Below are 144,179 nucleotides of genomic sequence, written 5' to 3' on the forward strand. Positions count from 1 at the left end.
TCCCATAAGATTATCAGCTAATTTCTCAACAGAAACCATGCAGGCCAGACGGGAGTGGCAAGAAATATTCAAAGTGATGAATAGCAGGAACCTACAACCAAGACTACTCTACCCAGCAAAGTTATCATTCAGAATTGAAGGGCACACTTCTCAAACATTTCATCACCACAAAAGTAACCCAGTACTCTATCAGGGATTGCATTGAATCTATAGATTGCTTTGGGTAGTATGGACATTTTACCAATCCTTGAACATGGTATATTCTTCCACTTGTTTATGTCTTCCTCTACCTCTTTTTTTAATGCCCTGCAGTTTTCCAAGTACAGGTCTTTTACCTCCTTGGTAAACTTTATTCCTAAGTATCTTAATTTTTTTGTTGCAATGGTAAATGAGATTGTTTGTTTAGTTTCTCTTTCTAAGAGTTCATTATTGGCGCATAAAATGCCATAGATTTCTGGGTGTTAATTTTGTATCCTGCTGCATTGCTGAATTCATTTATAAATCTAGTAGTGTTTTGATGGAGTCTTTAGGGTTTTCTATGTACAATATCTGTCATCTCCAAATAATGACAGTTTTACTTCCTCCTTGTCAATTTGGATGCCTTTTATTTCTTCTTCTTGTCTTATCACTATGACTAGCACTTCTAGCACTATGTTGAACAGGAATGGCAAAAGTGGGCATCCCTGTCTTGTCAACAAATCAACAAATGACAAGCATTGACCAGGTTGTGGAGAAAAGGGAACTCTAGTGCACTGCTGGTGGGAATGCAGACTGGTGCAGTCACTGTGGAAAACAATATGGAGTTTCCTCAAAAAATAAAAAATGGAACTCCCATTTGAACCAATGATCCCACCTCTAGGAATATATCCTAAGAAATCAGAAACACCAATCAGAAAGAGTATATGCACCTCAATGTTCATAGCAGCACCATTTACAATAGCTAAAATTTGGAAACAGCCTAAGGGTCCATCAGCAGATGAGTGGATTAAAAACCTGTGAATATCTATACAATGGAATACTATGCCGCTATAAAAAAGAAGGAATTCTTACCATTTGCAACAACATGGATGTACCTGGTGAGCATTATGCTAAACGAAATAAGCCAGTCAGAGAAAGATAAATATCACGTGATTTCACTCATATGTGGAATATAATGAACAATATAAACTGATAAACAAAAATAGACCCAGAGACATGGAAACATTGAACAGACTATCAAATCTCAGAGGAAAGGCAGGGGAGGGGGAAAGGTGAGGATAGATCAACCAATAAACTCATATGCATAACCCATGGACAAAGACAATGGGGTGGTGAGGGCCTGGGATAGGGGGGCATGGGAGCAGGCTGGAAGAGGTTTATGAGGGGAAATGGAGGATCTATGTAATACTTTCAATAATAAAGTTTTTAAAAATAAAAATAAAAATACATATGACTAAGCTATTGGGTTAAGCAACAAATTATGCTTAGGTGTTTTTTTTTTCTATTCTTAATACAAATCTAAAATAATTAGAAGACTTTTCTATTGATAAAATATGATTTGCCATGGGAAAATTTTAAATGATGCTAAATATATCTAATCACTGTACTAGGAGTGGCTTATGAAAAATTAAGTAAATTTTATTTACTTCTCACCTAAATAGATTAGATATGCATAATATGTTCAAATAAACATCATCATGTATTTTTCATACTGCATAGTAAAGAGTTTTAATGATAGATACTCATTGAGTTTGGGCTGAACTTTAGATGCATAAAAGGGACAGATTGGCACATATTCTATTTTTAATTTTCAGGACCAATACTTCCTGATCATCAAATAATTATTTGCACATATAAATAATCATTACTGGTAAATTTTTGGTTCAGGGACCCTGGATGAAAATTTTGTATACTCAACACAGTAAAATTTAGACAAGAAAATTTTAACATATGACTTTATTTCCCATCCACATACCCTGCAGGGTTTATATATCAGAGATTACAAACTTTTGGCCTGGTAAACTAATATAATATACTGTTGAGAGAACTTAATACTACTGACAATGTTGCTGGCTTTGTTATAATATTAAACACGACTAGGCATCCTACCCTGCATGGCAAATTCAGCTTAAGATTCTTTATCATCACCCAAAACTATGCCACACATTATATAATTCATGTATATGTCTTTGAAACTTTGGGAAAATTCATTGTTAATGCTAAATTTTTGCCTATAATAATTACCCCAAATGACAGAAGACCTATAAGAAAGTAAGTCACATATATTACAATACTAGCCTGTAAGTTGAGTAAATGAAAATGTAGTTTCCTTATTAATGTAATGATCCCTTAGTAAAATCCCAGAAACACTTAGTTTTCCAAAATCCAGTCTTATTTCCTTCCTTGCCTTGTGTTGTTTTATCCAATTCTAAATGATTTATTAAATTCAATAACAAGGTAAAAAGTATTCCAGTGAACTGAAGTCACAGTGACTCAGTGCAAAGAAAATATATGCCTTTAAAATAGTGTAGGATAAAATGAATCTTAAGCAACTAATGCAATTCTTTCCTCTGCTCTTATCTGGATGTGCAGTACATTGGTATTTACACTATGTTTACTACGGAAAATATCTTGCAAGAACAGAGTGTTCTGCTTAACAAAATATTTTGGCAGATTGAGGATTGTCACATATACAACACACATGAGTAGTTATTTTAATGCTTGAGGATCTTACATTATAAATATTGGTTTTTACTATGTTGAATAAATACAGAAATAGTAACAAAAGTATAGTTAATAGAAAACCGGAAAGATCATGCATATGTGAAATTCAGTCATTCTGTTTATGACCAACCTGCTCATCTATCCATCCATCCATCCATCCATTCATACATTTTACATACTATAGGATCTATGGGAAGAAAGTGGTACACATGGAACTTTCATAAAGCAAAACGTAAGACTACTAGATTATGGGATTTAAAAAAATTATTAACAATATAAAATTGTAGTTTAAGGCTTACAACATTTTGATTTGATACATTTGTATATTACAATATGATTATCACCAACTTTATCACATCACATAATTTAACAAAATTTTAAGTGATATTTTTTCTTGTGAATTTTTAACTATCATAATTTTAACTGATATTTATATATTTTTATTATTTTGAAAGCTTTACATGTATTAACTCATTTGCTCCTTGTAACAATTCTTGGAGGTAGGAACTATTAGTATTCTTATAGTACAGATAGGGAAATAAAATCACATAAAGGTTAAGTAATTAACTGAAGTTACTCATCTAATAAATAAAAGCAGGATTTGAACATATGCAGTATATCTCCAGAAACTGTATTCTCAAAACCTACAGCTGTATTGTCTCTCAGTAATGGAGGTATGTTAATCAAATATAGAAATATTAACATCAGCAAGAATAACAATAATAATATACACCATTTTATTGTGTGTATAGATGTGTCACTATTGACAACTTCTCATACATGTTCTAGCTTAATCCTTACAACAACCCAATGATTGAAGCATTATTGTGCTCCATTCATAGAATAAAAAATGAAGCTCAGAGTAAAGTATCTTATTCAAAATTAAGCAGTTGTTAAGAAAAACAGCAGGCTTTTGAACCAGTTCTGTTTGACTCCAAAACTCTTAAGTACTTTATTAAACTTCCTCCATTTAAATATGTTTAGTGAAATAAAAATTTGTGCCTGGAAAATATCATAAATATGTTCAAAATGAATCAAAATAACCATCTAAAATTTAAATATTGGAAATTATAATTTAAAATCTTAAGTTGCTGTTTTAGAAAATATTTTGATAATTCACAATAATATAATCAGAAAACCCTTGAATTTTTCTTTTTTCTTAATTATGTAAAGCGGTGATTCTAGGCTAAGGCTATCTATATCATACCAAAGGATATTGCACTCTGATACAGACTCCTACGTATTTCTTAGCTGATACCCTCACCTACAGTGACAATGTGGGGTTAAAAAGGAGCAGAGCATTTCAATTAGCATTCTAACACTGGAGCCCCTGCAATTAAGTAGTCAATAACATTAACAAAGTAAAATAACAGCCACAAGAATCAGTATTTTGTAGTATTTGTAGTCTGAACTCATTTGAAAAAAGGATGGAAGGGCCCTGACTGCAGAAAACAGAATTCAAAAACTTGTCTATGAAACAACAGTAGAATTCTAACACAATGCAATTCTAGCACAAGAAAGAAAAGAATATGGGCAGAACTCCTGAAGCCAAGCTTACAAGGATAATCCCCAAGATTTTGGAATCAATGACTAAGCTGAGCTCTATGGTGGTAGAGAGTTTCTACTGTTACCTCGCTCTCCACTAGATGTTAGTCTACTGAGAACAGATTCTATATTTTATATTTAACTTTGTAGCCTTAGGACCTAGTACAGTGCCTGGCACATAGGAGGAAGTCAATATATGTTTGCTTCACAAATAAATGGAAAAGTTTATAATACAAGGCTTGAGTGTTTGCAGATTCCCCAGTTTTAAGATCTTAAATAATAAATACACAGAAATTATACAAAGCAGGTAAATGATTTCTAACATCATAATTTCTTAATAATAAACATGACTCCAGAATTCAGCACTACTGACTCCTAATGCAGTGTGCTTAACTGTACTTTTTAATATCAAAATGCACATATTTTGAGCATGGTTTTATAGATAATCTTTATTTTTTCATTTTTAAATTTATCACTGACAGTATTACAGATGTTTCCTATTCCCCCATTAATACTTTTAATGCTTAATTTACATAGCTGAGACCACACTATAATAATCTGGCATTAAATGTTCTTACTGCACTTAAATTTTTTTGATAAAAATTAGAAGAAAACATTTTTATTTAAGTACTAGTGATCCAGTGCATGGATTCATGCACATTGAAAGGAAATTAATTAGAAGGTGGCCAGCGGGGCAGGACTGGGCGAGATGGGCTGGACATGCTCTGGAGCCAACCTACCCCGGTCCCTCCCTGGCTGACCTCACCTGGGGCAGCGCTGGGCTCGAAGGACAGAAGGGCATTGGTGGAGTGAGTGGGGTCCCTCTGGCAGGTGGGGTCCCTCGACCTGGCTTGTAGGGATCAGGCTGAAACCAGCTCTCTGACATCCCCCGAGGGGTCCCAGAGTGCGAGAGGGCACTCTGCAAAGTTGCTGTCATACAGGGTGTGGAACACAAATGCAAGTGTGCAGTAAACCAGATTCGGGGCCAACAGTGCCCCAGCAACAACATACCCACGGCCAATGGTGTAATCGCGCGGCCCTGTGACTTCCTCCTCTCTGGTTTCGGGGTGTGTCACCTGAGAACACCGCTGCCAAGTCACTGCAGCTCAGCAGCTCCTGCGTTGAGAGTCTGTCCCTTGGTGGTCAGTGCATGTCATAGTGACCAGTTGGATGAACACTTAGCATATTAGCCTTTTATATATATAAATAGTTGGTATCTTACCTAATAATAAAGAAACATGTAAATTGACCGTATCTCCGCTACGCCCACAGCCAATCAGAGTGAGTATGCAAATTAACCCAACAAAGACAGCGGTTAATTTGCATACATACCTGGGTCCCGGGAACCTCCTAAGCACCCAGGTCACTCCCAGCCAGCCATCGGAGGGGCGGGAGGCCCCCTTCCCAAGCCTAAAGCCTGGGGCAGATGCTTTAGGCTTGGGAAGGGGCTGAGCCTGCAATCGGAGGGAAAGGGGAAAAAAATCAATGAAAACATATCCTCAGGTGAGGATAAAAAGAAAAATAAAGAAAGAAATGTCATATCCTATGAAAGACACATCTTGAAAATGCCTAAAGAAAGTTGTCATTTTTTCATGGTGAAGGGACTGGAGTCCGTGTTGATGAAAATACCTTGGTGGCTGCGGTGACTGGCAGTGGCTGCAGCAGCGGGGTAATGGAGCTGGCGCCTTCCCCTGATCAGCCCGGTCGCCTTCCACTAAGGGAGGCCAGACTGCAGCTTAGGTCTTCTCCCAATGGGGAGCGGGCCTAAGCCATCAGTAGGACATCCCCTGAGGGCTCCCAGTATGTGTGAGGGGGCAGGCTGGGCTGAGGGACTCCTCCTATTGCACGAATTTCATTCACTGGGCCCCTAGTATAACAGAGTATGTTTTCAGAGGTCAATTAATAATTTACTAAGATATTATCAAGTGGTGTCTCTCTTTAAGAAATTTAGTATATTTTTCTTCTAGGGCTAATATTGCCTAATGAAGATAAGAAATCCAGTTGACCCTGTAGATGTCAATGTTCTTATATATAAAATGAAGAAGTTAGCCCTGATGCTTGCTTGCTAAGCACACTTAGTGCTCTAGATTTCTATAACCATAAACTTACGTGGCTTACTTTGATCAAAGGAGTTTAAAGCATATTATACAATCCATATAAAATAAGGACTTACTGTTTGAGTATTACACTTTTGTAAATTAAACTGAAGAATATAGATGCTTTCTTTGGTGACAAACTCTTCTGCTATAACATGATCAGTTACTTATATTGAATCATTATCTCTCCATGGAATAAATGACACATACCTTTAAAAGTTTACCTTCATCTAGCAAAGTTTTTATTTTTTTACTGATTTATCTGTGTATTCTCTATTGGTAATGTGAACATTTTCAGAGGATATTTTCCAATGACTGTCATCTGATGAACAAATCTGTGTCACAAACTAGTTTGAAATGGTGTTCTTTAATTAACAGTTTTAAAAAATATGTAAGTATCAATATTAGTTCTAAGGAGATCACACAAATCATTTTTATAACTTAGACCTTTAATTCCCAAATAGGAGTACAGTAGAGTCACTGAGGGAGAGAAAGGACAGTGTATTATATTATATATACCAAAGGGGGCATTGCTTAAATAATTTTGGTTATAAAGAAAACTTTTTGGACATTCTGGAGATTTCCCATCAAATGGAAAAAGAAAGTTCACAAAAGTTCATTGATTAAAAAATAAACCAATGGGCATAGACACTAGGGGGGTGAGGGCATGAGCAGGGAGGTGGAGGGGTAATGGGGGGATAAGAACACATATGTAATACCTTAATCAATAAAGAAAAAAAGATAAAATATCATTGTATGCAAAAGTTAAATAAAATATGTTTGTTGTGTGGAAAAAAGATAATAAAAATAAACTAAATCTAGAACAAATGAATTTTAATGACTATTTTTCAGACAGTGATTAATTTATTAATTATGAATTCTATAATTAAAAGTACAATATGGAGAATACAGGACTGAAATCAAGGGAGCTGAACTCAAGTTCCAGCTCTGTTACAAAATGACAGGGTCCTTCATTGTACTGTATTTCAGCTTTTATATGTGGAAATTAAGGGCTAGCCTAGATGATGGCTAAATATCTTAAATTGTGTTACTCTATAACTCTATTAAATTTTTATGTCATTTTATAAAGTATTTTATAGCCTCTATATCAAAATATCACATAACACTTAAAGGAGGGTAGTTGAAATTATTTCTAACAAGAACATTAGTCTTTGACCCTATGGCCCACAGACTAGCAGATCACGTATCTTAATCTATATACCAGGATCCTATGGAGCATCATTAACTTTGAAGCTCTTATTCAGTAGATCTGGTAGTGCACCTGAGCCTATGTAATTTGAACATGTCTCTCAGTGATTTTAATGTGTACCCCCATTTAAGAATTACTGTTTCAACTTTTCTTTTGATAAAATGCTACTTGAGTTTAGGTCACAAAGACTTATGCCAACAATGAAAACAAATGCAACATTATAATTAATCTCAGAAAATATAATTTATTTATTAGCCATCTGTGGATAAACTCAGTATTTCTTTCTTGTGATTTCCACAGGATCAGAGCTTACAGATCCTAGCTATTTGAACTTTTTTTTTTTTTGCTGTGACAATAAAAGATCGGATAATAGAAATTCAGTTGGCATTGAGATGGAATGTGTATAAAGAAATAGAAACACCCATACATATTTTAAATTATGTATGCTTAAGTATAGTGCATATGCACATAAAGACAAATAAATAATAAACTTTAAATCCCTGATATCTTTTGTTTGCTCCTCAAAATCTACTCACCACTCTTCTGACCTTTCTCCACCCTCTTCTCTGCTTCCAGGAGACTGATGTGAATTAATTGTAATAGTCCTCACAGCTTCTGGCCAATGGGTAGCCTTAGTAGGACATCATAGGAAAGACAAATGAACTCAATGTATTTTTGCTCCTGGATCACTCTTGGCTAGGCCGTCTTCAACTGGCTGTATCCCTTAATCCTCTCTAACCAGTGAACAGTTCATGGCACTCTGCTTTCAAGTTGTGATGATTTCCCCCTTTTATATCACTTGAAAAATGATAACAGCTCTTGTGCACCTGGCCTCAGTTTACTGCACTAGCCCTTCTGGCTTTTCTGCATTTATACTTTATAAATAGACTAGAGGCCTGGTGCACAAAATTCATGCACTTGGCAGGGGGGGGGGTCCCTCAGCCCGGCCTGTGCCCTCTCGCAGTCCGGGAGCCCTCAGGGGTTGTCCGACTGCTGGCTTAGGTGGGCCTAAGCCAGCAGTTAGATATCCTTAGCGCTACCTCAGAGGCAGGAGAGGCTCTCACCAACACAGCTGCACTCACCAGCCCTGAGCCCAGCTTCTGATTGAGCAATGCTCATCCTGTGGCAGCATACTGACCACCAGGGGGCAGCTCCTGCATTGAGGGTCTTCCCCCTGGTGGTCAGTGTGCGTCATAGTGACCGGTCGTTCCACCGTTTGGTCAATTTGCATATTAGCCTTTTATTATATAGGATCCTTGTAAGTAAGCCCTCCTGGAATTATCTTATTTTGAGCATGCCATCTAATTCTTTTTTTTTTTAAATATATTTTATTGATTTTTCACAGAGAGGAAGAGAGAGGGATAGAGAGTTAGAAACATCGATGATAGAGAAACATCGATCAGCTGCCTCTTGCACAACCCCTACTGGGGATGTGCCCGCAACCAAGGTACATGCCCTTGACCGGAATCGAACCTGGGACCTTTCAGTCCGCAGACCGACGCTCTATCCACTGAGCCAAACTGGTTTTGGCCCATCTAATTCTTATTTGCTGGGATCCTGATGGATGCAGTCTTTCATGTTAATTGTACCTTTTACAATCTTTGATTAATACAAAATAAAAAGTGATATGTATGGAAACATAATCTGTAGTTTGTAAAAAGCAAATATAAAAACATAAAAAACTAACTGCAAAAGCCCTAACACTGTTAAACAATATACCTAAACAGTTGAGGAAGAGTGTGGTAAAAGTCATGTTGAAATGGACACAGTAGTGAACATAGAGAATGGGATGTTGGTCTGATCTATGATAGAAAAGAGAAGCAAGACGATGTGAGTTTCAACTAAATGCAAACACCAAGGCACAAGGCAGATGTAGTGCCTCTTTACATGATCTGTGATATTACATTCATCTGGAGACAACTTGTTAAAAGAATAATATAGTCAAGCTGGAAGAAGTTCACAGAGTAGTATCAAAATGATAAAAGGCACTAGAGGATTGACATGTGAGAAGAGATTAAAATATGAAATCACTCTGCTTTAGCTAAGAGGTGACTTAGGAGGGACATATCAACCATCTACAATTCTGTGAAGGTTATAAATACCAAAAGATAGGTAGTGATTACAACAAATGATCAAAGTCATACCCTGTATAAAGGACAAACTATGAAGGGTAAAGTTTAACTCAAATAACAGAAGCATTTTTAAAAGTAGAGCTGTTTTATGTCTTGTAAAGCTAAGTGCTACATACTATAGCCTTTGAAAAAGACAAAATGAAACAAATCATTATTTACTGTTATATCTGTGAATTTACAGCTTCATTGTATCCCATTTTATAAATGTACCACAGCTTATTTATCCACTCATCTGCTGATGGCACTTGGGCTGTTTCCAGATCTTAGCTATTGTAGATTGTGCTGCTATGAACATAGGGGTGCATGTATTCTTTCTGATTGGTGTTTCTGGTTTCTCAGGATATATTTCTAGAAGTGGGATCACTAGGTCAATGGGAGTTCAATTTTTAATTTTTTCAGGAAATTCCATACTGTTTTCCACAGTGGCTGCACCAGTCTGCATTCCCACCAGCAGTGTACTAGGGGTTCCTTTTCTCTATATCCTCACTTACCATTTGAAACAACATGCAGGGACCTGGAAAGTATTATGCTCAGCAAAATAAGCCAGTCAGAGAAAAATAAGTATCACATGTTCTCACTTATATGTGGAATCTAATGAACAAAATAAGCTGATGAACAAAATAGATCCACAGACATAGAAGTGTGGAACAGACTGATGAATTTCAGAGAGAAGGTGGGGGTGGGGGAGGGGAGTGAGGAGTGATTAACTGGGGAACTTATATGCATATCTGGACACAGAAAATAGAGTGGTGAAGACCTGAGAGGGACAGGTGCGGGGTGGAAGGGGTCAATGGAAAAACAAACAAACAAACATCTGTAATACTTTCAACAATTAAGTTCAATTAAAAATAAATGCATAACATAAAAATATTATATATGTAGATTTTTAAAGTATACCTATCTATATCAATCTATCTCTCATCTATTGATATATATTAGAAATAACCCTTTCCCAAACATATATAGAAATAAAAATGTTTGCTATTATTTTTAAAAATTATTTAATTCAATGTATTGGGGTGACATCCTATATAATAAAAACCTAATATGCTAAGTGTCCAGTTGTCCATTCAATCAATCAAAGCATAATATGCTAATGATATGCTAAGGCTGCTACCACTCACTATGATGTGCACTGACCACCAGGGGGCAGACAGTTGACCGGTCGACCAGTCGCTATGATGTGTACTGATCACCAGGGGGCAGATGCTCCAACTGGTATGTTAGCTTGCTGCTGGGGTCCAGCCAATTGGGACTGAGCGAGATGGGCTGAATAGGTCCCGGAGCGCTCCCGCGGTCCCTCCCTGGCTGGCAAACCTCCTGCGTCCCTCCACAGCCCCAATCGTGGGTGGGTGGGTGGGAGGTAATCAACCAAAGGCCATCCTATATAATAAAAGACTAATATGCAGATCGACTGAAGAGTGGACCGACTGGTTGCTATGATGCACACTGACCACCAGGGGGCAGATGCTCCCACAGGGGGAGTGCTGCTCAGCCAGAAGCCCGGCTCACAGCTGGTGAGCGCAGCCGCGGTGGTGGGAGCCGGTGGTGGGAGCCTCTCCCACATCCGCGTCAGTCAGACACCCTTCAAGGGCTCCTGGACTGCGAGAGGGTGCAGGCCAGGCTGAGGAACCCCTCTGAGTGCACGAATTTCGTGCCCTGGGCCTCTAGTAGTTCAATAAAATTATATGGGTTGCAAGTGTACAATTTCATAAAAATTATGTATGTTGCATTTTATGTTTATCATCCAAAGTCAAATCATCTTCCACCATCATATATTTGAATCCCTTTACCCTTCACAACTTCCTACCCCACTTCCCTCTAGTAGCCACCATACTGTTTTCTGTCTGTGAGTTTTTGTTTGATTGTCTTGTTTGTTCATTTTTGCTTTTAGTTTTATATTCCACATATGAGTGAAAGCATATATAATTTCTTGACTTTTTCTGTCTGACTTATTTCACTTAGCATGATATTTCTCAAGATCCATCTATGTTGTCACAAATGACTGTATTTCACCTTATGACTAGGTAATTAGTATTCCATTGTATAAATGTACACATATGCTTTATCCAATCATCTAACAAAGGACACTTCAGTTGTTTCCATATGTTGGACACCATGAGTAATGCTGCAATGAACATTGGAGTGCATATATCTTTATGGATAAATGTTTTCAATATTGGGGGGTAGACACCCAGAAGACAATTTGCTAGGTCATATGGTAACTTTATTCTTAATTTTTGAGGAAACTTCATACTGTTTTCCATAGTGTACCAGTTTATATTCCCACTAGCAGTTAATAAGGATTCCTTTTTCTCCACAACCTCTCCAATACTTGTTATTACTTGTCTTATTGTTAATAGCCACTCAAACAGGAGTAAGATGAAGTTGAGCATCTTTTCATATACCTGTTGGTCATTCATATGTCTTCTTGGGTGAAGTGTCTGTTCAGGTTCTTTGCTGATTTTTTAAATTGGATTGTTTGTGTTTTTGTTGTTGAGTTGTATGTGTTCCTTTTATGTTTTGGATATTAAACTCTTGTCAGAGCTGTTGCTTGCAAATATCTTCTCCCATTTGGTTGTTTGTCTTGTTGTATTGTTGATGGCTTCTTTTGCAGTACAGAAGCTTTTTAGTTTGATATAATTTGATTCATTTATTTTTGCTTTTACTTCCTTGCCTTTGAGGTCAAATTAATAAAATCCTCTGTAAGACCAAGGTCCTTATGTTTAGTACCGATGTTTTCTATTGTTTCAGGTCTTATATTTAGGTCTTTGATCAATTTTGACTTAATTTGTGTGTGTGGTGACAAATAGCAGTCTAGTTTTATTCTTTTGCATTTGGCTTTCCAATTTTCCCAGCACCACCTGTTGAAGACCCTTTCATTTCTCCATTGTATTTTTTCCTTTTTTGTCAAAAATATTTTGTCCTTATACCTGTGGGTTATTTCTGGGCCCTCAATTCTGTTACATTGTTATGTGAGTCTGTTTTTTTGTCAATATTATGCTGTTTTGTTATTGTTGCTTTATAGTATAATTTTGAATCAGGGAGTGTTATACCTCATGCTTTGTTATTTTTTTCTAGAATTGCTTTATCTGTTTGGAGTCTTTTGTGGTTTCATACAAATCTGATGATTTTTTGTTTTATTTCTTTAAAAAAATGCCATTGATATTTTTATGATGATTGCACTAAATCTATATATTGCTTTGGGTAATATGGCCATTTTAACTGTATTGATTCTTCCCATCCATGAACATGACATATCTTTTCATTTATTTGTGCCTTCTTCAATTTTTTTTCATAATGTCTTTCAGTTTTAAGTTCATTATTATTTTTTGTTGTAGTTGCAAAGGAATTGTATTTTTTTTTTCTTAAATTTCATTGTTAGTATACAGGAATGCAATGGATTTTTGAACATTGATTTTGTATCATGCAACTTCACTGTATTTGTTTATTGTTTCTAATAGTTTTTTTTTTGGGGGGGGTGAGTCTTTAAGATTTTCTGTATAAAGAATCATGTTATCTGCAAAGGTGACAATTTCACTTTTTTCTTCCAATTTGAATGCCTTTTAGGTCTTTCTCTTGCCTGATTGCTCTGGCTAGGATTTCCAGTATTGTGTTGAATAATAGGAGTGAGAGTGAACATCCTTAACTTATTCCTGATCTCAGAAACAAAGTTTTTCACCATTGAATATGTTATTAGCTGAGGGTTTATTATGGTGAAATACTTTTCTTCTATACACATTTTATTGAGAGTTTTAACCATAGATGGGTATTGTATCTTGTCAGATGCTGTTTTTGCATCCATTGATATGATCATATGGTTTTTATTCTTTATTTTGCTAATGTGGTGTACGACATTGACCATCTTGCTTATGTTGAACCATCCCTGTGCTCCCCTGGAATGAACGCCTCTTTATTGTTTTGTTTAGGATTTTTGCATCTATATTCATCAGAGATATTAGTCTGTAGTTTTCTTTTTGTGTGTTATCCTTGTCAGGTTTCATGGTTCTGTTGACTTTATAAAATGTTTTGGGAACTATTGCCTCTTCTTCAATTTTTTGGAAGAGATTGAGAAGGATAAGTATCACATTTTCTTTGAATGTTTGGTAGAATTCAATATTGAAGCCATCTGGTTCTGGACGTTTACTTTTTGGGAGGTCTTTGATGGTTGTTTCAATTTCCTCACTGTTGATTGATTGATTGAGAATTTTAATATCTTCATGATTCAGTCTAGAAAGATTATATATTTTTAATAACTTGTCCATTCTTTGGGTTATTTTATGTGGTGGCATATTAAGTATTTCACAGTATTCTTGTATGACCCTTTGTATTTTTGTTATGTCCATCATAATTTCTTCTCTTTCATTTCTAATTGTTTATATTTGAGTTTTTATCTTTTTTCCTTAGTGAGTCTAGCCAGAGGTCGTCAATTTTATTAATCTTATCAAAGTACTGATTCTTTATCACATTACTTTTGTATTGTCTTTTTGTTCTCTATTTCTTTTAATTCTGCTCTAATTTTTATTATTTACTTTCTTATAACTGAGTTAAATTTTTTCTTCTTCTAGTCAGTTTTTAAAATGTAATGGTAGTAGGTTGTTTTTGGGGGGATTTTTAATTTTTTGTTGAGATAGGCCAGTAATGATATAATGATATTACCACTTTTGCTGCATTCAAAACATTTTGATATTTCGTATTGTCATTCTCAGTTTCCTCTATATATTTTAACTTCTCCTTTTATTTCTTCTTTGACTCACTTGTTTTGTAGTAGCATATTGCTTAATCTCCACATATTTGTGCACATTCTTTTTGCAGTTGATTTCCAATATCAAAGCATTGTGGTCAGAGAATATGCTTGATATGATTTCAATCTTCTTAAATTTGTTGAGGCTAGTTCTGTGTCCCAACATATGGTCTATCCTTAAGAATGTCCCGTGCACACTAGATGAATGTGTAAGCTGGTTTTCTAGGATGAAAGGCTCTGTAATGTCAATTATGTCCATTTGGTCTAATGTGTCATTTAAGGCCATTATTTCCTTACTAGAGGCCCAGTGCCCGAGATTCGTGCACTTGGGTAGGAGGGGTGGTCCCTCAGCTTGGCCTGCGCCCTCTCGCAGTCCGGGAGCCCTCAGGGGATGTCCAACTGATGGCTTAGGCCCGCTCCCCACGGAGAGGAAAGCAGGCCTAGGCCATCAGTCAGGCATTCTTAGCACTGCCGCAGAGGCGGAAGAGGCTCCCACCAATGCCGCTGTGCTGGCCACGGCTTTTGGCTGAGCAGTGCTCCCCTTGTGGGAGAGCACTTACCACCAGGGGGCAGCTCCTGCGTTGAGCGTCTGACCCTTGGTGTTCAGTGCCCGTCATAGCAACCAGTCATTCTGCTGTTCGGTCAATTTGCATAGTAGCCTTTTATTATGTAGGATTGATTTTCTGCTTGGATGATCTATCCAAAGCTGTCAATGTGGTACACAGGCCCTCAACTATGATATTTTTGTCAGTTTCTTCTTATAGTTCTGTGAGTAGTTGCTTTATATATTTTGGTGCTCCCTGATTGGGTACATATACATGGAAGTGTTATATCTTCTTTACATGTTGTCCCCTTTATTATTATAAAATGTCCATCTTTGTCTCCTGTTACATTTTTATCTTGAAGTTTATTTTATCAGATATAAGTACCGCTATACCTTCTTTCCTCTAGATGCCATTTGTTTGAAGAATCTATACTAATAAAAGAGTAATATGCTAATTAGACTGGGAGACCTTCTTGGAAACCTTCTGGATATTCTTCTGGACAAAACCATGGTGACAGGGCCGAGGTAGAGGCGGTTAGAGGCCAAGAGGGGAGGGCAGTTGAGGGTGATCAGGCCAGTGGGGTGGGCTGTTGGGGGTGATCAGGCCAGCAGGGGGACCAGTTGGGGGCGAGCAGGCTGTCAGTGGGGGTCAGTTGGGAGTGATCAGGACAACAGGGGAGGGCAGTTTAAGGTGAGCAGGCCCGCAGGGGGGCAGTTGGGGGTGAGCAGGCCAGCAGGCAGAGTGGTTAGGGGCAATGAGGCAGGCAGGCAGGTGAGCAGTTAGGAGCCAGCAGTCCTGGATTGCGAGAGGGATGTCCAACTGCCGGTTTAGGCCCGTTCCCTGTAAACAGGCAGTAGGACATCCTTCAAGGGGTCCCAGATTGGAGAGGATGCAGGCCAGGCTAAGAGACACACACCCCTCCCTCCCCGCCCCCCGTGCATGAATTTCGTGCACAGGGCCACTAGTTATATTTTAAGGGGAGTGAGGGCATGTGCCAGGGAGAGCTCATTGAGGGAAAAAGAAGACATATGTAATACTATATGTAATACTTCAAACATTAAAAAAATTTTTTTAAAGCATTATATTACATCCATTAACTTTGTGTCTATTTTTGTCCTTATAGATGAGAAGTGTATCCTAAAGACAGCATATAATAGAGGTCTTTTTTTTTTTTATCCAATCTGTTATTCTGTGCCATTTTATTGGTGAATTCAGTCCATTTACATTTAGGGTGATTATTTATGTGTGAGGAATTCCTATAGCCATTTTATCTTTTGTTTTCTGGTAGCTCTGTGTGTCTCCATTTTTTCAATTTTCTTGTGTTTTTGATTGGAGGTACTCTAAGATTTTTCCCCCTCTTTTTTCTCTTATTTTTTTAAGTTATGTGTCTCAATTCTAGAATTTTGTGTGAGTGTGTGGTTACCATTAGATTTATGCCAAAGAAAGTTACATACATACAGTAGTGTTTTTTCTTTTGAATGCATCTTATCGCCATCCCCTTTGCAAATATAGACCTTTATCTCTTCCCCATTTTTTTCCTTTAATCATCACCTGATGGTATGTTTATTGATTTTAGAGAGAGGAAGGAAGAGAGAGGGAGAGAAAACATTGATGTGAGAGAGAAACATTGATCAGTTGCCTCCTGTATGTGCCCCAACTGGGGACTAAACCTGCAACCCAGGTATGTGCCCTGACCAGGAATCAAACCCACAACTTTTTGGTCTATGGGATGATGCTCCAACTAACTGAGTCATCTGGCCATCAGCTACCCTTCCCCTTTTGTTTTTGTTGTCACATTTGGAGTTAGCATGCCAGAGTCTCATTTGTTATCAAATTATCTACAAAAATTGCTCCACCAATAAAGAACGGTCATGCACCACTCACTACCCATGGAGTTGAGAAATAGCTGACAATCTGTCCACCCTGATCATATCCTAGTACTATAGGTTTTGTGCTAGAAATTTTTTTAAAAATCACATTTAATTGTTAATATTGCATATTAACAATTATGGGAACAGAGTTAGAAAATTTGAAAAACATTCTGAAAATCACTCAGCTAATTAAGGGGAAGAACCAGTATATAAACCCAGAGGTCTTTATCTCAATGCCTCTGCTTGTAACTCCTGAATAGTCCTGAATAGTTAAATCACTTTAGTACATTATCATATATGTAATTTTTCATTATTCTATTATTTATGTGACTGTAGGGACTAATTAATTTAGTAAATATAATAATTATATAAAGTATTTTGTTACTAATTTCCTTGAATACATAACAACATATTTTAGGCATCTTAGAATATGACTACTCATGGCTCATGATTATTAAATCTACAAGGGAAGGCCAATTCTATACCCATTTACCATTCTTGAACAGTTGATGTGATCACTACTCATTCTAGCTACATGGATGAGGTAAGGCCTAAATAATTTTATATCCTTAATCTAACCACTGTTAATTTTTAATTTTGAAAAATAATTTTTGATCCACTATTATATGCAATTCAAATTATCCAGTAGGTTGTAGTATATTTACAAAGCTGTAATTTTGAAGACATTATAATATTGCATTCTGTTTGTTTGTTTTTAATTATCACATCTCAAATATATGTTTTTTAGAGAATTTATTGGGATGACATTGGTTCAAAAAACCATACAGGTTTCAATGTACAACTCAACAAAACATCATCTGCATATGGAATCATGTGCACATCACCCCAAACAGTCTCTCAGTCTCTTTCTGTCTGCAGTTCCCCAACTTTGCCCACCTCCATCTAGCTCCCTATCTCTCTGACTAAAACCACATTGTTACATAGATAGATGATAGATAGATAGATAGATAGATAGATAGATAGATAGATAGATACTAGAGGCCTGGTGCACGAAATTCATGCAAGGGGGGGGGTGTCCCTCAGCCCAGCCTGCACCCTCTCCAATATGGGATCCCTCTCACAATCCAGGACTGCTGGCTCCCAACTGCTCGCCTGCCTGCCTTCCTGATTGCCCCTAACCACTTCTGCTTGCCAGCCTGATCACCCCCTAACCACTCCCCTGCCAGCCTGATTGATGCCTAACTGATCCCCTGCCAGCCTGTTTGCCCCCAACTTCCCTCCTCTGCCAGCCTGATCATCCCTAACTGCCCTCCCCTGCAGGCTTGATCACCCCCAACTGCCCTCCCTTGCAGGCCATCTTGTGTCCACATGGGGGCAGGATATTTAACCACATAGAGGCAGCCATCTTGTGTGTTGGAATGATGGTCAATCTGCATATTACTCTTTTATTAGATAGGATAGAGGCCTGGTACAGGGGTGGGGGCCAGCTGGTTTGCCCTGAAGGGCATCCCAGATCAGGATAGGGGTTCCCTTGGGGCATGGGGCGGCCTGGGCGAGGGGCCTGTGGTGGTTTGCAGGCCGGCCACTTCCCCCGGCGACCCAAGTGGAGGCCCTGGTATCTGGGATTTATTTATCTTCTACAATTGAAACTTTGTAGCATGGAGCAGAGCCAAGCCTTCTGTTTGCTCCGTGGCTGCTGCCATTTCTGTTGGGATTTATTTATCTTCTATAGTTGAAACTTTGTAGCCAAAGCAGACCAGGGCTGCAGAATCTTGGCTTCCTCCATCGTCCGGGGCAACCCTAGCCTCCTGCTCTCTCCAGCTCCGTGGCTGCCACCATTTTTGTTGGAATTTATTTATCTTCTATAATTGAAACTTTGTAGCCTTAAGCAGAGACCTGGGCCGGCCAGGGTGTGCAGAAACCTTGGCTTCCTCCATCGCTGAGGAAACCCAAGCTTCCCTCCTGCTCTCTCCATGGTTGCAGCCATCTTGTTTGGATTAATTTGCATACTCGCTCCTGATTGGCTGGTGGGCGTGGCTGGTGAGTGTAGCAGAGTGATGGTTAATTTGCATACTATTCTTTTATTAGATAGGATATATATATATATATATATATATATATATAAATGTTTGTTTGTTTTTTTGCTAATCATTCACTTTATTTCATTCAGCACTCCAACCTCCCTCCCATCTGTCAGTCTCTATGTCAGTCTCTCCCATGTATCCACGACTCTGCCTTTATTTTTTTTTTTTGTTTTTTTTTTTGGGTTTTTTTTGTTTTTTTGGGGTTTTTTTTTGTTTTTTTTAAAATATTTTTATTGAGGTATTATATGTGTACATATCTTACTATTACCCCCCCCACCCCACACCCACACATGCCCTCCCCCCCCAGAGTTTTGCGTCCATTGTTTATGCTTATATGCATGCATACAAGTCCTTTGTTTGATTTCATAACTCCCCCACCTTTCCCAAACTTTCCCCCTGTACTTTGAAAGTCTGTTTGATGCTTTACTGTCTCTGTATCTATCTTTTTGTTCACCACTTTATAATGTTCTTTACTATCCATCTGTCAGTCTCTATGTCAGTCTCTCCCATGTATCCACGACTCTGCCTTTATTTTGTTCATCAGTTTATTTTGTTCATTGGATTCCACATATAAGTGAGATCATAAGGTATTTGTCTTTCTCTGAGAGGCTTATTTCACTTAGCATAATAATCTCCAGATTCATCCATGCTGTCACAAAAGGTAAGATTTCCTTCTTTTTTATGACTGAGTAGGATTCCTTTGTGTAAATGTACCACAGCTTTTTTTATCCACTCATCTACTGATGGGTACTTGAGCCACTTCCAAATCTTGGCTATTCCAAATAAAACTGCAATGAACATAGGGTTGCATATATTCTTTTAAATGAGTGTTTCAGTTTTCTTTGGATTCCAGAAATGGGATCACTGGATCATAAGGCAGTTCCATATTTAATATTTTGAGGTAACACCATACTGTTTTCAAAGTTGCTGCACCAGTCTGCATGCCTACCAACAGTGCACTCGGGTTCACTTTTCTCCACATTATCACCAGCACTTGTTGATTTAGTGATGGTAGCCACTCTGATAGGTGTGAGGTGATATCACATTGTGGTTGAATTTGCAGCACTTTGATGATGAATGGCATTGAGCAACTTTTCATAAATCAATTGGTCATCTGTATGATCTCTTTGAAGAGGTGTCTATTAGGATCCTTAGCCCACTTTTTAATTGGGTTGTTTGTCCTCTTGGTGTTGAATATCATATATAAGTCCTTTATATATCTTAGAAATTAGCCCCTTAACAGATGTATCATTGGCAAATAAGTTCTTATATACAGTGGGAATTCTTTTCATTGTGTTGTGGTTTCTTTTGTTATACAAAAGCTTTTTAGTTTGCTGTAGCCCCATTTGTTTGCTTTTTCCTTTGCTTTGTTTGCCTGAGGTGAATCAGAAAAATTTTGCTACAAAAAAATCTCTAAAATTTTACTGCCTATGTTTTCTTCTAGGTTTTTTATGGTTTCCTGACTTACATTTATCCTTTAATCCATTTTTAGTTTATTCTTTTCTATGGTATAAATTGGTGGTCTAGTTTCATTTTTTTTTTCATGTGTCTATCCAATTTGCCCAACAAAGTTTATTGAAGAGAATGTCTTTATCCCATTGTATGTTCTTGCCTGCTTTGTCAAATATTGATTATGGAGGCATGAGTTTATTTTTGTGCTCTCTATTTTGTTCCATTGCTTATATGCTTATTCTTGTGTGAATACCAAACTATTTGATTACTATGGCCTTGTAGTATAGTTAGATATCAGGCAGTATGATACCCCAACTTTGTTTTTCTTTCTCAAGATTGCTGAGAAAGCTGAGGCTACTTGGGTATTTTGTGATTCCACAGATATTTTTGAAATATTTATTCTAGATCTGTGAGATATGCTATTGGTATTTTAATAAGTATTTCATTTAATTTATAGATTGCTTTGGGTAGTATGGAGAATTTAATGATATTAATTTTTCATACTCATGAACATGATATATGCTTTCACTTATTTGTATCTCCCTCAATTTCTTTCTTCAGTACCTTATGTTCCATGTGCACTTAAGAAAATGTACATTCTGCTGCTCTGGGATGAAATAATTTGTAAATATAAGTTAAATCCACCTGGTCCAGTGCATTCTTTAAGTTCACCATTGCCTTTTTGATTTTTTTTTTTTTTGTCTGGAAGATCTATCCATTGACTTCAGTGGAGTGTTAAGATCTCCTACTGTGAGATTTTATGTATTGCTGTCAATCTCTCCTCAAAGTCCACCAAGATTTTCTTTATAGGTTTAGTGCTCCTTTGTAGGTTGCATGTATGTTTACAAGGGTTATATTCTCTTTTTGGATTGATCCCTTTAGTATTACACAGTGACCTACTTTGTGTCTTGTAATGGTTTTTGTTTTGAAGTCTATTTTGTCTGATATAAGTAATGCTACCTGAGCTTTATTTTTCATTCTATTTTAATAGAATATTTATTTATATTCCTTCATTTTATGTCTGTGTGAACTTTGTTCTGAGGTGGGTCTCTTTTAGAGAGCATATATATGGATCATATTTTCTTATCCATTCAGATACATATGTCTTTTGTTTAGAGTATTTTATCCATTTATATTTTAGGTTATTGTTGCTAAGTACTCATTTATTGCCATTTTAGCCTTTATACTTGTGTGTATCTCTCTCTTTCTTTCTTTTTCTCTTCTTCTTCTTAAAGCAGGGCCTTTAACATTTCTGGCAATCATGGTTTGGTGGTAATGAACTCCTTTAGTTTTGTTTGTTGGTTTGTTTTGTGTGTTTTGTTTTGCCTGGAAACCTTTTTGTTTGCCTCCAGTTTTAAATTATAGCCTTGCTGGATGGAGTAGTCTTGTTTGTAGGTCCTTACTTTTCATCGCATTGAATATTTCATGCCAATCCCTTCTGGTTTGAAGTATTTTTGTTGAGAAATCAGCTGACAGCCTTATAAGATGTCCCTTGTAAAAACATACCTGTCATTAGCTTGCTGCTCTTAATATTCTTTTTTTATCTTTAACCTTTACTACTTTAATTATGATGTGTCTCAGTGTGCACCTCTTTGGGTTTATCTTAATTTAGAATCTCTGTGCTTCCTCCACTTGTGTGACTATTTCTTCACTAAAATAGGAAAATTTCAGCCATTATTTCTCCAAAAAAGTTCTCAATCTTTTGCTCACTCTCTTCTCCTTCTGTTAATATGATGATACACGTGTTGTTATACCTGATGTTGTCCTTTAGACTTCTCTTATTTTTTAAATATCTCTTTTTTTGTTATTGCTCAGCTTGGGTGTGTACTGTTATCTTATACTCTCATTGATTTGACCCTCTACTTCATCTATCCTGCTGTTGATTTCTTTTAGTGTATTCTTCATTTCAAATATTGTATTCTTCTTTTCTGACTGGTTCTTTTTTTATGGTTTCTATGTAGTTTTTAATGCTTATTATCTCTTTGTTTAAGTTCTCAATGAGACTATACATTTTTTTCACTAAGATTCTTAAGCATCCTTATAAACATTGTTTTAAACTCTGCATCTGCTATCTTTCCTGCTTCCATTTTATTTAATTCTTCTTCTGGAGATTTCTCTTGTTCTTTCATTTGGGGCATACCATATGTCTTTGTCTGCCCATTTTGTCTCTGTATATTAGTTAGGTTAGCTATAACTCTCAAGCTTTTTATGTTGGCTATATTACGTAGGTGTCTTGTTGGGCTCAGTGGCACAATTTTCCAGATAACCTGAGCTCTATGCTCCAAGAATGTTGTAGTTGCATCTTGATTGCCATTGGCCCCTTTGTGGGTGGAGTTAACACCTCAGGCTGGCTGACTGTAAGGATAAATCTTTTTTTTATTAAATGTACCAAAGCTTATATTAATAGTAGGAGAAGACCAATGTGTGGCCAACAAAGCATTAATTTCGCTATCATACCTGATAATCAGAATATAATTGTGTAGTAGGTGGGAAAGATTAGCGGGTCTCCACATTAAATTTTTCATATCTAATAAGGGAGGAGGTCTGGGATGCAGATATTGTTTCCACTAGGAAACTATAAGGATAATAATAATATAACAATCATTTTATGTACATTCAATCAATAACAATCAGATGATATAAAAACAAGTTTCAAGCAATATCAGTTTGTGAGCATACAGGCCATGTTGACGTCATCTTGGGATAGCTGTCTGACTCCGTGGTCAGCGACTTCTCATCCTCGAAAAGTCTCAGCTGTTTCTCGTCCTTGAAAAGTCTTTGATCTTTGCTGCAGACGGAGATGGGTGTCAGAGATGGGAGTAGATGTCCATTGACAGTCATGTGCCTTTTTTAAATGAGAAATGTGAATCCATGAGCCACTCCTTTAAGTTTAGCTGCACATGGGTTAGTTAGTAATGCCTGGTAAGGTTCCCTTTAACGAGGTTGGAGAGAGTCTTTTATTCGGTGTCTTTTCCAATACACCAAATATCCTGGTTGTAAGCCATGATCTTTGAAATCTTCATTTCCCAGAGCACACTGTGAAATGAATTTGTTACTAATTTGTTAGTTCCTACAATGCAGAATGTCTGCTCTTTACTTTTCCTTATATTTGGGAAACAAAATATTTAAAAGTCAACAATATTTTTAACAGAGTTATAAGAATAATTACCCTCAATTCATTTAGTCCCGTAGTTATTTTTGTTTATCCTGATTATTTGCCAGTAGTTTTTGAATTCAATTATTCCTTGAAGTTCTATATATCTTCATCCAGTTCAAAAATATGACCTGCTTAGAAGCCTGCAATTTAGAGTAAGTCAGAGTTCTTTTCATGGATTTTTCTAAACAAATAATATACCTACAAATGCATCAGAATAAAGCTGTCCACAAATAACAAAATTTAAAAGTGGCATGGTTATATATTTGATAAAAAAAACTTTGCTTTTCTATAAAATATAACATTCCAAGACAACATTTTCTTGGTAAGTAATAATCCCCGTAAAATGACATAAAGAATAATAAATAATTTATATACCTTTAGATTCAATTATAATTTCAGCATATAAAGAATAAATAATATGTAAGATTTTAAAATGAGGCACATGGCTTATTGCAAGCAGTGTATTGAGCATCTTACCTAATAATAGACAAATATGTAAATTCACCATACCTTCACTATGCCCACAGCCAATCAGAGTGAGTGAGTATGCAAATTTACCCACCAAAGATGGTGGTTAATTTGCATACGAAGGCAGGGCGGGCAGCACCATGGCCTGCTTCTGGGGGGTACGGGTCCATCGGGGGCGGAGGAGACTCTGCAAGCAGCACCAGACATTGCCCACAAGGTACCAGTCCATCAGCCAGGGAGGCAGTGGGGTGGGCAGTGTCAGATGGCACAGGAGGGGTCCGGGTTCATCGCCGCCTCAAGGAGGTGAGGCCGGACCCGCCTAGCCGCTCCCAAGGGTCCCTGGGATCATCGCCACCTGGGGACACGAGGCCAGACTGCCTAGCCACGCTCATGGGGCTTTGGGAGCATCATCGCCCCGGGAAGGCGAGGCCGGACCACCTAGCTGCCCCTGGGGGTCCCTGGCAACATCGAAGCCCCAGGAAGGCGAGGCTGGACCTGCCTAGCCGCTCCCGGGGGTCCCTGGGAGCATCACCACCCCAGGGAGGCGAGACTGGACTGCCTAGCTGCTCCCATGGGGCTTTGGGAGCATCGCTGCCACGGGGAGGTGAGGCCGGACCCACCTAGCTGCTCCCAGGGGTCCCTGGGAACATTTCAGGCATGGGGTTGCTGAGACCCAGACCTGGCCTCTGGCCACAGATTCATAGCTTCACGGAGACCAAGGGAATCTGCCTCATCTGCAGAGAGACAGAGGTTCTGCAGTGGCCCCAAGACGCGGGTGAATATAGTCAATAGTGTTGTAATGATGGTATGATGCCAGGTGGGTACTAGAGTCCAGCCAGGGATCAAGGGGCATGGAAGGACTCCCGGGCAGAGGGGCAAGGACCCTTACCCCTGAGGCGGGGGTTGAGGGATAGTGCCACCTCAGTGGAGGGGTGCTGCACTGCAGGGTACTGGACTGACTGAATTGATTCAGAGAAGCTCCCAGTGCTAATGGGCCTCACTCAGGAGGCCTTCACACTTCAGAGGCAGTGACTCCTGCTCCTGCCTTGACCCAAAAGCAAGCCCGCTACACCCTGCCCCATGGCAGAGCATGCCTAGGCAGTGAGTGCGAAGCCTTCCACCTGCTCCAGAGAAGCGGGGGCAGTAAAGAATGGGGGGCAGGGACATGGAGAGGAAAGAATGTGGAGCATCCGCAATGAAGAGGTGCTCAAGAAAGAGGCTCGGAAGCCTGACTGGAAGGTTTGTTCTGTTTGCTGGGCCGCTGCCCCTTGGGAAGCACAAAGAGCATGGCTCTGAGGGCTTCCTGTGTACTGAGTCAAGTTCCACAGCCAACTGGAATTGGCCTCAGTTTCCTGGTCTGTAAAATGGATGAAGCGTTTCCCAGTGCCTTCACTGAGCTTTGATGGCCAATTGAGATACTATATAAAGAAAATGAGGGAAGAATTGAGAAAGAAAAGGAAGGACGAGCAACACAAAAGAAAGACTGAAAGGAACCTGTAAACCCATTGTCACTTAAATAGGGAATATAGTCAATAGTGTTGTAATGATGGTATGATGCCAGGTGGGTACTAGAAATATCAGGGAACACTATGTAAAGTATATGATTGTCTAACCACTATTCTGTAACTAATATAAAACCTGAAACCAATACAAAATAATACTGAATGTAAAGAAATGAAAATTAGAGTGAAATTTTTATAAATTTCAAAGTTTAAATAAAAGCTGTAAAGAAAGGAAGGGGAGAATAAAAATAGTGTTTTTCATTTTAAAGAGTTGTCTTTATATGGTGCTTTTATACTTTTCTAAGTCATTATCTCATTTTAATTTTGGGGCAACTTAAAGACAAGATAATTGTTCCCTCCAGTTTTCAAAGAAAGGAAATCTTGGTGTCTTGTCCTAATGATTCAATCGTCAAGCCCTTATTGTAAAGCAGGGTTAGTAAGATTTTCTGTGCAGGGTCATATCTATACTAATAAAATTTTGGGGGGTGATCAGGCCAGCAGGGTATGGTATTTGGGGGCAATTAGGCCTGCAGAGGAGCAGTTAGGTGTCAATCAGGCCAGCAAGGGAGCAGTTAGGGGGCAATCAGGCAGACAGGTGAGCAGTTAGGAGCCAGAGGTCCCGGATTGTGAGAGGGATATCCAACTGCAGGTTTAGGCCCGATTCCACAGGGATCGGGCCTAAACCTGCAGTTGGACATCCCCTGAGGGGTGCCATATTGGAGAGGGTGCAGGCTGGGCTGAGGACACCCTCCCCAGTGCACGAATTTCATTCACCGGGCCTCTAGTTGAAAATAATTCATAAACTCCCAATATGTGAAATGCAAATACCCAGAGTATCACTGGTAGATGCCCCCACAGAGATTCATCACTCTTGCCTTGCCTTGTATCCCTGACTGGACACATGCTACCCCCTGAAAGTTTCCTGTTTGAACTTGGCTCTGAATCTTTGCAAGTTCCTTTCTGAAGCAGAGTGCCTTAACAACACACGTGACCTGTCCCTTGCTCTTGATTGGAGCTCAGGTGCACGGTCTTTCCCAATTGGCTAATTCAAAGGAAGGGGTTGGCCTTTGCTGTTTCAAGATGGTGGCCCCCAGGGGAGTGGCAAGCCATGTGTCCAACATGGCAGCTGCCAAGTCACACAGTCCAAAATGGTGGCTGTCTAAACTGTTCTTTGACAGAAAAGATGATTTGTTTATTCTCACAATAAACAAGGGAAGAGCAAACCAAAATCCTTAAAAGATAGACAGCCAAAATTATATTGCAGATAAACGGAAATCTCACTAGCTGTTTCTGGTGGCTGAACCCTGAGAGGGAGAGCAAGAAGAGCCCCCAAGATTAAGACTCCTTGGCAGCTGCTGGGACATTCTTGCAATCTCTCTCACACTTCGAGAGAGATTGTATTGGTTTCAGGTTTTATAACTAGGCTTCCCCCAAGCAGGACTTGCCTCTTCTTTAAATAAGTTAAACAACAACAAAGAGACACAAAAACAGCAACACTCTTATACAGGCACGCAGAACACACTAAGCGTTTACACCAGAGAATGTCCAGCATTAAAATTACCAAAGCAATGTCTTTTGTCCCTGATTGGGGAACTGCCCCTCTCTAGAATTTCAGTATACTCTCAATGAACTATTAAAAATAAAAAAATGGGCTGAGGTCTTTTCTAGATGCCTCTACCTCCCTTTGTCTAGGGGAATCTTCTATGAAGATAAATCAGAGGCATGCTTCCTATGGGGGAAAATGGGGTTTTGACATTTATTCAGAATAGTTCTGAGACAGTCTCTAATTTTTCTTATTAATTTCCATTTTATTGGAAGAAATTTTTTTCCTATGCTTTTCCTTAGAAGCTTCTAATTTCCAAATCAAGATATGCTTCCCATATACTCATTCAGTTTAATTTCAGAGCCGGCATTTTCTAATTTCTGCATGCAAAAATATTAACATAGGTACCCCAAACAAACTACATTTTTGGCCACTTCTCAGTTAATATTTTCTAGCGAAATCTTCCCATTTCTGTAAAGTACTTGCAAGTAAAGGCTTCCTATCAGGAGTATTAAATGAGGGCTGGGGTTTTGGGAGCTTCTGGCCTTGGAGGCACAATTTCCCATGTTAATTTTTTATTTTTTATTTTGGATATCTGTAGTCTGAGCAAACTTTAGACATGTTATGTAGTGGGTCAAATGTGGCCTCAGTTTCCCTCCTGGCTGTCTAAAACCACAGGAAAGTTTCGGGGCCCAGGCAGACCAAGCCTTATGGTGGCCCCCTAAATGAGTCATTTAGTTAATTACAGTTGCATTGGGACTTCCCTATGAGGCTCCTGCATTTCTGACAACTCCACAAAGATTCTTAGTCACCTAAGAACACCCCATAATTGGACTGTTCTAAAAAAGTGAAGCCCCTTTATCTTCGGAGCTGAATGAGTTCAGCTCATTTATACAGTGAAGGTTATTTTTGCTCAGACTCTCAGCAATTCAAATTGAAAAGCCAAAATCAAAACCAGCCACCGATTTTTTCCTCCAGTCCTGCCTTAGCCTGGGTTCTGTCAACACTTAACCAGGGGTTCTGTCAACCCTGGTTCCACCTCGAGGATTTTAAAACACAGCTCAAATAAAGTCAGACCCTCTACCAAAGCAAAGGGAAGGTCCTGGATCCAAGAGACAACTCACCCAAATTCATCCAATGGGCGGAGAACCGGGGCTCAGTGGGCCCTTTGCTAGATCCTAGCACCAAGTCCAAGTCCAATTCCAAGGGATGGTCCTAGGTGAGCCTCTTTGGAATCCTGCTGCGACTATGCCAAGTAATGTTAATGTAAAAAACAAACAAAAAACAAAAAAAAACATTGAAACCTGTAAAGAATTTTTGTGAGTTTATTTGAGCCAAACTGTCAACATATGCCAGGAAGAAGACCCTCAACGAATTGAGATAATGCTCCCTATAAGGATAAATCTTGATCACTGTGTATGAGTCACTCTGCAGGGGCTGCCCTTGAGGAAGAGTTGTTCTCAGCAGGGTCTGGTGCTTCCTGGCATTCCCTTTCATTTCTGGTGTGTTCTGAAGATCACCACTGGTTCTGTTGGTTCTGGGTCTGTTTGGGAAAGACTCAGGTACAGGTTGATTTCACCCATTGTGTTTAACTGGCCTTGGGTTACCTGTCTGGAGCTACATAGCTTTATGCTGTTTGTGGCTGCATCTACTTGGCCTTGGTGTGTGTAGGAAGGGCCAATCTGTGTCAGACAGTCAGCTTCCTCTAGCTTAAGTGTGGGGACAGTTCTATAAAAAGTCCTAGACTCTCTGAGGTTGCCTGGTCTTCCTCCAGAGCCTTCTGAAGGAAGACTGTAGAGTGGGCTGTGGCTGGTCTCAATGCATAGACACTTGCACAGTTCATGATCTTGGTAGGGCAGGATGACCAGAGTAGAGAGAAAGGACTAGTGGATCTCCTACTAGAGCATTGCACAGTTAGGCATCCAATGAAGGGAAAATGGCTCCTATTCCAAAGCCAAACCACTCAGTCTCTGCCAGAGTCTCTAACTCTAGCTCCCCCAGGAGCCATAGGTTTGGGTTGGGCTCAGCCAGACATTTGCTCTGTAGGAGCAAGCTCAGCAGGGCAGAGCCACCATGACTAGGGAGGACAGATTTTTAAAAATCTCCAGTTGGGGGTGGTGCTGGCCAATCCTGCAGGAGGAGGTCAACCACTTTGTTCCAGTCCCAGACAATAGACTTTGAGGGACACACACTCTAAATGCCTCAGCTCCAAGCAGCACGCCCTTCCCCCTGTATAACTGAGCTCAGCAGGGAATGGCCACTGGGACTTGGGAGGACAAAGCCAAAGAATCTCTTGTTTGGGCTGCTGCTGGCAAGCCTGGGGGAGGACAGCAGGCACTTCTTGCCCTTCCCAGGACAACCAGGGCTGAGCTCACAGGGGAAGTAGAAGTTGCACACCCCACAGTGTAGCCACACAACCCTGATTCCCAGACAAAAGTCTTTCTGGGTGATACTCTGGTAAAGTCCCAGCTCTGTGCAGTACTCTGATCTCTTTGCATGACTGAATGCACAGGGCAGGTCCACAAAGTGGAAGGACAGGGCAAGTGACTCAACAAATTAGAGGGGGGTGCTGGGTGTGTCCTCCAGGTGGGGAAGAATGGTCCTACTTCTAAAGCTACAGAGTTAAATCACTGCCCGAGTCTTTGCCAAGAGCTTCTTCAGAAAAAGAGCCCCAAAGGTCCCTGCTTAGTGCAGCCACAGGCATCTCTGCAGGACCTGAGCATGGCGGAGTGGTGTGGCCAGTAGTTAGAGGACCAGGCAGTGCACTCCGCAGGCTGGTGTTATAACAATAGGAGTGCTCAATCCTGGGAAGGTGGTCTCTGGGTCTCTAGCAGACCCTCTTCTCTCCCAGGCAGCTGAATCACCACTGATTTTCACCACCTGTTTCTATGTGGGCTGCTCTTCCTGGTTTTGTTGCTCTGGATTGAGACTCCATGCGCAGAGTAGAGAGAAAGGGTCTGTTTGGGAGAATGTTTTGCAGCCAAAATATCTTTCTGGCTTCTTAGCCACTGCACATAGGTGCGGGGGACTAGCCCGTTCCACGTTTCTGTCCTTCTTATCAATCTCTAGTGGCTTCTTCTGTAAACCCTTGGTTATAGTATTTCATTTCAGCTAGCTTTCAGTTGGTTATTCAGGTTGTTGGTCCTATAATTTATCTGTAATCCTGTTTGGGACCAGGAGCAGGTGACTGTGGCTTCCATCTACTCTATAGCCATCTTTGACTCTCAAAAATATTTAAATTTATTCCAGTTGAAGATAAATTGAAAAAAATATTGCTCATGGCTAACATTTCAAACAGTACAGAAGACTTTAACCAGTTAACAGTCACGGTATTTTTAATTTAATTACAAAAGGTCCACTGCTTGCGTCTATAGATGCTTATGGCGTACACATGGTTAAACTGAAATAAATGAAAAATTTCCCTACAACCTTCAACTGCTGTGGTTAGAGATAACCACTGATGATAGCATCTTAGATCTTTTCAGGAATTTTCTATGCACATATATGTGCACTTTTTTTCCACTTAGCCATTTATTTTAGTTATCTTTTCATTTCAACACACGAAGTGTTACTTTAAACTTTTTAATGGCTGTAAAACATTCCATCATATGCCTGTAACATTATTTATTCAGTTACCTATTGGATATTTCTAGAATTTTTTAAAAAATCTGTTATAAACATATATCTTCAATTACCTCTGCATACTTATCCCATACTGATAGGGCATTATTCTAGCTTGAGCATTCTGGGTCAAAGCATATAACATTCTTATAGGTTTTTACTCAATTGCTGTCCCCAAAGTGGACTTTAAATTAATACACACAAAAATTAGCATCTAAACAGGCTGTTCAAACTTTAAAACTCACATTGAACTCCACGATGTGAGTAATTTGTTTTGTGGGCATAAAATGGAAATTTTCCAAAGATGAACATTTTATTCTACATAAATATTTTACTCCTGGGCAACATTTACCATTGCTCACTTATATTTTCAAGTCAATAACACATTACTTGTGCATATTTTTCCATGGATTTAAAAAAAATTTACTAATGTTCAAAATAATGTATTTAACCAAAGATTTGTTCTGGACATTGATTCCTGCTATTTCTTCCACTTGGAAAATCCACCTTACTTCAGTCCTTCACTTCGACGTCTTACCTGCCCTTCATGGTTTAATTTAAATGGTACCTTCTCCTTTTAAGTCATGTTTCCTTCCTCAGAATTCCCAGCACTCCTATTTAACTGTTTTATACCTCACATTTTCCATAATAAGTCCCTTATAAATGGTAGCTATTATTATCATTAGGTACTGAATATTTTCAGTTCTATAAATGCTCTGGTTCTCCCCTGTTGTGCTTGCCTGCTCCAATGATTTGTTTAACTTAAACTACATATTTAATATTGTGAGACTACATTTATTTTCTTTTAAAATAAATGGGCCTGGATTTACTTTTTACTAACAACTGAATAAAATCATATTTTTATTCTTAAGTTTCAGATTTTCTAGCACAGCTAAGTGTCTCTTTGGAATTCAGCTGATAAACACATTAACTTTAAAACTAAGAGGTAAATGTGAAACATACTGGTGAGAGTAGCATGGATGTTATCATATTAAAGGCCTTTGGAGGCAAGCTGGAATAGTTTACATGTCAACGAACCTATTTATAGAGCTGACTCCTTCTTTTAATGTCAACTGTAACGTTACACTTATTTTAGCCTCTGGATCTCGAATATCAGCCTTCCTAGTTGTACAGTTCTCTCTTATTTGATATCAGAGAGCCCAATGGAGCCTTCTGGAGCACCTAGTCAGATTAGCAAAGATAACTTTTTAGAAGTTCCTAATTTATCTGATTCTCTTTCTGAAGATGAAGAAGTTAAAGCTACTTTGAAACCTGGTTTTTCCCCTCAGCCTAGAAGACGAGGTTCTGACTCCTCTGATGATACGTATCTGGACACTCCGTCTTCCGGTACAAGAAGAGTTTCATTTGCTGACACCTTTGGGTTCGATCTTGTATCTGTCAAAGAATTTGATTGCTGGGATTTACCAAGTGTTTCAACCAATTTCAACCTAACAAATGACATTTTCCGCCTGGAAGAATATGTTTTATCTCCACTGTTTGACTTGCCTTCTCCGAAAGACCTTATGCAACAACTTCAAGTACAGAAAGCAATATTGGAGTCAGCGGAGTATCTTCCCGAGTCTGCAAGTATAAAGGGCATTATTCGAGTTTTAAATATTTCTTTTGAGAAGTCAGTATATGTGAGAATGTCCTTAGATGACTGGAAGACACATTTTGACATTTTAGCAGAATATGTGCCAAATTCATGTGATGGAAAAACTGACCAGTTCTCCTTTAAGATTTCATTGGTTCCTCATTATCAAAAAGATGGCAGTAAAGTTGAGTTTTGTATACGTTATGAAACTTCTGTTGGTACATTTTGGTCAAATAATAATGGCACAAATTATGTATTGGTTTATAAAAAGAAAGAACAAGAGCCAAAGCCTGTGAAACTTTCGGAAGAAGTTCCTAACAAACAGATAAAAGGCTGCTTAAAAGTGAAACCAAGGTGAGAATACATCTTATATTCTTTACTCTTTAAAATCTTAAAGTTTTTATGTCTTTATTTCATGGGCTGTTAAAGGATCGCGATTCGGTTTAAAAATATACTGCTTGCTATGTATGAAACAATGCTGTTAGGCCTTAACAAGGTCAATGCTATTTAGATAATAGCACTGTATTATCTCTCCTACAAATATAAGAAAAAATAGGGTATAATGTAATAGTTGGAAGGGCGAATGCAATGTGTGTATTGTTTGCCTAATGAGATATAAATCCCTTCAGTTGAAACTATGGAATCTAGATTCTTAACATGTAAAACTATTTTGTCTTTTAAAATATATATTTTTTCAGCAGTTTTGAAATGCATTTGTTTTACTTCAAAACATTTCTGATCAATATAAAAGTGTGTTGCAACATACCTAGTGCTCAGAAATTTTTAGCCCTCCCCTAAAAAGAAATCCCCATTTTTGTTTGGAGTGATATGTTTTAAGTTAAATCATCAAAGCTATGATTTTCACAGTGAACTAAGAGCAACACATAAACATATGAGTGACGTATGAATACACATAAAACATTATAATATAATTATAATCAAATGTAACATGGAACACAAGGTAGTATAAGCTAATAAAAGTAAATGGAGCAGAATTAAAATAAAAACAACTAGAAATATAAATATTCAGCTTCATAGATTAGAGATTTGGGCTATGACTCCCTCACTAGTAACCTTGCTCTCCTATTAATATGAAAAAAAGAAAACTGGCATTCACATCTCTTTATTGTAGAGGTGGCTAATTTCCATGACACTGCGTCAGTAGTAAAACACCGAGGAGGAGATAGATCTCTTCTGCTGCGCAGTGTCCCAATGGGAAAGTCCACAGTGCTCCCCCAGCCACAGGCAAATGTTTGATTATCTTCCGGGTTGTCCAAAGATCAAATAACTGCTCCAGAAATAGTATACTATGATGAAAAGGGAGCCATATTAAGGATTCTAAACAAAATTAAATAAAAACCTAAAATATGATGTGGGACATTTTTAACATCTTTATGCTTTAATGTTCTGACCTAAATGTGTAATTCTAATGCATTAATGAGCTAAATATAAAATAGATGGAAACGATTAACCATATAAAATATTTCTATTTTCCTTATCCTTTAAAGTCATTTGAAAGATTAACTTACTCAACTTTGTGAATTATGCCAACTTTCTTAGTCTAAAGAAAACTTTCTCAGACTTTAACTGATGTTATTAAGAAAGAAATCATAATCTCTGCATGTGCTGAAATAATAATTTAGATGTTTCTGAAATTACTCAGCAACATGTTAGCTATATAGACAAAATAAGTTCAACATTACTTAACAAACTAATTTTTATACATAAACATTTATGTGTTAAATACTTTCAAATGAGATCGTCACCATGATATTTATTAAACGTGCTACAACTTGCTCTATATGTTAGAGGAAAGCAAAATTTAGAAAAGGCACATCCTTATTATCAAAGAGCTCATAAGAGAAGCAGAGTTTGACTTGGGATTTTTGTGTAAGTTAAAGAAGCAGTTTCAAAATGACAAGAAATATATGCTGAACTATGGTATATAGAAGGGATTTCTTTGATAAACCAAACTTTCATCTGATATCAAGAACAAATGGGCAACTGATAGGCCTAATCTATCCTAGTCACTATATAATTGGAACTTCAAGCGTAAGATATGTGCAATTACATACAGGGTGGGGCAAAAGTAAGTTTACAGTTGTTTATATGGAAAATAATAAAGCACTTAATGAATTATAACATAAGAATAAACTCAGTGCTTTGTGTACTCACAACTGTAAACCTGTTTTTTGCCCCACCCTGTATATATATATATATATATATATATATATATATATATATATATATCCATACACACATTTGTATTCAGAACAGTAATCATTGGATTCATAGGGGACACCATTAAAGTTTTTATTTATTTATCTATTTATTTTTGAAAGTATTACAGATGTGTCTCTTTTTCCCCATTGACTCCCTCCCCCCACCAGGCCAACATTGCTTTGGGGGAAAACCTGAGAACTAAACCACAAAATAGTCTGAAGGCTTGTAAACTTTCTTAATGAATTATAAAAATGGAAAAAATAATCTCTCCTTCAAAACTGCAAATACATTGAATGCACTTCTATAACTAACTTAGAAATCACCAACATCATTCTAGCCACATTTGGAAAAGAAGCACTTGCCTCTCGAGGAGGTCAGTGCTGTTTCAGTCCAACAGGAATGTTTACACCTGATTTATATGCCACTCACAAGGAAGTGTACAAAGGAAATCCGACAGGTCCTTAGGAGAGAATGTCTCGTTACAGAATATTTATACAGCTTTTCCATGATATAGTTTACATGCAGTGGAGTTTCAAATATTCCCAAAACTCACACAAGAGAGCATTATCAAAATGTTTAATGAATATTACAAATGGATTTCATTGTGAAGAATTTGGTTAGAGAAAAATACCACATTGCATTAATGCTATTTTACAAAATGTGTATTTGGCTAAAGTAAAAATGAACTAATGCTTATTTAATAAATAATTATAACCTCTAAAATATCCTCCTCCCCCTAAAATAGTAACAGAATCTCAATGGGCCTTTAAAAAAAAATTCCCACACTTTCTATGTAGCTTAATTTGGAGGTCACTTGCTTCTGAAGATAAACAGAAGGGAAATGTATGTGAATTTTAGCTTCATACATTCAAGTAGATTAATAATAGTGTATAATATGTCATACTTAAAATGAATATAAAGTTGTCCTAATGTAGAGAGTAACATCTCACTTGAATTCCTGTTAATACCAAGGTTAACTTGCTATCAGGGTCTTGGAGATTGCATCTTCTGAGAATGTCAATAATCCCTTCTAATTATAATGTTCAGAATGAACCGTGGGAATGTGTTTAGTGAGGTAGGATTTCAGTTAAGTCAATCACCCTAGGTAATAAGTTCTTTCTACAGAGATTTTTTTTTTTTCAGATCAGACATTGCCTATTTTCTTTGATGTAGTTATCTATTTTCTTTGATGCTTGTTAATCTATCCACTTTGGACAAAAAGAAACAGCATGAGGGAGCAGAAAGCAGACTTTACAAAGTCTGCATGTGACTGAGAGCTGCCCAAAGGCAATTAACTGCACCAATAAGTCATGCTTCATGAGATACATGATAAGTGTCATCAAATATATGACACTCAAGTATGTGCTAACGAACTAAGCAGATTTCTGATCTACATCTCATGGGCTTTATTCCAAAGAAATAAGTGGTATTGATATAATTTGCATTAAATGTACATAGATAAATAGGCTAAAAGTAGCATTCAGAAGCAGTATAATAACCTCAAAGTGAAAATTATGGGCTTCAGCCTGGCTGGTGTGGCTCAGTGGTTGAGCATTGACCCATAAACCAGGAGCTTATGATTTGATCTTTAGTCAGGGCACATGGCTGGATTTCGGGCTCAATTCCTAGGAGGGGATATGTAGGAGGCAGCCCCTCAATGATTCTCTCTCATCATTGATGTTTCTCTCTCTCTCTCTTCCTCTCTCTGAAACCAATAAAAGCATATTTTAAAAAAAATTATGGGCTTCAGAGTCAATCATATTTGTATTTGAGTCCAAGCTTTATCACATGCTAGCTATGTGACCTTGAGCAAATTAAACTTAGTTTCCTCATCTGTTAATTAGGAACAATAATTGTAATATCTCATAGGGGTTTTTGAGATGCATGACATCAGATTTATAAACTTTTGATACAGTGTCTGGCACATAGTAAGTTACCAGTAAATATGAACTGCTGTAAAAAGACAAGGTTCAATCTAGCTTTAGATGGATCTGAAAAATCCCAGAAGGGTTCAACCTGCCCCAAAGGTCCTCTCCTCTTTCCTGTCAGGGTTCCTAAATATTCAGCTGTCGAGAGCCATTTCCTTGTCTCTTGCAGGATTTCAATAAATAAGCAAAACTATTTGAATTGCAAATTTTCTGAGATATGTGTCACTTTATATCTAGAATATCTTAAAGTTGAAAAGAACTTAGGGATTATTAATATTTCCATATTTAATAGATAAAATGATGGAGGACCAGATCAGAAAGGTTAAAAAGCCATTAATTTTGCCTTTAAAAAGACATGTGCAATATTAATCCCAGTAAATGCACACTTACTAGCTATTTGACCATGGGCATATTACTCAATTTCTCAGAGCCTCAGTTTATTCATCTGTAAATGGGGTAATGATGCCTGATGTTGCGATGATTAAAGTAAAATGAGATTGTACTTTTAAGGTTTTCAGTACAGTTTGGGGCATATATAGAATAGTCATCAAAAGCCAACTATATTCTCATTCAGCTAATTTCCTGATTCTTGGACTTGCATTATTTCCCAGATGGCACAGCCATCCTTGTTCAGGTTCCAAAACTCATTTCACACGTGTTTGGGTGTCAGGTACTTTGTTGTTAAGCATCAGTATCCAACTCAGAAGCATGGCGGGAAATATGATCCTGTGGAAACAAGGAGAGGACCCCAGAGAAAAGGCCTCACAGGGGATGAAAGCAGAGAGTTGGAGAGAGAACATTCCCAAACCAAGCTCAGGTTCTTTGGATACACAATGGAAGCCATGGATAAAAATGAAATAAGAACCATTTATAGTACATTTAGAGTTTTCTACAATGTGTGATCTGTAACTGATTTTGTGCACTGGGTAAGAGAGTTACTTTTTCAACATCTTTTTTTTTCTTCCTTCCACCAGCTGCTCTATGTATGTTCCCAACAATTGGGTACATAGACTAACTTCATCTGGTTTATATTTTAGTAAGTGAAACCAACTTATTATTTTAAATAAAGAAACTGCATGATATAGGTGTTGGATGGTATGTATAACTTGGCCAGGTGAATGCAAATACGTTTCTGAAAAATTTTAATGCCAAAGAAGAAAATTGATCAGTGGTCAATTTTTTTTTTTAATTGAGGAGTAGAACTGGGCACATTCAAGAATGGGAAAGAAATACTTTCTAAAGCATGATTTTATGATTACAGAGAGTTTATATTGCAGGGTGGTAAAATCATTAAAAGGAGGCCAAGGAAAGCATTGGAAAATGGGGCATAAGATATGGTCATGTGGCATGTTCCGTCAGTGCCATTGAATTGTGAGACTTCCTTAATGTACACTTGCAGTATAATCTGGGATCCTGGAAATAGTCCAAATAGGTGTAAATGGCCCCAGGAGGCCTTTAGGGCTTCATGTATTCCATAGCTAACTTGTTTTGAGTCCACACTAATTGTGGAGGGACCTCTGTGAAGGCCATATAGAAACATAAAACACAGCTGCACAGGCCCCAACGAGATGCAAGCTGCCAGCTGGTTGCAGAAAGGAGCCAAATAGCTCAGTGTTTCCTTGGAGATCGACCAGGGTTTCGTGGTTTACTGGTTTTTGGAAATTCATACCATTCGGCCTAGACTTTCCCTAGAGTATTTGTGAACCTTTTCTGAGATGAAGAAGAGGGTTTGTTCACACAAGGTTTCTCTTAAGCTTGAGCCAAAGAGAAGCACTATGGATATCATGCCTGACATGGATCCTCTGGGATCTCTCTGAACCTAACTTCCCACCCAAAGCCCATCTGCAGCCGTAGAAAATGGAGGAGGGCTTAAGAACTCTGAGCCAATAAAGCTCCAGACCAAACACAAAACAAAACAAACAAACAAACAAAACAAAACAAAACAAAACAAAAAAACAAGATTGTCAAGTGGGACACAGTTTTATACTATCTTCCCATTCTGCTGACTGTGACTCATCCTTTTTCCAAGTTCTTATCCCAATGCCTCAACAGGAATAATGTAAGGGAAGTGACCTAAATGACACAGACTTGAGGTGGGCCTAATTGCCCAGCATCCTGTCAAACTTAAAAATCCTCTCTACTATGATACCTCACTTTGAAACTATGCCTAAAAATATAATATATATGGATACACACACACGTGTGTGTGTACATATGTATGTGTGTGTTTATATGGGTATGTACCCAGACATTTATCACACAAACACACACACATAAAATGTCCCCTCTTTAAAGGCAGACACCTCTAAGGTGTCAGCAATGTCAGGAGCGATCCCTATCTTCTATTTAATTAAGGTTGTTAGGCAAACAGGCTTTGATGTTGGATTGAGACCATGGATATGGATAATTTAAGAGCAGAAAGCACTATGAGATTTCAGGCAGATTTGAGTACACTCTATAAGCTAAGGCTCTATAGAAGCCTGAAGACTCCGAGAGTATGGAGTGTGTGTGTGTGTGTGTGTGTGTGTGTGTGTGTGTGTGTGTGTGTGTGTGTTTGAGGGGAAGGAGGACTCAAACGGAGGCATAATGGAAAAGCACAGGCTTTAAAGTGGGGCTTTTATTCTAACTAATTACTGTTAACTTGGATAAATTATATTTTGTATCCATTTTATTCAGGAGTAAAATAGGGATGATAATTTCTACTTGCCAGAATTACTACAAGAAATACTTAAATTTATATATATATATATATATATATATATATATATATATATATATATGTCTCCCAGTTGCTGACAATTTGTAGAGCCTCAAAATAGCACAGGTGATAAATTCTACATTTTAAAATCTTGTGTTGGCAAGTCATATGCCCAAGATTAATGGAGAAATGCTTGTTTCTCTCAATATCATTTCTGCTGCCAGGACCCAGGGTAATATAAATAGTTTCAAAATTAGTTATGTTATGGGTTCAATATTTTTAGTCATTTGCCAGGAAAACTAATGTATATTTATGGCATTGCTTCTATGGGGGAAAATATTTCCAACTTCTAGCAATTTCTGGATTATAAAAGATTTTGAAACATCACTTCATAAGTTGGACACTAGGTAACTTTTTAAAAAACATTTATTGTTTTTATTTTCATTTAAATTTCATTTCATGAAAATTTAATTTTCATTTCTTGAATGCTTGAAAAATGTTTATGTTTATTGGTGATTTTTTAAAATATATTTTTATTGATTTGAGGGAGGAAGGGAGAGGGAGAGATAGAAACTTCAATGATGCAAGAGAATCATTGATCAACTGCCTCCTGCACACTCCTATTGGGGATCGAGCCCACAACCAGGGCATGTGCCCTGACTGGGAATCGAACAGTGACCTCCTAGTTCATAGATCAATGCTCAACCGCTGGGCAACACTGCCCAGACTGTTTACTGGTGATTTTCATCTCATTTTCTATAACTGATTGTTCAGATCTTCTTTCAATTTTTTAAAATTATCTTTATCATTGAAAATATTGCAGATTTCTCCTTCTATTCCCCCACTGACCCCCTCCACTCTACTCCACAAGGCTTTCACCATCCTATTGTCTGAGTTGATATGTTATGCATATATGCATATAAGTTCTTCGGTTAATCTCTTCCCACCCCACCCCTCTTCCCTCCAATATTCCTTCCCCCCACCTCCAATCTGACAAACAACAAAAAATTATCTATATCTATTAGTCTGTCTCTTGTTCTGCTTGTCCATTTTGTGTATAGATTCAAATGTTAATAGATATGTATTTATTACCATTTTATTTTCATATTTTTTATCTTCTTCTAGAAGACCCTTCAGCATTTCATATAATACTGGTTTGGTGGTAATGAAATTCTTTAGCTTTTCTTGTCTAAGAAGCTCTTTATATGTCCATTGATTCTAAATGGTAGCTTTGCAGGATAATCTTGGTTATAGGTCCTTGCTTTTCATCACTTTGAATATTTCTTACCATTCCTTTCTGGCCTGCAAAGTTTCTTTAGAGAAATCAGCTGAGAGTCTTATGAGAGCTCCCTTGTAGGTACCTAACTGCTTTTCTCTTGCTGCTTCTAATATTCTCTCTTTGTCTGGAGCACTGGATGTGCTGGCTCTGGGTCTTCCCAGGAGGCACAGGCCAAGGTCAGCCACAACCTGTGTTCTGCCCAGGTCTAGCCGGCATAAGTAGCAAAGTGCTCTGCAGATGGCTGCTTCTTGTGCTGGGCTTGGAGGTGCCCCAGCAAGGCCAAGCTGTGAACCAAGGCCAGCACTGCTAGTGCCAGGCCTGGGGCCACTTACAATAGGTATGGCACTCTCTGATGCCAGATGCTTCTTGTTTGAGAGATTTTAGGAAAATCTGAAGCCTGTGCTAAGATAGGCCATTCCTATGGTAAAGCCACTAAAACAGCTTGGGTGGGCCTGAAAACTGGGTGGGGTAGGATCTCAGGGAATCACCAGGGTAGGGCAAACAGTGTGAGTTAGGTTGATGCAATCTCAGATATGGCACCCACCTGCTGGCTCTGTGGGGAGAAAGGCTCATCAAAGGAACAATGACCTCTGCTGGCACTTCTTTCTGGGGAAAAGTTCCCCTCCAGTGTTCATCTCACCCTGATGCCAAACAGTTCAGTTCCTCCCCATAGGTCTCTGGAGCCTTTCAAGCTGCTGCCCCAGTACTGGAGCTCAGAGGGAGTGAGTCTGAGTAAGTTTGAGCACAAATCCTTTATGAGGAACTGCCTGGGACTACAGCAGCCTCAGCCACCCTCCTCAATCCATGCTGGTTTTTACAAACAGAAGTTATGGGGACTTCTCTTCCTGGCACTGGGGGTCCTGGGGTGGGACTGAGACTCCCATGCTCCTCAGGGGGAACCACCACAGCTGAGATTACCCTCCTCATTTTTATCCATCACATGTGGATGTGGGACCAGCCCTTCCATGCCTCGCCCCTTCCTACCAGACTTGATGTGGTTTCTTCTTAAATTTCATGGTTGTAGGACTTCCATTCAGTTCTGTTCCAGATGGTTCTGAATGATGGTTGTTCTTTAGTTGTAATTTTGATGTGGTTGTGGGAGGAGGTGAATATCATGTTTATCTATGCTGCCATCTTGACAGGAAGTTGACACTAGGCACTTTTTAAAAGTAAACTACAATATGGTGTGGGTTTTTTTTTAAAGTTGTTCTTCCTAAAGTGGTTCTTTTGGGTTAAATAACTGGGTTGGCTGTGCAGAATTTCACCTTATTACTCCTGTACAGTATATCTATGAATAGAAGATAAAATTGCATTTTATATAAATCTTTTCCTCCAAAAAAAATACATCATATACCATTGCATTTTGGCCATTCCATTGTTTTAAACATTCTCTGTACCTCATCACCATATAAAAAAGTAAAAGCTCCTCAGAATATCTCTCAATTGTTTTCACATTTTGTTCTACTTCTCTAATAGCCTTACTTCATAACTGGCATGGTACTGTTAATAACTGGTTTTGACACCTTCATCATAGCGTCTTGCTGTTTAAAGGTTGTATGACAAATAGAAATAAGTTGCTAGATAGTTATGCATTGGTTAGTGAGAACCACTAATTGTACATTAAACAAACCTGTCTTATAAAATTTTACTATTCCCTCCCCCATTAAGTTACTCTGAAAATGGTCCGTATGTGTTGTACAAGAGTCTATTCAAATCACAACTAGAAGTAGAATTTAACATTGTAAGACAATGATTGTCTTATGTGCAGTTGTGGATTTGAATTTTACTTATCCCTTTTGGAATTTGTGGTAATCAAAAAGATAAAATATTTGCTCAATTTATATTTGTAAAGCCTGCCAAATAGTAGATGCTTTTCCTAAGTATGTGAAACAGATTTTAGAGCCCATTTAACACTCATGGCATTCTGAATTGTTTAACAAAATTAAGCCATTATACAAACATACCCTAATGACTCAAAATCTATAAGAAAAACTTCAAGCTGATTTTCATTCTTAAAAATTACTGTGGATGTCTTGACACAAATACAAATCACATAGAATTGCTCAGATACATTTCAGCCTCATAAGCCATATGTAAAATGAAGCTGGGCAAAAAATGCACATTTTGCTAATATCTTCTTTTGAGAACATTTATAAATAATTTCATAATATATTGTTGTAACTTAAATCTTTTGAGAATTTATCAATAGAAAAGTTGCACAGATTTTAAAAATCATGTTGAGGTGTAGCAGAAAAAGAATATAATCTTCACATGGAATCTTTTGTTTTGTTTTGTTTTGTTTATTGCCTAAAGTTTTACATATGTCTCCTTTTTCCACAATTGACCAAACCCCCTCCCCCAGCCATTCCTACCCTGGGCAAGCCCCCACCGCCCCAGTGTCTGTGTCCATTGGTTATGCTAATGTGCATGCATACAAGTCATTTGGTTGCTCTTTAACCCCCTCCCACCCCTACCATTTGTCTCTGGATCTATTCTTGTTCATCAAATTATGTTGATCATTATATCCCACATATGAGTGAGATCAATTCACATTGAATCTTAAGTAGATATATAAAACTATTGCATTTAGTTTAAAGTTTTAATCATTGCCTCTAATGGTTTCTTAACAATTTTCATTGAATTGTATTGTTACAGAAGATACCATCTAATTTTATCTTTTGTTTAAGGCAGAATAATTCTGAAAACTACTCAAGCCAAATAGTTATAAATTTCTTAATCATCTCCTTGGAAGATAGTATTCTTCAGTAATGCATTCTATAGGAAATACTGTGCATTTTATGCAGCCATTCATATTGTTCTATCTATGTCTTTAATCTTGTCATTTGTTTCTCTGCTTTTCACTCAAATTAAATGTTGGAGTCCCTATCATTATACTTTAAAATTTAGCAAAATTATCCCAGCTGGTTTGGCTCAGTGGATAGAGCATAGGCCTATGGACTGAAGGATCCCAAGTTCAATTCCAGTCAAGGGCACATGCCCAGGGTTGCAAGCTCAATCCCCAGTTGGGGGTATGCAGGAGGCAGCCAATCAATGAATCTCTCTCATCATTGATGTTTCTGTCTCTCTTTCCTTTCCCTTCCTCTCTGAAATCAATAAAAATATATTTAAAGCCCTAACCGGTGTGGCTCAGTGGATGGAGCATTGGCCTGCGGACTGAAGGGTCCCGGGTTCGATTCCGGCCAAGGGCATGTACCTTGGTTGCGGGCACATCCCCAGTAGGGGGCGTGCAGGAGGCAGCTGATGGATGTTTCTCTCTCGTCGATGTTTCTGACTCTCTCTCCCTCTCCCTTCCTCTCTGTAAAAAATCAATAAAATATATTAAAAAAAATATATATATATATATTTAAAAAAATAAAATAAAATTTAGCAAAATTATATTGTTTCTATCACTGGCTTTTATTTTTTATGTCAAGTTACTCAGTAATTTTAGATTTTTTTTCTTTGAAGTCCTAACAAAAAATAAAAATAATTTGTAGTATTTTAATGCAGAATTCAGAAAGAAAGAAACTCATGACCAACTGGATTCTCTTAAGCAAATAATTATATTGCTATTTTAAGGACTGTGCTTTGCCAGGACTAATGTATCAAGAGAAAGCCCAATCTTATATAATAAAAGCCTAATATGCTAAGTATCCAGTCAACCAGTTGGCTGTTCAACCAATCAAAGTGTAATATGCTAATGATGTGCTAAGGCTGCTCATCCACTCGCTATGACATGCACTGACCACCAGGGGGCAGACAGTCAACTGGTCAACCAGTCGCTATGATGTCTACTGACTACCAGGGGGCAGATGCTCTGACCAGTAGGTTAGCTTGCTGCTGGGGTCCGGCCGATCAGGACTGAGCGAGATGGGCTGGACATGCCCTGGAGCCCTCCTGCAGTCCCTCCCCAGATGGCCAACCTCCCACATCTCTCCCTGGCCCGATTTTGCAACGGAGGGGTCCCTCCACCTGGCCAGCACCCTCTCACTATCCGGGACCTCTCGGGGGATGTCAGAGAGCCAGTTTCAGCCTGAACCTACAGGGGGAGCACCGCTCAGCCAGAAGCCGGGCTCACAGCTGGCGAGCACAGCAGCGGTGGTGGGAGCCTCTCCCGCCTCCGCAGCAGCGCTAAGGATGTCCAACTTAGGCCTGGGGAGTGGGCCTAAGCCTTCAGTCAGACATCCCCCAAGGGCTCCCGGACTGCGAGAGGGTGCAGACCAGGTGGAGGGGACCCCCCCCCCCGGTGCATGAATTTCATGCACCAGGCCTCTAGTAGGTTAATAGCAGGCTAGCTAAGGAGCTCTCCCGCTTTAGTTTATAGGACTGAGTAATACAGGTAGTATTCATATTATTACTATACCTCCTCTGGTAGTCAGAGACAGGAAGGATACTCTTTTTTTTTTTTTTTACTAAATTACAAAATTGAAGTATTTCTAGAAGATTACTTAGTTTATATCCCAATCCTACCTAAAATGATAGCTGTGTTAGAGTTTTTGAACCCCTCTTAAACATATAAAAATAATTTAAAATACTAGTTACACTAATTTATAGATATCTAATTTTTAAATAAAATTTCACTCAAAAATATAATTGCATAAGTAAGACATTGAAAAGAAATATCGATTAGATTTGTAAAAATCAAATTTAATATAGATCAGCTGAAATTTAAGTTTGTTATAAGTGCATCCTTTTGTAAAAAGGTTAATGCTGTGTGTGTCTATAGGCAAAATTCATTTAATATATTTTAAATTTCTTGACATGCTTGTATGTGTGTACAATTTTAACTAAGAGCTATTTTTTCTGGTCAATGAATATGTGCAAATCCACTTGATAATTTATTTAGTAAATTGAAATAAGTAGCAGTATGCATTCAAAACATCTACATTTAATTATCCTTGATGTGTTTCTTTTTAAGTGGAAAAAATACACACATATGTATGCATGAGCTTTACTTAAAATTTGTCTTGTGTATACATATGTGTGTATTAAATATAATAAAAACATTCTTCAGTTCGTTCAGTTTTTCTATTATGTTATACTTTCTGTATTAGTAATATGTCAATCAAAACAAACTTTGGCAAACCAAGTTGTTTTTAGAAAATGCTAGTTATATGAACATAGAAGGCATTTGTTTCCAAATCTCATAAAATTTATGTAGTTCAATAAGACCCCTGCTCTTATTGGTTTTTTTTAAAATATATTTTATTGATTTTTCACAGAGGGGAAGGGAGAGGGATAGAGAGCTAGAAACATCGATGAGAGAGAAACATCGACCAGCTGCCTCCTGCACACCCCCTACCGGGGATGTGCCTGCAACCAATGCACATGCCCTCGACCGGAATCGAACCTGGGACCTTCCAGTCCGCAGACCGACGCTCTATCCACTGAGCCAAACTGGTTTCAGCTCTTATTGTTGATTTATCAATATTGTGAGACTTGCTTTTGCCATTTCATTTCTTTGTTATACTTCTTTTAAATTACCAGTATGTTAGCAATATTTTCCCGTGAAGTAACTATACCTATACTACAAAAATAAAAACTTTTCTTAAATAAAAGGGTTTGTATTGGCTACATTTGCATCTGTTGCGATATATTTATAGGTAACATAATTAACATTTAGCAAAAGACCTCATGTTTATCAGATTTTTGTGTGTGTGTGTGTGTGTGTGTGTGTGTGTGTGTCTGTAAGGAAGAGGACTTTTGCTATATGGCCCTCTATATCTATTTAGTCGGAATGTTCACAATGGTATCATTTACAAAATGGTGGCCTTTTCCTGCACGTTTAAATACCTTATGTGTGTGCCATCTAGCCAAGTGGATTGCAAGTTCCTTGCGGTCACGAATGGTTTATTAGTCTAGGCATCATCACCCATAGTGACCAACTCAGGATTTTGCACATAAAAAACTCTGAAAAAATATTAAAGGAACTGGTTTTCTCATTGATAATGCTGAGACCTGGTAAAACACAGCAGTGCCTTCCAAATATTCAGAGAATGAATTGTGTTTATTATAGTTTTAATATTGAGTGCTTTTATTGTTTTCATAACCTTTAAAAATAAGATGCCTCTGGACATCTCCATCTGGATATCCAGGTGTCAAATTAATTTCCATAAAGTCCCAACACAAAATTACATTTCTCCTACAATCTTAATTCTTCTTCCTTTATTCTACATTTTGTTCGAAATCATAGTCATCATTTCTTTCAGACAAATAAGAAACTTCAACATAACCACTGATTCTTCTTTTGCCAACACCTTTTAATTTCACATCCATATTCTATTCTATGGCTGTGGAGATAATAACTGTGCATTTGATGAAAAATAAAAATCACTTTAAAATATATTGTATATTATAAAAACAACAGATGAAAATGAATTTTGTTTCTGCAATAACCACATATTTGTTGCTTAAATTAACTCAAAATTAAATATAAAATTAAACATATTAACCATGTTAGTCTTGTAGACAGTCTAAATTTAGATGTTACTTTCAGTTACCCTGGTATCAATGAAGGATCAAATTGAGGAATAAATTAATAATCTCATTATTGTCTTTCCACTTTTTTAATGCCTTTAAGGGTATGATTCATTGAGTCACTACAATTTTACTTTTCAGTAATATCAGGTAATCTTAACATCTCACAGAAAGAAATACTTATTGTTCAGCCTCTGACATCCTTTATGCTGTGGTCTAGACCAGTGGGACCAGAACCAGAAAAATACAACAGGCTGAGTAATAAAAGACCAAAGGCAGATACTGTTTGTCCACTACTCAGAACTGAGTCATTCATTCTTTGTTCTTGCCAGAACCAGGATCAGGGACAGAGCTCCTGTTAGTTCTGCTGCTAATGTGGCGCTCACAGATTCTGACACTAGTGGATCTGGACCTGGTTGTCCTGTCTGCTTTTTTTTTTTTACTGTATTTACTTCCCTTTTACCTCTACCAGATTCCTCCTATGTACCTAAACATCATCAAGTTGTGTACCACTGTCATCTCTGTCTTTAGAGTGCACTCTTGGTCTTACCCTACATGTAACCTAGAGCAATGCAATGCATCTAAAATGTTTAACCTTAAAACCTACAAAAAGACAGTGTGATCAATCTGCAACATTCTACTGAGCACTATTAAAAAGCTTTCTTTTGTTTTGATATAATTTTAGATTTTAAAGAAAGCAACAGGAAGAATATGAAGACTTCCCATATTCCTATATACAAATGTTTTAAAATTATATAACAGAGAGTTCTAGTTGCATTGATTCTTGTAGGTAAAATCTTTGACTTTTGAAAACTTTAAGCAGTGGTAATTTTCTAGTTTGCAGCTAATGGCTTATTTTGCAGAATATAAAATGCATTTTAAATGTTTTGTGAAAATATTAACGAACAATTGGAAATAGTACTAATATCAACATATTATAATGCTTTTAAAACTTTTAAAATCATATTATTTTGTGACAAATGTATATTTTAGGAAATAGCATAAATAATTATATACTTTACATGGTAAAAATAATAACATATCTATAATATAGCTCTTATATTAGTTTTCATTAAGACTTTAACTATAATGTTCTTAATATCCTAAACAAATTTATTGTACAAAACCTAAAGTCTTCACCCAAAGTATACATGTATTGTTGAGGTAGGAAAATGCATGTCTTTTGCAAATAGTTATATTTCACTTTCTCAGAAAATTCTCAATGAAATTAGTTGAAAATTAATATTTTATCATTTATATTTGCTGTTTTCCAATTAATTTGCTATATGTAGACTGGCTCCCACTGGAAATGTTACATATAAGTCTAAATTAAATATTTTCTGGGGAAGGCTTAGCTGTTGGCTGAGCAATAATTTGTTGTACAATATAATGTACTTGTCTGTGATGAATTGTAACCTCTGAGGTAATTAATATTTTGGAAACGTTTTTAAAATTATGTCGGCATGATTATAATGGTCAAGTGTGTGTGTGTGTGTGTTTAATTCCTGGAGAATCCCTTAGCCTCTTATAGTAATTTTGGACCAATTTCCTTTCATTCTCCTAATTTTGTGTCTATGAATCTGTAACATTTGTGAGAACTTGCTTGCAAAACCAGGTGATACTTTCATCACATGTATGGACCAAAGCCTATTGATAACTTTAATTGTATGACATTTTACTGCTACATTGACTTAGTTTGGTTTTTTAATTTAAAAATTTCTAATCATATAAACTTAAAGAATGTATGTTTTAATTCTCTTATTACTATTTCCTAAGATTTATAAAATTTCCTTTCATTGGGTCACTTTTATATGTTGCAGTAAGGAAAGCCAGTCCCATTTCACATGAGAAGAAATTTAGGCAAAAGGATTCATTAGATCAAGTGTAGGAAATATATCAGAGGAGAAGCTGGCTTTGTGAGTTAAGATCTCTAATTCTCTGTAGCTCAGACCAACAGTGCTCCAAAAAGCCAATTATTCATGAAGAAATGATGGAGTTCTTACTTTATGTAGAACTCTTTTGCAAAGTTTCTATCTTCAAGTATTAATTTGGTTAAGGGATAATATTTATACACATGATATGTTAGCAACCAACACATTATGTGCCAAATTGAATAACATATGCTCAGAGGAAAATGTAGGGGTTAAAGAGCAACAGGCATTAGAGATTGTACTACAGGCTGACCTAACTAGAAACAGCACCAAAAGGAATTGAACTTGACCTTGAAATGGTAAAACTTGGGTCAGTGGAAAAAATGGTAGGAGAACATTCACACAGTAAAAAAAATTCTTTTGAAATGGCAGCAAAAGGACAAGTTGAAAGTTTTGTTAGTCAATCAGACTGCTGGGAATGGAAAGAACTGTGGGACACAAATTTGAAGAACAAAGTTGAAAAAGAATTGTACATCTTGGTAGGCTAAAAATTTTGAACTTGAGTTCAAAGGACAAAGTAGCAGTTTAGTTCTATTAATCCAGAAAAGTTTGCTGGGTAAATTAGAATGGAGAAAAAAGTATGAACTAGTTTGAATGTAATTGCAAATGTTAACTATAACTTCCCTAAATATTTTCTCTTTAGATGTTTTCATTAATTATTTAAAGATTCTCATTGCCTTGAAAGCTTCTTATGACATTTATGAATATCACCATACTTATGACTGTGTTTGGGTTATATCGTGGATTAAATAATATTTTCTATATTTATAATCATTTTTCACTTACTGTCTCTACAAACTGGAATTTTAAAACAAAAGTTTTATCATTTTCCACTATCAATTTAATTTTGAATTCTGCTATAGGTCATCTTTAACATAAGTAAGTAGATATGAATTATGCCAGAGATTATATATATATATATATCTCTATAATATATATATATATATCTATATATATATACTAGAGGTCTGGTGCACAAAATCTCTGCACGGGGGGGGGGGGGGGCGGGCGGTGAGGGGGTCCCTCAGCCCGGATTGCGAGAGGGTCTAGGCCAGGCCGAGGGACTTCACTGGTGCACGATCGGGGCCGGGGAGGGACATGGGAGGTTGGCCAGCCAGGGAGGGACCGCAGGAGGGCTCCAGGGCATGTCTGGCTTGTCTCACTCAGTCCCGATCAGCCAGACCCCAGCAGCAAGCTAACCTGGTGGTCAGTGCATGTCATAGCGACTGGTCGATGGTCAACTGTCTGCCCCTGGTGGTCAATGAATGTCATAGCAAGCAGTTGAGCAGCCTTAGTATATCATTAGTATATTATGCTTTGATTGGTTGAATGGCTGACTGGCCGGCTGGATGACCGGACACTTAGCATATTAGGCTTTTATTATATATGATATATACCTATTTCATGAGTGATTTATTATACTACTTTTGTCATGCTTAGATTTATTTTTTACAATTGGTTTTGATCCCAATTAGTCCTTCAAAAATTAAGGTTGATATTTTAACTTAGTGAAAAAGATTAGCTCAGGTATTTGAATCTTTACCCTCTTGGATATATGGAAATCACATGGAAATAATTCCACTAGTATGATTTATTTTATAATACTAATGACCTCAAAAATTGAAAAGGTATTGGTCTTCATTAACATGAAATAAAAATAATTATGGCAGCTACAAAGCTCTTATTATGCTCTTTAGTTTATGTATTGATAGGGAGTAAAAAATCAATAACTAGAAGAAATTAACATAGGATCATTATACCTTCCACAAATATTTATTGAAGCATACTATGTGTCAGGTACTATTCTTCCAATTTTAGTATATGTGCTGCTGAAGCGAGCATGTCAGGTACTATTCTAAGCACTGAGTATACATCAGCAATATATATCCTACATAATAAAAGGGTAATATGTAAATTACCATCATTCCACTACGCCCACGATTGGGCCAGCGGGAGGTGCAGGGGTTGGGATCAGGGTGGCTGGGGTGGCCGATTAGGCTGGCGAGACGCTAAGCTCGCGTTGCCAGCGGCGGCCCGAGCTCAGCGTCTGCGCCATGGCTGTGCTGCAGCACAGAAGGGGCCTCTGGGGCAGCGAGCCCACGTCCTGCCGCAGACCATCAAAAGCGGGGAGTGAAAGCAGGGGAGCTGTCTGTCTGTCTGCTCCGGCACCAGGCCTTTCGAAAGCCTCCACCATGCCGGAGGCTTTCGAAAGGCCTGGTGCACCAGCGGACAGACAGCCAGCTCCCCCGTGATCGAAAGCAGGGAGCTGTGTGTCCGCACCAGCACCAGCAGACCCCCTGCCATCAAAAGCGGGGAGCAGGCTGCTAGCAGTGTCCGCGGAGCGTGCTAGGCTTTGCGGGGCAGTGGATATGGCCTGGATGGCAGGTTAGGCCTAGGGGACCCTACACGTGCATGATTTAATCATGCACTGGGCCTCTAGTATATATATATATAATTCTTGTCCTCATGTAGCTTATATTCTAATGGAGTGAAACTAGTAAGTAATAAACATAAAGAATAAATATATTAAAAGGTGATACATACAATTGAGAATATAAAATGCAGAGCAGCATTAGAAGAATAAGGAGCAAAGTATATTTTTCAGTGCGAAGGTTAAAATTGATTAGAGACTCAAAGATAGTCATGAAGAAATCTGGGGGACTAGAGTTCCATGCTAAAAGAAGCCACAGTGCAAGTACACTAAACAAGTTCAAGTGATGGACTCCCCCTTCTGCTTGCATAGGGTTCTCCTTTACTTTAGATCTCTTTTAGCGTCTTATGCTTATTTCCCATAGCACCAGTACTACTCATAGAGTCTCTGAGAGAAATAGAGACTGCAGCAAAAGCATAGATGAAAGATAAAATGACCCATTGTCTTGGACACCAAGCCTTTTAGGGTCCCTTTCAGCTTTCTCTGGCTGCTTTACAGCTTCCTGGATCCCCATATGCTATATTTTAGACTCATCTTTTTTTTAATTAAATCTTTATTGTTGAAAGTATTACATATGGCTCCTTTCCCCATCCCCAACCCCCATTGATCCCTTCTAGCCCACCCACACACCTCCCCACCCCAGACCTTCACTGTCCTAAAGTCTGGGTCCATGGGTTATGCATATACTGTATGTATACGAGTTCTTTGGTTGATCACTTCCCACCATCTCACCCTTCCTTGCCTTCCCTCTGAGATTTCGCACTCTGTTCCATGCTTATATGTCTCAGGATCTATTTTGTTAATCAGTTTATTTTGGTCATTAGATTCCACATATGACTGAGATCATGTGAATCTTGTCTTTCTCTGACTAGCTTATTTTTGCTTAGCATTATACTCCCCAGATCATTCCATGCTGTCCAAAAGGATAAGAGATCCTTCTTTTTTACTGCTGCATAGTATTCCATGGTATAAATGTTCCATGGCTTTTTTATCCACTCATCTGATGGGCACTTGGGGTATTTCCAGATCTTAGCTATTGTAAATTGTGCTGCTATAAACATAGGGGCGCTTACTTTCTTTCTGATTGGTGTTTCAGGTTTCTGAAGATATAATCTTAGAAGTGAGATCACTGGGTCAAATAGGAGTTCCATTTTTAATTTTTGAGGAAACTTAATACTGTTTTTCATAATAGCTGCACCAGTCTGCATTCTCACCGCAATGTACTAGGGTTCCCTTTTCTCCAGATCCTTGCCAGCACTTGTCATTTGTTGATTTGTTGAAGGTAGCCATTCTGACAGGTGTTAGGTGATACGCCATTGTTGTTTGAATTTGTATCTCTTGTTTTGTGTCCGAAATATGGTCTATCTTTGTGAATGACCCATGTGCACTAGAGAAGAATGTATATTCCGCAGCTTTGGAGTGAAATGTTCTATAAATGTCAATTAAATCCAGTATGTCATTTAGAGTTAACTTTTATCTGGATGGTCTAGCCAATGAAGTCAGTGGGGTGAAAAAGCCCCCTACTATGACTGTATTGTTGTCAATCTCTCCCTTAAAGTCCTCTAGAAGTTTATATATATATATATAGGTTCATATATGTTTACCAGGGTTACATCCTCTTATTGGATTGCTCCCTTTAGTATTATGTAATGACCTTTGTTGTCATTTGTGATAGCCTTCATTTTGAAGTCTATTTTTTCAGATATGAGTATTGCTACCCCAGCATTTTTTTTTATTTTTTTTAGTTTCTATTTGCATGGACATTTTTTTCCATCTCTTCACTCTCATCCTGTGTGAGTCTTTTGTTCTGAGGTGGGTCACTTGTAGACAACATGTATTTGGGTCATGTTATTGTATTCAGTCAGCTACCCTATGTCTTTTGATTGGAGCATTTAATTTATTTACATTTAAGGTTATCATAGATAGGTACTTATTTATTGTTATTTTAATTCTGTATGCCTATGTTTCTCTCTCTCTGTATTTCTTGTTCTCATTACAACAGTCCCTTTAATATTTACATTTCTTATAGTACTGGTTTGGTGGTGATAAACTCCTCCAGCCTTTTTTTTTTTTTTTTTTTTTGTCTGGGAAGCTCTTTGTTTCACCATCTATTTTGAATGATAGCTTTGCTGGATATAGTAATCTTGGTTTCAGATCCTTGCTTTTTATTACCTTAACTACTTCATGCCATTCCCTTCTGGCCTCTAGAGTTTCTGATGAGAAATCAGCTGACAGCCTTATGGAAGCTCCTTAGTAGGTAACACATTGTTTTTCTCTTGCTGCCTTTGAATCTCTCTCCTTGTCTTTAATTTTTGACATTTTAATTATGATGTATCTGGACATGGCCCTGTTTGAGTTCTTCTTGCTTGGGATTCTCTGTGCTTCCTGGACTTGTGTGACTTTTTCCTTCACCAGGTTAGGGAAGTTTTCTGCCATTATTTCTTCAAACACATTCTCTATCCCTTGCTCACTTTCTTCTCCTTCTGGTACTCCAATTTTACAAATATTGTTACATTTCATCTTGTCCCACAGCTCTCTTAAGCTGTCCTCCTGTTTTTTAATTGTTTTTTTTTTCCTTTTGATTCTCTGAGTGATTTTTTTCTTCCCTGTCTTCTAATTCACTGAACCTTGACTTCCTCTAATATGTTGTGTATTTCTTCCACTGTGTTCTTTATTAGTGCCATGTCATTCTTCATATTTACTATATTTTTTCTCATGCTGTTGAGCATCTTTGCCATAATTATTCTGAACTCTATATCTGATATATTTCCTATCTCCATTTCATTTAGCTTTTCTTTAGGATAATTCTCTTGTTCTTTCATTTGAGAACTGTTGTTTTTTTGTTTCCCCATTTTGGCTACCTTTTTGGGCTTGTGACTATGTATTAGGTGGATCTGCTATGCCTCTCAATCTCTAGTGTAGGACAGTGCCAAATGCTGTTCCTGAACAATTAGATCAGGTAAAGACTCAAAGCCTCCAGAGTCCTGCCTCTGCCTGCAGATTGATTATATTCGGTCTTGAGGTTTTCTAACAGGGTGGGGCAAGTGCTTCTGCCAGGAGGTTAATTGTTTTTCTCAGTCTCTTAATGGGCCTCAGAAACTCCATAGGGTGTGGCAAAGGGTTTTCCAATTGGTGTGGCAACTGCCTTCCCCACAGGCAAATTCTGCCTGTATAGCAATGGTCTGACTGAGAAAGATGTCTTCTGCAGCATGAGGGAATGACTCAGCATAAGAAACCAGGGTGTCTGCCTTCTAAGCTCTAACTCCAGAACCCCCAACCCTGGCTTCTGCTCACACAGCTCCTGTCCATTCTGCCCTCTCTCTGCCAGAGCCAAGGTGAGTGGCTATACACAAAATTTTCTGCATTGGCCCTTTAAGAGAATGTCTGCATTTATAGCCATTTCTTGCTGGCAGACAGCAACTCTGCTGCTTTTCACAGCCAGGTGTTATGTGGGCACCTTTCTCAGTTCTGGTGCTCTCTGCTGGGGTGCCCAGCTTGGGGTTTAGACACAAGAGTTCTCAGTGGAAACCCCACAGCTGTGATATCTCTTTGGAACTTCAGCTGCTGTCTTTGGGAACCTGGCCAGCACTTTAACACCACTGTCCTTACTATTAGTCTCTATGCAGTTTCCACTTTCCATCCTTGGTTATCGGAGTTCGGTCTGGCTAGTCTTCAGTCGATTATTCAGGATCATTTATTTTGTATTTTAGTTGTAATTTCAGTTTGATCCTGGGAGCTTGTCAGTGTATCATCCACTTACCCCACTACCATTTTTTTTTCGCTAGACTTATCTTTTCCACAGATAGATCCAGTCACTCTTTAGCAAAAGTAGAGTTGTGCTTAGTTAATCTAATCAAAGAAGAAATTCTGCATTTGAGTTAACTTGAAAAGTACTAGATAATTGTATCTATCATTATTTTTATTTTCAAATGCTTTTATTATCCCAAATATAGAATATGTATTACACGTCAATTAAGTTTATGTAAATTAGTACTTATGAGAAGAAAAAAAAATTTTGTATAATAATACCATAAACATATAAATCAATCAAACTATTGTAAAGAGATGTTTCTGAAAGACAGCAAGTATAATCTTGCAGCACCTTCACTTATTACCAAATCAGGAAAAAAAATCATAATATATGTAATTATTATATTTTTATATGAAGCAGTCTCTTACATATGATACACTTCAAACATGAAAATATCAGCATTACACATGAACTTATATTTAAACTATTATATTGCACTCTACCTTTTTTTTTCAGTGACTATTACCTCATCTCTATTATGTTCATGTCAAGACTAATTGTTTCTTTTATGGGATCTCCTCTAGTAGTGTCTTTGACAATATACTTTATGTTGCTTACATTTACAATAATTATTTGGGCAATTTGCTACATGGTACACCTAGAAATATTTTATTATCTCTGGCCACAAATATGGTCAATTTTATAATGTCCAATGTAAATGTTAACATAGAAATGATGAATATCTGTTACCCCAAATAGCACTAGGTTTCTTTTTAGTTAAAAAAATAATAAACTTAAATTCAGGGAAAGTATGGCCTTGTAATCCCCATGATGAATTAATTGTTTTATACACCAAATAGTTGCTGGAGTACAATCCATATATAATTGACATTAATGCTGACCTTTTTGATTTTGTGTACTCTCTCCACTTCACATCGTATAAAATATCTTAATAGTAGAGTATTTTTTACTGATGGATTTAATTTTACACCAACATGCCTTCACATAGTAAAAGCCATGATAGAATACTAGAGGCCCAGCACTCATGAAATTGTGTGTGAGTAGCTCACTTCCGCTTGCCTCAGCTGGTCGCCCTACCCATCGCCGCTTGTAGCTCACGCCCACCCTCTGCTACTCCTAGCTCTCCACCCCTAATAGCTCATGCCCCACCCCATCCGCCACAAGAGCCACCACTCATTTGGTCATGACAGTGTTATGGCATGACAACCACAGGCCTTTTATGATATAGACTAGGGGCCCAGTGTGCGATATTGCGTGAGAACCAGGATCCAGAGTCCCGTGGCTCAGCGGGACCCAGAAACCCACCTGCCACCCTGGCGGGACCCAGAAACCCACCTGCACCTCCGTTCAAGTCCTCCAGAGTCAAGTCCCCACCCACCCACGCATGCTTCATCGCGCACACAGCCCTGCCCACCCCCCACACACAGCCTTCTCCTGATCGGTCGTTATGGCGTGATGGAGTGACTGCCACAGGCTTTTTATACAATAGATTAGTGTAACCAGGGTTTCTCAAACTTGGCTGCACGTAGGAAAGGGAAAATAAGTTACCTGTACCCAGATCCTACTACAAAGACTAATTTAATTGGTCTAGGGGAGGTCCCAGGCTGTATGTATATATATGTACATATATATATTAGAGGCCCAGTGCATGAAATTCATGCACTGGAGGGTGGGGTTCCCTCAGCCCAGCATGCTCCCTCTCGCAGTCCAAGAGCCCTTGGGAGATGTCCAACTGAGGGACCTAAGCTGTCAGTTGGACATCCTTAGCACTGCTAAGGAGGCAGGAGAGGCTCCTGCCAGCACTGCTGCACTGGCCAGCAGTGAGCCCAGCTACTGGCTGAGCGGCTCTCCCACTGTGGGAGCACACTGACCACCAGGGGGCAGCTCTTGCGTTGAGCGTCTGCCCCCTGGTGGTCAGTGCACATCATGGTGACCATTCTGCCATTCAGTTGATTTTCACATTAAGTTGATTTTCATATTAGCGTTTTATAATATTATATACACACACACACACACACACACACACACATACACACACTGAGTGGCCAGATTGTTATGATCTCAGGCTTTTTATATAATAGATTAGTGTAACCAGGGTTTCTCAAACTTGGCTGCACATAGGAAAGGGAAAATAAGGTACCTGTACCCAGATCCTACTACAAAGACTAATTTAATTGGTCTAGGGGAGGTCCTAGGCTGTATGTATATATATGTACATATATATATTAGAGGCCCAGTGCATGAATTCGTGCATGGGTGGGGTCTGGCCAGCCTGGCCAGGGGGAGGGGACATGGGCGGTTGCCCGGCCTACCTGCTGGTCAAACTCCTGGCCGAGGGGACAATTTGCATATTAGCCTTTTATTATATAGGATATACAATGAGTAGCCAGATTATTATGCGTTCAGAAATCATAATAATCTGGCCACCAATTTGGGACCCCTTGGGGGATGTCTGACTGCCGATTTAGGCCCGATTCCTGTGGGATCAGGCCTAAACTGGCAGTCAGACATCCCTCTCACAATCCGGAACTGCTGGCTCCCAACCGCTCGCTTGTCTGCCAGCCTGATCACCCCCTAACCACTCCCCTGCCAGCCTGATCAATGCCTAACTGCTCCCCTGCCGGCCCAACTGCCCTCCCTGCTGGCCCCGTCACCCCCAACTGCCTTCTCCTGCCAGCCTGTTTGCCCCCAACTGCTCTCTCTTGCCAGCCTGGTCGTCCCCAACTGCCCGGCCCTACCAGCCTGGTCGCCCCCAACTGCCCGGCCCTGCCAGCCTGGTCGACCCCAACTGCCCTCCCCTACCAGCCCGGTCGCCCCTAACTGCCCTCCCCTGCTGGCCCCGTCACCCCCAACTGCCTTCCCCTGCCAGCCCAGTCACCCCCAACTGCCCTCCCCTGCTGGCCTGGTAGCTCCTAACTGTCCTCCCCTGCTGGCCATCTTGTGGTGGCCATCTTTGACCACATGGGTGCAGCCATCTTGTGTGAGGGCATGAGGGTCAATTTGCATATTACCTCTTTATTATATAGGATATATATATTTATGTTTATGTTTTATATATAATATATAAATATGCATAAATATTTTAAAAGCTTCCCACATGATTCAGATGTAGATGTGTACAAGGATTGAGAATGACTAGTACAAAAAAGACATAAACACAGTTGTTCTAAGTTATAATTATTTTTTAAATTGAAAGTCATCTAGTCTTAGTATCCACCAAAAGCATAATACTAAACAAAGAAAAATTAGTAAATCAAAACAACACGTTTACAATATGCATTGAGAAATTATTAGGCAATAATAGCAACATTAAGGACTATGGATACTGAGGTAGAAAATGTAAGCTTTACAAATAAGAATTTATTAAAAATCTTTTGCCCCTGTGCTGACTTGAGGAAGAGGAAAAGAACACATTAAACAGCATGGAAAATGTATGTTCCATTTAGAATGAAATAAACCTGTAGAAAATATTCATTTTTTTGAAAAATGTATATATTATGATTCAGAAAATAAAACTTTTTAATAGGATCTGTAATCTATTACAGTTTCTGGCCATCCTCCACTGTGTTCTCTCTTTATAAGGACATGTATATACACATGTGCTATTGTCTTCACTGAGTTTAAGTGAGCACACACTTTCTTCTATAAGACCTCATGTTTCCCCAATTATGAAAGGTATAATTGTGATTTTAAACTGACAGTTTGCCTTTATCCTTCTTTAGATTGTAAACTTTATGAAGGCAAAGTTTGCTTAATCTTGGCCTGTGCTCTGGTTTAACTTCTAACATGATGCTTAACACATATTAAATATTTGTTGAATGAATACACATTGCATTTTGTTCAACATTATTCTGAATCAGTATGATAGCCAGTAGAAGGTCTAAGTTCTTTTAAACTCATTGATAGCAGTGTTTTCCAGAGTGTTGGAAGTCTTATGCTGTCTTGTTAAAAATGTGGCAGGGACTTCCACCTTCAACAATGTACTGCATTTCAGCAGAATTTGGCTCTTGCCCATGACTCCTTCAGAAATCTGTCTATGGCCCGGCTTCTTCAGTCACCTGCTGTTTGCCTTTCGGTTCATATCTGGTTCTCAACTTGTTCTTCCTAAGCACCATATTGCTCTTGTACTAATCTTCGTACTAATCTCCAACAATAAAGTTAGTGAGCACTCCTCACTTTATTTTCTTAGGATTTCCTGATTATGTACTTTTCTCTATTTAATCAGAGATCCAAAAGCCGTTAACTGGATGAGCTCTTCCTCCCTGCCCACTCTATCTCTTCTAGTGGTAGGCTCTAGAGAAATTAAGATGGTGTTTGTACTGTAAGTTTCCTAGGTCAGTTGGCTTGCTTTCCTTCAATATATACATTCATTTGCATCATCTCTGAATCTGCTTACTCCATTCTAGAACTTGGATGGATGTTTTCCAGCATTTAGTATTGAAAATAACATGAGCCAGAATATGAAAGTAATTTGCTGTTTGTAATAATTATATTAATAAAGATTATGTTAAAATAATATTGCCTCCTACTTAAAGAGTTTTTGTTAAATAAACTGTCAGAGCTAATAGCAAGAGCACCTCACAGCTCTGCTGGTTTGACTGGCTGAGTGGCTGTGAGTCCACGTATTCTTCTAAATTTTCCTATCTGACTTCGCCAGGGCTGGTTCTTCTTCGAACCCTGCCCACTGTACTGACTGTTGGGAACTTAGTCCAAGTTCCTCCTTTATCTTCTTTTCAATAGTAACAGGTGTTGGGTCCGAGCCCATCTTCCTGGAACTGGACCTCCTAGGACGCCGGGTCTTAGACGGAGAAGCCATGAGAAGTTGTGGCCAAATAGGAATGAATCTTTATTGCTGAGGCCAGTGGCAACATATTCCTCAAAAAATAACAGTCCTCACAGCAAAGTCCATACAGGCAAGCAGCCGGACACCGGCTGGTGAACATGTGTCTTTCCCATAAAGCAGCATCAGTCTCTGTACCACAGCTATTATCTGAGGCCGCACACTGGTAACGAACTCTCCAGCTCAGCAGCTTCTCCTGTCTCTCCTGCCCCGCTGTTTTCTCTCTAGCAGACTTCTTCTCACTACCAACTCAGCCAACTAGACTGGTCAGTTACCTACTTCTATACCATTTAGACAAAGAAGGCTTTGTTCCAATACTTACATCAATTATATTGGCTACTGAAGGGCACAGTATACCCTGTGGCCTTGCACCTGCTCATGGTATCTTGGCCTGATTAGGACACTCAGGCTCAGAGTCTTGAACATTCCATTTAGGCACATGCCAGAGTGGCATTTGGCCATTCTGGTGAATTGATAACAAGGCCTCTGTGCTCCCACTGGCCTTGACTATCTGGGGACCTGGCATTGTTCCCACATAAACCTATATAGGATCTTTCAAGGCAGCAAAGATCTTAAAGCTAATTTAAAAATTGTATTACTTGGACATTATCTAAATTATAATTTGGAACTTCAAAAGACACAATGGAGAAAGTGAAAAGACAACCCATAGAATAGAAGGCAATATTTTCAAATCATATATCTGATAAGTGACTTGTGTCCAATGAACTCTCACAACTCTATAATAAAAGACAAAAAACCCAATTTTAAAGTGAGCAAAGAACTTGAATAGATTTTTTTCCAAAGAAGATATATTAATGATTTATAAGCCTATTTAAAAGTATTCAACATCATTAGTAGCTAGGAAAATGCAAAGCAAAACTACAATAAGGTATCACTTAACACCCACTAGAATGACTATAATTAATAAGACAGATAATAAGTGTTAGGGAGGATAATGAAAAATTAATATGAACAACCACATGTAAACATTACTCTGTTGAAAACCAATGGAGGGCACAGATGCTCAGGTGAGTGACTGCAGATTAGTTCTCTCACACTAAGACACTCTAAGTTGGGCAACAAATTTACCATCTGAGAGGTGTCACTTCTGAATGACTAATTTCAAAATATGTAAGTCTTATGCCACTTTGCATTCTCTCCCTCTCCTAAACCTTCCAAACATATACTGGAACTATCAATTTACATTTTAAATTACCTTTTCTTTTTTAATGGTGTGACATTGGTAAAGAAGGTTATATAGATTTTAAGTGTACATTTCTTGGTACATGATATGCATATTGCATTGTGTGCCCAGCACCCAAAGTCAAATCATCTTCTCTCACCATATATTTACTACCCTTTACTACCCTCCATCACCCCTTCCCTCTGGGAACCACCAGACTGTTGTCTGTGTATCTGAGTTTCAGTTTTATATCCATATGTGAGTGAATTATATGATTCTCGGCTTTTTCTGACTGAATTATTTTGCTTAGCATGATGTTGTTACAAATGGCTATATTTTATCTTTTCTTATGGTTAAGTATTATTCTATTGCATCATATCTTCTTTATCTAATCATTTATCAAAGGACACTTTGGTTGTTTCCATGTCTTGGCCACTGTGAATAATGTTGCATTGCATATATCTTTGCAAGTAAATGTTTTCAAGTATTTGGATAGATACACTGAAGATGGATTGTGGCAACTTTATCCTTAATTTATTGAGGAACCTCCATACTGTTTTTCATAGTGGTTGTACCAGTTTACATTCTAGCAGCAGTGAATGAGGGTTCCTTTTCCTCCACAATCTCTCCAACACTTATTACTTGCCTTGTTGATAATAGTCATTCTAACAGGTGCGAGGTGGTATCTCATTGTAGTTTTGATTTGCATTTCCCTTAGAGTTATTGAAGTTGAGCATCTTTTCATGTATCTATTCACAATTTGTATGTCTTGGTAGAAGTGTCTGTGTAGGTGTGTTGCCCATTTTTAAATTGGCTTGTTTGTTTGTTATGTTTTGAGATGTGTGAGTTCTTTATATATTTTAGATATTAATCACATGCAAAAACCCCCAAATTAATACACATAGCTTAGAAAAACAAAAAACAGAGGAAAGAAGTATGGAATACCAGCAAATAAAAACAACAGACAGAAATACAAAGGAAAAAAACCCACAGAGGCACAGAGCTACCAGAAAACAAAAGATAAAATAGCTATAAAACTCCTCATATATCAATAATTACACTAAATGTAAATGGACTGAATTTACCAGTGAAGAGGCTCAGAGTAGCACAGTAGATAAAAAAAAAAAACATCCATACTGCCTTCAAGAGACACATCTAAGCTGCAAAGACAAAGGTAGATTCAAAGTGAAGGGGTGGAAAATGATTTTTCAAGCAAATACTTGCAACAGGCACATGCAATAATCTCAAGGATTGACCATATTTTGGGTCACAAAACTAGCCTCAACAAATTCAGGAAGATTAAAATTATAACAAGTATATTCTCTGACCACAATGCCTTGAAAGTAGAAATCAACTGCGAAAAGGAAGTGAAGAAACCCACAAATACGTGCAGATCAAACAACATATTACTAAAAATGACTGGGTCAAATAAAAAATGAAAGGTGAGATAAAAAGATATATAGAAACAAATGAGAATGATAATATGAAATATCAAAACTTCTAGGATGAAGCAAAAGCAGCAGTAAGAGGAAAGTTTATATCATTACAGGCATATTTCAAGAAACAAGAGAAATTCCAAGTAAACAATCTAACATTACATCTTAAAATACTAGAAAAAGAACAAAAGCAACCCAAAGTCAGCAAAAGAAATATAATAATAAAAATCAGAGCAGAATTTAATTAGATAGAGAACAAACAGTCTATACCAAAAATTCACACAAGAAAGAGCCAGTTCTTTGAAAACATTAATTAAATTGATAAACCTCTGGCTAGACTCACTTAAGAAATAAGAAATAAGAGAAAAGACCCATATAAACAAAATCAGAAATACATCACAGTCAAGTGGGATTAATTACAGGAGCACAAGGATGGTTCAATATATTTAAATCAATCAATGTAATATACTACATCAACAATTAAAAGGACAAAAATCATATGATCTTATCAACAGATGCAGAAAAAGCATTTGATAAATGCAAAATTCATTTATGATTAAAACCCTAAATAATATAGGACTAAAAGGAAGGTGCCTCAGCAAAATAATGACCACATATGATAAACCCTCAGCAATATTATGCTCAATGGCAAAAACCAAAGCTTTTCATCTAAAATTAAGAACAAGACAAGGATGCCCACTCTCACCACTCTTATTCAACACTAGAGGCCTGGTGCACAAGATTTGTGCACTGGGGGCGTGGGGGCCCTCAGACCAGCCTGCACCCTCTTGCAGTCTGGAACCCCCTCGGCGGATGTCTGCCTGCCGACTTAGGCCTGATCCCCTGAATGATTGGGCCTTCGGGGAATGGGTCTAAGCTGGCAGTCAGACATACCTCTTGCAGTTCAGGGCTCTCGCAGTCCGGGACTCCTCACTCCCTGTGGGAGTGCTGCTCAGCCAGAAGTCAGGTGTGCTGCCTCAGAGGCGGGAGAACTCCCACCATTGCTGCTGCACTCGTCAGCCATGAGCCTGGCTTCTGGCTGAGTGGTGCTCACCCTGTGGGAGTGCACTGACCACCAGGGGGCAGCTCCTGTGTTGAGCATCTGTCCCCTGCTGATCAGTGTGCATCATAGCGACTGGTGGTTCCACCATTTGGTCAATTTGCATATTAGCCTTTTATTATATAGGACTAGAGGCCCAGTGCACGAATTCGTGCACAGATGGGATCTGGCTGGCCCGGCCCCAATTGGGACTGATCGGGGCTGGGCCTGTCGGGAGGAGATGGCAGGAGGTTGGCCAGCCAGCTGGCCTGGATCAGGGCCCAATCATGGCCAGGCCGGCTGGGGGAAGGGGCCATGGGAGATTGGCTGCCAGGCCCTGCCCCCAATTGGAGTTGGGGGGCCGATTGGGGGTGGGGCTGGCCATGGGGAGGGGCTGTGGGTGGTGGGCCACTTGCCATGCCCCCAAATGGGGTGGGGGTTGCTGATTGGGGGCCAGCGGTCTGGAGGAGGGGCCATGGGTGGTTGGCTGGCCAGGGTTGGGGGCCTATCTGGGTTGGGTCTGGATGGGGGGAGGGGCTTCAGGAGGTTGGCTGCCCAGCCCTGCCCCCTATTGGGGTGGGGTGTGTGATCAGGTCAGGGCAGCTTGGGGGAGGGGCTGCAGGCCTATCGTGGTGGGGTAGGCTGATCAGGGTTGGGGCTGGCCAGGGGGAAGGGATGGGGCATTTGGCCAGTGGCCACGCTCCATTTTTTTGGCAACTTCACGACTTTTATTTGTGGTGCCTGTGCTATGTCTCGAAAATACCTTCTCCCCCTGCCCCAGACAGCGTCGGGAAGGGGGCAGCAAAAAATAGAAGATGTCCCTCCCTATTGCACATGGACCCTATATACAGGCCCACCCTGCCTAGGGTGGCAGGATGCTTGGCACATTCTTGGATCCCTGCTCAGGGGCGGGAGGGGTGACTGGTGGCAGCACAAGTGAGAGGGGACCTCAGAGTGGCCACTCTGGTCCTGGCACTTCCTGGTCCTCGTTTCCTTCCTGGTCCTGCCTGCAGCCCTGGTCCCCCTTCCTGGCTCAGCCTCCCGTCTCTATCCTGGCGTCAGATAATGCCCTTGGCTCCTGGGGTCTCTGTCCTCCCCTCCCAGTCAGAGACTCCCCGGCAGCCCTGTCACTCGTGTTCACACAGGGATAGGGGTGCATGTGGCAGAAGCTGTATGAATGCATGTGCAGGGGCAAGTCCTCCGGGGTCACTTGGGCAGTTTGCTGATGACATGGATCAGGGCCGCGTTCTCGTCCTTGAGGCACTGGTTGTCAGCCCAGAGGTTGGACAGGCCCTTCAGCTCCTCTTCCAGCTCAGTGGCCTTGCGCTCCAGGGCCCTGTGCTCAAATCTCTCCAGCTCCAGGAGGGCCAGCCTCTCTGCAAAGCGCTCCTGACTCTGTGTGGCACGCTCCAGCTCCACCTTGAGCTGTGTCAGCCGCAGCATGGTCTTGGTCAGGGCCTCACGAAGTCTCTCCATCTCAAGGAGCAGCTCTGCATAGAGCTTCCTGAAGCCTTCCTCCTGCTCTTCCGATTCCAGCTGGGGTTCTGGGTTGAGGGCCCACTGCCTCCGGGGGAAGGGCTGGATTCTGGGCTGATGTCCACTGGCTTCGCCTCCTCCCCCTCTGCAGGCTCTCTCCTCTCCTTGCCAACTCTGTGGTGCTCCCTGGAGGCCTGTGGTCCCTGTCCCTGCCTGTTAGGTGCCTCTCCTTACTGGGCAGGGCCATTAGAATTCTCAACCCCAGGGACTCGGGGCTGCCAGGAAGGGTCCAGGCTCTGTGCAGCCTGCTCTTGATATGGATGGGAGAGTCCCATCAGAGGCGGGCCAGCAGAGCGGAGGGGCCGGGAGGCTGGCCAGCCCCACCCCTTGATCAGGCAGTTCACTGGCCACAGTGGGCGTCATAGCAACCGGTTGTTTGGTTGTCACAGACACTGGCTTTTTATACATATAGTTAGTTCTGGAAGTTCTAGCCACAGCAATAAGGCAAGAGAAAGAAAAGACATCAGAATTGAGAAAGAAGAAGTAAAAGTGTCACTTTTTGCAGATGACATGATTTTGTATGTAGAAAACCCTAAAGACTTCACCAAAAAAACTATTAGAAACAAAAAACAAACACAGTAAAGTTGCAGGATACAAAATCAGTGTACAAAAATCTACTGCCTTCTGGTATACTGATAACAAAATTTCAGAAAAAGAAATGAAAAAAAATTCCTTTTGCAATTGCAAACAAAAGAATAAAAAACTTGGAATAAACTTAAAAAGAACATGAAGACCTATATACTGAAAATTAAAAAACATTATTAAAAGAGATCGAAAAAGACCCAACAAAATGGAAAAATATCCTGTGTTCCTGGATTGAAAGAATCAACATTGTTAAAATGGCCATACTACCCAAAGTGATATATGGATTTAATGCAATCCCCATTAAAATACCAATGTCATTTTTAAAGGAAATATAACAAAACATCATCAGATTTGTATGGAATCACAAAAGACTGAATAATCAAAGCAATCCTGAGAAAAAAAGAACAAAACTACCTGACTTCAAATTATACTATAGAGCTACAATAATCAAAACAACATGGTAGAAAGTGGCAGAAAAGAAGACACATAGATCAGTGTAACATAATAGAGAGGCCAGAATAAAACCACATGAATATGGGCAGATAATTTTTGAGCAAGGAGCTAGAAACACACAATGGAGTAAAGAAAGCATCTTCAATAAATGGTGCTGGGAAAACTGGAAAGCCACATGCAAAAGAATGAAACTAGGTTACAGTTTGTCCCCATGTACAAAAATTAATTCAAAATGGATCAAAGACCTAAATATAAGATCTGAAGTAATAAATTACATAGAAGAAAACATAGGTACTAAACTTAGGGACCTTGGTCATAGAGAACATTTTATGAACTTAACTCCAAAAGCAAGAAAAGTAAAGACAAAAATAAATGAATGGGACTATACCAAACTAAAAAGCTTCTGCACAGCAAAATAAACTGACAACAAAACAAACAGGAAGATGAGCAAATGGGATATATTTCTAAAGAATAGCTCCAACAAAGGTTTAGTATCCAAAATATATAAAGAACTCATAAAATTCAACACCAAACAAACAACACACCCAATTAAAAAATGGGTAGGGGACCTGAACAGACACCTCTCCTAAGAAGACATACAAACAGCCAATAGATATATGAAAAAATGTTAACCTTACTAGCAATTAGGGAAATGCAAATCAGAATTGCAATGTTACACCACCTCATACCTATTAGAATGGCTATTATCTATAAGACAAGTAATAACAAGTGCTAGAGAGGTTTATAGAAAAAGGAAGCCTCACTCACTGCTGGTGGGGATGTAGACTGGCACAACCACTATGGAAAACAGTCTGGCAAATCCTCAAAAAATTAAGAATTGAGCAAACATATGACCCAGCAATTCCTCTCTTGGGTATATACCCAAAAAAACTCGAAAACACGTATTTGCAAAGATATATGTACCCATATGTTCATTACAGCATATTATTCATAGTGGCTAATACATGAAGACAACCAGTGTCCTACAACAGAGGACTGGATAAAGAAGATGTGGTACATATACACAATAGAATATTACTCAGCCATAAGAAAACATGAAATACTGCCATTTGGGATAACACAGATGGACTTTGGAAGTATTATGCTAAGTCAAGTAAGTCAGGCAGAAAGAGCTAAGAACCATATGATTTCACTTATACGGTAGAATGTAAAATGAAACTCATCGACACAAACAGCATCATGGTGGTTGCCAGAGGGAAATTGGTGGCGGGGGAGGGGACGTCTAAGACATGGTGACTAAAGATGACTTAACTTTGGCTGGTGGGCACACAGTGCAATATACAGATCTTGTAACATCAAATTCCACACCTGAAACCTATATGTCCCTATTAACCATTGTCACCCCAATAAATTTAATTTTTAAAAAAAGAAAAGAAATCAGGTAAAATAAAGACTTTAAGCCAACAAATTTAAGATTTTTTTCTGATTTCTCTCTAGTGTATATATTGTTTTATTTTTTCCAATGCCATTCACTTAAAAACAAAAACATTTACATTTCTTTCTCAATAGAATATAATTGGTAGGTAGTGGCAAAGGTGTCCCTTGAGCCAGGTTTACCTACAAATCTTTTTCCACTTAAAATTCATGAATTATGCTTGGGATATTTCATACCCAAGCAACCTACAATTTTTTGGCTTGTGCTTTGACCCTGAGGATTCTACTTAAATATGCACTAGATTCTCACAATTTAGTTAGTCCCTCTTGAGAATATACATATATCTACAAAATTACAAGTGGTATACAAATTCAATCACAAAATTAAATTTAAATAGGTTCTTCTCCCTGATTCCTGTGGGGTAAGCATGAAAAAATAACATCCACCACTTTGACATGACAAATCAGATTTGAATGGGCAATCCTTGGTAGGAAACAAGGAGTTAGGAAATGAAGAAACTTTGGGGAAAAAATCTTATAAAAGAATTCTTCAACAAGAATTCTTCTTCCTACACTATTAAAATCTTTTGCATCAAGAAGGCACACCATTGTTTCCAGTACATTTTCAAGATCAAGCACCAAGGTAATAGGCAATGTCCTAATTTAGAAATAGAAATAGAAAAGGTTTTAGAAATGTAATATTTCCACTTCATGGAAAATAAGAAAATGACAATAAAACTATCTAGTCACTAGCAAAATGGTAATATTCTTACATACTTGAATACTTGAACACTTCACTAGTGTATACTCAACAGACTTGTGGTTTGGCATGTCTTATGATTATATTTTAAAAGTAATATATTAGCTTGTATAAAATGTGTTACCCAATACATTTGTTTATCCCAGTCAGTGGTAGACATTGCTAATGTTTCAGTATTTGAAAAATTTTGCCTGGACATAAGTAAAATAAAGTAGGAATAAATCATCCCATAGTCTGTACTACAAATAATGTAAGACTAGCTAGCAAAGTGTGCAGGTAAGATTTCTATCAATTTGAACTGATAATGCTGACCATAAAGTTTGAGAATTTACTTTTGCAATTTTAACAATTATTTATATTGATTCTAGTAGTATTTATATTTCTTTTGGAAAATATTTAAGAAATTTTTAATTAAATATTTCAAAATTATATTTATAGAATACTCCTGTTAGTTATATAAATATAGAACTCTAAAACTGGAATTCATGTTATTTATTCTTAAAACCAGAGGCCCAGTGAATGAAAATTCGTGCACTCCTGGGGGGGGGGGGGGGTCCCTCAGCCCGGCCTGTGCCCTCTCACAGTCTGTAACCCCTCAGGGGATGTCCAACTGATGGCTTAGGCCACTTCCCGTGGGATTGGGCCTAAGCTGGCAGTCGGAAATCCCTCTGGCAGCCCAGGAGCCCACGGAGAGTGGGCCTAAGCCATTAGTCAGACATCCTTAGTGCTGCCATGGAGGCGGGAGAGGGTCCTGCCACTGCCACTGCGCTGGCCAGCTATGAGCCGGCTTCTGGCTGAGTGGAGCTCCCCCTGTGGAAGCGCACTGACCACCAGGGGGCAGCTCCTGTGTTGAGCGTCTGCCCCCTGGTGGTCAGTGTGCATCATAGCAACCGGTCATTCTGCCATTAGGGTCAATTTGCATTTTACCCTTTTATTATATAGGATTGAGAATTGGTTCCACTTTGAGCAATTGAGGGGTAGATCAGTAGCTGCTTGCTTATGCAGAGAAGGGTCACCCTGAATCTGTATCAGTGCTTGCCTTGGGTGCTAGAGAGAAAAGCCAACATGAAGGTATTGTATTTGATATCCTTTATCTAATCCAGAGCTTTATCTTTGAAGATAAGGAATGTGATATGCACAAAAGCCATGTTCTTTGCCATGTTAGTTTTAGCCTCCCTATTCCACATCTAAGAGAAATATAAAGTCATTAAAAATTGTTCGAGATAAGTTCTTGCTTCTTTCAAACCCCTGTTAATACATAACTAATGAAAGCATTTGGTTTTTTCCTGGCATTATCATCAAGGAAATAGATGTAATTTATGTTAATTACTTCTGCATCACTCCTTTAACATTTTTTTTCTTAGACTCTTCTCTTCATACTTAAACACTTATCAATTTGTCTTTCTTTTGATGAAATATTTTCCTTCTGTTTTTAGTTTTATTCTTGATCAAGAGAAGACTATAGGTATTGTAACACCAAAAGGTAGATATTAAGTTCTAGCAGTTGATTTATTTATTATGAACTTCTCATTAAGCACAAGTTTCTGCTTTCCTCTTCCTCCAATTTATAAGTGGATATAAAATGTCAAGTACTAGAAATAGCATCCTACATAATAAAAAGGTAGTATGTAAATTACCATCACTCCGCTACGCCCACGATTGGGCCAGCGGGAGACACAGGGGGCGGGACTTGGGGTGGCTGGGGTGGTGATTGGGCCGGCAGGACGCTGAGCTCGCGTTGCCAGCGGTGGCGCAAGCTCAGCGTCTGCACCATGGCTGTGCTGCAGCACAGACGGGCCTCTGGGGCAGCGAGCCGGGCCGTTTGGAGGTTTGGAGGTGGCACGGGTGGGCGGGCGGCGCAGCTCCCGGGGGAGGAGTCTGGCGGCAGTTGGGCCACAGGAGCACGTGGCGGTGTCCCGGTGTCCGCAGAGGACGCGGGTTTCCACGAAGGCAGAGGAGGCGGCGGCGGCCCCAGCCTTCCTGGGCAGGAGGCGAAGGCAAGACCCCTGCCTGGGCTCCGGCCGCAGGAGGACCATGCCCCCGCCCCACCTCGCCCTAGGGGCCCATGGACTTAGGAGCTGCCGGCCACACCGGGTCCCGACCAGTGGACAGACAGCCTACATGTGCATGATTAAATCATGCACTGGGCCTCTAGTACAATATATAATTATTTGCCTTAGGAAAACCTTTTCAGTATTTCTATAAATACCCACTTATCAATGTCAATGCTAATATACTCTCTTTAAATGTCTTTAAGAAAACAAATCTCTAATGAGTTACATATTATTTCTAATTTAAAATTTATCCATTCATTTTCTTTACTTTTTTTTTTTTTCTTTAGGGGAGGAAGGTAGAGGAAATCAAATAAGATCACACTCTGAATATAGATGACGAGCAAAGTTCTTGAAGAGTTCAACATTCATTTTTTTAGCTTTTTATCATAGAGTGAGAGGAGATGCCTAAGAATTACAAGTTTTGTTCCCTTTAGACAGTGCTAAATAATTTCATGCAGGGTGATAAGAGGACACAAATACAACATTCTTCACTCACTTATTTTAAAAATATAATATTATATTAATTTCAGGTGTACAACATAGTGTTTAGACATTTATATAACTTGCAAAGTGATCACCCTGATAAATCTAGTACCCATCTGACACCATACATAGTTATCAGAACATTATTTGCTATTCTATACGCTGTACCTCACAGCCCTGTGACTATTTTGTAACTACTAATTTGTACTTCTTAATCTATCCCCCTTTTCACACATACCATCCAACCCCTTTGCCAGCTGGCAGCTATCAAAATGTTCTCTGTATCTATAAGTTTGTTTCTGTCTCATGTGTTTGTATATTTTTGTTTTTTATATTCCATAAATAAGTGTGATCATTTGCCTTTCTCTGTCTTCCTAGTTTCACTCAGCAGAATAGCCTCTAGGTCCATCCATGTTGTTGCTGATGACAAGAGTTCATTCTTTTTTTTAGGGCTGAGACATATTCCACTGTATATATGCACCCCTTCTTCTTTATACATTCATCTATGTATGGACCTTTAGGTTGCTTCCATATCTTGGCTAATTTAAACAATGTTGCAATGAGCATCTATACTAATAATAGAGGAATATGCAAATTGTCCGAGACAGCATCACTGTGCCAGTAACGACCAGCAGGCTGCCTGGGGCTACAAGGCCAACAGGGGGGTTAGTGAGGGACGACCAAATGACTGAACAGCAGGCTGCGTGAGGCAACTAGGCCAGCAGGGGGGTTAGTGAGGGATAACCAAATGACTGAACAGCAGGCTGCATGGGGCAACCAGGATGGCAGGGGAGGCAGTTAGGGGCGACGAGGCTGGCAGGGGGGGTAGTTAGGGGCTATCAGGTTGGCAGGCAGGTTAGTTGTTAGGAGCCAGTGGTCCTGGATTGTGAGAGGGATGTCTGCTGATTTATGTCTGATCCCTGGGATCGGGCCTAAACCAGCATTCGGACATCCCCTGAGGGTTCCAGGATTGGAGAGGGTGTAGGCTGGGCTGAGGGCACCCCTCCATGCACGAATTTCATGCACCGGGCCGCTAGTATGAAATATATGTGTTTTTGATTTCGTGTTTCGGGTTTCTTCTGGCAAATACTCAGAAGTGGAATTGCTGGGTCCATCTTTGCCTCTTGCACTAGCCTTTGTTCTACAGTCTATTTTGTCTGGTTTAAGTATTGCTACCCCAGCTTTTCTTTCTTTGTTTCTATTTTCATGAAATATATTTTTCTATACCTGTACTTTCAGTCTGTGCATATCTTTCAATTTGAAGAGAATCTCTTGTAGACAGCATACGTAAGCTTTTTGTTTTACTAGGAGCCCAGCATGTGATTCGACATTGTGTGGCGCCACCCACCCTCAAGTTGCCAGTCTGGCCCTGCCTCACTCTCCAGGCCCTGCAGCAGCCGCAGCCACTGCCAGTCCAGCCCTGCCTCACTCTCCGGCCCTTGAAGCAGCCACAGCCACTGCTGATCAGCCCTCCCCCAGCACAGGCGCATGGAGGCCCCTGCTGCCCTGCCCCCGACACTGCACACGCAACCTCCTCCTGTCCAGTCAACCCATTATGGCATCCCAGTTAATTAGCATATTTCTCTATTATATATACACTAGAGGCCCGGTGCACAAAATTTGTGCACTCGGGGGTGGGGGGTCCCTCAGCCTGGCCTGCACCCTCTTACAGTCTGGGAGCCCTCAGGGGATGTCCAACTAACAGCTTAGGGAGCAAGCCTAAGCCAGCAGTCAGACATCCTTAGCGCTGCCGCAGAGGCGGCAAAGGCTCCCACCACCACTGCTGCACTCGCCAGCCATGAGCCCGGCTTCTGCCTGAGCAGCGCTCCCCCTGTGGGAGCACACTGACCACCAGGCAGTAGCTCCTGCATTGAGCGTCTTCCCCCTGGTGATCAGTGTGTGTCATAGTGAACAGTCGCTCTGCCGTCAGGCTGAAACCGGCTCTCTGATATCCCCCCAGGGGTCCCGAATTGCAAGATGGCACAGGCCAGGCTGAGGGACCCCACCGGTGCACAATCGGAGCCAGGGAGGGACATGGGAAGTTGGCCAGCCTGGGAGGGACTACAGGAGGGCTCCAGGGCGTATCCAGCCCATTTCACTCAATCCCAATTGACTGGACTCCAGCAGCAAGCTAACCTACCAGTTGGAGCATCTGCCCCCTGGTGGTCAGTGCATGTCATAGCAAGTGGTTGAGCGGCCTTAGCATGTCATTAGCATATTACACTTTGATTGGTTGAACAACCGACTGGATGACCAGACACTTAGCATATTAGGCTTTTATTATATAGGATGCATTCAGCCTCTGTATTTCTTTTGATTAGAACCTTTAATCCATTTGCATTTAAAGTAATTCTTGATAGAGATGTATTTGTTGTCATTTTATTATTCATATATTTTATCTTTCTTCTTCTTAAATAACTTTTCTGGTAATATTGGTTTGGTGGTGATGAATTCTTTTTGTTTTTTTGTGTTTTTAATTTTTCCTGAGAAGCTCTTTGTGTGTTATTGTTTTTTATTCTAAATGATAGCTTTGCTGGATAGAGTAATCTTGTTTTTGAGTCCTTGCTTTTTATCACTTTGAATATTTTGTGCAAGTTCCTTCTGGCCTGCAAAGTTTCTTTTGAGAAATCCGCTGATGGACTAACAGGAGCTCCCTTGTAGGCAAGTAACTGCTTTTCTCTTGATCCTTTAAGAGTCTTTCTTTGTCTTTAACTTTTGGCATTTTAATTATGTATTTTGGTGTGGTCCTCTTTGATTTTGTGAGAATAAACAAGTAATCTTCTCTGTCAAAGAAGGGAGTTTAGGCAGCCACCATTTTGGCTCCTATGACTTGCAGCTCCCCTGGGGGCCGACATTTTGAAATGGCAAAAGTCAACCCCTCCCCTTTTCCTTTAAATGAGCCAATTGTGCAAAAGTGGGAGCCTGAGCTCTCCCAATGAAGAGTGAGGGACAGATGATGTGCATCAGCCCAAGTGCACGGCCAGCTTAGTGTGCATGCTCCCAGACCCTGTGTAGCTGCGCACCCTCCTGCAGGAGTAAAGATGTTTGCCTTGCTGTCTGGCTCCCCAGTATCCTTTGTGTTCTACCGGGACCCCTGATCTGGGGGCTCAGTGTATTTCTAACAGTTGCATCTTGTTTGGGACCTTCTGCACTTTCTGGGCTTGTATGTCTATTTCCTTCTCCAAGTTAGGGAGGTTTTCTGTCATTATTTTTTCAATCAGTTTTAAATCCCTTGCTCTCTTTCTTCTGCTGGCACTTCTGTGTGGGAGAAAGCTGCTCTTCCAGCCCTTTCCCTGAAGCCAAACAATGCAATCCCTCCTCTATTTTCCTGGTGCCTTCTGAGTTCTTGCCTCAGTGCTGCATCTCAGAGCGAGTGAGCCCGTTAACAACTGAGTCCGTCACAAGTAAATCGATGTGCAGGCCCTTCAAGAGGAATCCCTGGGATTCCAGCAGCCTCTGTCTCTGTCACAATCTCCATTGGTTTTTACAGCCAGAAGTTATGGGGAATTCTGTTCCTGGTACTGGAGCCCTGGACTGGGGAGCCTGGTGTAGGTCTGAAACCACAGATAGTACCAAATTATATATATGTTTTCTGTTCATGTCTTCCACCCACAAATTTAATGCCTTTTTCATCTTAACTAAGCATTTAGCATGCACTATGACTGTAACTTTTGGAGTTTGAGAGGCAAAGGAAAAACTAGCCTAAATTTCTTTCTTGTTCATAATTTCACAGATAAAAAAATTCATTCTTGCCAAAGATTTTAGCAACCTCAGTGTATGGTTTTTTTCATTCATTATTAAGTCAAGAACTTTCACCTTTTCATTTAAAGGAAGCACTTTCTGGCTTCTCTTTGGCATAGCTGAATTGCCAGCCTCACTATTCTTGCACTTTGGTCCCTTTATTAAATGAAATTGAGCACAAGAACTGCAATAGTGTGACTGTCTGTGTAATCACCAAGAAGGCTACTAAGTGACTAACGGGCAGGGAGCTTTTATAGTGTGGAAATACAGGACAAAGAGATAATTCACGTCCTGGGAAGGATAGGGCAGGATGGTTCAAGATTTTATCACAATACTCAAAACTGTATGCTATTTAAAACATATAAACCATTTACTTCGTGAATTTTTCATTTAATATTTTTAGATCATGGTTGACCATGGGTAAGTGAAACTCAAAAACAAAACTTCACATAATGGGGGATGATTGTATTGTTTTATTTATTTATTTATTTATTTATTTATTTTAAAATATGTTTTTATTGATTTTGGAGAGAGAAAGGGAAATAGAGAAACATCAATATGAGAGAAACATCCATCGGTTGCCTCCCACACACACCCCAACTGGGGATCAAACCCACAATCTGGGTATGTTCTCTAATGAAGAAATGAACCAACAACCTTTTAGTGCATAGGATGATTCTCACCCAACTGAGCCACACTGGCCAGGGCCTATATTGTTTTTATTTCATTGTCCATCTTCCCCACTGGCTTGTGAGCGCTCTGAGGGCAGGGACTCTGTCTTGTTTATTGTGGTGATCTAGTACAATATTTGGAAATTTGTGGGCATTCAATATATATCCCAAAGACCTTCTAAGCCTAACACATTTCCTTCAATAGAAATCATCCTGTTTCCTTCACCTTGTTTAACCTCCTGAATTCCCCATCTCAAGTAATGTGGGTTCCATCTTTAAATTCTTGATTAAAAGCCTCTGCCTCATTCAGACATATTTCCTAGATAGTAGCAAAGAATGTTACTCACATATAAAACTAATACAAAATAGGAGAACTAGATTTGGGGCCCCATGATTCTCCCAACTGCCTAGGAAAGGGGCAGTCTAAACAGCTAAGTCCAATGGGCTTAGTGCTCCGAGATACATCGGTGTATATATCCGGAGTTTGTAAATCTGGCCTCACATCAAAACCATCTTAGGAGATTCCTAGTACCATCACACTCCATTCCCTTTCCCCACCACCATGTGCAGGTCTGTTAATTTTGAATTTACAGAGATAGGACCTGGTGCTTCTGATATGAAACATAATTTGGGGAACTGTTGTTATATTTAAAAGCTACAGTGTTATAATAGAAGGGAGCACCAAGGTAGCAGGGCTACTGAACAACTGAGATGCTTAAAGTTCCTTTATGAGCTTAATTTCTAGTTTTTTTAGAAATTCCTCTAGGAAGAATGCCTAAATCTAGCAAAGCAGGTTGGTTACCACTTACAAGTTTGTTAAGAACTACTTAGATGGGTATAAACCCAGATGAACAGAATATGACTGATAAAGCATCTTACTTTTCCCCAGTGTAAGACTAGAATAAAAGTCAGGGACCTAGGCATTACTTCTTGGTCCACTGTTCAGCACATGCACCAGAGATTAGAGAGGAAGGTAGTTTTTAGAGGAAGGTAGTTTTTATGAGCACCTGGGAAACAAATCACATAGCCCATAAGACATCAGAAATCAGACTTCAGATTAATTTAAGACCTTATTGATTTATAGTGCAAGAGCCACAGTTAACCACCAGACTTAACTCTCCCTTGGTAAGGTCTTAGAAGGGAAAATACTAGATTTCTAAAGCTCATGCATGGAACTAAGTTCAGACAGAGAGAGGCATTTTTAAAATATACTTATAGGAAATTGATCAACAAATCATATTGATACTGATATTGGACCCAATGAGTCCAAGGCTTCCTGTCACTACTTGAGGCAAATTAAGCAGAAACAGGCTTGAATCATGTATGAGCATTTATTCCAATACTGTGGCAGTATGAGGATAGCAGTAGGTCACCCTGGAATTCTGCCCTCTCTCCCCTCACCAGTTGACAGATTATTTATGGATTAGTGGTGGGAAAAAATCTAAAGTTAGTGAGTTTCCAGAGTCTGCCTACTCTCATTGTCCTTGCAAAGATCAGCCCTGGAGCACCGCAAAGATAAACCTGGAACATGGTCTCCCTTCAGAGAGGTTCTGACCTTGGTCTGGGCTCCAGACTACCTTATCTTCAGGGACTGTTCTCCTGCTTCTAACACATCCCTCAGTTTCCCAGGGTCTGCCTGCTTCTAACACGTCCCTCAGTTCCACAGGGCCTGTAAGAAAATCTCTTCTTCATAGTGAGTAGCTATTAAACAACTGTGATTCTATTTCTATTACATGCCCTTCCTCATCAATGCTACATCAAAAATTGTAACTTAAATTTTATTCCTATTCTCTTTCCTCATTGCTGTGACCTTTAATCCTCATCATTTTGTGCCTGAAATATTGCAGGAATCTCATAACTCATCTTTCTGCCATATTGTGACTCACTCCATCCAGGCTTTCTAAATGTATCTCCAGAGGTTGGTCTTTAAGTGCAAATGTGACCATGTCTGTCTCCCATTTAACTCCCCACCCCTCATGCCCCAATTCTGATTAAAAAGTGTATAAAGAACTCAGCCCCACTTTGCATGGCATGCTGATATATTTAACCCTGGATGACACTACCCCTAGTTCTGTTCCTTGGCATTCTTTCCCCAAAACACAGTCCAAAACTCTGAACATCTCATTGTTTCCAATGTGTATCTTTTTTTTAGAGGCAAGGGGATGTTCTTACCTTTAAATCTTTGTCCACTTGTTATTCCCTCTAATTGGAATTACCTTATCATTTTTTTCTAATTGGGGAAGTTCTACTTTCCCTAAAATTTAACTCAGAATATTGATCTCTTTGTGAAAAATGTTCTGATTTCCCCCAACAGAGTGCTCTCCTCATTTCTGTCCTCTTTTTTCCTAAGAGAATATCTATCATTTTATCCTATCTAATAAAAGAGTAGTATGCAAATTGACCATACCTCTGCTACACCCACAAGCCACACCCACCAGCCAATCAGGAGCGAGTATGCAAATTAACCCAACCAATATGGCTGTGGCCACAGAGCAAGCAGGAGGCTTGGGTTTCCCCAGCAATGGAGGAAGCCAAGCTTCCTGCACACCCTGGTCGGCCCAGGCCTCCGCTGAATGCTACAAAGTTTCAATTATAGAAGATAAATAAATCCCAACAAAAATGGCTGTGGCCACAGGCTTGGGTTTTCCTAGCAATGGAGGAAGCCAAGTTTCTGGCCTGCCCTGGCCTCCGCTGAAGGCTACAAAGTTTCAATTATAGAAGATAAATAAATCCCAGATACCAGGGCCTCTGCTTGGGTCACCAGGGGGCGGGGAACCCCCATCCTGATCTGGGACACCCTTCAGGGCAAACCAGCTGGTCCCCACCTGTGCACCAGGCCTCTATCCTATATAATAAAAGAGCAATATGCAAATTGACCATCACTCCAACACACAAGATGGCTGCTCCCATGTGGACACAAGATGGCTGCCACAAGATGGCCAGCAGGGGAGGGCAGTTGTGAGAGATCAGGCCAGCAGGGGAGGGCAGTTGGGAGGGACCAGGCCTGCAAGGGAGGGCAGTTGGGGGCGATCAAGCCTACAGGGGAGGGCAGTTAGGGGTGACCAGGCTGGCAGAGGAGGGAAGTTGGGGGCGACCAGGCCTGCAAGGAAGGGCAGTTGTGGGGGATCGGGCCTAAACAGGCAGTTGGACATCCCTCGAGGGGTCCCAGATTGGAGAAGGGTGCAGGCTGGGCTGAGGGACACACACACCCATGCACAAATTTCGTGCACCGGGCCTCTAGTTTATTATAATATTTATCATTTATTATAACAATTGCCTATTGATGTGTTTTTCTATAATTATAACTTCCTGAGGTAAGAGGCTATAGATTATCCATATGTGAGTTCCCAAGTGCTTATTATAATTTATGGTCCATAGTGGGTATTCAAAATATCTATTAGAAGAATGAATAACCCCTCTTATGATTAAATGATATGTTTTATAATTAAAGGTTCACTGAAAATTAACTGTTTCTCTTTGACTTTTTAATTTAAATACATTTTAATGTTGACATTATTGACTTTTTAATTTCTAAATTTATATTAGATGTTTAAAATTTTCTTTAATTATTTGAATTCATAATTAAAATTGTTGTCCTGAACTTTGGAAGGGGTGATATTTGAAGCTTTACAAAGACATACAAAAATATGCATACTTTACTTTATTATATAGATCCTTTTCTGAAATTAAAATTTAATATGGAAGGAGAAGAACAATGTTATGATGATATTCACAAGACGTGGAAAGAAGGGAAGAGTAGAAAGAATGCTACACATTTATTCATCACCATTTTTTATGCCACTATAATGTGTCAGGCACTGTGTTAGCCACTGGTAGTACAGATAAATAATAAATTCAAAAAGGACTCAGGGAACATAAAGGGGAGACTAGAAACATTTAATAATATCTTTCTTTTATATCACAATTGTATATAAACCTGGGCCCTACCATCATCAACCCTCAGTTTGTCTTTTGCCTCAAGTTGTCTAAATTTATTTTAATTATACTCTTTAGATATAGTTGGTCATATGATGGATAACTTGAATTTCAGAGTGGGATTTTATTTATAGATATCTTCTAATCTAGACCAGAGAATTATCTAAAACTAGAATTTAACTATGTAAACATTATAAATAATGTAATAAGCACCTTCAAAACAACTGCTCAAAACAGTAACTGACTTTACTGTTTTTGTCCCCCAACTTGCCCCACCTGATAAAACCTTATCTTGAAAACCAAGCTTTCTTATTTATATAACTTCTATATAATAAAAGCCTAAATGACCATTATGGTGGAATGACCAGAATGACCAGAACGACTGGTCGCTATGATGTGCACTGACCACCAGGGGGCAGACACTTAATGCAGGAGCTGCCCCCTGGTGGTCAGTGCACTCTCACAAGGGGAGCGCCGCTCAGCCAGAAGCTGGGCTCATGGCTGGTGAGCGCAGCAGCGGTGGCAGGAGCCTCTTCCGCCTCCTCAGCAGTGCTAAGGAAGGAGCAGCAAGCAGACAGGTGGTAAGGAGTGAGGGGTCCTGGACTGTGAGAGGGATGTCCACCTGCCGGCTTAGGCCCATTCCCCACAGGCCTAAGCCGGCAGGTGGACATCCCCTGAGGGGTCCTGGACTGCAAGAGGGCGTGGGCCAGGATGAGTGATGCCCCTCCCCCCAGTGCACAAATCTCGTGCACCGGGCCTCTAGTTTTATTATATTCTATGTGTTCTTTGGCATATACATTTAAATTATTTTAGGTATTTTTAGTTTAGATAATAAAATAACATCCTCTGATGTAATGTTTGGAACTGTTCATTTAATATAGTTGGGTAAGATTTATTCATATTGTTGTAGTTCTCTGTGGTTTATCATCTTTGAGTGGTATATAATATTCCTTTTGTGTTATGACATAGTTTTATGTTTACTCATTTAATGTGCATTTGGGTGGATTCAAGTTTATGCTGTTGATAGCAATTTTTATCAATTAAGTGGTATAAAAGAGCAACTCCTTAGGTCTTTTTATTTCTCTGTCCTTTAATAATGCTGACCATCTCTTTATGTGTTTGTTGGCTAAGTGTATTTTATCTTCTATGAAGTGTCTGCCCCTCTCCCCTGATTCTTTTGAAATCTATATGCTTTCTCATTGATTTGTGTGAGTTCTTTATATATTTTAGTATGTATTTGTGTTGATTTTGTGCAATGCAAGCATCTTCTTCAAGTTTGTAATTTATGTTTTTTCATTATAAATATATCTTTTTTTTTAATTATCTTTATTGTTGAAGTTTTACAGATGTAACCTTTTTCAAATGTACCACAGCTTTTTTTATCCACTCATCTACTAATGGATATTTGGGCTGTTTCCAGATCTTAGCTATTGTAAACAACACTGCTATGAACATAGGGGTGCATATATTCTTTCTGCGTGGTGTTTCAGGATATTCAATTAATATTTGACAAAGAAGGCAAGAGCATACACTGGAGTAAATAAAGTCTCTTCAATAAATGGTGTTGAGAAAATTAGACAGGTACATGCAAAATAATGAAACTAGACCACCAACTTAAATCATACAGAAGAATAAATTCAAAATGGATAAAAGGCTTAAATGTAAATTTTAAAACCATAAAAATCGTAGAAAAAAATGTAAAAAGAAAAATCTCAGGCATCTCACATAGCAGAATTTTCACTGATACATCTCCTAGGGCAAGGGAAACAAAAGGAAAAATAAACAAATGGTACTACATCCAACTAAAAAGCTTCTGCACAGCAAAAGAAACCACCATCAAAATGGAAAGGGAACCCACTGTCTGAGAGAATATATTTGTTAGAGATACATCTCATAAAGTGTTAATTTCCACGATATGTATAGTACTCATATAACTCAACAAAAGAAAGACAAACAATCCAATTGAAAAATGGGCAAAGGACTTCAATACACACTTCTCCAAAGTAGATATATGAATGGCCAAGAGACATGAAAAAATGGTCAACGTCACTAAGCATCAAAGAGATGCACATTACAATGACAATGAAGTATCACCTCACACCTGCCAGATGGCTATCATCAATAAATCAACAATCAAGAGCTGGAGAGGATGTGGAGAAAAGGGAACCCTAGTACACTGCCAGGGGAATGCAGACTGGTGTAGCCACAGTGGAAAACAATGTGAAATTTTCTCAAAAAATTAAAAAGGATCTCCAATTTTGACCCCGTGACCCCACTTTTAGGAATATATCCTAATAATCCCGAAACACCACCCAGAAATAGGATATCTTTTAATGAACAAGTTTCAAATTTTGAGAAAGTTAAACTGATAATTTATTTTGAGATCTAAAAGATATTTACATTTATTTTCTACTAACAATTTTAAGGTTTTTGACATTTAAGATAGTAATTGATCTTGAGTTGATTTTTGAATATATGGTGTGGTAATTTCATCTTTTCCCATAAGAGTTGCATTTTTCCTATCTCCATTTACTAAAAAGTTCCTTATTTCCTTGCTGTCTGACATAATATGTTTGTCGTATACCAAAGTTCAGTATGTTTAGATCTATCACTGAGTTTCTCAATCCTCATCTGTCTCTGTGCCAAAATAGCTGTCTTAAATAAATCTTCAAAAAAACTCTTAAAAGGTAGGTTCTTCCTTCCTGCTCTTTCTCATAAATATTCCAGCTATCTTTAGCCCCATACTTACTTGCTTTAGAATCAGATTTTCAAATTTAGTGAAAAATTCTATTGGAATTTTTATTAGAATCTAATTGAAAATAGATCAATTTGAGAGAGAATATCTTCATACTACGTTCTTCCTATCTATGAACATGGTATATTTCTCAGTTTTTCTATGTCTTGATACAATTTTATTAATTGGAATTCTTACTACACATCTTCCATTAGTTTTTTTAATAGACATTAAATTTCATCTATTTCAGCTTCTCTTTCTTGTATTTATCACTGAATCTAATATTCCCCCTATATTTGTGTATAATAAATACAAAATATGTTACCTAATTATTTGTCCCCAAAATGAGCTAAAAGCAGGGTCATTTCCTTTTGATTTAATCATTTTTTTTAAAATGAGATAGTTTAGAGAATTGAGTTAAAAAGAAATAATTGCTAGACCTGGCTAGTTTGGCTTAGTGGATAGAGTATCGGCTCATAGATTGAAGGGTCTTGGGTTTGATTCCAGTCAAGGGCACATACTTTGGTTCCAGGCTCAATTTTGGGCCCTGGTCTCTCACATCAATGTTTCTGTCTCTCCCCCTCCTTTCCACTCTCTCTGAAAATCAATGGAAAAAATATCAATGATGAGGATTAACAACAACAAAAAAAGATTGATAGCATTTTGGTTAGGCAAAAACAAAAGGCTTTAAATGACTATTATTGTTCCTCTACAAGTGAGATTTATTTTCTGCATTGTTATGGGAATAAAGAGGAAGCAGAAACAATTAAGTGATGTTTAATGGTTTATATATTTTTAAACCATAGATATTATGTTTAAAGAGAAGGAAAAGTGTGTCAGCTTGCAATTATATTCCACAAAAATAGACCTTTACATACTTATTGGTGTCATTAAACAATATAGATTTATAGATTAATTCAGTATCAATTATGTAAATACTACTAATGAAATTATATTTATATAGAAACATTATTTTCATTCATGGATCCACTGGAAGTTACCAAATATTTTAGGTTAACTTAAAATTAAGCATCATAAAAACAAATAAAACTGAATTACTTTCTTAGTCTGGATGAAAGAATTTGCAATTTTCTCATGATTTGTTGAAATAAGATTAACCTACCTGGGATTTGGATCAACATTGTCTATTGAAAATAGACTATTACACATATTACACATATCAGCCATTGCCAACTCTCTAGATTTCTTTTATTGCAGATTCAGCTGAAACAGAACAAGAAAATCTGATAGATTGACTTATGACATAACTTCACAAAGTGGGCTTTTTCACTAAAGTTTTGTTTTTGTTTTTCTGAGTGTCATGGACAAATCTAAATGTAATGATTCCACAAAAACACCTACAAACAGATTACATTTGAAAGTAGAAGGTATTTATCTTTCTCAATCAGTATGCAGAATACAAAAGAAAAGGGAGTATAACTTGAATCATTTTAAAGAAAGAAAATACATGCTTTCGTATGAGCAATCTGAAGTCTTGGTTGTAAAATTTGCCTGTGGCAATACACACAGAAAGTCTTTTAACTGTGTATAAATTTAGCTGCCTTTCAGTTTTTAGTGAGTTTAATGTGTTTTTCTTCTCCTTTTCTAGAAAGAAAGAGCTAATGTTATATCAATCCAAGTGAATTTTGATTAAGATAGAACACAAAAAAATTAAAAATTGGGATGTTAGAAAGCAATTTCCATGGCCACAAATGAACTGTCAGTTCATAAAACTTTATCAATTAAACTAAGAGAAAAATGTTCTCACTTGCAAACATTAAATTCATGAATGACGGGATAATCTACATTTACTTTTATTTTTATTTTGGTTATAAAAGTTTTAATACAAGCAACATATTCTTTGTTAGAAATATGGCATTATGTAAATTACTTTTGATTTTTTTTCTACAATAATATATACCTTTGCATCATTCTGAGGGATCAATTTTATTTGAAAAATATACAAAGTAATAGAAGAAAAGATGAAAGTTTACATAACTTTAATTTGGTTTGATATTGGTTTGAAATCCCCCCTTTATAGAAATACTTAGAAGATATTTCCCCAGAAAAATGTATAACATTTTGTTTTAAATTTAACAGTAAAGAAGAATCATCAGTAACATCAGATGAGAATAACTTTGAGAATTCAAAGATTACAGGTAATCTTATTTTAACTTTTAAACAAAATCTGTCACTTTTGTTAAAACCTACAATTATAACAATCTTACATAGGTACAATTATATTAACTTTTCAGATGCCCATATCCCAATAATCGTTTGTTCCCAAGAGGATAAGGAAGACTTGGAAACCGGTATTCAAAATGTAAAAGATGTAAACAGGGACCATGATGAACACGACAGAAAAGAATTAGAGCTGAGGGTAAGTGCTCTGGTTGCCACGTTATTAGAGAAGATGAATCCATTTATGCTTCAAAGATGCTGCAATGCTGGCCTTTCAATAGCTTCAACTAATGTAATTTGCAAATGTGAAAGCACAGTCTATTCTGTCCTTGCATCTCTGGCTTGATCAACAAGACACTTTGATTTCAGTGTGCTGCTTCTGCTCTGTACAGTGGTGAATTAATAGCATTCATTTTTTTTATCTCTTTACCAGAAGCTCTGAGTAATAGTTTGTAGGAATTAAAGAAGAGGTAGAGCTATTCTGATGTGCATTTCTAATCTTTGTGACAAGTGTACACTTAGCATAAACTTATCTGTAAAATGAGAGGGCTGCACTAGATGATGTTAGGGTTCTGTCCAGCACGACAAGTATTGCATTTAGCAGCATTTTTTCTTACTTACATCTTTGTGAGAATCTCAATGTTCTATATCATTGGACAGTATTAAATTACAAAATAAGGAGAAAATATCCTGTGCCATATTTTTAAACAGGAAACAAGTGCAGTACTGTAAAATGTAGTATTATATTTGTTATAAATTTCACACTTGGTGAACATTCAATCTATTTGGAATTTTGGGGGGATGGTTTAGGTAGCATTTTTATTACAAAGGAAGAAATAGGAGAAATGAATCACATAATGTAATTTATCCTTTACTGTAGTTGGTTGGAGCTCTTGTCATTAAAATACATAGATTCATAATCATCCAAGATTAAAATTTGCTTTTTCAACTGTCAGGGCTAAAACAGAAAAGAAATAAAGCTCATCCTTTTTTCCCACACATTCTCCCTTTTCTATAGTGATATGGGAGCTGCATCACTGAAGTATGCAATTTACTTTACTCTAACTTTAAAAAACTACAAAGTTGTCACCCATTGTGAGAATTCTCAGCAGCTGAAAGTTAACATTGCCATTTTTTTTCAAACAACAGAATATAATGAAAGAGCCTTAAAAAATCACATACTTCACCAATACATCTCATTACAATGAGCAGGCTCAAATATAAAAGTTTGTTTAGAAGTTACTGAGATTGAATGTCCAATAAATGAACAGGGAGCTATAATTTAGAAGCTAATTTGCTCCATGCTGACATTAATGCATAAAACAATGAAGCTCTATAATAGATGGAAATACAACCAAATCTGTGGAACCCACAGGCATTGGCTTACAAGACAGCTGTGCAGTTGACAAGTAACATGAGCCTTATGTGAGAAGAAGGGGAAAACGTAAGATTTGCATATAATTATTGAGATCATGCAAATGTCAGTTATGAGGAGAGGAAAAAAAAACACACACACAGGCATCTCACTGTTAAATCCTGACAGTTGGCATCACTGAAGAGCTCAAATACATTTGAGTACCAGTTGGCAGAGGGTCATTAAAACAGAATTTGCAGAGACATTAACTCCCTCACTTTTCTTTGAGTGACGTTTTGCTATTAATAGTTTGCAGAGGCTTTGCAGAAAACATATTAATAAGAGAAACTGTAATAGGGGCACCTACAGCAAGTGTGAATGCAGCAAAGGGCACCCAGGAAGCTGCTCTCTAATTGATTAGCATGGAGCTATCAATGTGTATATCCTAAGTGAGGAGAAAGTGCAATGACAAGCAAGAATAGCTGAATAATACAATGTGATATTTGGAAGCTGGGAAGGAGAGTGATTAATTTTGGCCCCTTTTCTTATTAATATGATTCCCAAGTCATAGCCTGCAAGGATCCCCCCAAAACACCTAGCTTCCAGAATTTGTACTAAATCCACAAATGAAATGAGCCAAGGAAATCTACCGGATAATCAGTAGCCAAATTAATGAAACCTATCTAATCCACTTTGCATATTTAAAATCAGTTGGTCATTATTTCTTGTTGTTTTTATTCCTTAAGATAAATCAAGACTTAATAAGAAGCACTGCTTCCAGAGATGAAAAGAATACATTTTCAACAGATGCAGTCAATTTTCCAAATACAGGTGAGGTGTTAGAGAAGAAGCATATTCATGATGAAGTATACAGTGACTTCCTTAAAAGGACTTTGTCTCCAAGTTCATCAGCAGAAAGCTCCTTAAAGAGAGATTTTTATAGCAATGAAAAATATTTCTCAGGAAATGAGTGTAGTCATCAACCTTCAGAGGAAATTACTTCAGATATGAGAAAAATCAAGCCATCATTGGGAAATACTGGTAGTGATGACTTAGTGCAATTGCATATTAGCAACAAAGAAGTATTGGATGATAACGCCAATCCCGCTCAAAGGAGAGTCAGTGTGCAAATATCTTGTCCCTCTTCGGGTCAACTAATGGAAGACAACCTTAATAAAAAACATGAAGGAGGAGCTGTGAAAATTAAAATGAAAGATTTGGAATGTTTAAGAAGAGATTTCCATTTGGAAGAATCAATAGAAAAGGGATCTTCCAAGAAAGATTATGGAAATGGTAAGAATGAGGAGCAAAAAATGCATCTGGGTGTTAATGAAAAACAAAGCAAAAATCTTCAATCAATCTTACATGACCAAGAAAAGATAAGCCACTCTGAAGTAAGTGTGAAAGAGACTGGAGCTAGTAGCAGAGGACTAACTCTTCTGCAGAGTAAAAACAACTCGACTCCCAACCAGGCAATCAGAGAAGATTCATTTCAATCACCAAGAGGAAATCTAAGTTGGGGAGAAGCGGTGTTAACAACCACAGAGCATGATCTCTCAATTAGCAAAGACGCTACTTCGGGAGAGATGCCTACTCAAGTTTGTTCACCAAGAAATGGAAATATTTTGAAGAATGATTATCTTTTCCAAGTTGAAGAAGAAAATGTAGATAGGATTAATCCTGATGATCAGAATAAGAACAAACAGCGTAAAAAACGATGGAATTTTCTGGAAAGTCAGGGAAAAGCAAGAGAGAGTAAGACAAATACAACCCAGCAGGTCAAACAACATGCAGATTGTGAAGGTACGTGGGGGGAAAGAGATAATACAAGGAGTTTGACTGCTACTCCTACAGAAAAATTGTTTACCTGCCAAGAAACAGTGAGCTCCGAACTGTCTTCTCTAGCTGATCATGATATTACTGAGAAAGCAGGAGCAGGTACTGCTTATATAATTAAGACAATACCAGAAAGTACTCTAGAAAGCACGTCTGCTGGAGAAAAAGCAGTAATTGCTAAGCTACCTCAAGAGACGGCACGAAGTGACAGGCCCATCGAGGTAAAGGAAACAGCGTTTGATCCACATGAAGGGAGAAATGATGATTCACATTATACCTTTTGTCAAGGAGATACAGTAGGTGTAACCTATGATGATGATTTTGAAAAAACATCATATTTAGATATTTGTAATGTACATGTAGATGAAATGGAGAGTGACGAAACCATATCTATGCACAATCCTGCAAAGACACATGACAGGAAGAAACGTGGCACTGGAAATAAAACATCTGTAGAAGAATCCTTACAGGTCATTAGCAGCAATCAAAAAACAGCCTCAAAACTGAATTTGGGAATGTCACCAGTAGATAAAAAAATATTTTCAGAAAATAGAGATCCCGGGCAGGTCCAAGAATTATCAAAGGAAAGGGATACAGGTGCTGTTATTCAGTCTGCTTTAAACGCAGACACTAATAGAGCATCTGAGAATGGCTCTCATGTTTCCAATCACCATGCTAAAACTTCAGTGTTATCTTATGAGCAGACAATTGCTGTAGATAATACAGGTAGTACCATGACTCTCCAATCTATTCGTACTAAATCAGAATATAATTGTAATCCAGCAAGCGAAATCCAGGGTATTGACAAATACCCGCATGCTGGGGATACAACTGAAGAAGTTTCCAAAAGTTCAGGAACAGTGAGATCAGTTGGCAGAAGAGAAGCACATATAGGAGAATGCAATGTGAAAGAGTGTGTAGGGCCAGTGGTTTTAATCACTGAAGCTGTTGAAAACGTAGCAGAGGTAAGGCACAAAAATGAAGGCTTACTAAACTCTGGACAATCACCATGTTTTTCAGGTGACAAGGAATCTGAGAGCTCTGCTTCTGCTAACCTCCCTGCCCACGAAAGTCAAGCTCAAAGCAGTCAGTCTCTGCTTTTGAAATACACCAACTCAAAAATATCTTATTTCCTATTGTTTCTGATATTTCTTGTAACCATCTACCAGTATGACTTAATGATCGGCTTGGCCTTCTACCTTTTATCGTTGTACTGGCTATCCTGGGAAGGGGGGAGACAAAAAGAGTCTGTCAGAAAGAAGTAGCCTCAGCTCTATTATTACTCTCTCGTCAAAGATAAGCTATTTAGCCCCAAACATTTGGGTGGCTGAAAAAGACTATTCATTATTCAAAGAGCCAGTGCAGTTTTTCCTCTTAAAGGATCATTTAAAATGGAATGCGTATGAAGTTTGCTCCTTCATATAAGTAATTATCCTATATAGGACCATTATGTTTGGATCATTAAATACCTATATGAATATGAGATCTGAAGCACGTCAGGTTGAAATTAGGTACAGCTGTTGCTCCTTCCCAGGCTGTGAAGTTGCAATGCTTCACGTCCCTTCACCACTTCAAGTGCCATTTCTTGCATTCATTACTTTTGCAGTAAAGCTTCATTTTTCCCCCCCTGAGAGTATTTTTCCCTCTATGGTTTTTAAAAATGGATAAAACATGGACAACAGCAGGGGACTTTTACTGCTTTTACTGTTTTTTTTTCAGTATTGGCCATGAAATTTGCATTTACCACTGTATTATTTATCATCACATTTTGATAGATCAAATCTTTCAACTTCAATTTAAGATTTTTAAGAACAACACACATGTATATTAAGATATGTGAACTAAAATTGAAGGAACACGTGACTTGCTTAAATAATACTTTATACATACACATACCTTTCACCTCCTTCATAACTCCAAAAGCTGGGCATTCATAAACCAAATCTGAGAAAGACTGAAATAATTTGGAGATGACCTTTCAATTCCACAAAATGTTGTGGGTGGCCTGTTTTTAATCTGCTTTTCTCTTATAAAGAGAGACTGTGTAACATAATTGAATGATTTCAATGTCAACTATTATTCAAAGTTGAAAATTTAAAAGTTCTACAAACATTGCTTTATAATGAATTGTACCCATAAAACTTTAATTAATAGTAATAATTTTAAAATTCTTCCAAATGAACTGTTCTACTTGGTAGTATTTTTTGTCCTCAAAAATGTTTTTAATCTTTTCTCATTATAATACAATGAATTATTCTTCCAGATGCATTTAGATAACAAACAACTAATCATTGGTGATATTTATTATATAATAATCAGGTTGTTATGTAATAACTCACAATGTAAACTAGGCAAATAAGTAATATGGAAATCTACTGAGAGAGATGACCCAAAATAGCAGTGGTTTGGGCTGTTGTTATTATCTATGTCTAAGTCTGTGAAATAATGAACTAGTTATTTTAGTCACAAGGGGATAATGCAAAGATTCTTATACAGTTGATTTACATAACCATTTATTGAATGACTACTATATGAAAAACCCTGCGCTCTGTTCTATGGCAGAGCATTCTCTTTGATACCCTGAAAGGCTAGTCCTCAAGAGGAGGCATAAATATGTAGTTTGACACTTATGACTTAGCCAGGAGTATGTAAAAGAGTCACATTGAGGGGGCCCCTTTGGGTGATTTTTTTCCATAGGAACTTTTTTCATAGAGCATATAGCATTGATCTCCAGAAAGAAAATGTTTTTTGTTTATTTACCTGTAAAGGTAAATCCAATGAGTAACACTTGCATATATCATTCCACACATCTAAGAAACATTCATTTATGAGAAGATAAAATTAGAGTGAAACATTTTAACTGACTTTCATGTGGTAGTAAATGAAAGTTGAACAAATACAAACATCTTGAAGTAGAACTTAGGGCAAATGTTTGATTGAGAAAGCACATTTTTATTAAATACAAGTGGAATACTATAGGCTGTACCTAGAATATTATCTCTAAAATTGCTGTCCTGATAACTTTGTTGACAGATTTAAACTACAATGGAATTAAGGTTAACATTTCTTCAGTTCTTAATAGTTTGGCTTTTTCATTCTATCTTTAAGAATTTCAGTCAAAATACCAAATCTTTCTACTTCAAAGAACACTATTACTTCATGAACACAGGTACATGGACTGTAATTATTCCCTTATGCATAAAAGAATGTAACTTATTTTATTTTGTTTATTTGACTTTTGGTAACATAAATGTATTAACATTCTCATACATCTTTGTAATATGACAATCAAAGGATCTAAATAGTTGTGTATTTTTCTGCATGCAATAAAGAAAAAATTGGTGATTTACTTGACTTTGCAAACATTACTTACGAAGCATTTGAAATCATAGTCCTAAGGACTTATAAAACTATTGCTAGGTGGAGAGATAGATTGTTGGAACATGTTTTGGTCACATTGCTATGTTGAACAAGAAAAGTAGATCTCAGAAAGAACTGTCAAAGCCTGGTTAATCAAGATTTGATTGTTAACCATCATGGCAAAGTAGCCTCTGCAAAGCATAGCTGCTTTCACCGTGTCTTCCCAAGTATTAGTTAAGAGCCAAAAGAGGCTGTGGCATGAGAATAAGCGAAGGGAGATGCATTGCACACTTGCATCTTATAGTGGGTAAGAAATGTGATGTATGAAGCCATCACCTTTTATCTTGCTGTGCTTCTAACTATTAGAAATAAAATTATGAAAATAAATTGGCAACTCTAGCAAGTATAAGTAGGAAAATCATCTTAAGAAATCACATCTGTGTAGCTGTAAAAAAAGAAGGAACATCTCCCTTTGAGGCAGCATGGAGGGACCTGGAGTGTAAAATGCTAAGTGAAATAAGCCAGTCAGAGAAAGACAAGTATCACACGATCTCACTTATATGTGGAATCTAATGAACAAAATAAATTGATGAACAAAATAGATCCAGAGACATGGAAGCATGGAACAGATGGAAAAATCTTTGAAGGAAAGGGATGGGGCCAGGAAGAAATAACCAAAGAATTTATATGCATACATGCATAACCCATGGACATAGATAACAGTGTGGTAGGTTGGGAGATGATGGGGGAGGGGGTAGGAAGTGGAGTGGAGGGGATCAATAGGGGGAGAAAAGGGGACATCTATAATACTTTTAACAATAAAGATAAATTTAAAGAAATTAAAAAATGCATCAGAAAAAAAGGAAGGAAAAAAATTCACATCTGTATAAGCCAAATATATTTTTAATGTAAGAAGAAATGTCATTGATATGACATTCATCCCTCAAGATTTAAGAACATTGGATTAATGCAGTGTGTTTCCCTGCTGAGCTCCAATATTTTGATAGTGAACTATTTCAAATAATATATGTATTCTGTTACAATTCTGTGAGAGAAACAAGATTATCTTTTACTTGTCATCTTACTAGTAAACCAGTCTGCTGGTTAAATGAGAAACTTTAAAATATACACACCAAATTTAGGGAAATAAATAAAATACTTTACTTTTCCCATTAGCATATATGTTATGTTCTTAATAATTTCTTTTAGTCATGAATATTATTGTGTATCAGGAGGCTTGTTGTTTTCTTTATTAGGCTAACTTTTTGCATATACATAAATCAAAACTGAAAAAAAAGCAAAAAAAAAAAAAAGTCCACTAGCAAGAGAACTAATACAGATGAGGTAGGAGGGCTGTCATCTCTAGGGCCAATTCATCTACTGATTTCTGACCTTTCCTTGTCTTTGGTTATTTGAATCCTGTCTTAGCCAGTTCTTGTGGAACTGAAGAATAGAATCTACTCTAATTTTGCAGCAAGGTTCAAAAGAAATATGACAGGCCATGCTTTTCCAGCATCTCCTCCGTTGTACACCTATATGAAGGGAACAGCTTAAAAAGGTTCTTTTAGCCAGGCCATGTGGTCCAGTGGTTGAGTGGTGACCTATGAACCAGGTGGTTGGCATTCAGTTCCCGTTCAGGGCACATGCCCAGATTGCAGGCTTGATCCTCAGGAGGGGGTGTGCAATGATTCTCTCTCATCATTGATGCTTCTGTTTCTCTCTCCCTACCCCCCCTCTCCCTTCTTCTCTGAAATCAATAAAAAAAAATTTTTTTAATGTGCTCATCTGAGCCTGGCCAGATAAGAGCACTAACGTCACCTAATAAACTTGGAGCAACGTGGGCCACTCTTTTCTTTCCTTTTTTGCCTATTTATTTTAAATCTTTATTGTTGAAAGTATTACATAGGTCCTTCTTTTTCCCCCATTAACCTCTTCCAGCTCACTCCCATTCTCCACCCCTCCAATCTGGCCCTCACCACCCCATTGTCTGTGTCCATGGGTTATGCAAGTTCATTGGTAGATCTCTTCCCACCTACCCTCCCCTGCCTTCCTTCTGAGGTTCAACATTCTGTTCAGGCTTCTATGTCTCTGGGTATATTTTTGTTGATCAGTTTACTTGGTTCATTAGATTCCACATCTGAGTGAGATTGTGTGATACTTATCTTTTTCTGACTGGCTTATTTCACTTAGCATAATACTCTCCAGGTCCATCGTGCTATTGCAAATGGTAGGAGTTCTTTCTTTTTTATTGCCGTGTGGTATTCCATTGTGTAAATGTACCACTGTTTTTGTTTGTTTGTTTGTTTGTTTGTTTTTTATCTATTCACCTGCTGTTGGGCACTTAGGCTGTTTCCAAATCTTAGCTATTGTAAATTGCACTGCTATGAACATAGGGAGCATATATTCTTTCTGATGAGAGTTTCGTGTTTCTTAGGATATATTCCTAGAAGTGGGATCACTGGGTCAAATAGGAGTTCCATTCTTAATTTTTTGAGGAAACTCAATACTGTTTTCCTTAATGGCTGCACCAGTCTGCATTCCCATCAGCAGTGTTCTAGGGTTCCCTTTTCTCCACAACCTTGCCAACACTTGTTATTTGATGATTTATTGATGATAGCCATTCTGACAGGTGTAAGGTGATACCTTATTGTCATATTGATTTGCATCTCTCAGATGATTAGTGACTTTGAGCATTTATTCATATGTCTCTTGGCTTTCTGTATGTCCACTTTGGAGAAGTATCTATTAAGGTCCTTTGCCCATTTAAGTTGTATGATTTCCCTATATATTTTGGAGAAAATCCAGAAACTCACCCAAGCCACTATGCTCAATTAATATTTGACAAAGGAGGCAAGAGCAGAGACATTTTCTTCAATAAATGGTGTTGGGAAAATTGGACATGTACATGCAAAATAATGAAACTAGACCACCAACTTACACCATAGATAAGAATAAACTCAAAATGGATAAAAAAAAAAACTTAAATGTAAGATGTGAAACCATAAAAGTCCTAGAAGGAACCCATAGGCACCAAAATCTCAGCCATCTCTCCTAGAAATATCTTTACTGATACATCTCCTAGGACAATGGAAACTAAGGAGAAAATAAACAAATGGGAAAACATCAAAATAAAAAGCTTCTGCACAGCAAAAGAAACCATCAACAAAATAACAAGAGAGCCCACTACATAGAAGAACATATTTGCCAATAATACATCCAATAAAAATATTATTGAAAGTTTCTTTTTATTTATTAAATTAATTATTTTTTCTATTTTCAGAAACAACTTATATTAATTTATGGCAACATAATTTAGTTTTCATCTTTTAAAAACAGATTTTTTTCATTAGTCCAATGTTTCCATAACTTTACCTAAACTCTTTAAAACAGCAAATTAAACTTTCATTAGATTTTCATCCCAACTTTGAATTATCATGTTTTACAAGAAATGTCATTATTGTAGTTTGGTAAACCTTATTAAACAACTATTTTTAAAGTTCAGGATTTTCATTTTGTGTCATTTCAATATTTGTTAAATACGTAGATATTACCTTGATTTTTCAAATATAAAACCATATATTATGTGGAAGTATAAGGAAAGTTTTCTTAAGTCTTTTCCTAATACATCCAATTCTTTATATTCATAATAAAGAGGGGCATGGGCAAATCAATAACGGATTACAGAGACATTATTTTTATTTGGCTGAGATTCCGCCAGGATCTGATTTTGCACACACATTTCAATGCCTAGTTAAGTTACTAGTCTTTGTTAGAAGCAGTGCATCAGCTTTGCCCTTCATTTCGTCCTGCCTGCACCAGGCAGCCTTATTTCCACTGCTCTCTGCTTCCAGTCCTCTGTCAGTCAAGCCAGTCACATTGTCCCTAGAATATGCTCATCTGGTTTCTCTGTGACTGCTCATTGCGCCCTCTCCCTGGAGGTCACTTTCAGATGTCTTTAAGTCTTTCTCCCTATCCAACGCTGCACATTTTCTGTGTACAGCTCAAGTCTGCACCTTTTTGAAGGCTCCTACTATTTCAGATGATGCTGAGATCACACTGTTTTCACATCTCTTCGGACACTAGTTTTCTTGGATGCATTGGGCATTTGGCTAACTGGCCTGTCTGCTTGCTTAGGACAGAGACAATGGTCTCTCCTTCCCTTTTATACCTCACAAGGCCTAGTTTGTTTTGCAGGAATCTTTAGTCAACACTTGTGGCTAGAATTGAGTTGCAGTGCTGTCTCCTTCCTATCCTGTTTCTGAAACATGGACCGGATATTCTGAGGCCTGATCTTAAAATGAATAAACTTAATCAAAACAGAGCTAGGATGTTTTAGTAAACTGCCAAAGACACGGTAGAAAGATACAAAGAGAATATGGAGATGAAAATAGAACAAGACATGTTTTTAGATAAAGTAGCTCAGTAGCTTAAAAATGAACAAACATCACAAGGTATAAAGTGTAAGAAACTCAATCTTCCCAACTGCTGCCGTGCCCTTTGAAAATGGCTGACCTCTCAATTTCACACCTGTTCTGCAGGTCAACCTTTAGGGTAAGCAAATAGAACAACTAGCAAAAATAGTCAGTGTTTTTGTAAAAAGAAAACACTGACTTGATTAACATATAAGAGTATGTGTATACACAAACACACACATAGGCACACAGACGCATACATACATGTACATACATGCAGACACATTATTCCAACATCCGATGACAGTAATAGCAGAGAACATAGACAACTAAAACAATGTTTAGTTATATACATATAATATGTAAGAGGTTTATCCATTCCTTGAAGAAACTCATTCTACCCTATTTAGATATGAAATTAAAATGATAATGCAAAAATATGCCTATTTTTGAGTCAGAGTCTAAAGAAAAGCAGTATATGGCCTGGGAATGTAGAAGCATGTCATATAACAGCTTCAGACCACCAGCAATTGGTCTCTTAAGACTTACATAAAAGTCAGATACATGTTTATGTATTACAGAAGTCATCAGTATCTTGTATCAGTTGATTTGTCTCTGAATGGAAACATTTAGAATTTTCTAAAGACACAGTTTATAACATAATATTAAACAGCAGAAAGATGGTGCTTAAAAACAACTCTAAGAGGTTAGAATTTCTCTTTGTAAACACTTAAATAATGCATAATCTACTTATAATAATTTTATATAGGAGGCTTTCAATGTGCAATTTATAAAATATTTTAACATGAAGCATTTATGAAAATATTACACATTTAAATATTTTTATACATACACTCTAAAACGATAGGGATATATTGTTTCTAAACATGAAGTGATCTTCACAATTAATTAAAAAACCTTTGGAAAATGAAACTTTCATTTTTTATTATGCACATAAACTTTCCCCATGTTTAAGTAAAATAGTTCTGCATTAAAGAAAAGATAATATATTCCTACTTTCAGAGATATGTGGAAATATCTTAAATATATTCCTACTCTTTGAAAGTTGGATAGGAAGAGAGGAAGTAAGAGATTATAAATGTCCTCTACATTTATTTTGCATTCTTTAATAATATTTGGGCTCGGGCATATAGGTTTCCACTTAAATCAGTTGTCTTCTCCCACGCGAATTCATTGACCTATCTGTTCTTATGCCCATCCTTAAATTAGTACTTCATTTCCGTGCAGCATATTGAATTTTTATTACAAGAATAAGCAAGGAACCAGGTTGTAGTCTGAATCTTTGAGTATAACATCTACATCTGTATCTCTATTGATCTATGCATGTGAGGTTCAATCTTTAATAATATTAATAGTCATAATTATTATTATAACAAGACCATAACTGACTGCTTTGTGTTTGTAATAATTGGGCACTCTTTTAAGGTCTTTTTTTGTAACAACTCATTTATGTCTTACAACTCCATGAGATAAATACTATTGCCACCCCATTTTACAAATAGAAACAGATATACAGAAAGGCTAGTTTTCCCAAGGGCATGCAGACACTAAGTGGCAAAGTCTAGATTCAGACTCCAGCAGTCTTTCTCCATAGTTGATCCTCTTAACTATTGTACTATGTTGCGTCTTCAATCAGATCTACCAAGTTGTCTTATGAATTGTACAGTAATATATTAGCTTGCTTCATGGAGCTATATTAATATCCAAGTACGTTATATACAGTGCACCATATCTTTTACACAGATAATCCTATCTTTGTTAATGCACTTAGAAGAAAAGGTTTCTAAAAACATTCTGTTCTTTCAATTTATTCATATAACCTCAATTCAAAAAATACATATCGATTCGCTTCCAGGCCACAAGCAATGTTCTAGTCCCAGTAGGTGAAAACATAATCCAATAACTGCAATACATTGTGGCCAGTTCAATAATAGAGGTAAGATTACGAACAGAGGCAGCACATAAGAAAGACTGTTTGGTCCTGTAAGCACTCTGCTACTTATGTTTCAGAGATTTGCCGTATTTTTAACACTATAATTTTAGGTGTGAAGGAAAACACAATAAAGCCCACCAAACGTCTCATTACAGTAAGTTTTACAAACATCATAAGTACGGTGAAGATGTTATAGGCACTCCAAACACCAGGAAAGGTGTTGTAAGACAGCCGCCCTGAGTTGAAGCAAGAGGGCTGTCCTCTCCTTGGTTCCTGTCAGTCTCGTAGGAAGGAATTCAAGTGAGTGACTCCAGATGATTGCATTGTAGAAAAGCCAATTTATTAAAAGGTAAAGCAAATAAGTTTATTAAATTAAATTTAAAAAGCAAGGCAAGCAAATCTATCAAATACATCAAACGTATGAAAGCAAAGACAGACTTCCCAGCTAGACTGAGAAGTGAGTGCGGTGGGGGCTCAAGGGGTTATATATCCTTCTGTCTAAAGATTTCAAAATTCCTCTGCCAAATATCTTGATATGGATTAACTCTCAAGGTTTCCCTTTTACTTTGTGATGGCTTTCCCAGAATTTATGAATTTATGAGAAGGATCCGGGCACATGCAGGAGGCAACCAATCAATGTGTTTCTCTCAGATTGATATTTTTCTCTGTCTCTTTCTCTCTCTGTCTCTGTCTCTGTCTCTCTCTCTCTGTCTCTCTCTCTCTCTCTCTTCTACTCTATATAGAAATCAATGGAAAAATGTCCTGGGGGGGGGGGGAGGATATCCTCGGGTGAGGATTAAAAAAAATAAATAAACCATAAGATGAACACTTCCTCCTCTCCCCTTCCCCCAAATGGCTGACTTCTTTGGATAAATCTCCACCTAATCTTCTTCCCCCTGCCCCCTTCTTTCCTGAATTCTTTGGTTTGTGGGGAGAGGGGGATTAACCATTTGTTCTGAAGTGAGTCACAAGCTAGCTGTAAGCTGCCCAAACTGTTGGGCTTGTTTAATTTTCTTGTCTCAGTTCCCTATTCTTCCTGCCCTGGAATTTTCCTAGCTTCTCACTATCCTGTAACAAAGATACAATTTGATGTGTTGGTATAGTGCTTATTTATCCCTACTGTCCAAATGTAATTATTAACAGCACTAGAGGCCCAGCGCACGAAATGTGTGCACTCAGGGGGGTCCCTCAGCCCAGCCTGTGCCCTCTCTCAGTCCAGGAACCTTTTAGGTAAGGTGACCGCTTTTGGAGGGACAGTCCCGATTTTTAACACTTTGTCCCGCGTCCCGCAGCGTTTTAAAAAAGTCCCGAGTTTTGGAAAGAATGCCCGACAAGCTAGGGAACGGTGGGAGAGCGGGAAGGGAATATACGGTTTTCGGCGGCCATGTGGCTATTTAGCCAGGATATGAGTTTTATATTATTTTTGTTAATTTTATAATGTTAAACTTTAATAATAACAAATAATTGTTGAGAACTAATTGTCGAGAACTGCTTATCAAAGTTCGCATTGTTGATAAGTTGTTAGAATTCGACCACCATTGTTTGGACTTAATGACCAATGGCATTTTTGGGGATTGGCAACGACGAAAACATTTTGTAACTGTCTCTCAGACGATACACATCATACTGCGTGCTAGTAAGCTAGTTAAACAAGTGATGTCATTACAAATCAGCTATTCAGATAATTTAGGTAAGTAATTTATTTATTTATTTCATAAATACATAAATTTTCTTGAATTTAGCAGACAGTACTCGTATTATTTATATTTTATAGTGGTGGCAAAAAGTCTAGCGCCGGCCTTGAAAGTGACACTTACAACTTACGTTACAGCAAATTCAGAGGAAAAATAATACAAGTTAGTATTGTTATTATTTAGAAAGAAATATAGGATTAAAATAATTTTTAAAATATAGTTACTTATAACAATCAAATTAATTTAATTTATAAACTAACAATAAAATATGTTCATGTAATTATGTACCTACTTACTATGTTTTTAAGCAATATGTATATAATAATTTATAATATAATTTTAAATTATTTTTTTTAGATTTTTAACATAATGAGTAAGAAAAGAGGATGCAAATTCAATGATGATCTAAGAAGTGAATTTCCTTTTATTAAAAAACCAAATGCGATTACAATATAGACCAAATTTTTAATCAAGAACCCACCCCCGCCCCCGCCTCGCCCGGGTCGAAACTGGTTTGGCTCAGTGGATAAAGCGTCGGCCTGCAGACTCAAGGGTCCCAGGTTCGATTCCAGCCAAGGGCATGTACCTTGGTTGTGGGCACATCCCCAGTAGGGGGTGTGCAAGAGGCAGCTGATCGATGTTTCTCTCTCATCGATGTTTCTAACTCTCTATCCCTCTCTGTAAAAAATCAATAAAATATAGTTTAAAAAAAAGAACCCTTTTCCCCCCCCTGGTCAATGGTGTCCCGCTTTACCAATGTTAAAATCTGGTCACCTTACCTTTAGGGGATGTCTGACTGCCAGCAGTCGGACATCCTTAACACTGCCGCAGAGGCAGGAGAGGCTTCCGCCACCACTGCTGTGCTTGCCAGCCATGAGCCTGGCTGAGGGCTTCTGGCTGAGTGGCACTCCCCCTGTGGGAGCTCACTGACCACCAGGGGGCAGCTCCTGCATTGAGCATCTACCCCCTGGTGGTCAGTGCACGTCATAGCGACTGATCGGTCCACCTTTTGGTTGATTTGCATATTAGCCTTTTATTATATAGGATTCCTTTTACTTTCAAAAGTAACATGATTTGGATTAAAAAAATGATAAAGTCAGCCTAAAATCCAAGAAAATATCCTAGCTCATAGGTGTAAATACTCTGTGTCACATGAGTAAAAGAGGCAGCTTTCAACATGAATGTCATCTACAACTTAAAGACAGAACTATTGTCCTTAGGGTCATAGGACATAATACAGATATACCAGCCCCTGGTTGTCCTAGGCAAAGTAAACCAACATTTTTTCAGATTCAGTAATGCAGGAGGCAATGATTTAAAAAAAAACACCCACTAAAACAAACAAACAAACAAAAAGAATACAACCAGTAGGGACATTTGGTAAAGAATGCACTGGCCAAAATCTATCGGAAAGAAGTCATTTACATTACTGATGCCAGACGATGATATCACTGTGGAACCAGATACTATAGTCTATAGCCTATTCAGAGGGTTCAGGACATGATAATTCCATCATCCAGGGTAGCAAAAGTAGAACAAGATAGAAGAAACTTTTGCAAAAGTTATTGTGGCCACTGTGTGTTACTCAAAATTACAGTGGTATAAGTTCCTGGAAGCCATATTATGAGAATACATTTAGCTAATCATCTGTAAGAAGAAAAAAAAATTTTGGAAAGAAACTAGCTCATATTACTGACATTTAACTATCATGAAGTAAGCTAGTATTAATACCATAACAATAATATATTAACAAATAAACAAATTGTCCAAGATAGTCAGTAAGAGACAAGGACATTTTAAGGCAGAATTAGTGTCACTCCATCTAGTTTTGGCCTTTGCAATGCCTTTACATTTTGTCTCACTTCTTACAGATGTGCAGTGCTGAGACTGTGAGTGACACTGGAACTACATTGCCTTCACTTCTACTTAAGGAATATGTGCATTGGAAATTTATCCAACGAACTGCATAATTTAAAACTGTAGAACATGTTCATGCTAAATAAATGATAAAAGGCTAGCTTTGTTGCCCTAAAAGTCTTTATAGCAGTGTCTCTGCTGACTTCAACCCAATCATACCCACACAAGACATAGAGAAACAGTTCCTAAATACTGTCTTTCTATATCTACTCTTTGCTCATTAAAAAAAAAAAAAAATCAGTGGCATCAATTTTATATCTCTGTAAGTTATTCTGTCATTAGAGGTGTAGAGGCTGTGATATTTTATAAAGTTGAGCAATGTCATTTTTATTGCTAAGCCCAAGGCCATTTGATAATAACCAATCTATATTGCTCAAAGCTCTTTACCTGGAAATAGCCACAATCCCTTAAAGTAGTTTAAACAAAGGGGAAAAATATATATCATAAGGAAATGTGGCACTCCGGGACTGGAAGTGAAAATAGGCATCTCTAAGTACAGAAGCCAGGCCATAAAAAGCCATAAGAAATGGAGTTTCTCCTGGCTCTCATATTTTCCCTTTCTTTTTTTTTTTTCTTTTTTCTGTGTGTAGTTTATTTTTCTGTTTTCCTCAGTGAACTAGGTCTTCAAGATTCATGGTTCCTAAAATAGAATTCTCCAATGGTAGTCTTATATTTTGAATATATATATATGTATATATATGTGTATATGTATATATATATATACATCATATATATATATATCCTATCTAATAAAGAAGAAATATGCTAATTGACTGCCATGCCCTCAAAGATGGCAGCGCACACAGTCACAAGATGGTGGCGCAGGCAAGTCTTGGATGGCGGCTGCCCAGCCTCCCAGGGCCTCCCAAGGCTCAGGTAACCAGGGCCAGCCAAGGCTTGCGCTGCCAGCAGTGGCAGCAACAGAGGTGTGATGGGGGCATTGCCTTCCCATGATTGCAGGGTTGCCTCCCGCCCCTGAGGGCTCCCGGACTATAAGAGGGGGCAGGCCAGGCTGAGGGACGCCCCCTCCAGTGCATGAATTTTCATGCACTGGGCCTCTAGTGTATATATATCCTACCTTATAATAGAGAAACATGCAAATTGACCTCACCTCCGCTATGCCCATGATTGAGCCTGCGAGAGGCTGGGGGCGGGACTCCGGGTGGCCTATTCAGATGTTGAGAAGACCAAGATGGCGGCACCCAATCCTCTTAGTTCCGGGGGTCCCGGGGGCGATCGCCACCCTGGGGGGGCGTGGCCGGGCCGAGCCAGCCGCTCCAGGGGGTCCCAGGGGCGATCGCCACCCTGGTGGGCGTGGCCGGGCGCAGCCAGCCGCTCCCCGGGGCGATCGCCACCCTGGGGGGGCGTGGCAGGACTCGCCCAGCCGCTCCCGGGGGTCCCTGGGGAGATTGGCACCCTGGGGAGGTGAGGCGGGACTCACCCAGCCGCTCCCAGGGTCCCTGGGAACATTGCAGGCATGTGGTTGCTGAGACCCAGACCAGGCCTCTGGCCACAGATTCATAGCTTTGCAGAGACCTAGGGCAGGGATCTGCCTCATCTGCAGAGAGACAGAGGTTCTGCAGTGCCCCCAAGACGTGGATGGGCCCAGCCAGGGATCAAGGGGCATGGAAGGACTCCTGGCAGAGGGGCAAGGACCCTCACCCCTGAGGCGGGGGTTGAGGGGTGGAGCCACCTCAGTGAAGGGGTGCTGCACTGCAGGGTACTGGACTGACTGAGGTGATTCAGAGAAGCTCCCAGTGCTAATGGGCCTCGCTCAGGCGGCCTTCACACTTCAGAGGCAGTGACTACTGCTCCTGCCTTGACCCAAAAGCAAGCTCGCTACACCCTGCCCCATGGCAGAGCATGCCTACGCAGTGAGTGGGAAGCCTTCCACCTGCTTCGGAGAAGGGGGGGGGGGGGCAGTAAAGAATGGGGGGAGAGGAAAGAATGTGGAGCATCCGCAATGAAGAGGTGCTTGAGAAAGAGGCTGGGATGCCTGACTGGAAGGTTTGTTCTGTTTGCTAGGCCGCTGCCCCTTAGGAAGCGCAAAGAGCATGGCTCTGAGGGCTTCCTGTGTGCTGAGTCAAGTTCCACAGCCAACTGGAATTGGCCTCAGTTTCCTGGTCTGTAAAATGGATGAAGCGTGTCCCAGTGCCTTCACTGAGCTTTGATGGCCAATTGAGATACTATATAAAGAAAATGAGGGAAGAAGTGAGAAAGAAAAGGAAGGACAAGAAAACACAAAAGAAAGACTGAACCCATTGTCACTTAAATAGGGAATATAGTCAGTAGTGTTGTAATGATGGTATGATGCCAGGTGGGTACTAGAAATATCGGGGAACACTTTGTAGAGTATATGATTATCTAACCACTATTCTGTAACTAATATAAAACCTGAAACCAATACAAAATAATGTTGAATGTAAAGAAATGAAAATTGGAGTGAAATTTTTATAAATTTCAAAGTTTAAATAAAAGCTGTAAAGGAAGGAAGGGGAGAATAAAAAGTGTTTTTCATTTTGCCACTTCATTAAAAAGACAGTTGTCTTTATATGGTGCTTTTATACTTTTCTAAGTCATTATCTCATTTTAATTTCCGGGCAACTTAAAGACAAGGTAAGTATTCCCTCCACTATTCAAAGAAAGGAAATCTTGGTGTCTGGTCCTAATGATTCAATCGTCAAGCCCTTATTGTAAAGCAGGGTTAGTAAAATTTTCTGTGCAGGGTCATATCTATACTAATAAAAGCCTTGGGGGTGATCAGGCCAGCAGGGGAGGGTATTTGGGGGGCAATCAGGCCAGCAAGGAAGCAGTTAGGGGGCAATCAGGCAGGTAGGTGAGCGGTTAGGAGCCAGCGGTCCCGGATTGTGAGATGGATGTCCAACTGCAGGATTAGGCCTAGATTCCTGTGGAATCAGGCCTAATCCTGCTGTTGGACATCCCCCGAGGGGTCCCACATTAGAGAGGGTGCAAGCTGGGCTGAGGGACACCCTCCCCAGTGCACGAATTTCGTGCACCGGGCCTCTAGTATATATATATATCTCCAAGAGTTAACTGGTTTGTTTGGTCTGGATCTCAGTTAAAAACTCCTAGAAGAGAGAAATTCATTGGCTCGGTATGAATCAGATATATATTTTAGATGCAATCCATGATATCCCAGTAACTAGAGGCCAAGCATTTGCCATTTCCTCATAGTGAAGGTGATAGAGGACTCACCTTAAAGGAAATGTTTCCAGGTTCTCAAAGAGTCAGTGGATATAGGGGATTTATAATGTGTAGCTATAATGTGCCAATTCTCAAATCTTTATGGATATGTTTTGACATCTCTTTTTTTTTGTAGATGTACATGGCCATAATTTGTATAGACTTATAGAATATTTTGATATTTGGGGAGCAAGTTCTTTTACCTTGTTCTTTAAAATTCTGTAACAATTGGCCCTTTGCTCTTTCATGTGAATTGAAGGATCAGCTTATCAAGATTTATGAAACACTTGATTTTTATAAGAATTTTACTGAATGTGTACAATAATTTGAGGAGAATTGGCATTTAAAAAAATATCTAGATTCCATTGTTTGGGAGTATTTTGTTTGTTTTTTGAAATAGTATTAAAGTTCAGTCCCTGACATATCTATAAGTTTTCACTCTTTGGTAAAAAAAAAGCATCCTTTAATTCCATTAACTTGTGTATTATTAATGGAAAGCCAAGTAGAGATTGTTAATTTCCTTTACTAGTTATACTTGAAAATAAGGCAACAAGTTGTATTATATTAAGGAAGATATTAAAAATGGCAGCAGAGTAAGTGAAAGCTACATTGACACTATCCCAGGAGCAAATGGAAATACAACTAAAATACAGAAAAAACAAGGAGCCAAGATGGTGGCGGAGTTGAACGGCTGATCTGTTGCCTCGCATGGCAGTTTCGGAAATACAACTAAAAGATGGACTGGTGAGCGCGGGGACTCCTGCTTGCGTCTCCCCAGGCCGGGCGGCTGCTCCTCTCAGTCAACACCTCAGCCGGGGCCATGGGCTCATGGCGGCTGCTGTGGCGGCGGCCGCGGACTTGGCGCAGTGGCTCTCGGTGAAGGAAGAGACCATCTTTCTGCAGGAGGGGCTCATCCTCGTCGCCGAACTGGCCGAGCTGCCCAGTGAGATCCTCGGGACCCCAGAGGCCGCCGACACCAACTTGGAGGATTTTTAGGATTTCCCGTCTTACATTCAAGTCCTTTAGCCATTTTGACAGAGGACAACCAAGAAGGCGGCAAAGTTAAACAAATGAACTGCGCTGCGCACAGCAATTTCAAAAATACAACTGGAGGACAGAGCATCTGCCACCCAGATCCACAGGAAGCTGGCTGAATGGTGGATTTACAACTAAGAGGGAAGAGGAAAGAGTGAACTCGGAGGGGATGAGGTGCGGAAGCGCGTGGGTCAGGCTGGTGGCGGGGGAAGAGACGTGCGGCTTTTTTTCCAAACCTAGGGGAGATTAGCTCCCCATCACTCTGAAATCCAGCTTCTGGGGACGCGCGGGAGACCCAGATGCCTGCGGAGAGAGGCTAGACACTCGGCCTTTGTGTTGGAGAGTGGGAGTAACTTCCTTGTGGAGGTGCGCCCAGCAATCAGTGTTTGCTGTGCTGCGGAAAGCAGAAAAAGCAGACTTGCAGCCATTTCGGTTCGCCACGCCATGGCCTGGTGGCGCCCCGAGACCCCGCCCTACCCTGAGACCCGCTCTGCCCTGGGACCCACCCCGCATGTTTTGCAGGCCCACCCAGGCTCCAAGCAGCGGCTTTTGCATGTGGGTGGCCTGCCCTGTGGCAGCTTGACCAGATGAACTGCGGTTCCAGTCGGACTGATCCAGGGCTGCTCAGGCAGGAGGAGGAAACTGCAGTTTTTGCTGTAACTCCTGCTGAGTGGTCTCAGACAGTAGCTGACCTACACTCCATTGGAGACCCAGAAACGAGGGCATCTAGTGGTTGGTGTGAGACGACACCAGATTTCAACCACTCGCATAAGGGATACATTCAAGAGGCAGACTCAGTGAGCGCCAAGGCCTTGCTGCAACAAGACCCGGCCCATAAACGTGTCTCCTGCACAGCAACTCTTCCTTTATAGATACAGCAGGTCCTCACAGCCAATTGGCCTGGAGGAAAATTCCTCCCAGTGACACCAACAACAATCAAGACTTAACTACACAAAGGAGGACCAAGATGGAGGCATAGGGCAGACGCCTGATTATTGCCTACCACAACAATTTTGAAACTACAACGGGAAAACAGAGCAGACACCATCCAGAACCACCAGAGGGCTGGCTGAGCAGATGCTCTACAACTAGAATAAAAGAGAGGGGTATGCAGGATGATGCTGATGCCGGTGAGCCAAAGATCACACTTTAAGAACTACGGCTCAGGCGACACAATGGTGGCCTGGAACGTGCTCGGTGCAGTTCCCCCGGCGGTCTCCGACTGAGGGGACGGCTCCACTCACTGCTGAGCACGGACAGACAAGCCCCTGGGAGACATGGGGAGGGAGACTCCGTGCTTGCTGACCTCCAAGTCCTTCAAGCATCTCAACGCCCTGGAAGCGGCCAGGTGCGCACGCTTGGCGACCGGCCACCGCTGCAGACCCAAGCGCCGATGCAGCGACCCCGGACCAGCCCGACACCGCGCACCGGGCACACCGGAGCTTCGCCGAGCCCACCGCCCAACAAGTCCTGTGGCAGCTGCCCCTGAGCTCTGAGAAAATGGCCGAAGGAATTCCTGAGAGGGAATTGACCAACAGGAATTGGGATCAAGAAGAAGAAGCCCCGCTGGGTCCTGGGTCTGGGTGAGGCCATGTGCCCCTGGGTCCAGGTGGGGCCACGCGCCCCTGGGTCCGGGTGAAGCTGGATCCCGGGTCCGGGTGAGGCCATGTGCCCCTGGATCCGGGTGAGGCCACGCGCTCCTGGGTATGGGTGAAGCTAGATCCCAGGTAATAATAAGAAAACATGACCCAAATACATGCTTTCTACAAGTGACCCACCTCAGAACAAAAGACTCACACAGGAGAGTGAAAGGATGGAAAAAATTTTTCATGCAAATGGAAATAAACAAATAAAAAGCTGTGGTAGCAATACTCATATCTGACAGACTTCAAAATGAAGGCCATCCATCACAAGAGACAACAAAGGGAACAATATAATATTAAAGGGATTGATCAAACAAGAGGATATAATCCTAGTAAACACATATGCACCCAAATAGGAGCATGTAAATATATTTTTTAAAATCTTGTAGAGGACTTTAAGGGAGAGATTGACTACAATACAGTAATAGTAGGAGACTTTTACACCCGCTCATGTACTGGATAGATCTTCCAGAGAAAAAAATTAACAAGAAAACAGTGACTCTAAATGACACACTGGATCAAATGGATTTAATTTACATATATAGAACATTTCACCCCAAAGCTGAAGAATATACATTCTTCTCAAATGCAGATGGATCATTCCCAAAGATAGACTATATGTTAGGAAACAAAACAAGTCTCTACAAGTTCAAGAAGATTGAAATCATATCAAGCATCTTCTCAGATCAAAATGGAATGTGAAATTAGAAATCAACTACAATAAAACCACTCAAACACATTCAAACACATTGAGGCTAAATAGAATGTGATTAAACAAGAAATGAATTACCAACGAGGTCAAGAAAGAAATCAAAAACTTCCTGGAGTAAAATAAAAATGAATACACAACAACCCAAAATCTCTGGGACACAGCAAAAACAGTCCTGAAAGGGAAGTTCATAGCACTACAGGTTTACCTTCAAAATTAAAAAAATAATAATAATAATAAAATATTTAACCCTACAACTTAAAGAATTAAAAGAGAGCAACAATGCCCTAATTGGTTTATCTAAGTGGATAGAGCATCGGCCTGCGGACTGAAGGGTCTCAGGTTTTATTCCAGTCAAGGGCATGTACCTTGGTTGTGGGCACATCCCCAGTAGGGAGTGTGCAGGAGACAGCTGATCGATGTTTCTAACTCTCTATCCCTCTCCCCTCCTCTCTGTAAAAACTCAATAAAATATATTTTTTTAAAAAAAGAAAGAAAGCAACAAGAAATGCCCAGAGTAAGTAGAAGAAAGAAAATAATAAAGATTAGAATGGAAATAAATGACATAGACTAAAAAAATAAATAAAAAATACAAAATATCAATGAAACCAAGAGCTGGTTCTTTGAAAAGATAAACAATTTTGATAAACTGGTAGCCAGACTCATCAAGAAACAAAAAGAGAGGACCCAAATAAATAAAATTAGAAATGAAAGTGGAGAAGTAACAACTGACACCACAGAAATACAAAGGAATGTAAGAAAATACTATGAACAATTATATGCCAATAAGCTGGACAATGTGGATGAAATGGACAAATTCCTAGAAAAATAAAATTTTCAAAATTGAATCAGGAAGAATCAGAAAACCTGAATAGGCCAATAACAAGAGAGGAAACAGAAGCAGTAATTTAAAAAAGAAGAAAAAATAAAAACTCCCAGCAAACAAAAGCCCTGATCCAGATGGCTTCACAGGGGAGTTTTATCAAACATTTAAAGAACTAACACCTATACTACTCAAACTATTCCAAAAAATCAAAGAGGGAGGAATACTTCTAAGCTCTTTTTATATGGCTAGCACTATTCTAATTTGAAAACCAGATAAAGACACTACAAAGAAAGAGAATTACAGGCTAATATCCCTGATGAACATAGATGATAAATACTCAACAAAATATTAGTAAATTGGATCCAGCAGTATATTAAAAAGATCATAAACCATGACCAAGTAGATTTATTCCAGGGATGCAAGAATAGAACAATATTTGCAAATCAATAAATGTGATATATCACATAAACAAATTAAAAGACAAAAATCACATAATCATATCAATAGATGCAAAAAAAAGCATTGGACAAAATCCAACACCCATTTTTGATAAAAACTCTCAGCTAAGTGAGAATAGAAGGATCATATCTCAACATAATAAAGGCAATATATGATAAAGCTATAGTTAACATCATACTTAATGGGCAAAAACTAAAACCATTTCCCCTAAAAATATGAACAAAACAGAGTGTCTACTTTCACCACTCTTATTCAGCATAGTACTAGATGTGCTAGCCACAGTGATCAGAAAAGAAGAAGAAATAAAAGGCATCCAAATTGAAAAGGAGAAAATAAAACTATCATTATTCACAGATGGCATGATATTGTACATAGAAAACCCTAAAGACTCCACCAAAAAAACTGCTAGATTTAATAAATGAATTCAACATAGCAGGCTACAAAATTAATGCCCAGAAATAGATGGCATTTTTATAGACCAATAATGAATTCTCAGAAAGTGAAACTAAACAAACAATCCAATTTGCTATTGCTACAAAAAATAAGATACTTAGGAATAAATTTAACCAAGAAGGTAAAAGACTTATACTCAGAAAACTACAGGATGTTGAAAACAAAATTAAAAAAAAAAATAAAGAGATGCCCTCGCCATTTTGCTCAGTGGATAAAGCATTGATCAGCCTGAAGACTGATGGGTCTGGTTCAATTCCCATCAAGGGCATGTACTCAGTTGCAGGCTCCTCCCTGGCCCAGGCCTTGGTCCAGGCGCGTGCAGGAAGCAACCAATCAATGTGTTTCTCTCATAGAGATATTTCTCTCTGTCTTTACCTCTCTCTTCCACTCTCTCTAAAGATCAAGGAAAAAATATCCTCAGTGAGGATTTAAAGAAAGAGAGAGAGGGAGAGATAGAGGAAGATATAAACTAGTGGAAGAATATACCATGTTCATGGATTGGTAGAATTAACATCATTGAAATGTCCATATTATCCAAGTCAATCTACATATTCAATGTAATCCCTATTAAAATATCAACAACATATTTCACAGACCTAGAGCAAACACCCCAAAAATTTATACAGAAATAAAACAGACCTCGAATAGCAGCAACAATCTTGAGAAAGAAGAACAAAGTTGGAGGGATCATAATATCAAATATCAAGTTATACTACAAAGCCTCTGTAATGAAAACAGCCTGGTACTGGCACAAGAAAAGAAATATAGATCAATGGAACAGAAAAAAGAACCCAGAAATTGACCCAAGCCATTACACTCAATTAATATTCAACAAAGGAGGCAAGAGCATTCAATGGAGTCGAGCCATTCTCTTTAACCTTTTGCACTCGGATGTTGAGTGTGACTCTACACGGTTAGCATCGGTAGCAGAAATCGAGAAAAAAGCAAGTGAGTGCAAAGGGTTAATAAATGGTGTTGGGAAAATTGGACAGATACATGCAAAAAAATGAAACTAGATCACTAACTTACACCATACACAAGAATAAACCCAAAATGGATAAAAGATTTAAATGTAAGATGTGAAACCATATAAATCTTAAAACAAACCATAGGAAGCAAAATCTCAGACATCTCTGGTAGCAATATATTTACAGATACATCCCCTAAGGCAAAGGAAACTAAGGAGAAAATAAACAAATGGGACTACATCAAAATGAGAAGCTTTTGCACAGCAAAAGAAACCATCAACAAAATGAAAAAGGAGCCCACTGCATGGGAGGACATATTTGTCAATGATACATCTGCTAAGGAGTTAATATCTAAAATATATAAGGAACTCATACAACTTAGCAAAAGGAATACAAACAATCCAATTAAAAAATGGACAAAGGACCTAAATAGACACTTCTCCCATGTGGACATATATATGTCCAAGAGACATATGAAAAAATGCTCAAAATCACTGATCATCAGAGAGATGCAACTTAAAATGATAATGAGGTATCACCTCACACCTATCAGAATGACTACCATCAACAAATGACAAGTGGAGAAGGATGTGTAGAAAAGGAAACTCAAGTACATTGGTGGTAAGAATCCAAACTGGTGCAGCCATTATGGAAAACAGTAAGGACTTTCCTCAGAAAATTAAAGATCAAACTGCCATTTGACCCAGTGATCTCACTTCTAGGAATTATCCTAAGAAACTTGACTATCCTTTTGGATTCTTTAAGTGAGCACATAATCTTATCTGCCCTAGAATTCAATCTCCACGAGACCACCCCCAAGAGAGCACTAAATTTTATTTTATTTATTTTTTTAAATATTTTTATTGAGGTATTATATGTGTACATATCTTACTATTACCCCCCCACCCCACACCCACACATGCCCTCCCCCCCCAGAGTTTTGCGTCCATTGTTTATGCTTATATGCATGCATACAAGTCCTTCGTTTGATTTCAAAACTCCCCCACCTTTCCCAAACTTTCCCCCTGTAATTTGAAAGTCTGTTTGATGCTTTACTGTCTCTGTATCTATCTTTTTGTTCACCACTTTATAATGTTCTTTACTATCCCTAAATGAGTGAGATCATGTGGTATTGTTCTTTCATTGACTGGCTTATTTCACTTAGCATAATGTCCTCCAATTCCATCCAGGTTGCTGCAAATGATGAGAATTCCTTCTTTTTTATGGCAGCATAGTATTCCATTGTGTAGATGTACCACAGTTTTCCGATCCAGTCATCTGCTGATGGGCACCTAGGCTGTTTCCAAATCTTAGCTATTGTAAATTGTGCTCCTATGAACATAGTGGTGCATATATCCTTTCTGATTGGTGTTTCTAGTTTCTTCGGATATATTCCCAGGAGTGGGATTACTGGGTCAAATGGGAGTTCCATTTTCAGTTTTTTGAGGAAACTCCATACTGTTCTCCACAGTGGCTGCACCAGTTTGCATTCCCACCAGCAGTGCACGAGGGTTCCTTTTTCTCCGCATCCTCGCCAACACTTGTTGTTTGTTGATTTGTTGATGATAGCCATTCTGACAGGTGTGAGATGGTACCTCATTGTTGTTTTGATTTGCATCTCTCGGATAATAAGTGACTTTGAACATGTTTTCATGTGTCTCTTGGCCTTTCTTCTGTCTTCTTTTGAAAATATTCTGTTTAGGTCTGTTGCCCATTTTTTTATTGGATCATTTATCTTCCTCTTATTAAGTTGCATAAGCTGCCTGTAGATGTTGGAGATTAAACCTTTATCAGTGATAGCATTTGCAAATATGTTTTCCCATGCAGTGGGCTTTCTTGTTGTTTTGTTGATGGTTTCTTTTGCTGTAAAAAAGCTTTTTATTTTGATGTAGTCCCATTTGTTAATTTTCTCTTTAGCTTCCATTGCCCTAGGGGCAGTGTCAGTGAAGAAGTTCTTGTGGCATATGTCTGATATTTTGTTGCCTGTGGATTCCTCTAGTATTTTTATGGTTTCCCGTCTTATGTTTAAGTCCTGTATCCATTTTGAGTTTATTTTTGTGTATGGTGTAAGTTGGTGATCTAGTTTCATTTTTTTGCATGTATCTGTCCAGTTTTCCCAACACCATTTATTGAAGAGACTGTCTTGACTCCATTGTATGTTCTTGCCTCCTTTGTCAAATATCAACTGAGCATAGTGGTTTGGGTCGATATCTGGGTTCTCTATTCTGTTCCATTGATCAATATGTCTGTTCTTGTGCCAGTACCAGGCTGTTTTGAGAACAGTGGCTTTGTAATACAGCTTGAAATCTGGTATTGAGATCCCACCTACTTTATTCTTCTTTCTGAGGATTGCTGAGGCTAGTCGGGGTCTTTTTTTATTCCAGATGAATTTTTGGAGAGTTCTTTCTAGGTCTGTGAAATATGCTGTTGGTATTTTGATGGGGAGTGCATTGAATCTGTAGATTGCTTTGGGTAGTATGGACATTTTAATGATGTTGATTCTACCAATCCAGGAACATGGTATGTTCTTCCATCTGTTTACGTCTTCCTCTATCTCTTTTTTCAGTGTCCTGTAGTTTTCTGCGTATAGGTCTTTTACCTCCTTAGTTAAGTTTATTCCTAGGTATCTTAATTTTTTTGGTGCGATGGTAAATGGGATTGCTTTTTTAGTCTCTCTTTCTGTAAGTTCATTATTGGTGTATAGAAAAGCCATAGATTTCTTGGCGTTAATTTTGTATCCCGCTACATTGCCGAATTCATTTATTAAGTCTATTAGTTTTTTGATGGAATCTTTTGGGTTTTTTATGTACAATATCATGTCATCTGCAAATAAGGACAGCTTCACTTCTTCTTTTCCAATTTGGATGCCTCTTATTTCTTCTTCTTGCCTAATTGCGATAGCTAATACTTCCAGTACTATGTCAAACAGGAGTGGTGAGAGTGGGCATCCCTGTCTTGTTCCTGTTCTTAGGGGAAATGGTTTTAGTTTTTGCCCATTGAGTATGATGTTTGCTGTGGGTTTATCATAAATAGCTTTTATTATGTTGAGGTACGAGCCTTCTATTCCCACCTTGTTGAGAGTTTTTATCAAGAAAGGGTGTTGGATTTTGTCAAATGCTTTTTCTGCATCTATTGATATGACTATGTGATTTTTATCTCTCAATTTGTTTATGTGATGTATCACGTTTATTGATTTGCGGATATTGTACCATCCTTGCATTCCTGGGATAAATCCTACTTGGTCATGGTGTATGATCTTTCTGATGTACTGCTGGAGCCGATTTGCTAGAATTTTGTTGAGGATTTTGGCATCAATGTTCATGAGGGATATTGGCCTGTAATTCTCTTTCATTGAGTTGTCTTTATCTGGTTTTGGTATTAGGGTGATGCTGGCTTCATAGAAGGAGCCTGGAAGTGTTCCTTCCTCTTGAATTTTTTGGAATAGTCTGAGGAGGATAGGTTTTAGTTCTTCCTTGAAAGTTTGATAAAACTCTCCTGTGAAGCCATCTGGCCCCGGGCTTTTGTTTGCCGGAAGCTTTTTGATGACTGCTTCAATTTCTTCCATAGTTACTGGCATGTTGAGCTGTTTAGAATCTTCCTGATTGAGTTTTGGAAGGTTGTATTTTTCTAAGAATATGTCGATTTCCTCTAGGTTGTCCAGTTTGTTGGAGTAGAGTTGTTCGTAGTATTTTGTAACAATCCTTTGTATTTCGTCGGGATCTGTTGTTATTTCACCTCTTTAATTTCTGATTTTGTTTATTTGGGTCCTCTCTCTTTGCTTCTTGGTGAGCCTGGCTAGAGGTCCATCAATCTTGTTTATCCTTTCAAAGAACCAGATCTTGGTTTTGTTGATTTTTTGTATTGTTTCTTTGGTCTCTATGTCATTTATCTGGTTTTGGTATTAGGGTGATGCTGGCTTCATAGAAGGAGCCTGGAAGTGTTCCTTCCTCTTGAATTTTTTGGAATAGTCTGAGGAGGATAGGTTTTAGTTCTTCCTTGAAAGTTTGATAAAACTCTCCTGTGAAGCCATCTGGCCCCGGGAAGCCATCTGGCTCTGATCTTTATTATTTCTTTCCTTCTGCTTACACTGGGCTTATCTTGTTGCTCTCTCTCTAATTCTTTGAGTTGTTGGGTTAGGTAATTTATTACCATTGTTTCTTGTTTTTTGCAGTAGGCTTGTAGAGCTATGAACTTCCCTCTCAGGACTGCTTTCGCTGTGTCCCATAGATTTTGGATTGTTGTGTTTTCATTGTCGTTTGTTGCCATGATGTTTTTTATTTCTTCCTTGATGTCTTTGGTAACCCAGTCATGGTTTAATAGCATGCTGTTTAGTCTCCAAGTGTTTGATTTCTTTGGGTTGTTTTTATTGTAGTTGATTTCCAGTTTTATGCCACTGTGATCTGAGAAGATACTTGATATGATTTCTATCTTCTTGAATTTGGAGAGACTTTGCCTATGTCCTAACATATGGTCTATCTTTGAAAATGACCCATGTGCACTTGAGAAGAATGTATATTCTGTGGCTTTGGGGTGAAATGTTCTGAAGATGTCGATTAATTCCATCTGTTCTAGTGAGTCATTTAGGTTTGATGTTTCTTTGCTGATTTTTTTTTTAAATATATTTTATTGATTTTTTACAGAGAGGAAGAGAGAGGGATAGAGAGTTAGAAACATCGATGAGAGAGAAACATCGATCAGCTGCCTCCTGCACACCCCCCACTGGGGATGTGCCCGCAACCAAGGTACATGCCCTTGACCGGAATCGAACCTGGGACCCTTGAGTCTGCAGGCCGACGCTCTATCCACTGAGCCAAACCGGCTTCGGCTCTTTGCTGATTTTTTGTTTAGAGGATTTGTCCAATGGTGATAGTGGGGTATTGAAGTCTCCTACTATGATTGTATTACTGTCAATCTCTCCTTTGATATCTTCCAGGAGTTTTTTAATGTATCTTGGTGCTCCTGTATTGGGTGCATATATGTTTACCAGAGTTATTTCTTCTTGTTGGATTTCTCCCTTTAGTATTAAGAAGTGGCCTTCATTATCTCTTGTTATGTCCTTCACTTTGAGATCTAATTTGTCAGATATAAGTATTGCAACCCCCGCTTTTTTTTTCATTTCCATTTGCCTGGAAAACCTTTTTCCATCCCTTTACTCTCAGTCTGTATGCATCCTTTTTTTTGAGGTGGGTTTCCTGTAGACAGCAGATATCTGGGTTTTGTTTTCTTATCCAGTCTGTTACCCTGTGTCTTTTGATTGGGGCATTCAATCCATTTACATTTAAAGTTATTATCGATAGGTACTTATTTGACGCCATTTTTATTCTATACCCCTGTGTACCTTCTTTGCTTCCTATTTCTTTCTTTCTTTTTTTTTTACAGCAGACCCTTTAGCATTTCTTTCATTGCTGGTTTGGTGGTGATAAACTCCCTTAGTCCTTTTTTGTCTGTGAAGCTCCTGATTTCACCTTCAATTTTGATTGATAGCCTTGCTGGGTACAGTATTCTTGGATTTAGACCCTTCCTTTGCATGACTTGGTATATTTCATTCCATTCCCTTCTGGCCTGATGAGTTTCTGTTGAGAAATCAGTTGCTAGTCTGATGGGGGTTCCTTTGTATGTAACTGTCTGTCTCTCTCTGGCCGCTTGTAAGATTCTTACTTTGTCGTTGGTGTTTGCCAACTTAACTATAATGTGCCTTGGCGTCGGTCTTTTGGGGTTCATTTTGCTTGGAACTCTGTGAGCTTCTTGGATTTGTGTGGGTTTTTTCTTCCCTATATCAGGGAAGTTTTCTGTTATTATTTCTTCAAAGAGGTTTTCTGTTCCTTGCTCAGTTTCCTTTCCTTCTGGCACCCCTATTATCCTGATGTTGTTTTGTTTTGTATTGTCCCGAAGTTCCCCTAGGCTCTCCTCAATCTTTCTAATTTTTGTTTCTAGAAGCTGTTGTAATTGGGTATTTTTTTCCATCTTGTCTTCTAGCTCACTTATGTGGTCCTCTGCTTCATCTAGTCTACTCTTGATGCTTTCTATTGAGTTCTTTACAGCAGCGATGTCATTTTTCATTTCTTCTTGGTTCTTCTTCATTTCTTCTTGGTTCTTACTCATATTGTCGAATTTGTCTTCCATCCTTTTCAGCCACTTTATGACCATTTCTCTGAATTCTTTCTCTGATAGGTTGTTTGCCTCTAAATCGTTTACTTCCTTTTCTGGTGATGCCTGCTTCTCTTTCCTGTGGGGGCTGTTTCTTTGTCTCCTCATGGTCTCTCTTCTCCGGATGTCTGGTTATATAGATTTCTCTCTCTGGCGTTGATTTAAAGGTATAAAATACAACACAACCAGGCACAACAGACAAGGCACTGAACAGAATTGTATTCACGATATTAATAACCTCCAATAAAGGTAACCACCAGAGAAAGACAAATTAAGGAATAGGAGTGGAAGAGGGAGAGTAAAAAGAAAGAACAACAACGAAAAAAAAACAAAAAACAAAGAGTGTGAATCTGAACTTGGGAAAAGAGCAGAAAGAAAGGAAAGAAAAAGAAATAACAGAAAAGAAAAAGAAAAGAAAAAAAGAAAAAAAAAGTAAGAGAGACAAGAATGATACTAAGAGAGAAAAGGGGAACAAACTATATATATGGGGAGTAAACTCCACTAGAACAACCACTATTCCCAGCAAATTCCAGCAACACGAGCCTGGAGATTAATACAAACTGCAACAGCAGCTAATATCAAGTGAGGCAAGGGAAAGCAAAAGTAAAAAACAAACAAAAACAAAGCAAACAAAAGAACCAACCAAACCAACAAAAAGAATAATCAAAACAATCTCATAAAAAAGCATAAAAATTCAATCTAACCAACATTCAAGCAAACAACAACAAAAGGCCCGAGAGAAAAATAATTTTTTTAAGGTAGCGTAGAGAGAGGTTTGTATGGATTTGGAGGAGGGGGTTGGGAATTAGATATATAAGTAGGGTGAAGTTTTAGCAGGGAGTAAACTGGAAAAGTAGGGAAAATCTAAAGCCAGAAAGGGTTAAGATAAACTGGGGACCAAGGGGGAAAGGTTAGGAGGAGAGTGATGGCATAATGTTAGCTTTGAGATAGGGTAATGCGATTGTAAGGGAAAGATGCAAATCGAATGTAGGACACTAATCCAAAAATAAAGAGAAAATCAAATGACATTAAAAAAAAAAAAAGTAAAATAATAGTAATAATAGTGCTGATTGAAAATAAAAATGTAATAATTAAAAAGGTGAAAATCGAGTGAGGAAAAAGAAAAAAAATTAGTTTCTTAAGTAAAAGATGCAAAAAATGAAAATAAAAAATATGAGAATAAAAAATTTAAAAAATTGAAAAAAGAATTGAAAATTAAAAAATAGGAAGACTAAAATGTGCAGTAGCGGCTGTCATTCACTTCCTCTATTATTCTGTTTTGTACGCCTTTTTCCCAGTCTGGGCGGTATTTCAGTTCAGCTTCATTCCAGGGCTCCTCATTGTTGGAAGCCAGTCCTGCTTTTTAAGCCAGCCGTGTCTTAATTTCTCGTATTTATTTTTTATTACACCAGAGACAATTAGCGTTTCAGCCCCTGGGTGGCAGTGTTTCTGAATTGACTTCCGGGCCTCTCTAGCTCTTTTTTTTTTTTTTTTTCCCCTCTATGGCACTCACTACCGGTTTGTGGAGGTGTGCGCCTCAGAGCTTGTGGAGGTGTGCGCCTCAGAGCTGCCTCTCTGATGGTCACACGCAGCTCTGGTCCCCAGGTTCTGAAAAAACACCTTCCCCCTGCAGTCTTTCAGGGTTTCCACCTGGGTTTACCTCTGTATTGGGCTTAGCAATCAGAGTCGGAAAGAGCCCAAGTGTGCGGACCGTGGGTCTGTGCACCAGGCTAAGGAGCCTGCACTCCTTTGAAAATTCTTAGTCTGACCCTCCTCGTCAGATTAAAATGAGTTGCTTTCAAGAGGTCACTTCTGTTAGCAGCTCAGAAGACCCCCCTCCTCATTCACGGATCAGGGCAGTTCCAACTGCCGCCGATTTTTCTAGGCACAGACCTCCCGGCTCCTGCCGGTCCTGCGGCTGCCGCGCTTCCCTCACCCAGCGCTTCCCTCACCCACCGCGGGGATTAGAAACCGCCCCTCATTTCAGGCGAAATCTGACCTTTCCGTGGTGCAGTGAAGAGTTTCTTTGAATCCGAATGTTTGCGCTGATAGGGGACCGGTGGTCTGGTGCTCCCAGCAGTTCAGTGTTTGCAGTTTCGAGAGCACTAAATTTTAAATATCCAATAATCCAAGCCATTTCCCATTACTTTTTTCTACCTTTGTGTAATCTTCCTTATGTTCAAATGCATAAAAGCAACTGTGAACTCTTATTCTCTGAGCATTTACCTCAGTCGGTTAAGATCTTGCTTCTAGGTATATCCTCTGTTTGGCTCAAATAAACATTTACAAAAATTCTTTGCAGGTTTTCACATTCTTACATAGACAAATTCTACCTTCATAATTTTAACAGCATACTCTATCATTAATTTCTTTTTTTCTTTATTGTTGAAATTATTACAGATGTCCTCCCTTTTTTCCCCATTGACCCCCTCCACCCGCTCCTGCCCCTCAAGGTCTTAATTTTTTGTATGGTTTGTTGCTGGACAAGCCACTTATTATTTTCATCCTGATTCCTCATTTACTAAACAAAGGAGTTAAGTTGGTAAGTATGTGATCATCAGCTTCTAGAAGACATAAAATCTCCATGCTTGACTTTGTGCTTGAATACTTGCACAAATAATTTTTGTTCATGACAGTGGTAATTTATTATTTTTATTTAATGTTTACATTCATTTACCTCATAATACTACATGATCATTATTTTTTACTTCATTTGCACTTCTCAGCTAACTGTAAATTAATTGAAAGAAAGATCACATTTTATACTTATATTTGAATGAGATTCGTATATCATTTAGGTGCCAAATAATATTCCCTTATTAAATTGATTAATGGCAATATTAAATTCTAAGCTTTGATTATGATCCTTTTCCAGTGAGTTGAAAAATTTAATAGTTTTTTGACAAATTTGATATGTAAAATTTAAATGATAATTTGTTTTACCATCACTACTTATGTAAAATAAAAATACATTAATTTTTATTGTATGTATTTTTATATCTTACCACCACAAAAAAAAAAAATGAAAGAGAATGTTTTTTACTCAAAATACATGTACAAATCCAGAGAGTAAGAGACCATTATACAAAGATTATTTTAAGATTATGAAAGGCTAAATATGTTATATATTCCAAGTAGGGAGAGCTGATCTCAGGTTAAATGACTTCCATTTGGGAACCTTTGTTGTAACTTTTACATCATATTTTCACATTGCTCTTTGGACTACAGTAGCACATGCATGCCTTGCTATTGGAAGCCTCAATGTCCCCTACATACTTTAAGCTGCTACGGCAGACAAAGTCCTGTTGGTCTGAGGAGCTACTAGAAGTAAATCTTAAAACTAGTTATGGTTCTCCTGCTGAGAGTTTCTTTAAGAGCCACTTTCCAATTTCTGGCAAACATTTACAGTTCTAGTACAAATATTTTTTTTCAGAATTAATTCATTTGCATTTCAACTTCAAGATAGTGTTTGCCTTTCCATTGTGAAACAGAGGAAGGTTCTGAAGACATTTCCAAGGAATTAATAAATTAACTCTAAAAATCCTATTTTACTTTTGCAAAAGCCTAATGGGCCCAGACCTAACAATCCCAGAGTTACACAGTTATCGTATAGATTTAGGATGATCTCATTGCTAATTCGAGCTTTGAAGACAAAAAAGAATCAGGTTCTTAATAATAAACGCTCTGTGCCTGGCCAGTGTGGCTTAGTTGGTTGGGTGCTGTCCCTTGCACCAAAAAGTTGCTGGTTTGATTCCCAGTCAGGGCACATGTCCGGGTTCCTGGCTTGGTCCCTGGTGGAAGGCGTGCAGGAGGCAGCAGATCGATAGTTAGCTCTCACATCAATGTTTCTCTCTCTCCCTTTCCTTTTCTTTCCCTCTTAAAAAAAATTAAAAATATTTTTTTAAAAAAACTCTCTGAATTGATAAACAGCTACAATGAATTCTGGGTACCGTTACCTGAACAACAAAGCCGAGGGGTACTTGGCAGCGGATGATACCTTCCTCCGGAGGGGAGCTGCAGTGACACCTTTCAATATTTAAGCTGTCTCCCTGACTATCATTTCTGTTGCAGACAAGAAAGTGGATTGGATTTAGTCCAATTTGTCTGTCACGTCCATCTCTTAGTATTTGTTCAAAGAGAAGAATGAAAGTCAACAATAAGTCTAATCAGGCCATTTTTCACCAATTAGAAAATTCATTATTTAAAAATCAACATTTGATACTTAGGTAAATACCACATATACCAGAATTAGTTATATGAATATAAAAACTGAATTTGCATTAGACTATAAAATGTTAAAGGTTTATTGTCACCATCATGTTAACTAAATAATTCATGGAAGGCATCTCTTGTAGCCTCTATTATATTAACAACCTGAATGGAATGAAGGCTACTATTTAGAATTTACTAGTATGCATAATAAAATGTGTACAGTTAGTCCCATTAACTAGGTATACATAATGCATTTTCCTTATGACAACCATATACCTCTTATGACATTCAAGGAAATATCCATTTAATAAATTTTAAATAAATGACTCACTTTTTTCTTTGTTTATTGTCATTTGACTGAACCCCACAGTTACATAAGAAGTAAGTTAAAAATGAAGTTTCTGTCAACTCTTTTCCACTAGCAAACACAATGACTCAACTTCCAAATAAAAGCATATCAACATGAAATTGTCCCAAGGGTATATTCTAGGTCATAATCTTTATGTTAATGAATTCCTTACTGAATAGTAAATCACTATTCCTGTAATATATTACCTGTCAGCAGGTAATTACCCATCAAAACCTAAACAGAGGAAAATTGCCCTGTGACACTAGTGACCTCTACAGGTAACGTTAAAGAAAAAAGTACACTGTAATTGGACAAAGATAAGTAATATGATTCACATATTATAGAAGATGGTTAAGTGGTAGTAAGTGGCACAGCTAGGAAACAGGACCCAACACTACAGGGAATAGATAATATTTAGGAAAAGTCACAAAACCAATACATATACTTCAATTCTCAACTTAATGGCATATATTTAATGACCACTCATTTATTTAATATATATGGGTTGCTTACATAATGTATCATTATGGGCTGGGCCTTAAAGAAATATGAAAAATAGCAAACAATTAGCATGAGGAATTTTTAAAAAAGACAATTTATCACATGAATGGTTTAAACTAGTGTAGTTTGGTACTCTAACTGGTGGTAATAAAAAATTTCAGTAGCCACTAATTCAACCTTTTGATATATATAATGGAGTCATTATTTGTGGTACTTATATCGACATTAAAATTCCCCAGCAGCCTATGAGTGGTTTGAGTAGTTTTTATAGCTCCACTATTTTTGTGATTTTTTATATTTTTCAGAAAGGATAGTGAGTTACTTCTCTAAATTTGTGCTTTGAAGTTGTGGTAATAAGTATATTTTTGTCTTTTTATGTTCTCAATCTATGTAAAATGTGAAGCACAAATAGAAAAATGATGATTTTTGTTACTTTTAGAATATAATGATGGAATAGTGGTCAAATATTATCTTTAAAAGAGCTGTCAATATACTCTTAAAATCAATGTTGTCATTCAAAAATACCACTTAACCAAAAGCAAAAATAAAAGCAGAACATCCAATGACTTACCATTTTTATTTCTGTCTTATAGTAGTAAGCAGATCACCAAAAACAGCAATAATATTAAAATGTGCCAAGAGTTCATTTCTCAAAGGAGAAATACTTACTCAATTCTTTTTCTCCTTCTCTCTCTCTCTCTCTCTCTCTCTCTCTCTCTCTCTCTTTCTCTCTTTTCTTCCTTCCTTCCTTCTTTCCTTCCTTTCTTCCTCCCTCCCTCCCTCCCTTCCTCCCTTCTTCCCTTCCTTCCTTCCTTTCCTTCCTTCCTTCCTTCCTTCCTTCCTTCCTTTTCCTTTGTTTTGTTTTTGTTTTTGTTGTTAATCCTCACCCAAGAATATTTTTCCCACTGACTTTTAGAGAGAGTGGGAGGGAGAGAAGGGGAGAGAGAGAAACATGATGTGAGAGAGACACATCAATTGGTTGCCTCCTGCACGTGCCCCCTGGTGGGATGAACCTACAAACCTGATGCATGCCCTGAACCTGAAAACGAACCCACGACCCTTTTGTGTGCCCCTGATGCTCTAAGCACTGAGAACACTGGCCAGGGCGCCTATTCATGTCTTCCATAAACAGTTACTGAAGGCCTAATATGTGCCAGGCAATGCGATATACATTGGGTGCATTGTAGCCAACAAAACAGACATATTTTCTGCCTTCACAGATCTTACAGTCTAGAGGCGACAGCAGTAATGACAGGTAAACAATAAGTAATGAAGGGTGTTAAGCACTCCTAAGGAAATGCACAGTGCAGGAGGCGGGAGGATGACCTGGGGGAAATCTATTCAAATAGTCAGCTAGGAAGGCCTCCACACCTGTCCTAGAAGGAGCAGCCCTGGAAATGCACAGGGAATGGAGTGAGGGAGGAGCCAGGGCGGGAAGGAACTGCTCTTGCTGAGAACCTAGCTGCGGAGTGTGGAGTGTGGTGGGCAGCCGGACCGAGGAGCTGCTTTAGATCGGCAGCATGTTATGAGCCATGATGGGAACTTGAATCTGAAAGGGCAGAGCAGGACAGCACAAAATGTACTGTACCCTCCACCCTGTGTAACTATGTATATAACTCCTTTTTCTTAGAAAACCGCGAGAATGTAACAGAATCTCCCTTAATGTGTCATGGGTTTCAGATTGTAACTAATAGGGCCTTCTTGTGCGGCTATGCACTAATCAATCATAGATGGAGATAATTAGCATGGAGAGATAGAAAAGGAGGATATGATAATAGATAAAAGCTAAGTATTACCATTAGAACTAAGTCAATTATTTCCTCAGGTTTCTGTACATGGACCAGGTCTAGGGATCTTGTCTTTAAAATATAAAGTTGTCATATTCATGCTAAAATGAAAGGTTTATGTAGATTAAATTGAATTCAATATTGATTTTACCGGCTAGACAAATACATTGTCATATTTCAATGGCTTCAGGTGCTTTGCAAATTAAGTAAAATAAAATTATATCCCTATCAACTTTAAAACGGCAGAAAATTTTTTATCAGTCTTTAAAATGACTGGTAGAGAAACAAATCTTCTAAAAGGGAAAGTAAGGGTGATTTTTTCCCCCACAGCCAAGTATAAAACAATGATAAGTTAGTCTGTACATAATGCCAAAACAACTGTTTAAGTCAGTGAGGAAAAATTAGGCAAGCCAGTTGTTTGGCTTAAGGTAGAATTCAAAAACGTAGCTTTTTCTGTGTTTAACACTACATAAGAAGGGGTTGGCCTCATGTAACTACAATTAATTTATTCACTTATATGTAAAATGGATAGAAAAATGCCAACATAATAGGATTTTAGGGAGAGATGAATGGAGAGCTTCTTGCTCAGAATCTGGCATGTGGTAGGCATTTAGTTTATAAACAGAGTTGCAGGCCCATCTAAAGAGAATTTGAATCGTAGCTAGAATTAGGGGTTTAAGGAAGCTATGCTAATTCATTAGCATTTAATTGGTAAACAGAATAATTAATTTCAGGTTATTTTTTTAATTCCATCAAACAAATTATAAACTAGGAAACTGTTCTTCAGTCACAGTTTCTACAGTTTTCTAGTTATAAGAAAGTGAGAATGCTGTAATTAGATTGAGAAAAGACAGTCAGTGAAATTCAAACATAACATTAAGTAATCTGACAATTTTGTTCCTTGCTAAGTTGGGCTCCTTACATGTAAATATATCACCCCAAACGTATTAGGTTTAGGAAAAAAGCATTACATGGAATTCACTTTGCCCTTCAAAAAGATATATTAAAGTCTTCACCTTTAGTACCTGAGAATGTGAACTTATTTAGAAATATAGTCTTTTCAGATGTAATTACTTAATTTAAGATGAGGTCATACTGGAGTGAAATGAACACTTAATACAATATCACTGGTGGCCTTTTAAGGAGGACACGAAGACAGAGAGACTCAGAAAACAACAGAGGTAGAGCCTGGAGTGATGTGTCTACAAGCCAAGGACTGCTGGCAAACACCAGCAGTCAGAAGAAACAAGGAAGGATTCTCCGCTGCAGCTTTCACTAGAAGGATGGCCCTGCTGACTCCTTGATTTCAGACTTCTAGCCACCAGAACTGTAAAAAGAAGTAAATTCCTATTGTTTTAAGCCACTCAGTTTGTGGTACATTGCTAAGGTAACCCTAGGAAACTAATACAAGGGTGTAGTCACAGGGAGACCTAGCTTTCAATCTACCGATTTTGCCTCATCAAAATAAGAGAAGCTAAAGACAAATGGCATGAGAAAATACCAATATCATTTCATCATTAACCTGATTTTGTCTGGCCAACAGCAATTTTGTCTGGCAAAACAACAAAACAAAACAAAAAAGCCAACAGACCAGTACCCCCTACATTAATCGCATCTTCTCTTCTAAGTCATTTATGTCTGATTTAAGTGACAAAGAAATGTTTATCACTGCCAGACCTCAAGAGCCTCCACAGCTGTAGAGAAATTAAGGCCTATTCCATTGACTTGGTGCACCTTTAACAAAAGTGCCATTGTGGTTGAACACTAGAAATCTCTATTGGTGATGATATATGAGACTAAAAGAACACAATCTACAATTATGTCAACATTAAATATTTTTAATAATCATTAAAAAAAAAAAAAAGGAATACAAACTGATGTTTTTTCAGACCCAGGTATGTGAAATTGAGCTTACAGTGCTGTGAGTCAGGAAAACCTTGCTTCTAAGGCTGCAAACTGCATATAACTCTGCGAATGTATTCATATGCATGGTATTAAAATAGCTTATGTGTGCCTAAAATCCTAGGTTATAAAAATAGCATCTGGCTAAAACCTGGATTCTCTCTCTCTCTCTCTATGTGACCATTATAGTTTTCTGTGTTTTTTCTCCTGCACAGTCTTATTTGCCATCAGTCTTAATCCATTTTCAAAAACATAGTAAGGCAGAAAGCCATATGAGGTATTCAACTCTACTCTCTATCATTCACTTCCCTATGCCTCTGTCAGAATTAATAAGTATACACCCAAAGGGAGGGGGGCTAAGCAACTCATTAATCCTCCTGCTCACTGCTTCCAAAATGTGGGAGGCCTCTGAAAACTGCAATGCAAGTGTGTCGCTTGAGTGCCGTGAAAGACCCAGGACATCCCACTGTTCATTATCCTGCTGGATGTGCGTGCTGGGATTCATCCACTCACAGCATTTTCCAAATATTTTTAATTCACGCAGGGTATAGGTTGTCTTTGTTTTCCGAAACTCTTACAAGCCTGATGCCTCCTCATTTACCTCTGTCCTTGAACATGTACAAAATTACTTTCCAGTGCACATGAAAGTGCTTCAAACTCAAAAGGCCGAATCGTGATTGCTGACTGCTTTAGAGTGAATACTGAAGAGGTGATGCTGTGTGGAAACTCCAGCAATTCATTTGAGGGATGTGGAGAGCAACTCCATAGAAATACACATGTGATATTAGGGGTTGAAGGGAACCAAACAAATACAGACTTTGAATGGATCTACATGCTCAGGTTTCTCACTCTCCTTGTCCTTAGAGCTGCAAGTGTGAAATCTTGGGTTTACTCTTCTAATTCTTTTGTTGCGTCCAGTTTGGATGATTTTATTGTTATTCCTCAGGGATTTTCTAACTCAAGAGAAATGATGTGAAAAGTAACATCGGCCTGGACTCGGTAACCTCTACTTTATTTCATTGTTTTGTTTTGTTTTTTTAGTTTGACTTGGCTAAAAGCCATTATTGCTGCTGTTTATTATTTCAAAATACCATTGATACTATGTAATTCATTTCCATGTAAATTTTTCTTTTAGAGAGCTTTGATTTAGAGCAAGCAATGTGTGCATTAGGGAGGAAATATCATATGATTACTTACCCAAAAAACAAGGGAAAAGAGGGCTAAAGAAAGTCTGTCCCATGAGGTTTAAGACTGACAAATTAGCAGCAGAAAACCTTTTGTCTGGAAAGTAAGAAAATGATCCTAAGAACTAAGCACAATATACTTCTCATTTAGTCAAAACCAGCAAAAGAGCTTAATATGTAAAAAATGTCCAAATCTCTATGCTCTTACATAACTAATTAACCTGGAAATTCATCTGACTTGTAAAAAAAGTAAATTGAAAATAAAACTTATAAATGCAACATTTTTATAGATAAAAATAATACTATTGGAGTTTTGCGAAGTAGGATTTTTCTGTTTCATATTTTCAAATATTTATTCTGGTATATTAACTTATTGATAAACTAGTGCAAAGTAATAGCTTATCAATTAGAGAGTATAGATTATCAAAACTCAGGGGATAATAAAAAAATAGCTAGCACTTTCTAAGCACTTACTGTAGTTTGAATACAATGCTAAGCCCTTTATTTAAAAACTAGAGGCCCGGTGCATGGATTTGTGCACTGGTGGGGTCCCTCGGCCTGGCCTGTGCCCTCTTGCAATCCGGAACCCCTTGGGGAATGTCACACTGTGGGCTTCCTTCTGATCCTCGCAGGCCAGGCTAGGGGACCTCTAGTATGCATGTAAGATCTTTGGTTAATCTCTTCCCGCCCTCCCCCCTCCCCCTTCCCTCTGAGATTCATCAGTCTGTCCCATGTTTCCATGCCTGTGTGTTGAGCGTCTGCCCCCTAGTGGTCAGTATGCATCATAGCTACCGGTCAAACGGTTGAATGGTCTAATGGTCGCTTAGGCTTTTATACATATAGATTCCCTCTAATCCCTAAAATAAACCTATCAACTTAATAATATTATTCCATTTAATAGGTGATGAATCTGAAAAATCATAGAGGTTAACTAACTTGCCCAAGAACACATACCTGAAAAGTGGCAGAGTCGGGGTCACTAGAAGATTTGTCTACCCTAAAGTAGGTGTTTTGTCTATTGTGCCCAAGCAGCTATGCTGACCAGATGTTAGAGATGATGCTTTCCTTCATCCATTCTCCTATAGAGTTCTATACCTGTTTTTAGTTAAATCAATAAAGAATATTTGCATAATTATGCCTGCAAATATTGTACTCTCTCAAGCTAACTTTTTCAGTTTGATTTATTTGCACTTAGCGTTTTATCTTTTGGTTTTCATGGTGTTTCTTCTTGCATTTCTTTTTTCTTAAATTTTTTGCCTTTGTCATGTACACTTTTGAAAACTTTATATCAAAAATTCTATCAAATGACATTTTCCCAAAATAATTATTTCCAGTTTTCCTGCTTCAGTTGGGACTAGTTGCTTTCCAGGCTGTTGCCCAGCAGTTATCCTGAAGTTCCTTTCACTGTTCTCCTGGGCTAGATCCACTTCTTCTGGTCCTATCCCTCTTTCATTTTTTTATTTACACTTGACTTTTAGTGTCACTGGAGCTACTTCTTAATGTTTGGTGTAAGAGAAGTGAAATTTCTGAGATTTTACACATGTGGACATTTCTGAATGATAATCTTTACATAAAATAATAAAGTAATTACTAGGCCATTATACTAAAATATCTATATAATAAAAGCATAATATGTTTTTGAACATATGCACCTACAAAACAAATCCTTAATTTAAAACTAATTTGTACTTGAAAATAGTTGCCTCTGACTCATTCTCCTCCATTGGTTCTCTCCTCTGAGTACCACTGCCAAGAGAATAAGAGTAGAAAAAATTTTGGAGCTTATAAAAAACTGTTCAGATGGTAAGTAAGTCAAGGAACTTTGAAAAGCAGAATTAACTTAGAAGGGCTAACCCTGGGGAGACCTGTGATGATTCCAAGTCACCTTATTATAATTCAGGCCAGTGCTCGCTTCGGCAGCACATATACTAAAATTGGAACAACACAGAGAAGATTAGCATGGCCCCTGCGCAAGGATGACACGCAAATTCGTGAAGCGTTCCATATTTTTTTTTGGAAAAATAAAAAATAAAAAAATAATAATTCAGGCCACTTTATTAATGCTATGATATGCTACAGATTAAAAATTCATTTGGGTTAATATGAATTATCCTTTTAAAATGTCAGTTTTTCTTACAGAGTTTAATAAGTGGTATCAGCTTGCCATGCTTTAAAGTAAGGTGACCAGACGTCCCGCTTTTGGCGGGACAGTCCCGGTTTTTAACAATTTGTCCTGCGTCCCGCAGCGTTTTAAAAAAGTCCCGATTTTTGGTGAGAATACATGACAAGCTAGGGAACGGCGGGAGAACGGGAAGGGAATACATGGTTTTCGGCGGCCATGTAGCTATTTAGCCAGGATAAATAATGCACTAAAAATTGTGGAATACACGCTGTCCTTACCAGGAACTAGAGACTGAACGCGTCTTTTCTACGGTAAATAAAGTGTGGACATCAGAAAAATCACAATTAAGTGTTGAGACTTTGAAAGCCATTTTATGTGTGAAATATAATTTAACAAATTCTTGTGAAAAATTTCATGACCTTTTAAACGACAGCAATCTACTAAAAAAAATTCACTCAAATGAGAAAAATGCCAAAGAATAAAATAATACTATACATTTTTTATTTATTATATTTGTAAATTGTACTTATGTTGAAATTTTAAAAATATATTACAAAACTATTTTTGTGTTCTATGAAAATTTTTATTGCTCCATATAGACCAAATTTTTAATCAAGAACACCCCCCCCCACCCCCCCACCCCCCCACCCCCCCCCCCGTCAATGGTGTCCCGCTTTACCAATGTTAAAATCTGGTCACCTTACTTTAAAGTGAATTACCCCTCTTCTTCACCCCCCTTGCTGTTTCTCTAACACCTAGCGGGGATCATCGGCTTTGGTGCCAAGGCATCCAAAATGTGTGTCAAGCTAATATGGCTCCTGAATAAGCACCAGGAGGTGAAATTTGTCAGATAAACCCAAAGGAAATCGTGGAGAGTCTCATAAGGAGATTGGTAGTTGTGATCATGATAAGATCACAGACAGTGGCTAACGGTAAACATGAGGTACACTGGCTGCGATAAAAGGCTGAACTACAGACCTCGCTAAGCCTGGGACATTTCCACATGTTCCAGTGGCCTCCCACTGCACTTAAAATAAAACCAAACTCTTTACCAGGATCTAGAAGGAACTATTGGCGCATTTCTTCAACCTCATCTCCTCTTAGTGAAGCAGGAATTTGGGGGGAACATAGGCAGGCTTAGGGATTTTTTAGAATTGGGGTCCCTGGGAAAATACACAGAGCCACAGACTGGGAGAAGGTACATTTCCATAACACAAGGAAGCCAGGTGCAGTTACATTTCCATAAGACAAGGAGGCAGCAACAGGTATATTTCCATGACAAGGGAACTGGAAGTAGCCAAGAAAGGTCATATTTACAAAATAAAGAGAAGGAAGCCCTTCCTCATCCAGAAGGAGCAGAAGAAAGCCCAAAGGGAATAGGAAAACAATAAGGGAGGAGGGGGGAGAACCTCACATGTGAGGTTCAACCTTTGAGCCCAGGAGTTACTATGGTAACCAGTCTAAGGGAATAAGGACCAATCAGAGGGGATATCAAGGCATCAGGATCTGCAGCCTTTATAAGCCACTGGGAAGAGGAACCCAGTGGGACCCTCTCCCCCTCCCTACATGGGAGCCTGTACTTGTTCTTCAATAAATCTTCACCTTTGCTATACCACCTTCTGTCCATGGATACATTCTTTGATTCCAGCAGACAAAGAATCCGGTTCCAGTCCAAAAATTCGGTATCATTACTACTTTCTTCTCAACTCACTAAATTTCAGCCACATTGGCATTCTACCTATTCCTTGAACATGCTAAGCTTGTTTCTGCCTTAAGCCTTTGCACTCCGTGTTCCCTCTGACAGTAATGCCCATCCCCAGATCACCTGGTGTCTTTTTCATGTCATTCCTGCTCCAGTTCAGATGGCACCTCTTCGAAAAGGCCTTCCAATTAAAAATAGAAACTCCCTTTTCACCAGCAGCCCTTCCTGCATTCTCTATCTCTTCGCTTTGTTTATCTTACCAACACTTAACACTTTCTGAAATTATCTTGTTTATCTATGTCTTGTTACCTGACTTTGCCTTGAGTCTATACATGCTTAAAAGCAGGGACTCTGTCTTGTTAACTTTGTGTCCTCCATTACTAAAACCATGCCTAGCCTTAGGTAGGTATTCACTAAATGTTTTAGATGAATAACTAAATTGCTGAATTGCAGATAATGGTATAGGAATTAAGACAGAACCTCATTCAGCTTGCTGGTCTGAGAGGGTGGAAGAAGTAGGAGACAGGAAAAGTTATGACGTAGTAAACGGTATGATCAGGATGGAATAAAAGCTCAAATTTTCTATTCTGTGACATGGGCAAGGTACCAATTCATGTTGTATGTCAGTTTTCTAGCTGTAAAATGAAGATAACTATTTTGTATATCCAGTTGAAAAATTTAGTTAGGTGAAATAATAAATATATAAATGTATGCATGAAGAATAAGGTGCAGAAAAGGTGCTCAATTTATACTAGCCATTCTTACCATCAATATTGGACTGTTAACATAAAAAAAAAATGAAATGTGTAAAGAATTTTATTTAGTTTATTTGAGCCAAACTGTCGACATATGCCAGGAAGCAGAACCTCAACTAATTGAGATAATGCTCCAAAGAATGGCGAGTTACATTTGTATTTATACATTGCAATCAAAGGAGGGACATAGGTGGATTACATGAAATTCATTGGTGATAGATTAAGGAGGTGGGATAAAGCAAAGCCGGGAAAACCCCTGGGATTGGATAAAAAGTGAAATGATGGACACATACTTAGGTGGGTGTAGGAACAATTAACATGATAATGAAGGAATTTGTGGTATCTGTCCTGGCGCCTACCACATTTGGTTGTGCCCCAGGGGCTCCAGAAAAAGGGAAGTTACAAGTTACCCAGACATTTCAAGGGTATGTTATCATAGGTTAAAGTGACGAGACATCCCACTTTTTAACAATTTGTCCCGCGTCCCGCGGCGTTTTAAAAAAGTCCCGATTTTTTGAAAGAATGCACAACAAGCTAGGGAACAGCGGGAGAACAGGAAGGGAATATACGGTTTTCGGCGGCCATGTGGCTATTTAGCCAGGATATGAGTTTTATATTATTTTTGTTAATTTTATAATGTTAAACTTTAATAATAACAAATAATTGTTGAGAACTGATTATCGAGAACTGCTTATCAAAGTTCGCATTCTTAAAAAAAAAAAAAAAAAAAAAAAAGTTCGCATTCTTGATCAGTTAGAATTCGACCACCATTGTTTGGACTTAATGAACAATGGCATTTTTTGGGATTGGCAACGACGAAAACATTTTGTAACTGTCTCTCAGACGATACACATCGTACTGCGTGCTAGTAAGCTAGTTAAACAAGTGATGTCATTACAAATCAGCTATTCAGATAATTTAGGTAAGTAATTTATTTATTTATTTCATAAATACATAAATTTTCTTGAATTTAGCAGACAGTACTTGCATTATTTATATTTTATAGTGGCAGCAAAAAGTCTAGCGCCGGCCTTGAAAGTGACACAACTTACGTTACGGCAAATTCAGAGGAAAAATAATACAAATTAGTATTGTTATTATTTAGAAAGGAATATAGGATTAAAATAATTTTTAAAATATAGTTACTTTATAATAATCAAATTAATTTAATTTATAAACTAACAATAAAATATGTTCATGTAATTATGTACCTACTTTGTTTTTAAGCAATATGTATATAATAATTTATAATATAATTTTAAATTATTTTTTTAGATTTTTAACATAATGAGTAAGAAAAGAGGATGCAAATTCAACGATGATCTAAGAAGTGAATTTCCTTTTATTAAAAAAACCAAAAGCGATTACAATATAGACCAAATTTTTAAACAAGAACCACCCCCCCACCTCCCGCCCGGGTCGAAACCGGTTTGGCTCAGTGGATAGAGCGTCGGCCTGCGGACTCAAGGGTCCCAGGTTCTATTCCGGTCAAGGGCATGTACCTTGGTTGCGGGCATATCCCCAGTAGGGGGTGTGCAGGAGGCAGCTGATCCATGTTTCTCTCTCATCGATGTTTCTAACTCTCTATCCCTCTCTCTTCCTCTCTGTAAAAAATCAATAAAATATATTTAAAAAAAGAAAAAGAACACACACTACTGCGTCCCCCCCGCCCCCCCCTCCCGGCCCCAGTCAATGGTGTCCCGCTTTACCAATGTTAAAATCTGGTCACCTTATCATAGGTGCAAAAAGACAGATAGGCTCAGTTAAGGTAAAGGTTGACCTTGTCAGTGAAGATACTGGCTTAGGATGTAACTGCCCACCATAACTGCGTTTAAAGTTTAATTTCAGACCATCCTTTGTGATTACTTTAGGTCTCTGAGTTTGCAAGATCACCATGCAGGCCACCCCTGAACTTGTCTGGTCAGCATGTGGCCCCTTTCATCCAAAGGACCAAACGAATTTTTGCATTTTAAGATTAATGTATTGACATTGAGGACAGAAAGCTTAGAAATACCCTATTCAATTTTCTTACTTTTATAAAATATACCTTTTTATTTAATTTATTACATGTTTATAAAGGTAACAGTAACTTCAGTGTATTTTGCGTATTAAATAAAATATGCATATAGACTTCATTTTCACATGCAGCCAAATAATAAATTGGACCATAAAGTATGAATACTGTACTTAGCAATGAAATAGTACTATACATGAATGGAAGAGACATAATGGCTGGTCATAAAATATGATTAACCTAGTTGTAACAAAAGGCCTTAGTACCTCACAAGTGGTGAACTCATTAGTGGGTTATAGGGGTTCCACATGAGTGAAGAAATCATGTATAATGGCTGCTCATTACATACCCTATTTATTCGTAGGGTGCCTTTTTTAAAGCTTGCGTTTTACATTAAGTTTAAGCAAAAGAGAAAAAGCATGAAATAAGAATATACCAATTCTATCTAAAAGCAGTATTGTTATAGGAAGTTGGTCTGTATTAATCAAAAGAAACTTAGCCCTTAATGATAAATGAGTTTGATGGGTATTTCATGTATGACCAAGCCATTTAACATTGCTTTCAAATCAAGATGTTTATGAAGCAGAACCTTTTGATGGGCTATTTCTGTTTTCTCTTTCCTTTTATTATTACTATTACTGCTTCTGTAGCCCCTGTTCCACCACCACCTCTGTGACTTTGGGTAGTATAATGAGCCATGCTGGGCCTCGGTTTCCACGTTTATAATATGAAAGAAGAACACCAAGGTTGCCTACCTTTTAACTCAAAACAAGACAATAATGTGAATGCTGAAAGTACTTTCAAGTGCCATACGCACACAATGTGCTATTACAGAGAACTTAGTGCAGTGCCTTTTGCATAATGAGAGATCAATAAACATTAATTGAGTGAACAGAACCACTGTAATAACTGGCTCAGCCTTCTTATACAGACTAGTCGGGCAAGCACCTGACTCACCTCTCTTACGTGTTTTCTCTCTGTAATGATAGTGCCAGGAGCTAGAGACAGGAAACTTACACATGCTTACCTATTTCCTCCATAAAATATTTTGAGGATGAAAATTCAGCTATACTGGTATTTCACCAATGCTAAGGTTCTTTTGGTGCACAGTAGCAAATGTTTTAAATTTTTCTTCACTTGAAAACTTTGTACACGTTAACCTTATTTTCAATGGGAATGAGTAACTTAATAGATTTTTAAAATGTACTGTAACATTTTAATATGCTATGGTATTTGCTAAAAATGTTCATATTTGGATAAAACTTTGTGCTTACACTGTTAAACATGGTGTTCTCAGTAAGCTATGTATTCACATTTTCAGGTTTGATTTTTTGGACTCTGTTAAAATAATCACAAGAATGATATCTGGTAGTTTATGATGCAAGGGCACAAGTAATAGACTTAGATAATTAAATTAGCTATCAATTTCTTTTTAGCCAATAAATTAGAGTACAATAGACTACCCATATGATTAATTCAACCAAAGTATTTTACTGTTTCTCAAGAACAAAATTTCACCTTGAAGCATCCAGTTATTGCAAATGCTTCCTTTAATTTGCCATTTTGTTCAATGGATCACTCCTCCACTTATCTGTTCAACAATTTTTCGAGTGTGTGACAGGCAACGCATTAGGTTCCGGAGAGCAGAAATAGTTAAAAGTGGTCCTTATGCTGGAAAGTGTCACAATCTCACAGGCAGTGCTAATTGGGGGAGGGGGGGGGGAGGATGCATCTAATTAACGTAGGCAAAAGGACTGTGAAAATTAATTTCCAAAGAAACTGAAACAGGAATTTTGGGGGTTAAAAAGACAGGTTTTAAGAAATTTTAGAAATTAAGAAGATCAAGCACAGGGCTGAAGAGCAGCAGAAGGTATATTTCCATAGAATAGGGGAGCTGAAAAGCTGCAACACATACATTTCCACAGAATGAGGGAGCTGGGAACAGCAAAAGGTCTATATTTACAAAATAAAGAGACGGAAGCCCTTCCTCCAGAAAGAGAGGAAGAAAGCCCAAAGGGAATTGAAAAAACAAAAAGGAAGGAGAGGGAGAATCTGAGCTCAGGAGTTACTATAGTAACCAGTCCAAGGGAATAGTGACCAATCTGCAGCCTTTATAAGCCTTAGGGAAAAGGAACTCAGTGGGGCTCTTTCCCCCTCCCCACATGGGAGTCTGTACTTGTTCTTTAATAAACTTCCACCTTTGCTATACTATCTTCTGTTCGTGGATTCATCCTGAGACTCCGGCAGACAAAGAATCCAAGTTCCAGTCCAAAAATTCTGCATCATAACCAAAATCAAAATATCTGCTTCCCCTTGGGCTGCTAGCTTAACTCTACAATGGCGTTTGAAGATGCTTCATTGTATATAGTTATTTAGTAAAGGCAATATAGGGTAAAGTTTGAGAGCATGAACCCTGCAGCCAGACATGTGAATTTCAATACTAAGTCTGATACTTACGAATTGTGTGACCTTGATCTCGTTACTTCATCTCCTTAGGTCTCAGTTTTCTCATCTGTAAAATGAGAATAATATCAGTACTCACCTCACAGATTGCAAGGTTTAGCAGCAAAACACTTAGAATGATTCCTGATGTAGTGTAAGAAGTTATAATTATTATCAGCAGAATAAAATATTTATTTAAACTAACCATGATGAATATAATTAAAATGTTTCTAATGTAATAGATGATAATTGTATATATTATATAGATATCTATATGCTATACAATAAAAACCTAATATGCAAATTGTCCCCTTGACCGGGAATTTGACCAGGAGTTCGACCGCTCACTATGATGTGCGCTGACCACAAGGGGTTGACGCAGAACATGGCAGGTGTCAGTGATGTAACGTTGGCAGTGGGTGACAGTGGAGGCACTGCTGGCCCCAATGAGAGCAGGACCACGGCAGGATGGTGGAGCAGGTGAACAGGTGGCGCCAGGCCAAGGTGGGTGCAAGCAGGGCCTGATGACTCAGGCAGAGGGATGTACATGGGGATCCAGGGGCCCAGGTGCTGCCCAGGACCCAGAGGTCAGCTGGGACCTGCCCTTCCATGCCAGACACTCGCGCTTCGATCGCTGGCCAGGCCTAGGGACCGTGCACGAGTTTCATGCACCACACCTCTAGTGTGTATATAGATAACAAGTGAAGCAATGTCTTGTTATTAGTAAACTGAAGATTACTACTCTCTTTTGTCATTCTACCCAAAATTTAAACTTTACATGTTATAAAAAATATGGGTTGAAAAATTGTATTGATTTAAACTGGTATGCCTTCATAATCAATGTTGTACTCCAACACTGAGGATACAGACAAAAAAAGCTGTAAATTAAGTACAATAATGCCTAGCCATAACATTTATATTTTTAATAACTTGATTCTATAAGATTTATTATCTAGTATTGCAATACTTAGATCTGTTTATAGAACTTAAAAAAATAAGTTCTGCAGTTCTACATCTAATTTAGACATTAAAATTCTTAAGGTTTTAGAAAACCTCAGAGAAATTTAACAACTTCTTTTGTTGAAATAAAATAACAAATCTCCCATTATTTGCGTCAGGAAATGTTTTAATTTTAATAGAATTGTTTTTTTCTCTTTGAGTGGAACAAAATAAACTGATTGGATAATTTCTCAACCCTGATATATACAGAAATAATTCTTGATACATGCTTAGGCCTCAGAAGAGAAAAAGCGGGCACCCCTGGCAACTAATGGTGGTGGTAACAGGACAAATCTAAATAGAAGAACATACAGGCTAGAGAAAAGTTCAAAAGGAAAGCATCCAATTTTCTTCTCACTGAAAACCTAATCAAGTGTTGTATTTTGTTTTAGTAAGAAAGATTGTTCTTATAAACTTTTATTTTCTGCTTATATAATTTTATTTCCATAGAATTTATAAAAATATTACTTATTAAAGTGGCATAACTTCTTGCAGTTTTTCAAAGATAATAGTACATATTCTCTATTGTTATACTCAGCTATAATATTTCCTGCTATATAATTTTCCTTTGGAAGACTAGATCCCAGTTTAGTTTATCATCTCATGAGTGGACATTTGAGTTGTTTCTAGTTTTTGTTTGTTTGTTTGTTTGTTTATTGAGCAATTTGTAACTTTCATACTTAATTTTTTATAACCACAACAAGAAATAGTGTTTGTCCCAGTGTTTGACCCCACTTCTAGGAATATATCCTAAGAAAGCAGAAATACCAATCAGAAATAATATATTCACCCCTATGTTCATAGCAGCACAATGCATAATAACTAAGATTTGGAAACAGCCCAAGTGCCCATTAGCAGATGAGTGGGTAAAAAAGCTGTGGTATAAGAGCACAAATGGTGGCAGAGTAAGTGGAAGCTACAGTGACATGCTTCCGGGACCAAACTGAAATTACAACAAAAATACCAAAAAAAAAATAAATAATAAATCCTGAATAATAAACTGAATATCAGAAAGAGAGAACCCTGAAAACAAAGGATGGAAAGTGGAGACAGAACAGAGACTGGTAGGAAGTGTGAAGGCGTGAAAGGGATGGCCAGGTTCCCACAGACAGCAGCTGAAGTTCTGGAGGGATATCTTCACTGTGGGGGGGTTCCAACTGAGAACTCTGGGGTCTAAACCCCAAGCTGGGCACCATAGGTCAGAGCACGAGACCTGAGAAAGGTACCCACACAACATCTGGCTGTGAAAAGCAGCAGGATTGCTGTCTGCCAGGAAGAGATGCCTGGAAATGAAGGTGCCTTCATAAAGGCACAAACTTTCATGTGCAACCACTCACTTTCGGCTCTGGTAGAGGGAGGGCAGACTGATCTGGAGCTGTGTGACAGAAGCCAGGTTTGGGAGCTCTATGGTTAGAGCTCGGAAGGCAGACACCCCAATTTTCTGTGCTGAGTCATTCCTGCATGTTGCAGAGGACATCTTTCTCCAATAGTTCTCTAGGCAATTTTTCCTGGGCAAAAGGCAGTGGCCTCATCCTATTGGAAAACCCCTTGCCGAAACCTGTGGAGTTTCTGAGGCCCATTAAGAGACTGAGAATAACAATCAGCCTGCCGGCAGAAGCAATTGCCCCACCCTGTTTGAAAACATCTGTCCCCACCCTGGAGTCAAAAGCCTGAGGCTAATCAAGACTGAATAAAATCAGACTGAAAGCAGAGGTAGGTCTCTGGAGGCTTTGGGTCTTTGCCTGATTTAATGTAGGGCCCAGATCTAGGAAAAGCAGACCTTGATGCATATTTTGGTCCTTTCTAAAGGCAATCAGCCTCAACAGAGGGTGTCACAAGCTGTGACAATGTCTGACACTTTCTTGCAATAGAGATTGGGAGGCATAGCATATCTACCTAATAAGAGACACAAACCAAAACAGGCAGCCAAAATGAGAAGACAAAAAAACAACCCCAAAATGAAAGAACCAGAGAATTTTCCAGAAGAAGAGCTAAATGAAATGGACATAAGAAATTTATCAGACATAGAGTTCAGAATAATGATGTCAAAAATGCTCAACAGCATGAGAAAAGATGTAGTAACTATAAAGAATGGCATAGCAAAAATAAAGAACACAGTTGAAGGAATATACACAGATTAGGGGAAGTCAAGGATCAGATCAGTGAATTAGAAGACAGGGTAGAAAAAAAAAATCACTCAATCAGAGAATAACAACAAAAAACAACTTAAAAAAACAAGAAGAAGACATCTTAAGGAAGCTGTGGGACAACATGAAACATAGCAATATTCTCATCATAGGGAACCCAGAAAGGGAGGAAAGTGAGCAAGAGATAGAGAACATGTTTGGAGAAATAATGGCAGAAAAATTCTCTAACCTGGTGAAGGAAAAAGTCACACAAGTTCATGAGGGACAGAGAATCCTAAGCAAGGAGAACCTAAACAGGCCCATGCCCAGACACATCATAATTAAGATGCCAAAACTTAAAAACAAAGAGAGAATTTTAAAGGCAACAAGAGAAAAGCAATTTTTTCCTACAAAGGAGCTCCCATAAGGTTGTCAGTCAATTTCTCATCAGAAGCTCTACAGGCCAGAAGGAAATGGCATGAAGTATTCAAGGATCTGAAACCAAGATTACTATATCCAGCAGGGCTAAAATTTAAAATAGATGGTGAAATTGAGCTTCCCAGACCAAAAAAAAAAAAAAAAGGATAAAGGAGTTTGTCACCACCAAACCAGTACTGCAAGAATTCCTAAAGGGAATGCTGTAATGAGAAGAAATAGAGTGAAAAATATAAGCATTCATAATTAAAATGGAAATAAATAAGAACCTATCTATAATAAACTTAAATGTAAATGGATTAAATGCTAAAATAAAAAAACACAAGATAGTTTAATGGATAAGAAAACATGACCCAAATACATGCTGTCTACAAGAGACCCACCTCAGAACAAAAGACACACAGGAGAGTGAAAGGATGGAAAAAATTTTTCCATGCAAACGAAAAAACAAAAAAAAAAACCACTGGGGTTGCAATACTCATATCTGACAAAATAAACTTCAAAATGAAGGCCATCACAGGAGACTATTGTCACTACATAATACTAAAGGGATCTATCCAACAAGAGGATATAACCCTGGTAAACATATATGCACCCAAAATAGGAACACATAAATATATAAAAAACATCTTGAGTACTTTAAGGGAGAGATCAACAGCAATGAAGTCATAGTAGAGGACTTTAACTCTCAGCTGATTTCACTGGATAGATCTTCCATATAAAAAAATTAACAAGGAAACACTGACTCTAAAAGACACACTGGATCAGATGGATTTAATAGATATTTAAACAACACTAGAGGCCCGGCGCATGAAATTTGTGTGTGGGTATGGTCCCTAGGCCTGGCCTGCGATCAGGGCCATCTTACCCCGCTGCCCCCAGCCAGCCCTGCCCCCTGCCGCCACCCACCCCCAGTTCCCCGTTCACCATCTGGTGATGGGTGCCTGACAGCCAGGGAAAGGGACCGAGAGGTCGGCTGTTCCCGCCTACTTGTTGGCCCCGCCCCTGCCTCGGGTGGCCATCAGGTGATCAGAGCCTGCCAGCCGGGCAAAGGGACTAAGAGGTGGTCAGTGCACCTCATAGTGACTGGTCCAGTGGTCATTCTGGTCGTTCTGCCATTAGATCAATTTGCATATTACTCTTTTATTATATAGGATAGAGGCCTGGTGCACGGGTGGCGGCTGGCTGGCCTGCCCTAAAGGGGACCCCGGGTTGGGGTAGGGGTCCCCACTGGAGGGCGGGGCCCACCTGGGCAAGGGGCTGCAAGTGGTTTGCAGGCCAGCCACGCCCCCGATTAGGGTGGGGTCCTTGCTGGGGGGCAGGGCCAACCTAGGCTTGGGACCACCGAAGATTTGCAGGTTGGCCATGCCCCCAATTGGGATGAGGGTCCCTGCTGGGGGGTGGGGCCAGCCTGGGTAAAGGGCTGCAGGCAGTTTGCAGGCCTGCTACGCCCCCGGCTTTGTTAGGAAGGACATCCGGAATGACATCCAGAAGATGTGTGGTCTATCCAGTCTAATTAGCATATTACCCTTTTATTAGTATAGATTATAATAATAGGAGCAGCAGGGATGGGGTGCAGGGACTGTCCTTGCACCCCATCCCTGCTGCTCCTATTATACTTCTCCAGGGGTAGTGTCAAGTTATTAGATCACCGTGATCTTCACCCCCGCATCGGTATCAGCCTGGTAGAAGAAGGGGGTGCAGGGGGTTTTGCTCAAGCCTGGGTACTTCTGGGGGCTCTGCAGCTCACAACGCAGCTACATGATCTGCTGTACGGTGGAGTTCTCAAACGCAGCAGATCCCAGCTCCACACTGTCAGTGAGGCTCACCTGGTAAAGATCACCCTGGCTATGAGCAGTTCCAGTTGCCTGGGGGGTCTGGGGGGTGTCGTGGGCTCCCCAGCAGGATTCTGGGCAGCCCCCAGGAACCTGCCATACCATTCATTACGCTCACCAATCAGGACCGCATCAGCCCCTGCAGCTCCAGTAGCTTCACCTTTATTTCCCCCTTGTCCTTAGCCAGCTGGCTGATACATGGAAATTATGTTTTTTAGTTTCTCTTTCTGAGAGTTCATTATTGGTATATAAAAGTGCCATCAATTTCTGAATATTAATTTTATATCCTGCTACTTTGCCAAATCCATTTATTAAAAGTAGTAATTTTTCTGGTGGAGTTTTTAGCCAATATGTCTCTTAGGATAAGGGAAACAAAGAGGGGAAATAAACAAATGGGACTACATTAAAATAAAAAGCTCTGCACAGCAAAAGAAACAATCAGCAAAATGAAAAGGAATCCCACCATAAGGGAGAACATATTTACCAATGATACATCTGATAAAGGGTTAATTTCCAAAATATATGAAGTACTCCTACACCTTAACAAAAGGAAGACAAACAATCCAATTGAAAATGGGTAAAGGAACTAAATAGACACTTCTCCAAAGAGGACATACGGAAGGCCAAGAGACATATGAAAAAAATATGCTCAAAGTGACTAATCATCAGAGAGATGCAAATTGAAAGGACAGTGAGGTATTATCTCACATCTGCCAGAATGGCTACCATTAACAAATCAACAAAGGACAAATCTTGTGGAGAATGTGGAGCAAAGGGAACTTTAGTGCAGATGTTGAGAATGCAGACTGGTGCAGCCACTATGGAAAACAGTATGGAGTTCCCTCAAAAAGTGAAAAATGGAACTGCCATTGACCAGTGATCCCACTTCTAGGCATAAATCCTAAGAAGCCTGAAACACCAATCAGAAAGAATATCTGCACCCCTGTGTTCATAGCAGTGTAATTTATAATAGTTAAGATCTGGAAACAGCCCAATTGCCCATCAGTAGATGAGTGGATAAAAAAGCTCTGGTACATTTACACCTTGGATACTATGAAGCTGTAAAAACAGGTCGCATGTTCCTATAAAAAAGAAGGATCTCTTACCCTTTGAGACAGCATGGAGGGACCTGGAGAGTATTATGGTAAGCAACACAAGCTAGTCAGAGAAAGACAAGTTTCACATGATCTCACTTATATATGGAATCTAATGAACAAAATAAATTGGTGAACAAATTAGATCAAGAGATAGACTCATGGAACAGACTGACAAATCTCAGAGGGAAGGGAAGGGGACAGAAGGCGAGAAGGGATTAACCAAAAAACTTATATGCATAAGTGCATAACTCATAGACACGGACAATAGTGTGGTTAAAGCCTGGGATGGGGGAAGGGTTGGAGACGGGGGGGAGGGGGTAAGCTGGGGGGAAGGGGAATATCTGTAGTACTTTCAACAATAAAGATAAATGTATAAACAAATAAGAAAATAAATAAATACATAAATAAATAAATAGCTGCTTTTTCAAGAAAAGTATCATTAGTGTTTTAATTAGTATTAACTATATAATGGTAGGCAATTTTGTTTCTTTTCTGCTTACCCATCAACAATATGTAAATAATGTATTTGAAAATTTACTAGGTTATACATCTCATAGGAATACATAAAACAAATTATCAAAATCTATTTACAGGAATCTGAACCTCTGCAAGGGAAACATATACAGAGGTGTATCTAGCAACTAGGACTTTGTGTCAAGGAAGTAGCGGGAGTTGTGAGAGGCATACAGATGGGTCAGGAGGAGAACCTCACCACAGGAAACCAAAGCAACTAAAGTGTCTATTCTGTTCAGGGCTATAAAAGCCAAGAGCACATAGCTGAAGAAATTCCAGAGATACCAACTCTGGAAAGATTTTTGAATTTCAGATTATGGATATTACATCTATATATGCTGGGTTGAAGTCGTCGGTGGGTTATTTTCCCTTTATGAAGTTTGGTCGCATGTTCCTGATCCATGTATGTAGAATGTGACCCATAGGTGTGGATTAACTAAACCGTAAGACTCGTCTGTCCTTAATTCCATGGGAAAGTGCCTGTGTGTTAGCTTTTCTACGCTGAAGAGAAAGTTGGCTGAGTGCCATATAAGGCAGCAGTGTCTTAATGAGGGTGAATGTCAGCACTCAGAGGACAAGCTTATTTATCTTTATTACACAACATCTTTAACTGGGAGCCTTGTAAAAAGCCAATTACAGGCAGGGCCAAGATTCTATCTATGCATCTTCAGTAGATAGCTCAAATGCCCTACCAGAATGAGAATTGAATGCGTAGCTGGAAGAAATAACCAATAATTGGGGAGGGGGAGAAATGGGAAAAAACTCCCAAATAAAGAAAAAAACAGTCACAGTAATTTCCCTCAGGATGAAAATGTGTAACATAAGCTCTGCATTAAATAAGAAATCTCAGAGCAGGTGAAACTAGGAAAGAACCTAAGCCATTGGGAATAATGTCACTTGTATTTTGGGAGAGCTCAAATAAAAAGTTACTGAGTCCTTTTCAAACCAACTAGATAAATGGTGTGCTATTTTTCAAAAAGAGCTTGCTTCTAGGAAAAAGGAATTAGGCTTGTTTTCCTATTTCACATTCAATTATAGTAGTAAATTTGATAACTAATCAATTCAGGTGCATATGGTGAAAAGAAACGTCCTTGTCCTGCAGCAAAAATGAATTCCAATTTATATTGGACGAATGAAATCGCTGAAGCAACGCATGTTGATCATTCCCAAACATTACAATGCTCTTTTTAGCTTCTTCTGAAAATGACTGTCCTGTCTATATTTAGCCTTACCAAGGATATAATTTGCTTGCATTTAAACTAAGCAATGCCCAGCTGGCATGGTTCAGTGGTTGAGTGTTGACCTATGAACCACAAAGTCATGGTTCAAGTGCCAGTCAGGGCACATGCCCAGGTTGCCAGCTTGATCCCCAGTGTGGGGCTTCTGCCTGCCAGCCTGATCACCCCCTAACCACTCCCCTGCCAGCCTGATTGATGCCTAACTGCTCCCCTGCCAGCCTGATTGCCCCTAACTGCCCTCCCCTGCAGGCCTGGTCACCCCTAACTGCTCTCCCTGCAAGCCTGGTCACCCCTAACTGCCCACTCCTGCAGGCCTGGTCCCCCCCGCAATTGCCCTTCCCTGCAGGCCCGGTTGCCCCCAACTTCCCTCCTCTGCTGGCCTGGTCACCCCTAACTGCCCTCCCCTGCTGGCCTGATTCCTCCCAACTGCCCTCCCCTTCTGGCCATCTTGTGGCAGCCATCTTGTGTCCACATGGGGGCAGGATCTTTGACCACATAGGGGCAGCCATTTTGTGTGTTGGAGTGATGGTCAATTTGTATACTACTCTTTTATTAGATAGATCACAGGCCTGGTACACGGGTGGGAGCCAGCTGGTTTGCCCTGAAGGGTGTCCCGGATCAGGGTGGAGGTTCCCTTGGAGCATGGAGTAGCCTGGGCAAGGAGCCTGTGGTGGTTTGCAGGCCGGCCACGCCCCCCCAGCGACCCAAGCAGAGGCCCTGGTATCTGAGATTTATTTATCTTCTATAATTGAAACTTTGTAGCCTTGAGTGGAGTCCACGGCTGGCCAGGGTGTTGCAGAAGCTTGGCTTCCTCTATCGACAGGGAAACCCAAGACTTCTGCTCACTCCATGGTCATAGCCATCTTGGTTGGGTTAATTTGCATACTCTCTCCTGATTGGCTGATGGGTGTGGCTTGTGGGTGCAGTGGAGGTATGGTCAATTTGCATATCGTTCTTTTACTATATAGGACTAGAGGCCCAGTGCACAAATTCATGCACAG

General features: G+C 38.8%; 1 protein-coding gene and 1 non-coding gene across 2 annotated transcripts; both read left to right on the forward strand.

Moving 5' to 3' along the window:
* Positions 1 to 31,797: 31,797 nt before the first annotated feature.
* On the forward strand, positions 31,798 to 90,522 carry PPP1R3A (protein phosphatase 1 regulatory subunit 3A). Its single transcript, XM_008152400.3, has 4 exons — positions 31,798 to 32,582; positions 83,914 to 83,972; positions 84,069 to 84,193; positions 86,095 to 90,522. The coding sequence occupies exons 1-4, from the start codon at positions 31,798 to 31,800 to the stop codon at positions 88,447 to 88,449; spliced, it is 3,324 nt and encodes a 1,107-aa protein (XP_008150622.2). The 3' UTR covers positions 88,450 to 90,522.
* Positions 90,523 to 127,804: 37,282 nt separating this feature from the next.
* LOC114226749 (U6 spliceosomal RNA) lies at positions 127,805 to 127,911 on the forward strand. The gene has a single exon (XR_003612841.1). It is a non-coding gene; the product is annotated as a U6 spliceosomal RNA (small nuclear RNA).
* Positions 127,912 to 144,179: the final 16,268 nt, after the last annotated feature.

Source organism: Eptesicus fuscus, chromosome 14 (genome assembly GCF_027574615.1).
Source record: "Eptesicus fuscus isolate TK198812 chromosome 14, DD_ASM_mEF_20220401, whole genome shotgun sequence".
Classification (NCBI taxonomy): domain Eukaryota; kingdom Metazoa; phylum Chordata; class Mammalia; order Chiroptera; family Vespertilionidae; genus Eptesicus; species Eptesicus fuscus.

Excerpts from the sequence above, each read along its gene's own strand:
- PPP1R3A (XM_008152400.3), top strand. The coding sequence starts at position 31,798 with ATGGAGCCTTCTGGAGCACCTAGTCAGATTAGCAAAGATAACTTTTTA. Across the intron at positions 83,973-84,068 it reads TGAGAATTCAAAGATTACAG|ATGCCCATATCCCAATAATC; the intron begins GTAATCTTATTT and ends TTAACTTTTCAG. Across the intron at positions 84,194-86,094 it reads GAAAAGAATTAGAGCTGAGG|ATAAATCAAGACTTAATAAG; the intron begins GTAAGTGCTCTG and ends TTATTCCTTAAG.